Source organism: Perca flavescens, chromosome 16 (genome assembly GCF_004354835.1).
Source record: "Perca flavescens isolate YP-PL-M2 chromosome 16, PFLA_1.0, whole genome shotgun sequence".
Classification (NCBI taxonomy): Eukaryota; Metazoa; Chordata; class Actinopteri; order Perciformes; family Percidae; genus Perca; species Perca flavescens.
Window position 1 is genome coordinate 18,669,163 of NC_041346.1, and position 122,214 is coordinate 18,791,376.

A 122,214-nucleotide genomic window follows, 5' to 3' on the forward strand; every position below is an offset into this window, starting at 1 on the left:
CCATCCACCTGTTACTGCATCAGCTAATGACAAGGTCCCCATGGGCACAACTTAGGGAAAGATTCATTCCGCACCCCTTGCCTGGAAACCCGAGCCTTGAATTTTAAGTCCACAGAGGGAGGCTTTCAACACAAAGCGGGCCAAAAAGGATCTACAGCTCTTAAACAGATTTCAAGCTCTGAAGAAGGACCTCAACATCCTCACCAACCCTCAATGCTTCCACTTCCCACTGGCCTCTCTTGCAGTCAACATGCCCGGCTGTTCAATATATAAGGTGATTGCTAAATTATAGATAATACAAATAGCAACAACACACAAGCTGGCCACTAACAGGAAGAGAGTATTTATCAAACCTGTCCTTTCCATTGGAACTGATTTCTACATTTTCAAATATATTGTAATGACATATCTCTTCATCAGCACTTTACATGAGGTTTTAGTGTACATAATGACTGGTTTTATTTGGTAATTTATCATTTGCAAAATGATTTTCCTTGATATTATTGTCTCTCTTCACTTGACATAAATTTAATATTTTAATGGCCAGTGAAGATTTTGACATTTGATACATTTGCAGCCAAGGCTCTCAAAATAACTGTGACAATGTGACTTTATTTTCATTGTGGCATTAAATACTTGACAGCTCTTAATTACAGGCAATTTGCAAGCCATTTTGGATTAATTTTCAGACCATTATCCATAATGTAAATCTAATTAGCTTTAGTGGTGACCACTGTGTGAATGCTGCACTTGACTGATTTAATTATTTTATTTAAATTAACACCTGTTTGATTTACAACAGGGAATAATCAGCCAACCACAAGAAAAGTTCAGAGGAAACTCAAGCTCCGGACGCTTGCCTTGAGAAATCCATGGACAGTTGACATAAACTGCAACGTTTAGTAGGCCGACTTGCACACAGCCAGAGTGTGTTTTACATTAGGGAATAAGAGAGTGATACTGTGCTTGAACCTGGCAAGTAGTAACCTTTATGGTGGTATGAGAGGCAGTTGAAGTCAAACTCACACAGCCGTTTTTCATTCTTTCAACTTTTTCATCTTTCAGTCAAGCTCGCTCTCTGGAGATTATGCTTTTCTCACCATTGCAATTAAATAAAACCTCTATCGCAAGAACACAGCAACACTGACTTAGCAAATAAGTTCACCTGACATTTGTGAAGGAGACATTATACTGTCAGTTTTCTGAAAGCATTCCAGTCCAACAAACAACATACCTTGAGTTTGATGGCCGGTTAACATGTGTACTCACGCACTTACGAGCATATCTCCTCTTTTATTTGCAAAATGAGAAAGGTGGGAGAGGAGGGGAATTGGATTCCTCCGACCCTGCTGTTCCTAGTCAGTGCGGCTGTAGACAGCTGGGCGCCCACTACAGTTAAGATCAGAGGCCTTGATAACCTGGGCCCTGATTTATGGAGAGCAAGCTGCCTCTGCAATCACCTAATGAGGTAGAGAACGCAGAGTGTTTACATGTTTATTAGATAGCCAAAACCAGCTGGGGGACACTATTTTCCTCTTTTTCTCCCTCACTCTCTCTCTCTCTCTCTCTCTCTCTCTCTCTCTCTCTCTCTCTCTCTCTCTCTCTCTCTCGGTCACAACATTCAAAACTATCCATCTATCTATCTATCTATCTATCTATCTATCTATCTATCTATCTATCTATCTATCTATCTACTGTGATAAGTTCAATGCTTTACATTTGTGCCCTTTCTTATCCAAAACAGACCATTGTTGGAGAGCATCTGTGCCCCGTTTCTCATCCTCACTACAATTGTGATACATAACACTGATCCCAAAAACAAACATCAGCTGATGCCAAAATTGTGTGGAAAAAAACTCCCCTTTTTATACTGTTGCCAGTAAACAGTGTCAAATACACCCATGAGCATGTAACAACGAATATCTGCTTTCTTCCTAATCAGTCTGCCACAGGTTATGATTCACTGCAGACCCTATTGTCTGCTTCCACAACCAAACAGCACCACGTACTTTGCCGTTCTCATTACAGGAGGTCATGGAAAGTGTCCACAGTAGGGGCTCGTCTACCTCAGGGCCTTTTCTCAGCTGCAGCACACTGGAACTTACATGGCACTGCAGCTACTTGGCTTCATACACTGCAGCTATAACAGTTTTATAACCACCATAAGCAAACAACTTACAGTATCTGCGCCTATCTTCGTGCTGGTAATTCAGCTGTTGTGTTTGTGTATGCATGCACATTTGCATGCATCCATATATAGATATTTTCATCAACCAGCCTGACTGGAAATGAGATCTTATAATCACCGCTGCTGGCTAGTCTCTTATAAAACTAAAAGGAGTAACAAGTGGTGGTAAAGGCGGGTACTTTTCTTTAAACAATGTTCTCTACGTTACAGTGATAAATTATTGAATAACACACATGTTAACACACACACACACACACACACACACACACACACACACAAACACAAGCACAAAATAACACGCTTTCCCATCAGCATCTCTGGAATCCCTCAGCACCTGGGGAAAAGTCTTTGCTGTCCAAAAACCTTAATGCACAACAGATCGCTTTCTCTCTTTCTCTCGCACCCTCTCTTTCTTCATTTGGCCTTGTAAAACCTTCGTAAATCAAATCCGCTTTCCATCAGAGTTTAGTAATTGTTTTCGTTAAAGGAACACTGATTCTGATGGCTTTCAGAGCTTGTCTTTCAACTAGGCAAAGTCTGTTTGGTTCTTGTTATTTGCTGCTGTGTGCTGGTGAAGAGCAGATTGTGTCATAATCCCAGCTGGATCTAAAGGAGGTTTAAACGTCTCCTGACTGTTTTTGAGAAATGGGTGACCTGTAAGATTACAGTGTCAAGATCTTCTGACAGTTCCTTGCTTAAGCTTTTCTCAAACTGGAACTTGTTGTTGGCTTCCTCTCATCATTCGTCCAGTTGCCTGTATGTTCTGACATTTTCCTGAAAAAACAGGGAAGTATACTTAAGCATATGATATCTTGAGAATTAAGTTTGCAGGAAAGACACACAGCTGACATTCAATATTTTCACAGTGTTGCTGTGAGAATGGCCACTACCTAAGGCCATGACCTTCTGTTTGGTTTCTCTGGCACAAATCTAAAACCTTGCACAAGCACAGACACAGTGTGTTGCTGACTGGCTTGAATTGTGAACTTTCAACTGATACCTAAGCAGAACAGTTGAGTTCCTTCATGAACACACACTGTAAGCAGCAACAAATGTACACACATACTAGTTTTACAGCCCTACATTAACATTCGGGCAATTCTGGAGGAGCTCGATCACAAGAGTCTGCTGTCTAAACTTCTATCTTCCCTATTTCTCTTTTGCCCTAAGATGCCGACCGGCCGGCGCTCCTAACCAGCCCCGACCCCAACAAATCACTCATTTTTATACAATAACCTCCCGCTCCCTTCCTGCGCATGGCTGGGTGCAAGTGTCGCCCGTCTGCCTGCCATTGTGTGCTAATTTTAGGCCCATTATTTGCTGTAACAAATGTGCAATGGGCAGAGTCACTTTCACATTAATAGTTTGCACCCAGAGGGGAAGTCTTAGCCCTCATCATGGATCAAAGGTCTCCTCTATTGTATCTAACTTCCTGTTTCCCTTTTTAGTCACTGTGTGTTGTTTTTTCTCACTCTCTCAACCTGGATCGAACTACACAGGCAGTTCAGGGCTTCAAATTGGGCACTGCTGTGAGTGACAAGCATGAGGAGTTGCCCTTTGACCCTCTCGGTGATTGCGAGAGAGCCAAAAGGTGATTTGTAGAACTAGGAGCGAGATGAGAGGAGATGGCTAAAGTAAAAGCTCACGCTCTTGATATTATGTGTCCACAGATGGGAGGAGAAATCTGGATTCCATTGTTGTACTGTCAGCAGAGGTGTCCGGATTTGATAAAATGCATTGTCACCCTTTGCCAGTTCAAGTCCCACAGATGGTAAATGATGGAGGCTGAGCAGCTGAGAGTACAGTGACCTAGAGCTTCCAAAATATATATATATATATATATATATATATATAATCTTTTTGAGAGTAGAATGCAGTTGTGTGCTCTGATAATCTTACCCCATCATGACATAACGGTAATGCCAACTGCACTTATTTTTTTCACTCAAAAGGTTTCTGCCTTACTGTATCTATCACCTCCAGTGAGTTACTACTTTGGATGACTGATGTAACTATGTGTCACAGGAAGCTGTACAGTGTAGCAGACTAGGAAGACCCTCGTGTCACAAAGCTAAACAAATCACATCTCACCATTGTACTGTGAACAACTGACCCAACACATGTCTCCTATGAATCACATGGACACTTTTGTAGGGAAGATAAAAGGCAATAAATAATCAGGCAGGGAAAGGTCACCATTAGTGCAGGAATCAAGAAGCACACTTAGATGTAAAGGATAATTCTGGTTTATTTATGATAACAGGAAAGGGCAAGAAACACAAGCAGTCAGAAGATCATATAGTTTTTAAACAAACTTTTAGCCAAACTTATTAAGTTATTAAGTCTTTAGTGTTGTCATCATCCATCTGTACCAAAAAAGATTTATCCTGTCTCAAACCTGAACCCTTAATGATACAACTTCTTCACCGTCTGTTTACAGCAGGCTCTTGTCCCTCCTTTTACTCTCTGATGAGTGAGTATTCACAGAAACAGACACTGCAAGCTGTGCTAATGGATGATATCAAGAGGGCCCCACTCTTCTGTGGACCTATCAGTAAGTTTACACAAATTCCCAGAGGCTTTATCATCCTAATGAAGCCCTCTAATAAATGGAAACTGTGGATGCACACACTCTCTCTGCAAACATGTTTCACACACACACACACACACACACACACACATCCATCTGTATCAATATAAATTCATAGATGTAATCTGCAAAACACACAGCAAAGCAGTCATGCTTTCTGACTTTGTCATAAACAAATATCAGAATAGGAGCAAGACTGACAAGTTCCAACATGGCTTAGTGAGGAGGAATTTCTCCAAGCACAGTGATCCTATAATTATGGCCACACAGAAGGTGAAAGGGATTGCTGTATTACCAAGGGGGTGACCTCTTCGGTGATGGGGGATGGAGGGATATGGTAGCTGTGGCCAGCTCTGAGGCAAAGGGAGTGTGTCATCCTGTGTCCATGTGACGTGTCCATGTTAATGCAGAATTGTTTCCTGTGGGACAGCAAAGGGAAAAGCCCTGCAGACTTATAGAATGAGCAGTTTGCTCATGATACTTTAGGTCAAATATTTTCCTCCCAGCAGTCAAGGCTAATGATTTCACAGAAATCCACTTGGCTAGTGTAAATTTAAAGTATATTACAGACGGAAATAATATTGATTCATATTAACATTTCCCCATCTTTGCTGCTTCACCATGTAGCAAGGTGCAATAAGCAAATAAACAGAAGGAAAAAAAGTAGTAAACTAAACTGGAATGTAAAGATGACAGAATTGTTGTTTAGAATTCTTATTTTATTTTGCATTAAAAACTTTTAATTTTATCATTTTCATTTTGACATGTTATATGCTACTTGAGTGCAATTTCTTGCTTGCAGTTTTCATGAATCCTGTTTTTTAATGATTTGAGCATTTCTTGTGCCTGCTCCAGTACCTATGAAGGTAGCAAAGCCGTACAAGTAACTCATTGAGTTATTTGTAGGAATGAAATATGATTATTGAGAAATATTCAAATATGTAAAACAAAAAATTAATGGTAGCTTGAAATAGATTATGCCTAATAGAAATGACAGCTTGTGTGTGTTTGCATAATTTTTCTGTACTGCTCACATAATCGGGTGTTCTACAGGTATAATGTTACTACTGCAACACAGCTCTTCACCAGACACTGTGAGCATCTTGCATGTGTGGATAATAATAATAATAATAATAATAATAATAATAAGCTGTATAGATAAACAAGCTATATTGAATCCACTGGAATTGAATTTCTTTGATGCTATATTTGTCGCCGTGATGGACGCTGCCTGCTTCTTCAGCCTTTGTGCCAAAGCCAGCATGTCTTTCTCTGTTACCCCCACATCATAAGTTGTTATAGCCCCACTGGGCTCTGCCTGGAACGAGCACAGACGAATCGACTTTATCCTCTTTTGTAAAGTTCAGAGGTCTGACAGACGGACAGATACACACAGATGGGGAAGAATATCTCTGAGCATCTGTATGTCAGAGAGTCATGAGGCATCTCATGGGGCATGTTTCGAGAGAGAGTACAGAGTGGGGCTGAGGGGCAGTGGGGGTTAGTGCTGTGTGGAATGGAGCAGACTGAAGGGGGGCAGGTCACTGTGCCTTCAGGCAGGTGGGGGTGGGCTCAGGAGTTAATTGGTAGTTTGGGGTTTGATGCTGAACGGTGGTGACAAGTCTGTGTGGCCAGACCCAGTGAGCCCCGCTGCATATTCACTGTGTCGCAGGGCATTGCGGCAACTGTCACAGCTCACCAACCCAGAGAGATAGAAATAGAAAAAGGGGGCAGTGAGGGGAGGAGAGAGAGAGAGATAGATGAAGTAAAGGAAATCGACTAGAGAGTAAAGATAGATTCACTTTCTTTATTCCTCTCCTACCGTATGATAATAAAAGTGTCCAATGCTGTATGCTGGCATTTGGTTTATTATAATTACTGTATGAACTGTTCACTCCCTTGGTGAGAAGGGAGAGCTATGACTGTATCAAAGCCAGCTAGTAAGTGGGAGAGTTGGGGCCAGCGTGAGGCTCCATGAAAACATGAAACTGGGGTGACTCAGTGAAGCCGTGGTCCTAATTGTGGCCCAGGGAAACTATTGTAGCCGGGGTGCAGGTCACCCCGGGCCCCAAGAAGGTTACACTGGCCCTCTTAAACCTGTTGTTGCCTGGCGCTCACATAAAAATTACACCTCGTAAATATGTACAGCTAGAGAGTGTGTGAGGCAGGACGGGGTCAGTTAATTTTCTGAACCCTGGCCTTTAAACTTGCAGTCACCTTGGTCCTGCTGCCGACTGCCTGTTAGGTTGTTCTCTCACAGCCTGCATGGCAGTATGGGGGACAAGCAGCTGTGTGTTTACTGGCTTGGCTTTTGCTAGGTAGTTTTTTTGGAACCATGTTCCTCTGTCAGGACTGAATTATGTCTTCTGTGTGCATATCAGCTTCTTGTACTTGCTTTGATGTGTTTCTGTATTAAGGAATGGAGAAGAGATTAAGGATCGGCTATTATTTTTGTATATAGAAATTCTCTCTCATACATGCTTATCAAGCAAAAACATGGTTGCTTCCATTGTCAGGGCACTATGGACCGATTCTGTTAACATTATCTGCCTTTAATGTTGGTCAATTTATTCCAGTGGAGATGTTATTCTAGCACAGACATGAAAAGTTAAACTTTAAACTGCCAGTGATCATAAACTATAGTTCAATTATCTTCTCAAAGTCAGGAGGTATCTCCTGAGGCAATAAATACATACAAGTTGACTGTTCACTCCCCCACAGCATAAGTTGTTTCAGCAAATGCCCAAAAATATTTGTTTGCCTTGTTAGTCTTCAACTGACAAAGACCTCTAGTGACCATCGTAATTATGACTCTTATTTGTTGGGAGCAAAGGAGGAAGTCGGGGTGGATGGATAGGTAGGCAAAATGTGGGATATTGCCACAGGAGACAACTGTTTGTTTCCTGTTTCCAGTCAACTTTGTTTTTTTTAAGTATTACCATAATCGTTCCCTACCTTAATCAATTGGGAATTTTTGTAACCATGATGACGAAGGTCATTAGTGAAGTTTTGAAATTTTAACCAGAACCAATCTTAATATTGTTTTTCCAACCTTAAGTACTTTTTAACCCAAACCATGCTGTTTCCCTAACCAAGTTGTGGTAAAAGCTAACCAAACCTTGGCATTGTCAGATCATGAATTTATTCTACCAATAGAGAAAAGATCAGATAACACTTATATGTGTCACTCTGGAGGGCAGTATTTGATCATTTATTATGGACGACTTGTGTATGGATGCTTTTTTATATTTGTGTGAATGCTGATTTAGCAGTATAGATATGGCTTCCATGGTAATGTTTATAAATTGCTCAACAATTATGTTCTAAACAGAAATCAATATGGTTTTTTTAATGGTATTGAATCAAAAAGAAATATCATGAAATATGGTGTACTTCAAGGATCCATATTGGGACCTTTATTATTTCTTATGTATGTAAATGATTGAGTCTGACCTGTGATGGTTTCCTGCATGTCTTCTTTTTATCACTTTTTCAACACACTATACAATGACTTTTTTCAAAATACTATACAATAACTTTTTTAATCACTCTTTTTGAAATACTATATTGTGACTCTTTCTGTATACTGTACTTGTGGCCAATTAGCACACTTGGTAGAGCAGCTGCACATATGTAGAGATTTATTCCTCACCGCAGAAAGTCTAGGGTTTGAGTCCAACTTTTATCACTTTATTCGAAATACTATACTATAACATTTTATCACTCTCTTCTACATGCTATAGTGTGACTCTTTGTGTATACTAAACATTTTTGAGGTTGGTTAGCTCAGTTAATCGACATACTATACTATGACTTTTTTATTATTTTTTTTTTCAACATTATTTATTACATTTATATAGCACTTTATCATAGATACTCAAAGCGCATTTGGGGGGGGGGGGTGGTGACTGCTCTCTAACACCACTAATGTGTAGCACCCACCTGGGTGATGCACGGCAGCCATACAACACTTTACTACGCCAGACTCCAGAACGCTCACCACACATCAGCAACATGCTATACTATGACTTTTTCAACATGCTATACTGACTTTTTTCGACATACTATAAACTATGACTTTTTATCATTTTTTTCAACATACAATATCATGACTTTATCACTTTTTTCGACATACTATACTATGACTTTTTAATGACTTCTTTCGACACGCTATACTATGACTTTTATCGATATGCTATCCTGACTTTTTTCGACATACTATACAATAACTTTTTTTAATCACTCTTTTCTACATACTATATTGTGACTCTTTGTATATGTTTCTGTGGCCAATTAGCACAATTGGTAGAGCAGCTGCACACATGTAGAGATTTATTCCTCAGTGCTGAATGTCTAGGGTTCAAGTCCAACCTGTCACGGTTCCCTCTATTTCTGCCCACTCTCTCCCCTTTACTATCTAAGGTGTCCTATCCACCAACTTTTTTGACATACTATGACTTTTTTTTTAATCACTTTTTTTGAAATACTATACTATGACATTTTATCACTCTCTTCTACATGCTATAGTGTGACTCTTTGTGTATACCATACAACTTTGATGCCGGTTAGCTCAGTTAATAGAGCAGTTGCACACATATAGAGGAGGTTAATTTCTCAATGTGGAATGTTCAGGGTTTGAGTCTAACCTGGGATGGTTTCTTACATTTCTTCCCACTATCTCTGTCCCCTTTTAAATCTGAGGGGTCCTATCCATCCACTATTTCAACACACTATATTATGACTTATTTGTCATTATTTATCATTGTTATACATTTTTTTTACGTACTCTACTATGACTTTTCTATCACTCTCTTCTACAGGCTATAGTGTGAATCTTTGTGTATACAATACATTTGTGTGGCTGGTTAGCTCAGTTGGTAAAGCAGCAGCACACACATAGAGATTTATACCTCAACACAGAAGGTCCAGGGTTTGAGTCCAACCTGTGATGGTTTCCTGCACATTTTCCCTCTATCTCTCTCCCCTTTCAAATCTGAGGGTTCCTATCCATTAATCTTTTCGACACACTATACTATGACCTTATCACTTTTTTCAACAAGCTATACTATGACTTTTTTTCATCATACTATACAATTACTTTTTTTGACATGCTATACTAAGACTTTTTTCGTCATACTATACTATGACTTTTTCCAACATCCCATACTTTGACTTTTTATTTTTTTTCGACATCCTATACATGACTTTTTTCGACATGCTATACAGACTTTTTTCGACATACTATACAATAACCTTTTTTTATCGCTCTCTTCTACATGTATAGTGTGACTCTTTGTGTATACTACAGGGTTTGAATCTGACCTGTGTTGATTTCCTGCATATCTTCCCTCTATCTCTCTTCCCTTTCAAATCTGAGGGGTCCTATCCATTCAAGACCACCTTGCAACATTGAACCAGGTGTTAACACAGCTGCAGGAAGCTGGTCTTCACCTAAAATGCAACAAATGTGTGTTCATGGAACAGGAAGCAGAGTTCCTTGGACATAAGGTGGACGCCTCTGGTCTTCATCCGTTGCCACATAAGGTCAGGGCAATACAAGAAGCACCCACTCGGACCAATGTCACAGAACTGAGAGCGTACCTGGGACTGCTCAACTACTACAACAGGTTCCTGCCAAACCTGTCAACATTGTTATCACCTTTACATGGACTGTTAAGAAAGGAAACCACCTGGAAATGGGAGGCAGAACAGGAGAGAGCTTTTGAGGAGTCTAAGCGACTCATGCAGTCTTCCGATGTGTTGGTGCATCATGACAGTCAAAAAGATCTGATCCTGTCCTGCGACGCTTCTCCTTACGGAGTGGGTGTGGTGTTGTCGCATCGCATGCCAAGTGGACAGGAGAGACCGATCAGCTTCATGTCCAGGACACTAACGTCAGCTGAAACGAACTACTCTCAACTGGACAAAGAAGGTCTGGCAGTAATGTTTGGCATTCAGCGTTTCCACAAGTACTTATATGGGAGGAAGTTTGCCATTTAAACTGACCACAAACCTTTACTGTCTCTCTTTAATGAAATGAAGGCAGTGCCCCAAATGGCTTCTCCTTGTATACAGCGATGGGCAGTAACCTTGAGAGCATATGAATACGAGATTGTTTACAAGCCAGGGAAATACCATAACAACGCAGATGCGTTGAGTCAACTCCCTCTGTCTCAACAGTCTGTCAAGGGAGAGCAAGAGGAACGAGTGCTGATGATGGAGAATGTGACCCTTGTGTCGGCAGCGGAAATGAGCAGATGGACAAGCAGAGATCCTGTGTTGACCAGAGTGGCACAGTTCGTTCAACATGGTTGGCCGCCACAAGTCCAGGACCCAGCTTTCCAACCATATGCTGTGAGGAAAACAGAGTTAAGTGTGCAAGATGGATGTGTACTGTGGGGCTAGCACCAATGTGCTAAGTGGAGTCTTCCTCTGATGTAGACGTAGCCTACACTAAGTCAATAGATAGTAGGCTATACAGTGGAGTTGCATATTAAGTGGTTCAGGTTCCTTCTGTAAGTCATTTTGGGGTACACTTTGGTTTTGATAAATTCTACAATCAGCCCGTTCCAAACAGGCACATTTTCAACAGGCACTGCACTAGTATTCCTCTAATTTCACCTTCACATACATATTCTCCAGTCTGTTGCAACACATTCTTACTCCCATCTGTAAAATACAGACAATTGGTCAGGTGCCTTTAAAAATGTCCTTTAGCGTCATATCTAAACGCGCTGGGTCGGGACTATTGTCGTCACTTTTGACCCAGTAAGGTTTAGGAAAAGATTGTGGGTGGGGTTATATAATGAACATTTCTGTGACATGCGAGATACAAACCCGGTCTCCGGGTTGAAAGTCCTGTGTTGTTTGACCCATTCACCTCACCCAAGATGGTGACCAAAGGAGGTAGCATAAAAACAAAACCAAGCAAATAAACAAAGCAATACCATACTAAAAAAAATAAAATAAAAATGAAAAGATAAATAAAGACAATGGGCCTCATTCACCAACTGTTCTTACGAAGAAATGTGTTCTTAAACCCTTCTTACGCACTTTTTACGAAGATTCTGGCATTCACTAATGTTTTCTTAACTTGGATTTGTTCTTAGCTAAGAACAAAATCTATGAACACTGAAAGGCACTCTTACGCACATTTGAGTGATGATAATTTGCTCCAAATGATTGCTTACTGTTAGGTTGTAAAAAGTTAAAACCATGCTTATGTTTTATGTTTTAAATAATAAATTGTATGCTGCAGTCAGGTTATGAAAATAGGAATGGAATCTAGAATGACTAGCCTACTAAGGCAAGGCAAGGCAGCTTTATTTGTATAGCACATTTCAGCAACAGGGCAATTCAAAGTGCTTTACATAAAACATTAAAGAGCAGTTAGAAGACAATTAAAAACAATTTAAAAACATTAAAAGATAAGAATAAAATTGATAGTGCTGTATAAGAATAAAAGTTACAGTGCAGTATAAGAAATTAAAGTTAATAAAATAGATTATTTAAAGAAAAGCAACATCAAAAAGATAGGTCTTTAGCTTAGATTTAAAAGAACTGAGAGTTGCAGCGGACCTACAGGTTTCTGGGAGTTTGTTCCAGATATGTGGAGCATAAAAACTGAACGCTGCTTCCCCCTGTTTAGTTCTGACTCTGGGGACAACAAGTAGACCTGTCCCAGACGACCTGAGAGGTCTGGGTGGGTCATAATGTAGTAGCAGATCAGTAATGTATGTATTTTGGCCCTAAACCATTTAGTGATTTATAAACCAGTAAAAGTATTTTGAAATCAATTCTTTGAGGCACTGGAAGGCAGTGTAGAGACTTCAGTACTGGAGTGATGTGATCCACTTTCTTGGTTTTAGTGAGGACTCGAGCAGCAGCGTTTTGAATCAGCTGCAGCTGTCTGATTGATTTTTTAGGGAGACCTGTAAAGACACCGTTGCAGTAGTCAAGTCTACTGAAGATAAAAGCATGGACAAGTTTTTCCAGATTCTGCTGAGACATAAGTCCTTTAACCCTTGAAATATTTTGAAGGTGATAATAGGCTGATTTTTTAATTATGTTAATGTGGCTTTTAAAATTCAGGTCTGAGTCCATGACTACACCAAGATTTCTGGCTTTGTCTGTTGTTTTTAACATTGTCGTTTGAAGCTGAGCGCTGACTTTCAATCGTTCCTCTTTTGCTCCAAAAACGACCACCTCCGTTTTTTCTTCATTTAAGGTACTAAGGTAAAAACAGCTGGCTATTTCTCTCCCCCTCTCTTCCTGTTTCTTGCAGATAGATTAGGTTAAAACCAACTATTAACATATAAAGAGAAACGTCTCTTTGAGTCTCCAACCTCCTGGTGCCAAGTCTGGGTTAGAACAAAGGAAATGCAAACTCTGTAAACTTGAGTATAATCAGCACTACCAAGATAAATGACCTTGTCTGTGACCTGGAGTTAATCTAATCAGAGGTGTGTCCTTAACCTGAGAGACCTCAGACCAATAGGGGAAGATTTCATTTGAGGAACCACCCAGATGTAGGGGAATAAATGTGTGATCCGGGGAAAGATTCGACACTACAGTCTGTGACCCCACAAGGGGAAGCTGCTGTAGTCCGCTGGTTACAGTGTATTGTTTTGTCATGTCGCATGGCTGCAATCTGTGTCCCCACAAGGGGAAGCATGTTTGCAGTCTGCTGCTGGCAGTGTTTCGTGTTTTATGTTTAATTGTGTTTTGACTGTCGTTTTCATGTTGTTTTATTAAACCTTTTGCTTAACTTTCAATTCGACCCAAACGTATCCTCCTTCCTCCAGAAATCAGAGCGAACACGTCTTTTAGAGATATTCTTAACACTTAGTCCATTTTATTTAATTCTACAGTCGTTTACAATGATAGTATTGTACTGTAATGTATTTCTGATCATTTGTTGAAAAAGAAATCATATTATGCAAAAAAAACACTAACACTGCAATTTACATCAGCAATTAAACTGATTAAATCCTGCGTTATTTGGTGATTGATCCCTATTTATAGGGCCAAAATGCAGTAGTAGAATGTAACAAAGTACAAATTCGTCCTAACTGTACTTAAGTACATTTTTCACGTATCTGTACTTTACTTAAGTAGACTCAATAGTGCATAGCCTACTTTAGACTTTTACTTTGTTACATTTTGCAGCAATTATCTATACTTTCTACTCCACTACATTTCTACAATGTTCCGTTACATTTTCTGATCAGTTTCCCCCCTCTGCCAAAACGTCTTCCTGACCGTCACACGTTTGTCTCACCAGTAAAGTTTGGTTGCCGTAGATACTGTATAAATGGGGCACCGCGGATCCAAGCCGGCTCCGGTGCCGCAGAGCCCGGGCGCAGCGCCGCTGACCCTCGGTAATATAGCCTCCGGTAAAAGTGAAAATGAAAACGTTTGTTTTTATTATTCCCGTTTTTAAATCAAAGTTGCTATATCTATTTCTCTCCACAGCGTCGTTTACTCCTCCGCCAGGCTGCGTAAGACGCGTTCATATCTTATTTATTTGGCTGGACCTTTTCACATCTCCCCATTTGCGCTGCTTCACACACTTTATTTGCTTACTTGCATGGTTAAAGAAAATAAAACTGTCTTAAAATACATCCATGAATAAAACCAACCGCATTCCGATTCTAACAACACATTTCCGTTTTATGCTGGTTAGGATAGGAACTTTTTTTAAAAAGCCAGGCCTTGTTTGTGGTAGTGGACACCTTATACTTTTACTATAGTAAATATGTCTCTTGTTATTTGTACTTTTATTTAAGTACTGAGATTCAGTACTTCCTCCGCCACCGCGGCTCCGACAATCTCCGAAAACCTGTCTCCCAGGAGGTGCACAGGAAGTGGCATGTCTTTATATGGGAATTTGCGGGGCGTTTTTTTATGCTAATTAGGAACAACTGGCCCGCGCTTTCAGTTACGAAGACGTGGGATTCATCAATCCTAAGAACACAGGTGAGAACAAATCTGCTGTTTAAGAACACGTCATGAATCCGACGTAGACTTTTCTTAGGAACCTTCTTAAGAACATATTTAAGAGAAAACTTAGGAAGATATTGGTGAATGAGGCCCAATGCTACCAGCTTAGACTATTATGCATCTTAATAACACTTACATTACAACCAAGAACAATATAATAATAATAACAATATTTTTTCCTCTGTTTTGTATTGTTTGTACTGTCCCTATCATGTCAGCTGTGGCATTCGACCAAACCACTGAGCAGTAGTCAAGATTTGACCAAATTAAAGCCTGAATTACTAGTTTAGTTGCTTTGTGTGGTACACATCTCTTGCATCTTCTTATGACAGAAAACCTCGGTTAGTACTGAAACCAGGACAAGTAGACAACATTTCCTAACTATGGTGTTTTCAAACTGTATGGTGGTGTTCAGATATGATTTGCAATGTTGCAAATTATTTTGCACAACAGTGTGATTAAGTAACTGTAATGCTGTGGTTTTGTTGGCTAAATTACTTATTATCACTTATTTGTGATCATGATGCAACAGCCTCTAACAAAAGCAATCCCTCTCTAAATTCCGTCCAACAATATTTATAATATAGATTTATGAAATTTAATGTAAATATCAATGTTGTTTTTGAGTTCAGAGGGGAAATCAGATACCTGTCCATGTAGTTTCCTCTGGCTATGGGACTGACTTCTGTATGTGCATACATTTATGTGTAGAAGATTAAGGTGAGTAATCAGTCTGATATTGTATTAGAACGTATTTATCCAGCTTCAGCTTCATTACTCTCTCTCTCTCTCCCTCTCTCCCTCTCTCCCTCTCTCCCTCTCTCCCTCTCCCTCTCATTTCTCTGCCAATTTTCCCCTTCTTTGGTTCCCAAGGACCTATGTGGGAACAATAGATGTACAATTAACGTGGGCCAGGCACGGGAGAGCAAGCGTTTGATGTTCCTCTTGAGTGGCCTCCTTGCTGAGGGTACGAAAGCAATGTTTGGCTGTGCACAGTGTTTTTTCCTTCTTTCTAAAGCATATTACCTCCCAGATTATTAAAATTCAGGCCATAAATGTAAGATGATGGCAGCTGCAATATGCCAGAAATAATGTTTACAAAGCCAATGCCCTTATAACCTCCACAAGGCCTAAAGTAGGAAGACAAGGAGCGGAAGAAAATTGCTTTCAGCCTCCTTTATGCTCACTTTTATTCTGCTTTTTATCACTCTCATTTCCTCATGTGCTGCTTCCTCTCTCTCTTGGTATGACGAGCAAGACAGAGCCAAAAGTAATCATGCTAATACCTGTCCAATGGTAACAGTATCAGTGGTATTTAACCCTACTTGTTCCAGCTGTAGTGATGAAAACAAACAAGTAACTTGTACTTGTTCTGCTCTGTACAGTACGTCCCTGTCCACATGTCATGTTAGACATATTCTCATTCAGGGTAGAAACCACTCCAACACTGGGAGAGCATGTAAAATACACATCAGCCCCAGCTAGATGGGTCTGGTTAGAACCCAGGAAATGTTAGCTCGAGGGGTAACCACTGAGCAATACAGTGTACCAAATCAACCTATTAACCTATTTAGATTTTATTTTGGACAACAAAAGAACCTACTTGCCTGCTACCTATCCTCAGTTTCCCTCATCAGACTCAGTTTCGGCTGGACTCATATACTGTATATTGTCGAGCCATGAATTGGTCTATATTGGCTGCCCTGGCAACCTGAGAAGTGAGCAGCAGCATTTACATGGCAATGGAGGCCAGGTTCATTGGACCGCTGCCATGAAAAGTGTCACAGGTTCAAGTGACACTTTCACAAACAGATACTTTTGGTGTTCATTCATTTAGCTTTATGTGATTGAGATGAAAGATGATGACAATAAGCACTGCCAAATTATTGTCTAATTTACAACGCTGTTTTACGCACTGCTATTTAAACCTAGCTTCAGAAATACAAAGTCACATGTAATGGGTAAATTTAAGTATTCATTTAAATCAACTGAAATCTAGCAGCTCTTCCTTGAAGGTGGTATGTGCCATGAGCTGCTGCAACAATGAGAATATGGGCCACACAGTAAACACAAAGACTGTGTGTATGTGTGTACTATGTGTGTGTGCGTGTGTGTGTGTGTGTCTGTGTGTATTACAGTAATAGGCACAAACCCTCATACACACAAATACACAAGCTAGTACCAATACACTCGCATACACTTGCACTTACAAAAACCAAAAAAGAAACATAATGCATACACTTTTGGCACAGTGATGGCTGGTGCTTTTTCTAAATTTGGTTGTAAAGTCAGTGTCTTTGATCAGTGGGACTGCTGATGGAGGCCAGTGAAGGTTTTTCATAAAAGATGAGGGGGGAAGACAGACAGCATTTCACATAAAAGCTTGTTGCTTTGTTGGGAAAACAGATTGGAGGGGGCGAATACTGAAGTGTGAAGTAAGAAAAAACTCAACGGTGTTGAGTTTTCTCAGGCAAAGCATAAGCACCTAAATCCACACAGATGCTTACACACAATGTCACATTCACACACAGGAACCAACAGTGAGTGGATTGAATAGGATCATATTGGTGATCCACTGAATAACAACCTTATCAATATACAAAATATATATCGATTGAGCACTAATTGACTTTTCCAAATATGTTTTGGAGGAAGTTTACATTTGCATTTATCATAATTCAGAAGTACAACATTCCTCGGAGAAGACAAAGCAAAGCGGTCAGAGGTCGATCGGCTGTCCAAAGCACAGCACTTTGACATTGGAGACTCGTTCTCACTTCAAATGCGTCCAATACGGCAGCTTAGTCAGTGGCCCTCAGCGTCTGATAAAGACGCACAAGGCCCCCTTGAGCGTCTGTATGAGATGCGTAGGGAGCAGGTTGGGGTGGATGGATGGGTCAGACACAGAACTTTCACCCAGGAGGCCGCTGTTGGTGTCCTGTGTTAAACCAAAAGTCGGCGTTGCCTTATTTTAACTTACGTGACATAACATACTTAACTAACACCATGTGTGTACGTTACCTAACAAACATACCTTTTTTTACTTAAATCACAGTTTTCCAACACCTAACCAAGTAGTTTAAACTTACTTATTTTAACCCAAACCACAATCTTTTCCAAAAACCAAGTAGTTTTGTTGCCTAAATCTAACCATACCCTGCACATTGAAAGGAGTTGATTAGGAATGAGAATGTGTTGACTAAAGCAATTGGTTAGAGAAAAAGTTTGACATTTTGGGAAATACATTCATTCACTTTATGAGAGTTATATGTGAGATATATGTGAGAGTTATATGGTAAGATTGGTACCACTCTCAAAAGATATTTGTGAAAAAAATGGCTACAGCCAGATTTTGGTTAGCTTAGCTTAGCACAAAGACTGGAAACAGCTAACCTAACACGTTACATCTGTTTGTTGGCTGACATACAGATATGAGACACTCAGCCAATAAGCAAGTGAGTGTATTTCCCAAAATGTTGAACTATTTCTACTAGGTTAGGAAAAGATTGTGGTTTGGGATATATTTTAAAAACATCAACGCATTAGACCACACTCTTTTCCTAACCTTAAACAAATGCTATGAGTTGCCAAAGCATAACCATAAAACATAAATCATGCTTTAGTATCCAGGAACAGAAGAACAGATATTGTTGGAGAACAAATGAAATAACGCTGACAGGGACCAGTTTGCAGATACAGCACTTCAGTATAAAGATTTGGTGTTGCCAGAAGACAGTTTGCAGATAACATATAAAACATATAAAACATATATATATATATATATATATATATATATATATATATATATATATATATATATATATAAACTGCAATCCAAGTGGCAATGTGTCCTAAAAAACATACTTGTGAATGCAAATTATTTGTACGTGAATGTAATTTTTGAGAGACAGGACTACAGTAAGATACCTTCTCCATTGTAAATAGACTTTACAATGCCAACCAGTGAGGACAAAGAGGAAAGGGATCACTCTGAAACAAATGGTCTAAAAAATTTACTAAGGCATGGAATTTCGGATGTGGTAGGAGATTTCTTTTTTACTTTGGTGTTTTTCTTCCTTTTCTTCTGCTGTGGTCTGTGTCTTTAAGTGTGTCTAATACTTTCCATTTGGCTGTCACTTTAGATCTGATTCTTATCTTCTAAGAACTGATCTACTCCTCTTGGCAGCTAATGGAAGTGGTGTGGAGGTGTGGCACTAAGATGGCATATGGGCAGAGCGGTCATAGTGTCAGCATGGTGGAATACCTTCCAGTGATGGCTTTCAGTATCACAGGTAAAGTGGGGGATGTTGGGCTGGTGAAAGATAAACAAAATATCTCTAAATTAAGGTAGCAATTTAGGTCACAATGTAGCAAACCTTAGAAGTACGCAAACAGTTACGTTAGTGGATGAAATGACAACCAGCTACAGAATGGGCTTACTGACGTTGCTCTGTGACAAGTGTTTCTTATTTATGTCAGTGTTTTGTAGGAAGCAGAGGTATGAGAGATAAAGCTGTTTGTTCCTGTAAAACAAACAAACTCAATAAAACATTTTTCTCATTGAATGACAACAGTACTGGAGAGTGGTGAAATTTATCGGTGGCGCCTAAACACATTGGCAAGATGGGAAAAACTTCAATATACTCTGAATAGGATTTAATGAAACGGATACTACTCATGGAATTGCTGCCAGCTGCAGAGCACCATTTGCAGCTGAGAGGGAGAGAGAGGATAAATCAGAAGTCAAATGCCAATACGCCATCGGCCAAATCTCTCAACCTGATGAAACACAAGAATAATCAGATTTGGAGACGCTTTTTGGGAGTGGAAGTTCTGGACTAGTGGGAGTGTTGGGTGATGATATGAGCTGAATGGAGAGAACAAGGAGTGCTTTTTCCTGACTGACTGACAGTCCCAAACAAGGCTCTTCTTTTGAGGGGGGGGGGGGAGAGAGCCAAGGGTCTCGTCCCCCGACGTGATCGCAGCAGCTTAAAGAAAAAACTCAGAGGGGATAAAATGTTCTTTGTGGGGGGACTGGGGATGCATTGGTTGATTTGTGGGTCAGATAAGGGGAGAGAAATTGAGAGGTTGAGAGATGAATCAGTCTGGTTATATAATGTTTTCATGTGCTTCTTTGTTTTTTGGCAACAAGGTCAACTGAATATATGTAGTCTTCTGTAGTTATTTTATGTACATGCATAATTATAGTAATTGCATAGTATGTTTCTTAGTATATTTGTGTGCCTTCAAATACATATGTGCAGTAGTTCTCTGTACGTGGTTGTCCATGGTGACAAACGGGTTGCCTGTTACAGGTATTTCATCACCTTGTTCATCAGTTAACACAGACGTGGACAGAAAAGCCTGAAGACAACAGCAACATAGCTACTTCTATGTCAAGCCGAACACAAGACACCTCGGCTGCTGTTACATTTCTACACTCTGCATTTGCATTTTTATCACTCACTGGCCATCACTTGGTCAGCTGCTGACATGCATACTTGCATACATTTTACAATGACACGCATGTATCTGTGAAGGCTTAATGAAATGTGAGATTCCTCCTAAACGGGGTTTGTAATAGTTTAGGGCATGATTCATCCATCACACGCAGAGCATGTTTAGACAGGAGAGTTTGTTACACCAATCAAAATATTCTCTGAATTCAATACAGTCAGAATGTTATGACTGGAAAAAAACGTGTGCAAATTATCATGCAATATCCGTCATAATTAACTAGCAAACAGTTTGCATTTAAAAAAAACAAAAGCTGTATGAAACAAAGAAAGCTATGTACAGTAGGTGTTTTTTATATCACAATTGTTGGATGTAATCTCACTGTATATAAAAGTCTCCAAGATATTTTAGTGTATTAAGAACATTTTAGTATTTGCTGGTAATTTCATTGGTAAGAACAAGACCCCAACCAACTCTGTTACCTGCAGTGAAAATAAGTAGACTCCCCCCAAAAAGGCCTAATATATGATTGTTATAATATATAACATAATATAATATATATATATATATATATATATATATATATATATATATATATATATATATATATATATATATATATATATATATATATATATATATATATATATAAGCATATTAGATTAATAAACTGCTTTAACTTACATGAACTATTTGCAAATGCATGCCTTTGAATAAATAGAACAGCTGTGATTTACCTATGAGCTAGTTTATGAAGCCAAAATAGTTTTTTCACTTTTCTTTAAAATAATTCATTTTCCCACAAAACATTTTAAACCTGGCCCAGGGGGAATATTATTTCCATTATGGTTAATAATGAATTGTATTTTTGACTATGCAAGTATTGACTGTCACATCATGGCTCCAATACTTTTTATCAATTGACTTTCATATTTTTCCCTGGAGTTATTCTTTTTTTTTATTGAAGTTGAAGTGAAGGCTGTTGAACCTTGTGCAGTCTTCCGATAGCTTTGTAGTGATTGCACTGTTGTTATTCTGTAATTGGCCCTCTCTTATTTTCACTGGAAACGAGCCCTCCATTTAAAACTGTGATAATGCAAACACACTGTCCACACAGTGACAATGTAAAACTGTGGAGGGGGCTTTCAGATGATGTCAACGGGCCGGTTGTTTGTGTGACTCTTACTCATCCATAGCCTACTATTCAGCCCTCTGAAGGAGAGAGCAGCAATACAGTGGAGAGAGAGGGCGGGGGACAGCAGGCTACTGTAATGTGGAAAACACCGGTGTATTTGCAATAAGGGACGTCAATTTGCTGGGATGATTTTCTTGTCTTTCGCAGTAGATCTTTGATGTATTTTGTTCTGCTGTTTGGAGCTGTGTGTGTGTGTGTGTGTGTGTGTGTGTGTGTGTGTGTGTGTGTGTGTGTGTGTGTGTGTGTGTGTGTGTGTGTGTGTGTGTGTGCGTGCGTGCGTGCGTGCGTGCGTGCGTGTGTGTGTGTGTGTGTGTGTGTGTGTGGGAGCATGCCAGTCAGTATACAGTATCATGCTGCAGCAGCACATGGATCAGAGAAGAGAGACAGCAGGCCTCAACCCGATGGAGTAAGATCATTTAAACTAACCACCTAACTTTGCCACCTCAACTTGTATGCTGGACAGCCTTCTTTATTTCATTTTTAATCTTTGAAAGACTATAGATGAGACTATAGATATTTAATAACCTACTAGCTCAGACTATTCAGAAGTGATTTATTGCATGCACGCGACTGCAGGTCTTTTTTCCAGCGTTATTCACTAATAATTCAACGTTAAACCCATTCTGGAATTCAGTTAATGTCTTTTTATATGTATAGCCTATGTCTTCATATTTTTTATTTTGAACTATACGTGTGCCTTGTAAGAGTAGCAAAGAGGTTTGTTTTGATGACGTTGCAAATGAATGTACTTTTACAGTAACACCTACTTTTGCTAAACATTTTTCTGATTTGACTAGTAAAACGGTTGCACGTAAAGAGGGTTGAGTGCTGACTAAAAGCTAAAGAATACCAGTTTCCTTTCAAATTAAGACAAAAGAATGAGAAGACATTTAAAGCGTTTTTTTTCTTAATAACAGGTTTCGACATTTATATATTTACAACGATTTGGTCTACTTAGTCAAATGTAGTAAATTATTATTATTATTATTATTATTATTATTATTATTATTATTATTATTACTATTATTGTTATTGTTGTTGTTGTTGTTGTTGTTGCTGCTGCTGTTGTTGTTGCTATTGTATACAGTAGCCTGTCAAAATATGAGTGAATGTGCCGGGTGTCCTGCAGATCCCTAGCGCCATGCAGTGGTGGGGAAAATGTTTTCAATGCGGTTTAATTTTGGTCTCCACACTGCCAGGAGTGATTTATGCTCACTTTGTGAGATCTTTTTATAGGCTATACAAGCCAAGGTAAGATTTCCTTTTTTTCCACTTAAAGTCTATTGATAACCCTAACAACTATGAATCCATCCAATTCTATTTCACAGAAAATGTTTAGTTTAGTTTTTGGATTTGAATTGTTAGACAATTATAAAATAGTGCCTGCGCATAAAATAAGCGACTGCACTCCGTCTATAGATAAGCCTAGATCTTGTTTGATCAACTTTGATGTCAAGAACCAAAAGCGTTTTAGCACAAAATCTGATTCAGGAGGAAAAGCCTAATAGCCTAATTGGGTCTATCAAGTAAAATTGATACAATAACATCCCCTCGCGCGGTTCAAAGAATGCCCAAAGAAAACTGTGACACTTTGTTTTTTTTTGGTCTAATGGCCCCTGCAATTTTCTTCGACACGGACTCATTTTCCGGCGAGGGGAGGAAATATTCCAGGGGACCATTTGAGGATGGTTTTCCTTTGAAACAGTTTATCCAGGTCGCTCCTGCGGGGAGTTTGAAAACATGTCAGCCCTAATTAGCGCTTCAAACATCACACACGAGTCCAAGAGTTTGTCCTGTTTTGGATTTTGACAACAGAATATTACAAAAATGAATCCGTTATAAAGAGTGGATTATTTCTGAACACGGTTTCTACCTTTATTTTACAAGACTATCTATTTTAATAGCCATTGTTTTTTTTCTTCTTTTTTCCCCATTATCTTCATTTCTGCGTGGTTTACAAAATAGGCCTACGTTTTTGAATTGTTGAATAATGTTTACGTCTTTCTAGTGTATTAAAATGAATAGAATAAAATGCCCTGCCTACATTTTATACTATTAAACATTATCAATTATTTTTAATCTTCTAAAAAATATTATCTAAAATATGTGACAGTTTAACACCGTAAAAACAGAAATGGTAATATGTAGTGATAAGAGTAAAACATGACAGAGCCATCTTTTCCCCGCTTATCTTATTTGAGAGCATTTACGCAGTGTTCTTTCTTTCTATCTTTCTTGAACACATTTTACGCACCACAGTAACATAGCATCAAAAATTATTCTAAATATTATTATTATGGAAGAGGATTAGGGCTACATGTGGAAAAAAAATGTATGTGAGTTCTGAGTTTAAAGTCAGAATTCTGACTTTAAACTCAGAACTCAAACACATTTTTCACATGTTTCCCTAATCCTCTTCCGCATATTATTGATCAAAATTATTTGTAATTTAAAATCATTAAAATGCAGGTCTGATAGTTATATTAAAACGGTTTTCTGATTACAGTGATATTTAGGCACATTTAAATGAATCCATTCTCAGCAAAACACAATAATTAAATATGTCAATACCAGCTGTATATCTGCTTAGGATAAATAAAATCATGATTTCTGCCATATTTTGCACTTCTTGTTCACCCTCACGCAAAATGATATAAGAAAAAGGGAATATGATTGTGCTTCATGGCCATTTCAATCACATTACATCAGTGATGATACCAGTATCATAGCAATCATTTACCCCAGTTGCCTATTAATCACCTTCCATTAGTGTCTTTTACCGGGCTTCCAGAGGGGTTCCAGTCCATGTTTCAGGATAAATGAGTCATCGAGCCAACCGCAAAAATACAATAACTAACTGCCTTTTTTTCCCGTGTGTCTATCCAGCCTACTTTTTCATTTGGGCTCAGAACACAGGCATTGATTAAAATATGTTTTCCCACCATCAGGATTGGACGAGGGACAGTGTCCCATGGGATCACGAAGGTTGGTGTGAGCAGAGGGAAGGAAAGGAGAGAAGGGAGACTCATGTGCAACACTTTAAAAGAGGAGGGTTCTCCATCTTGCTTTGTCAGGGGGCCTGCTGACATGGGGAAACATCTGCTGCGTAGAAATAGAGACTGATGACTCAAATTATATGCAGTCAGAGGGTCTGCCAGCTTAGATGGGGAATGTAATGGTGGAGAATATGGATAGACCGCATCCGTTCAACCCCGTGCCCCAACAGGTATGAGCTCAAAACACACAAAATGTAACCTTTCCACGTTCACACGCTGATAAAAACCGATCTGGCACGTCAGGGTGTTTGTGTGTAAAGAAGAAAGTTCCAAAGATAAGCTGGTGTACGTTCACCCAAAGTGGATCCACACATGTCAAAGTGTACCTCACCTTGCGTGCTAACTGGCATGACCACAACACAACACATATCAGCAGGGTTGTTTGTTGTCTGTCTCTAATAATCAGACTCTCCGCCATTTGATCTGGCAACTGAGAAGTCTGTCTCTGTCTACTGCATGTTCCTTGTTGTGTTGGTCCACTTGAGTGAAAATGGAATTTTTAGGGGCACGTTTCACCTCTTGGTTTACTCTGCAACAGCAGCTCGCTGATGCTTTTATGATTAGGACGACTAAATTAGAACCAGAGAAAGCAAAGCAGGAGAGAGACAGACAGAAACTGCTCGAACGGCCAAGCGAGGATCACTGCTGCCTGCTACCTTTTCTAGTCTTGATACACGGAGCCAATACACCCTTGTTTCATATACTGTAGATGAATGCTGTTATTGTTATTGTAATGATAGTCGCCATACACACATACTCATGGCACAAGGAAGCACACCGTTCCTTAATAGCATGTCAGTTGTTATGATCATCATGGCAGACAGGCACAACACAGGGCCTTAGAATGTTTCATTGCATTTCTTCACCATAATAGTGTTGATTTACATGCAATTGTGGATCGTCTATGTGAATAACAAGAGGATGCTGAAAAGCAGGCAAAGGGGAACGTATGCTTGTGTTCTCGGTTTCAGTCATGCCAGTAAGCTGATTTATCTTACCATAAGAGGCAGATCTTGAGAATATGCAAGGACAGAAAGCTAATGGATCATTATTATGTGTTCCTCACTCCCCTATCTTTCTAATGACTGCATGGCTTTGCGATTTTGGCTTTGATTTGGAGCCCATTCTCCAATGTGACTTGAGTGGACTAGCTGAGCTAAGACACAATTTTCAGGAGATTGCAGAGTAAGTGCCTCTGGCAAGACCTTTTTTATTTATATGGCACTTGACTTTCTCTATCTCTCTCTCCTGGTCGGGAGAAAGAGAGCAAGAAGGGGAGAGAAGGAAAGTTTTTCTAACTGTTATTGATTGGGTTTCAAAGGATGAAAACCACTATGGGATGCAGGTCAAAACAAATATGAATAGTAAAAGCAATAAGCAATAATGTCTTCAGTGATCCTCTAAAGGAAGAAAGTTTATAGTTAATGTAGTGTTTATAGTCTGGTGACTGAATATGTCCACTTTCTTCCCCCTAAATGCCCTAACATCAGATCAACATAATGATCCAGTGCTATTGAGTCCAAAGTTGGGAATTTGGCTATTTTTAATTATGCTCAATAGGTCATATTTTATTATACATGCATATATACACACACACACACACACATGGGAAGAAATAAATCCTTATCCTCTTACATTTATATTTACTCTAGTCTTCCAAGAAATAAAATAAATCAAGAGGAAAAACAACAAAAACACGTCAAAGTTGACTAACAGCCTTCTATCTCTCTCTCTTACAGAGATTTGATGGATTTTGTTTCACTGTCACTGTGTTTACATGAGAACACTAACCTTAAACAACACTACTTCAATGTGTTTGTTTGCCCCAAAACACTCAAGAGAGGAGTTTTGTTCTATGGACATTTCCAGCACACTTCAGTTTGAATTACAATCTATTTTCTCTACTATAATATTTCATAAAGATTGCTCGTATAACCATTAACCCCTATAGCTATGTCTGTCACCTGTGTGTCCTTCGTTGTGACAGAGTGTATTCAAAGATTATTAATTCATTTAATTGGTCACATGTTGATACAAAATGGGAAAGTGGTCACATTAATGTAATATTAAAGCTATTGTACAGTCATAATTATATCATATGTTTATTCTATTATGCAAACACATGGTTCATCTGTTGACTAACAACTCTCCCTTGTGGGCAGAGATAACATTGCATGAGCAGGATAAAGAAGAGTTTGAAAATCACCTTCACCTTTTTCCATCTCTTCAAACTGCATGCCATCTCTCTCTTCTTCACAAGTTCTATCTCAGCTTTTCTCTTTTTTGAACCTCACATTTTTTGTAGTTTTCAATGTTTTCACAGTTTTCACTCACAAAACTTTAAAAAAACGTTTCTTCTTTCCATGTATTCCACAGCGTGTCAGACAGGCAGCAAGGCCATCCTCAGAAGTATCTTATCACAAAGTACAACTAACAAAGAAAACATTACAAAATATAGTGATTTCAAGCTATAGTGTGTAGTTTCTGTGTGTTGAATGTAACGGACGTTCATTAATATGAATAAGTTACACACTAAAGCTTTAATGTGTCATTTCCAAATACAAATAAATATATATATACTGATAGTAGGCATATACTGTAGCAGTGTTGGGCAAAAAATTGTGTGAAGAACTGTAAAACACTTCCAGAAGTGCAGTAAATATTACATCATTATACTTTTGGATTTTTATGAATAATGATTAAACATAATAATAAGCTTTGACTTCAAGCAATACAGTTGAACAATACGCTGTTGCTTGACTAAACATTGCAGTTGCTAGGCGACACAAACAGGAGTGTATAATTATCTGCGTTAGTGGCAGTTTCCCGTCAGTGTATGTTAAATAGAAATTCACTGTGGTTCAGTCACAGGTGTGCCGTTGGTGGGTGTTTTACAACCGCTTCAAACATGTCTTAGCCAATCACAGCAGCAGACTGGAACCTCCTCCTAATAATTAGGTCAAATAATTAATTAAATAATGTAACAATGAGCCTGGAGAGGCTGGGTTTTACATCCCAGAGGCGTTGATAGGCCTCATCATGATGCCAAGCGGGGGTTGAAGTGTGCAATGGCTTATTGGTTTTTAGAATCAGCAGCTATGGGCTTTAGTATTGAAAAAGATATGATAAAAATGTTGAATTATGGATAAATTATTTTATTTTATTCTGAAAACAAGAAGCAAATTCATAAATAGTAATCCTGTATGTAGAGATTTTGTTTTAGCATATTAATATTTATGTCTTATAAGTAACAGCTGTGCTTTGATAGATCAGTGATGTGATGATCAATGATAAACAGCTGTTACAAGCTTATGCATCTACGACTGTCAGCTTTCTAACAGAGTTCTGTGGAAAATATGACTAAGCCAAATCACATGGCTGAATATGCTAGAGCCACACCCACACACATCAGTTTGCTACTTGTTTCCCTGCCACCTCAGAATAGGCTTACTGCTCAATTCATTTTAATATAGTCATCAATATATATTAAGATATAAATATCAATATATAAAATACCTCATAACCAATCAATTTGGTTTTAAAAGTAAGCATGGCACAGATTTGTATATACAGTATATATATGCACTGAAGGAAATTCTTAGTAAGTATAGAAGACATAACACTACAATATTTATGTGTTTTCTGGATGCGTCAGAAGCCTTTGATCGTATTCATCATGGAAAATTGTTTGACATACTACTTGAGCGAGGGGTCCCCCGATATGTGATAAGGATTTTGCACTTTTGGTATTCACATCAAACCATGCAGATGTGATGGGGAAAGAGTATATTGGCACCTTTTTTAGTGACTAATGGATCCGACAAGGTGGAATACTGTCACCTCTTCTCTTCAATTTGTATATGGATGATCTTTCTGAAAAGTTTAGTGCAAAAGTAGAAGTATGGTGGGGGATAGTGTTCTTGATCATCTGATGTGTGGTGTTGGCTTAGTCATCCTGTCTCCTTATAGTGCTGGCCTACAACAACTGCTTTGAGTCTGCACAGTAGGGTGTGCAGCATGACATCACATTTAACTCTAAAAAGAGTGTTGTCATGATTGCAAAAACAAAGGAGGTTCAAAGGCAAGTTATTCCTTAGTTCTTTATGGCAAACCAAGCTCTAAATGTGGTAAACAGAAAAAGTGAGATATTTGGATCACATCATCAGAAATGATTTACGTGATGACGATGATGTGCAGTGCCAGTGTTGCAAACTGTATGCACAAGCCAATATTCCGGCACGCACATTTCACATGTGCACAGATGATGTTAAAACTGCCCTTTTTAGAGCCTACTGTACTCCACTCTATACATCATACTTGTGGTGCAGCTATAGTATGACAAAAATGAGAAAGCTTCAGGTGGCATTTAATAACGCGTTCAGAATCTTTCTCAAACTGCCAAGATGGACAAGTGTGAGTCATATGTTCGTGACTAGCAATGTTCCCACCTTTCATGCTGTGTTGAGAAATTTTATGTACATGTATTGTGTCACTTAAGTTAAAAATTTAATTATAATGGCTTTAAAAAACCCACACAGAGTGACACAAGGTACACATCTTGCTTTTGGAAACATTGGAACAAATGTCTGTATGTGTTTTAATCACTTTCATCTTATGAACTTCAATTTATGTAACTTTTTTTGTCATGACTGTGTTGTTTTGTTTTACATATTTTTAAAGGACCTGTGCATCTGAAATAAAGTTGAATTGAACATGAAAGACAGACCTGCATGTGCCTTATAAACTAACATCAAACTAACTAACATGCAGTGTATTCAGTAGATGTTTTTCTTTTTCTAAACTTTCCCAACTAGGACTACTTTCAAGTCCCATTTCATTTTCAAAGCTACTAATTAATGTTTGAATGACTTAGGAGCTTTAATAAGTGGAGATAAACATTTAATAAATATCATAATGAGACAGTGATGGATCTGTGAGAGTTGATCTTTCAATAAAGGGAACTTCCGGCAAATGCTGAGTAAACAGTAAATTAATGAAACATCCTAATGTGTCCAAGTAAAATGTAACAGGAATATTATGAGACACTCAGTTAAGTTATTCCAGTTCATAAATAATGAGTACACATTTAGTTACATTGAGAAACATTAACTTGATTTACAAAATGAGTGCCAAATCCAAGTCCTCCTCCTCAGTTTTCATACATGTAGACCTACCTTCCTGGATTGCTTGTGGCATACAGTCATTGAGGGGATTAATGTCCTTCAAACTTTTATATCCGACATAAATGACAGATTGTTTTCTCTCTTGCGTTTTGATGTGTGCACGAGAGGAGCGCATAGGGATTACTTTGAAGTCTGCAGAGCTTTTATCTTCCTCTATTTACATTGGCTAAAGTGTTAAGTGGAGTTCTCATTGGCTTGAAGGATGTAATACCCTGCAATGAGAGATTTACAGGAAGGAGAATTGCAAACTCTGTGTGCTCCTTTTGGTGGCCCTCTTCTAACAAAAACTATGCAAATGCTGAGGCTGTGGATAGAAAGCACTCCCAGACAAAAACAGATGTTTCCAAACAGGCGGCCGTGCTGAGTTGGCAGATGTTCTGTCGCTTCAGCAGGGACCCTTTAAACAAAAGCTGTTGATGGCTCTCTGCATTGAGTGTAAGCTGCACCAAGAGCTGCATTTCCTTGGAGCCATCTGGGAGACGGCTGATGATTTAATTGGCTGGAGCTGGCCTTGCACAGGAGCACCGAGAAAGTGATGGCAATAATTGAAATGAATACTAATGACATAATACCAGCAACTGACCTCCTCTATTGGTGTGAGGGGAAGAAATGTTGGTATTTGCACATTTCCTACCATCATTAAAATATAGACGGAGAGTGGTACTGTTACACTGTTATCCCAAATTAGTTGACTTTACTAGACATTTGCGTGGACACCCATTGCCTTAAAGTGATGGTTCGGAGTAATTTCACCCTAGGGTCCTTTGCACCATGACCTCAAGCCAAACAACCGCCCCAGAAGCTTTTTTCAGCTGACATGACATTGGACAAGTTAGCGTGATCAGCTGAATAGCTTAGTGCAGGCGCTAATGGATCCACATTTGTATCTCGTAAATGACCCCACTAATAATGATACCAAACTTCTACACTAGTACAAATAGGTTATGCACTCATAAAACGATGGATTGGAAAGTTTGTAAGTACATCAGAAGTAAGAAGGAATGGGGAAGGGGACTGAGTACTCAGGGCCCTCATGTGAGGAGGGCCCAAAAAGATGCTAGAATGAATACCTATGGATGCGGGGAGGGGCCCATAGAAAATGCCTTTCTACAGGACCCAGAATTTTGTGCTACGCCCCTGCATACAGTACTTAAGCTGATTATTATAAACAACTAGTGATTTAGTAATGAATATGGTTTTTAACAAACATGAAAGAATAAGTAGTGACCCCTAAAAAGTAAATCTGGGTTTACAGTGTAGACCAAATTTAGGATGGGGAGATTATTTTTTGAAATTATTTTTTTGATTATTGTTTTTGAAAGGCCAGATCACCCAATTATTGTAATTATTGACTGTTTTCAAATTGAGCAGTTGGCAAAAGTCTACAAGACTGAGATACACATGTAATCTACCCTTTAAAGAGCAATAATAATAGAGTATAATAGAAAAACCTTATGTATGTGGAGTGAACAGTTGTAATTGCATGGAAGTCAATTTATAATGTCACTACAGATGTTCACCTAAGGATGGACGCTGATTCATGTGGAGCACAGCTTCAATAACTTAGCTTACAATAACTAACTTTACACAGGTACAATAATACAAATAAATAAATTGGGATCGCTCAGCTTCTCTAGAACCACCACACTTTTATTTTACAGGTATATTATAACATTTTCTGAACCTCCAAAACCAGTTTCCACATGGTTCTCAGTGTGTGTATGTCTCTGCTGGTAACAAAGCAATTTATAAACTATTCACATTAAAGGTCACATCAAATTAAAGCAGGAGCTATCAGTCCTACAACCTCCCAAACTCATGGCTTTCACATTAGATGGTGATGACCCTGACCTGCACCACCCACAGCTGTTGCAGAGCCCTGAACCCTTGCTGACCTGGCTGGCATATCAGGGGTCAGACAGAGATAAGACCTACCACGTTGTCCAACCCCCTACATGACCACTGGCTAAAGGCTGCCATGACAGACACCAGACAGTGTGTCTGTGTGTGCTGTATGTCCCTTTCCCTCTCTCTTTGAAGTTCAGAAAATTCAGCAGTGTTACCACCATTTACAAACAGTGTGAAGCTACAGCACCCAGCTGCCTCCACTTCAGAGGGAGAGGGCATGTCAAAACAGCACATGGCTCTGCCCTGCCAAAGTCACGCCTGCAAATGGAGCACTCTCACGGGTCATCTGGAGCGACAGAATGGCCCTGATCTTTCATGCACCCCTGCTCTCTTTTGGGCAGAGGAGACAGGATGGTGAATTCTGTAAAGATCTATATTTACAATGAATTGCACCAAACATGTTACTGTGTTTTGTGAAGTAACTGAAGTAGACCTAATGACCAGCCATTCTGGTGAGATTTGTAGTGTTCCTCTCTTAAAATAAAATAATTTAGCAGCATTTCCAACTTGTGAAAATGTGAGTCAGTCAACAATTTGGCCTTTATGTTGCTTTGAATTCTGATCTTTTTGTGTATCTATTACATCCACTCTTTTAGTAGATCTATATAATAGTTACTGTAAAATAAAGTTGTGGGCATCATGCTGTAGAATCTGTTGATTTGGTATAGTCTAAGTATGAATCCAAAATACATTTCCATTACATGTCACTGTTTTGTTTCAATAAGTCGGAAAGTTACAGTAAGTCAACCTTTTCACCAGGCTTGTGCTTGAATTGAGAATGACTCCTAAATTCCAATTCAATTCTTGAATTTGAATTGATGTCAAAAACAAGATATAGAATTACAATTCAAATTTGAATTAAAGGAAGCAGAATTGCAATTCAATAAAAATTCAAAGAAATTCATATACATAATTTAAGTGAAGCTTTACAATATATGTCATATATGATTGCATTACATATTCTATGAATGATATTAGTTTGAACTACTTCCCCCAGCAATAAATGTTAAAAGCTCTAATATAATAATAATAGCAGGCCTAAAAGGTCATCTGTACTAGTTCATTTTGAAGAACCAATTCCAAAAAGAACACCTGGAAACCACAGAGCCATATGCAAGCACTACAGTGCTCCAGTCTGTGGCTCCATCAAGGCTACTTCAAATTTCAAAAGGCATCTACAAGTAAGTTAACAGACAGACAGTCTTTTATTTTGAAAACCATCTCTTGATGGTATTATGCTACTGATATTTGATATCAGTGTTGGGGTCACTACTCAAGAACGTGTAATACACATTATTCACTTAAAAAAACAAAAACATAATGGATAGTAACTCAATACTCTACTCATTACATTACTGTAGCGCAACACAGCAAGAGCCTGGCATATAGCTCATAAAGGGCTTAAACACACCAACTCACAACACAGTAACATCAATGTGTTACATTACTCAGTTACAGCCAAATTTGATTATATTATGACATTACTTCATAAGGCATAACCACCAATACTGGATGACATATGTGTTTAAAAGCAAGCATGCACACTTTTTACTTATTACTTATTGTAAATTAAGAAAACAATTCTTGTCAATTGTGGAATTAATAGAAATATTTGTTCTCTTAAAGAGTGATCTACATTTTGGAACAAAATGTATGCAGGGTTGAGGAGTGACTAGTTACGTGCAATGAAATTATTTTATTAAATTACAAAATGTATGTAATTGTATTTAGTTGTATTACTGAGGTAAAATGTGCAATTCAGTTAATTGCTAATTAAATTAAAAGGAAATTGCTTTGCATTGATAAAGTAATCCAAATAAAGTCATCCAAACCACATTTATAATGGGTAACTTATAACAGTAAGCAATTACATTTCCAAAGTAACCTTCCTAACACTGAATGTATGTGAGATTCAACACATTCTTTCTGTTGTGTGACGTGGGATTTCTTTGAATTGCCAAAAATTTAATTCCACTTCCTGTCATTCCAATTCCAATTCAAATTCAACTTCCTGTGGTGCGGAGTCAAATAAATTCAAATTCCAATTCATGAATTGAATTGAACTGAATTGCTTTTCACTCTATTAAGAGGGCTTTTTTGAACAACCTTGTCGTCTCCTGTGGTGCACTGTTAGCAGAAAAGCGACATAAAACGTCATTGACTTCTAATTGTATTTGCGCTAATGCTATGTCAAGCAGGACCCTGGCCTCCTTTGTACAGTCTGTAGGCCATTTGGTTGCAGCAATGCATTTGGCAAGCAAGATAACAAGTGAATGGCCATGGCCTAATAGGCCATCTGTGGAAAACACATGCAGTCAATTAAGAGTCCACTGTCTCCAGTTGTGATGGCCATTAGACAGCCCTACCACGACAAGTGACTCTTCAGTGGCTTTTACTCTTCAGGTACCTGCTTCTTTTCATTCATGGTGTCCTCGAGCTGCCCAGTCCCCTAAACACTGACTTTTTGTCTAGTTCTGTTGTCCATTAGGCTTTTTTTTTAGGTTCTATTAAAATGTAGTTTTCCACTTAAGGATTTTATGTGACCCTGATGGTTAAATATAACCTCCTACACTACCTCTTTATCTCTGTTGTCATTACATATTCAAACTCCTCCACTACACCACACAAAATGAGCATAGCTCTTACTTACACAACGCCCAAACCTTTAACAAAAACACACACACACACACACACACACACAGGCAGTTGACTCTCCTATAGTTGAGGTTGTCCCTAATTGAACTAATTTACAAATTGTGAAGCTAAGACATGACAGCATGCCTACAGTGTTTTAAGAGTTTATTAAATCAAACATGCCACTGACTTCCAGCAACCTTCCCTTCTGATTTTGGCTTCATTGTGAGTACAGTACGACACTAATGTGGCACTCCTTGTTTCTTGACTTATTGCCATTTCCTTAGCCATTTTTTTTGTAACTCTGACCTATGCCAGCTGACACAGGTACATGAATGCAGGCAAAGCTTTATTTAATGTGATAAAAGTTAATTTACTTTAATCCCTTTTGTTTCAGTGCTTTTTGAGGGAATGTAATCAGCATTTATGTTTGCACAAGTGAGCCGAACACATCTTTATAAAACTAGACTATCTTGTTGAACAGGACAGACAACAGCTGGGTGATAGTCACTCCACAGTATCCCTTTTTTTTTTTTTTTTTGCTTCAAAGAACTGAGTAAACGTTGCTCTTCTTCAAAGGCCAGGGTATCAACTCATCATTTAGTCTTATTCACAATGACACTAGTAAAGCCTTGGATGTATATCTTTGGATGTTGTAATATGGAAGGCAGATGTAGGAAAACAATTATTCACACCTCTTGACAGCACAGTGTATTAAATCGCTTATCCCTACTGCACACTCTATTCACACAATTTCATCTTTGAACTGTCATGCTCCAGCATTTACTGTTTCTAAAAAAAAAATAGATTTACATCATCATTTGCCTACGGTAATTAAGAAAAAATTAAGAGAAAGAACTGATCGTTCAAAACTGAAAATAAATATTCAGCGGTCATCTGAATTTTTGTGTGTTTCTACATTTGCCTTTTATTAGTCTTTTAATAAACTGTATGTACTTTGCAAATTGATTATCAGCAGTGGACAAACTATTCAGGTTGTTTACTTAAATAAAAATAGCAAATTGTGAAAATACTCATTTACAACTAAAAGCCCTGGATTCAAAATGTAAAAGCACTAAAGTATTCTCTGAACATTAACTGTCAGATAAATGTGGTGCAGTAAAAAGTACTTACGTTTGTACTTAAGTGCATTACTTGAGTAAATATATTTATAATCTGTTTACAGTCTTTTAGATTTAAAAGAGAACACTGAACACAAAATCATTTTCAAGAGTTTTAATAATTTACTAAAAAAGAGTGTAAAAGTAACAGATATCTCCCACTAAAGTGGATCTGTTTGATATTCAAAGTGATGACAGATGTGACAAATTTTTGCAAACTTGCCCTCGTCTGTACATTTGTGTACACTTACTTGGCAATCCAACCTCTTGGCTGTAATTAAATGAGTTTTGTTCTGTATACTGTATATCAAAAAAAGCTCACAGCAAAAAAAATACTTTGATATGAATCACTTAAAAGTAAACCAACCAGCATGAAATGTACAGCTTTAAGAAATTCCAAAAAACACAGCTGAAAAGTGTATATATATACAAACATGCTAGGAATCTAACAAAGAGCAGACTGGGTGAAGCTGAAGAGACAGGCCTTTCTAATGGTTTGCTTGACATCATTTCGGAGAGCCAATGAAATAAAGCATCATTCTTAAATATTTAATAATCTTGCAATGTTGAAATACCATGGTCTTCTATTGCCTATTTCAAGTTTTTTTTAGCAGAAGAGAAACACTTTATAAATATAGAGTATACTGTATCTCCTGCATCAATTCTTTTAATTTAAACTCATTAAATAAAAGGTGAACTGTTCAGTATCTGTATAAAATAAAATAAAATAAAACAACTAAAATGCATTTTCTTTAATTAATGTTCATACTGTGTCCACTTCTAAAGAGATGGTTGTGCCCATCACCCTTATCATTAAGTGCCTGCTTGGAAGAGGTAATATATATTTATGTATATACACATATATATATATATATCAAATTCTATGATATGATATAATTTGTATAAATATGGCATCTTTACAATTGCATTAAAATTACATTTTTTAAATTTCCGCTCCCAAGACAATTAACAGTCAATTGGGAAAAAGGCCTTGTTTAAGTTTCTCATTTTCTTGTTTTAAATATTAAAAAATAAGTCTCAATTCTTTGCAAATGTATGTCTTACATTATAAACAACACTTCTGTCTTAACTGGTCAAATATTTTCCATTGTGTTCATATCTACAACACTTTGGAAAGTGAGGGAAAAAGTGCCATTATCAAATGCTCCCCCTGTGGAGTAAATGAGGACTGTTTGCCCCTTTCAGAGTAAAGGGAAAAGATTATCACCCGACTGCAAGTCCCATGAAGCTCAACGGTGCAGTTCTATACAAAAATGTAAAAGCGTCATTAATGTAACAAAGCTATGCGTTTGTGTTGTCATGCCACTTTGCTGGTTGTACAAATTGGAGTTAGTGGATGTGGCCCTGCACAGACATCCCATTTCACAGGTGAAAGTATAAAGAGAATCTGGATAAAGCTTCTCTGTAAATGTCAGATGCTTCAAATGCCACTAAGAGGTGTAGCCCAAGTGGGATATAATGCTATTTTGATCAGGAGAAAGTTAATATGACTAACAGTGTGATATGTCAATAAAATGGGCATAGTTGGATAGATCCATCTGTTTTCCCCCCTCAGAGAGTACCTGTAAATAACTGGCACAGGACCAGTTGTGAAGGTACCAAATGTATTGGGTTTGCAGGGTGACGCAGTTCACAAGTGAAAGTTAAAGTTCTGTTCAGAGCTTTTCACTCTTCTTACTCTATACATTCCAGGCATGTGAAGGTCTGACATGCTCTGTCCTTTATTCGACCATTAAATCCACGTCTACCCAAAGCAACAGAAGATCTCTGGTGCCTAGAAGAAGGAAGCGTAGGCACAGAGGAAACGAAGGTAACCATCAGTCCCCTAGAGTTTTCCTTGAAGTCTCACACAGCTAAAGCATGTTCAGGATGGCATTGTACATTTGGATCAGTACAGCCAAGTGGACAGGCAGGCAGGACTGGCGATCTTGGGTGGCAGGGGTGCACGTCAACCAGGAGAGGGCGTTGTACTGCTCCAATACAAACCTGTTATTAAATATACAATTTTAGCAATAAGAATTTGTAAGAAATTCTGACTTTTTAAACATATTTAAAATTGTATATATTCTAAAGGTTTATCCAGTGAATCCACCTTGATGTCCTTAATCATAATTGTATGCACTAACATCAGTTTGTCACTTCTGATATTAAATATTTATTAAGTTATTGGCTAAAAAACTGATCACAATTTTATAGCATGAAATTTGATATATAATTGAAATTAACTATTTGTTTCTTTTAATATATTTATCATTAATCAATTATTAATGAGATATTTAGATTTAATCAAGACAATTATAACAATAAATACAAGTTTTTGTAATGTTATCTAAAACCACTATTATCAGCTCTCATCAATTATGATGCATATGCAAATGATAACAAATCACTTTAACACATAAACTTGCTCTTAGCACACATTGCAATTGCAAGAAAAATGCTTATGTGTTGTTAACTATGAGAATGTAAGTGTAACACTTACTTATAAAGAACCGATATTTTAAATACATAGATTTATATCAACTACTTCATTAAGACCACTGGCCACAGACTTTGAAGGCTTCCGCCTGTTTTGTATTCGCCCTCCAGTAGCTGCTTTCTATAAAGCAGATGACAAAGAAATCTAAAAGGGACAACATGTGTTATGTATTTACCTGAGCACATCAGAGGTGGTCTTTGAGTCTAAGGGGTGAGGGGTCCTCTTAGTCTTGTCTGACACCAGCTCATCAGACTGGGCTATGGAGATGTGGTGGTGGAGGGAGGCCTGAAGTAAATAAACACATGACACGATGTCAAATGCAGAAGAATGCCTGGCTATACTGTAGTGAGCAGCTGTATGCATCTTTCTGTACAAATTCTTCTTTCTCTGTATGTATTTCTCTCAAATAAAATAAGCTTTACTGGCTTTGTCTATCTCACCCACACACATGCAGTGTTTTGAGTACCTTGAGGAAAAGTGGACACTGGCTCTCAGCCTGCGGGCAGGAGGCCCAGAACCAGTGAGGAAGTCCATTTGCTTGTGCAGTGGAGACGTAGTAGCCCAGAGCCAGCGGCTGCTGCTTCAGCTCCTCTGGTGGACTGTCCCTGGACAGCAAGCGCTCTCCCTGGCTCTATACACACACAGGAGAAGGACAGTTATTAATTACAAACCTTACAATTCTGAGACTGTTCACTGGCATGAGTGTGTTGCCCCCCTTTAAGAACAATAAAAACAAATAATTTTCAAGGTTATGCATAAAAGCATGAAAAGAGTACTGACCAAACTGATTACGAAGCTGAATAACACTGCATATGTATTATTAGTAGCATTAAAAGAGATCTGAAGATGTTCTGTAGTTCAGCAATTGCCATAATGAGATCTGCTTATTTTTTGGTTTTCCATGGTTTGAACTGTGCTTGAACGCAAAATTACTTTATGTCAATGGAGATGTTTCTAGGTTATAGCATGCAATCCCTGTAGATCAAAATATAGTATATTGTATACTGTAGTATAGTATTGTACAGCATAGTTTAGTTTAATAGTTAGTTATACATACAGCTCCAGCAACATGATTTAAAGATATTTTGGGACATTTTAGCCTTTAATATACAGGACGGCTGTAGACAGGAAAGGGGGGAAAGAGAGGGGGAAGACATGCAGCAAATGGACGCAGGTCGGACTCAACCCCTGAGCCACTGCGTTGAGGACTGAGCCTCTGCATATGGGCGCCCACTCTACCAGGTGAGCTACCCAGCAACACCATTTAAAGAGAAGAAATACTGGTTTTAACCAACAAATCTTTTATTTGCTAATAAAGTGTTTGCAACATACATATTTGGATTTGTTTGCATGCAGATCAATGCAGTAATAACATACACAACTAACAAAAGTAAGCGTAACAGTTACTTTAACATGTTATTGCACAACTACACGCTGTTCCCACAGTTTGTCTGTACTGAATGAAATATTCTGTAATAGAGGTTGTCAACATGTCTCTTCTCCTGTGCCTCCAAGACAAATTATCTCTGTGTCTATTATATTTGGCAAACCTGTAATTCTGATTCTGGTTTGATAATATGAAGACTGCAGAAAAGACACTGCCATGCTTCAAAGAGCTTCAATAAAGTAGTTCTGTAACAAACAGTTGAACATAGCAATTAAAATGCTTATTATATTTGATATACTCTATAGGTCATATATGGTCTTATACGTTGTTGTGTTTTGCTTCAGCATTGTTTATGTATTTCAAGGTTGCTCAGCTAGATTAAGTGGACAGATCTCAGTAAAGTTATTATTATTATTTCTTTTTAAAGTAACACAATCAGGTCTGATCATACTCTGTATTTCTCTTCCTTCCTGTTCAGAGTCTGAGCGGTAGACAGCGTTCTTTCCTTTTTCAAAAATAATGTCTATAAAGTAATGTGTAAATACAGTACCATGGCTTTTTCACATATAGGCTATGCTATTGTTTTCCTTTGTCATTTTCTACAGCTCAAGCCACTGTAGGATTATTTCTTTTCACCAGCCCAGGACTCACCTTGGTGTGCTGGAAATGTGATCCTATTCCCATCCCGGATGGAGAACCCGGTGAGGGCACAGGAGAGGTGTTGGGGGAAGGGTGGAGGTTCCCTGTTATCAGCATCATGTCATGGCCTATGTCGTTCTCCAGTTCATCGGGAAAGGGCAGATCGAACATGTCGTCTGAAGGAAAAAACAGAGATAAAAACAATGCCAGCACAGCCCCAATTAATTTAAACTTTGACCCTAACCCTATTAACAATGACACAGATCCAGTTGGGAGTAATTTCAACCAACACAATTAATAATCCCACAAAGGGGCCCAATGTAGTCCAGATCTAGAACTTCATCATGTTTTGCACAAGCCATTTGTGACTGTGGGGAGAGATATTGTAGCACAAAGATGCCACCTGTTGGTACAAAATATTATATCTTAACATTTTTAACAAGGGCATACATTTTTGTATGTCTCAAAACACAATAAGTAATCTTGTAACTACAGTATGACTGTTATCCTGCTAGACATTACCATTATTGTCCTCAGTAGGGTAGGAGCTGGGTGCCAGCTGGGTGGTGGCAGAAGTTGGGAAGACTAGGATGTGTGTACAGGAAGCATCCTGAGGAGTGTTCAGCTGCGAGGTCTGCAAGTTCAGAGCAGTGCTGCGGCCAAACACTGAGCCCATGGTGACTGCATCTGGACACACAGAGAAACACAGCGAAGGTGACGTGTCTATTTATACTGGGTGTTACATCCATAGAAAACTCTTTGAAAAATCTGTGTTTAAATTTGCAGTAAACTATTATTAGTACTACTGTTTCTTTATTTAATTTCATACTAATTTACAGTTTTTCTTATCTGCACAATTATATAGCTCGTTTTTAATGCAGTTACTTGTTACACATGTTTTTTTGTCAATGTGAAACTAAACTAAACATTCCAGTGTACTGCAATATCCAATATTATTACAGTTTCACAAAGTGGAGAGGTTACTTACCAGGCATGATCACAAAGGAACCTTGTGGCTCCATGGCTACCAGGCAGGCACTGAGGATGCTGGGAGAGTCGGCAGCTGAGATCCCACACATACGACAAGCCTCCCTCAGCTGGCGCCCTATTGAATGGAGGGAATGCTCCCCAAGGAGTGAGCTCCAGTCTGGTTGAGAGAGGGTGGGAGGTGCACGTGCAATTGAGAAAACAAGATAAATGCAGAGATATTTACAGATATGATAATAAGTGGATCATTCTCTAAAATAATTTAATCTCGACACAATTCTTGAGGGGAAATAAAAGAGAGCAAAATGAATTCTTATTATATGTCTTGACAGTTATGCTGTGATTGTCTGTTATTCTGTCATAAGCACACTGAGGCAAATTCCTAACAACTAAGTTGTATGGCAATACAGTATGGAATCTTGCAAAATGGATATTAGGAAATGGACAAAGAGAATAGATAATATAAGTCACAGTTTATGCTGAATGAATGACCCTACTTACTGCCTTGTCTTTGCTCAAAGCAGAGACATATTTCCAAATGAACACTCATTTTTACTTGTCAGTATATGCACTCTGGGAAACAAAGTGGTTATAAAGTAATGTTGTATTCACATTAAAATAAAAAAAACTAAATGATAATGATATCTTGCAACAAACAGGAACTCTATAATTCCTCTGCACATAACTAATCTGTAAGTCCTATTCATCAAGACAAACCTGGTTTCTTCTGAATGAACATAACTCACCTTTCAGCTCCCCGTGCCCCAGTCTGCCTAATCGACCAATCACAATCCTCCATGGCAGTGAGGTCATCTGGATGATGCCAATACACCACTCCCACAGCTTCTGTAGTCCCATCTTCCTGGCTGAAACCTTGGGACGCCGCAATCTGAAAAAAATACGTAGGCGATCAGAGTGTTGTCTCATACAAACAAAAGCAGAACAATTAAAAAGGACAACTGGGCACAGAATTAGGACAACTTTTCCACACCTGTTGGGTACATCTATGTTGATAATGCTGGTCTCCAGGAGCTCCCCCTGCTGGTCGGTGCAGGACACCAGGATCCATCGCTGATCGTGTGATAAGCAATAGCCAACAAAGAGCACATTATATTTGGGAGGAAGCTCTGCCCATATCTCGCCTGCTTCTGGCTGCTTGGGACGGGTCGGACCAAGGATAAAGGGGGGAGTGTACAGCTGCAGTGGGCTGGGGTGCTGAAGGAGTAAAATTCAGATTTCAAGACAAAAAAGTGGATTAATATGGGAATGAGCAAGTATATTACACTCATTTTTAGTGGAAAATACGACTGAAGTTGCTGTATTTCCGTGCCTACCTCTGGACTCTTAAGTACAGCATTGACAGTGGACACTGGTCCAAAGCCAGTCAGGGACTTGATGTGTGTTTGTTGGGGCAGCAGACGTCTGCATTGGGAGTAACAGGAGAAGGACAGGGAGCGCAGATGTTGCAGGTAGAAATGGCTCTCCCCACTGGCTGGCTGAAGAAGGTACTGGCACGGCACCACCTTAGTAAGACACATTAAGATGGAAAGAAAAGATGATTACAAGAGCAAGTTTAAGTTCTGTTTAAAGGGATGGTTCAGAGTAATTTCACCCTAGGGTCCTTTGCACCATGACCTCGAGCTAAACACCCCCCCAGAAGCTTTTTTCCCTTGGTCTAACATTGGTCGAGTTAGCGCTATCAGCCGAATGGCTTAGTGCAGGCGCTAATGGAACCAAAAGGTGTATCTTGTAAATTACCCTACTAATAATGCGCGGAATGGTACCAAACTTCTACAGTAGTACAAATAGGTTCTGTACTCATAAAACAAGGCATTTGAAAGTTTGTAAGTACACCTGGAGTTTATTTAAATAACACTTGCCTGATGGCTTCTACTCTCTGCTGCTACCGCTACCGCTGTGTCAACTTTAATTCTGTACAGTGTAAGAATCTAAGTCTTCCTACCTGTAGCACCAGTGCCGGTCTCATCGTCTCCGGCAAAGTCTGTAGCATCTCTGTGTAGCAGCGAAGAAGCCCTAGTAGCCAAATGCTGCTGGCCTCCACCTCGTCAACCTCTTCTTCCTCTCCCCCTTCATTTCTCGCTCCACTTGAGCTCAGAAAAGCATCCACAATGTAAATAACAATAGCTGGTGGGTTGGCGTGGCTCTCCATTGAGTCAGCCACAGTGGGGATGCCGATCCTAGACTGCTCGGCAGTGCTGAAAGAGAGCAAGAGAAGAAAGAAGTTGTACTATAATTGTACTAGTTCAAATGTGTGGGGCAGAATTTAAGTTGAGGTCATTTCCTCAATAATTTGGGTCTTACAGTTCAGGGGTTTCTGCTGGTGTGTTGGTTGATGGTGTTGCACTGGAAGGCCCTTTAATGTCACTGCTTGCTCCTTGGGTTGTCGAAGCGTTTCCTGAACTGACAGTCCCTGGAGCTTGTTCACCCTCAGGGCCCCAAACTTGAGGCTGCCCAGATGAGGCAGGCTGGGTTGAGGATGTAGGGTTTAAGGGAGCCTGGACTTTGGGAGGCAACAGAAGACTGCTGTCCAAAGGCAAGACTGACAGCTGGGGACCTGCAAGAAAGAAAAAAAAGAGTTCATTAGCAGTGCCTGGTTGATTTTATTTATTAGATCAGATTAGTTTCAATATTCTCACCAAGCTGCTGCTTGCAGGCATAAGCGTAAAGTTTAAGTTTGCTGAGGTTGTCAGTGTGCTGCTGTCCAACCCAGGGTCCAGTCACCCACTGGTCCACATCCAGCTCCTCCAGCTTTTCTGGCTCCACTTCTTCCCCCACACGCAAAAGGCCATCCCTGGACACCTGGGCCAGAGGACGGTGCTTCCCTAGGCGGCACGTCTGAAAACGGAATCAAGGCTACTTTTCATTCTCTTCACTTATCACATTATATTACAATATGTGTTGATACTCTACAATGCTTCTGATTCAGAATCCACTCTCTTACCTCGTAAACAGCGCTGAGCTCCTGGAAGAAGGCTCGGGCTGCAGCCAGAAGAGAGGGGCTATTGGGACACAGCACCACATATGCCACATCCCGCTGCCCGCCATAAGGCTCCAGCAGCAACTTCTCCCAAAAAGTTAACGCCAAAGGGGACAATGCCAAGAACTCCCTTTCCCGGTCATAGCCCAGTAACACTGTAGGAATGGGCAAGGGCTCTGGTGACTCCTCCGAACCTTAGACAAACAGAAATAGTACCATGTTTAGTTGCCTACAGTATAAGGATGACTTATGTGTGCATTTCACACTATCACAGGTAACATACAGCAAAAAACTAAGACAGGGAATTAGTTTTCTGCATGAAAACAATGCATATATTGACTCACCGTAGGAGCCTCTCCCAGCCATCTTATGGAACTGCTGCCAGGTGAGTGGACCCTGAACATGCTGGATGTTTTCCCAGGTCCGTCCTGTTCTCTTCTTCTGGATAGCATCCTGCAGGAAAGGCTGCAGAGACAGCAGTATACGGACCATATCCTGGGACGACAACATGTTCATGTCCACCACTGTGGAGATTGGCAGACACACACACAAACACACACACACACACACACACACACACACACACACACACACACACACACACACACACACACACACACACACACACACACACACACACACACACACACACACAAGATACATGAACAGATGCACACATGTTAACATGATTCTATACACAAAAGAAACAAATAAACACACAAAACACATTGATACATAATTAAGATAACATGAAGGCAGGTAGACATACATGAAAATAGTTTTCTCACCAAATATCTGTAAAGGGAGTTTATCACACACATCTTATCCCAATGATGCATTCAGTTATTTGTATGTTCAAACCCCTGCATGTCAAATCATGCCTCTTACCATTTGTGTGAGGCCAGGAGTGAAGTGCGGTACTTCTGACAACAGCTGGATCTACTTTCCCTCCTGTGTGGTTATCCACATACTGCAGCCCCTGTTCCAAGGCATTGTAACAGTCCACACAAGCATCACTTCCATCTGCCCACTGCTTTTCACACATCCAGCTTTGGAGCAGTGCCCCCTTGCGGCCATGACAGGAACAGCTGAGGGGGAGATGCAGTGATGCCAGGGAAGAAATGGGATGGGAGCAGTGCTCCTGCAGAAGGATCATGACTAACGGAGAGGCAGGGGCTGCGTCCTGCGGCCGCTTGGCCCTGGGGTCACCCATAGCTGGGTCCCGCCGGCAAAGAGCCAGCCTCCTCTCGGCCGCCCGGCCTACCTCAGAAGTCCGACCGTAAATATCCAGCTCATCCTCCAAAAAGAGGCCTGTGCCATGGGCCAGCCGCCTGTTCACAATGGCACTGAAGCCACACATACAGCGGTACTGATCTTCACAAGTGGAATCAGGGATATACACCCCCACATCTGCACCTTTGACATTCATATTGCAGGCACAGATACAGCAGCTGTCAAAGTTGCGATCCTTGAAGACGTTGAGGACGGAGTCTGACAGCAGGAGGATAGCGTACAGGCTGTGGGCCTCAGGCAGGGAGGGTCCTGGCCGAGCTAGGGGCTCTACAGAACTAAGAGGCAGGCTGGTGGAAGGCGTGGAGACTGGTGAGCTGAGCTCAGTACCATCCTGCTTCACCGAACCCTGCCCAGAGCTTGCAGCGTTAATACCCCGTGGTGTACGAGGTGTTCGTGGAGTGGGCACAGAGAAGCGGGGTGTGGCAGGAGATGGGAGGATCCCAGCAGTGGTACCCACAGAGGCAGTGGTGGCGCTCATCTGGCCGTACTCCTGGTCCGTGAGGGTGTTGACACTGGGCATGTTTCTGGAAAATAGTCAGATAGATGAACAAGATTACTTTAGATGTCTGGGCAGCAGCTCTTAAAAGACATACTGCTCCTTATACCCAAACAGTGCATCCTTAGAGAATGGCACCATGCACAAAATTCATTTTAAAAATATTAGCACAAAAAAAAATAAAAAAAACATGGACATCGGAGATCTCTCTGACAGTTTGTCACAAAAGCTTGTCATAGCTGACTACTCACGTGTATCCGTCTCTAAGGAAAGAAGCATTCTGGGGATGCATGACTGGGAAATGCTCCATTTTGGGCATGAGGGCCCAGGATGGACGATAGTAGCATTGCTCAGGAATCTTGAGTGGTGGTAGACTCTGGCTGGGTAGGCAGAAGAATGGACCGAACATGGAGGAGCCTATTTGCGGCTGGATACAGAAGAGATCATGGAAGAATATAAGTTTATCATTTAGTGACATAGACAAAAAAAACAAAAAAGGATATATCATTTGGTAACATATCTATATGAGAGATGCAATTTGACTATATTTCATTCACATCTCTGGACTATACAGGCCATTTGAATTGAACTAAAGTCACTGTCATGGTCTTAAAGGATACGGCTGGCAGTATTCAAAATTTTTCTTACTGTCAACAATCACACAAAAAGACCAAAAACAACAATGTGCTCTCAGCCCCTGGCTAGATCGTTTATGCCGAAGACTCAAATCTTTAAAAAATAAAAATCAAATCACAAATATCTACTTTAGTTTTCTAAAAAGGTAGTGTCGTTTCCTTTAAAATGTTGGGCATTGTAGTTTTTAGTAAATGTTTCTCAAACAAAGAATTTGAATTGAATTGTTAAAATTTACTGTGTAAATATTTCGGCTTCAGAGTAAAACACATTTATTGCACAGTGTATGTGGGATTGACCTAAAATAAACTACAGCACCCATGTCACCCAGTGCAACAGTGTGGCTTGTTATGACATATTTTAGCCTAGCCATCAACATATCACAAAAGAAAGCAAGATATAGACTCTTCAAGTGTCCAGTGTTGGTTTTTGGTTATGTGCCCACTCTATCCTTTTGACATTTAGCTTGAGAAAGTCTGGCAAAACTCCTCTGACCACTCTCATTTAGAAGGTGATATTCCCCACACCAACTAATGCTGAATACACGTCTATTATATACCACATCCCAATCTAAACGATAGAAGCTGTGGTACAATACAAGGAAAATTTATCACATCTGGAGCTAACACTCAGTTTTCATTTATTTACTTAGATTCAATCAATTCTAATGCTAAATTGAACTCGTAAATTACCCTACTAATAATGCCCGGAATGGTACCAAACTTCTACAGTAGTACAAATAGGTTCTGTACTCATAAAACAACGCATTTGAAAGTTTGGTAAGTACACCTGGAGTTTATTTAAATAACACTTGCCTGATGGCTTCTACTCTCTGCTGCTAATTCTGTACAGTGTAAGAATCTTAAGTCTGTTTGCATGTCTTATGCAACATTGAGTAGCACTAACAATCCTTGTTGTTCGTGTTTACGAGCAGATGCACCTAATAGTGGCCACTATTATCAGCATTTCCCAGCTGCAATCAGTACAGATGTCTGTCTCACAACACTGAGATAGCTAATTAGCGAGCTACAAGTATCAGTGAAACAATTCTAACAGGAGGTGTGAGCCTGACCAGCTGCCAGACAGTCAACAAGTCCTTGTATTGACTTCCCTTGGATGAGTTTTAAATGGATAAAAGTAATTTATGAAAGTAATTAACCAGTCCAAGTCCCTTTTCCCATACTTTAGAGTAATTTCCTCAGTTCACACTTTAACGCATGACGCACAAAGCTAAATATGCTGCTATATGTGCTGTTAATTAGGGATCGATCCACATCTCCTCACCTTGATATCCTCCTGCCTGGGACTGGCCATGCCCTCCTCAATGTCCATCCGGTATTCAGTAAACTGGGTGGAGGCTAAAGGCAGCAGGTGGTCAGCCGCTCCGCTGGGCGCAGGGGGCTCTTGGCTCGGGGTGTCACGATACGTCATGATGGGAGAGAAGGCTGGGTGCTGCTCTAAAGAAGGTGGGGTGGGAAACATCCTCTGGAGGTCTGCTACTGCTGAAAGGAGACAGAAATGAAGAAAGAGATGAAGAGAGGAGGAAGAGAGGGAACAATTTAGTTTACACAGGTGTAATGGTACCATACATAAAAAAAACTGTAGTTAGACAGAAAAGTATTACACTAAATACTCATCAAAGTGACTCACTTGATGGATAAGGTACTGCAGCTCTCCCTTCTTTCCCCAGAGGGCGATCTTCTGTTGATACTGGTAGCTTGGTTGAGTGCTGGTTGGGGTAAACAGTCTATAAATTATTACACATAATATTAGAGGATCAGTTTTATATTAATACAATATGTTCGGCTTCAGAATATTAAAGCATAAAACATAATGGATAATGAGAGAATTATACTAATATCTGATATCTGTGCCTGTGTTATCGCTAAACCCTTAAACTGCTAATTATAGTATATTTGCTAGAAATAAAACTGTAGATGAGTCTAAGAGTATATCTTACATGCTGTTAAAAAAAACATAATAAATAGATGTAAGAATATAGTACGTAAACTGTGATGCCTCACCCCCAACTCTTCCTCATCTTCATCAAATATGTTGTCTAGATCAGAGATGTTGACCACCAGATCTTTTTCTCTGGTCAGAGAAGGGTTGGCTTTGGCAACTCCGTCATCCTGACCCGATTCATCTAAAACGACACAAACAACTTCAGGACAATGGCTCCTAATTACCATGAATAATTGCACTCTGAAATATGGGCATGGTGTTTATGGCAGTGGCAGCTATGTCCTACCTGATTTTGGAGCTGAGTTAAAAATGGACATTGCATCTTTCCCATCAGGCAGTGCACCGTTGCTGGTGATTTCTTCTCCCTGGTGGACAAATTAGAAGAAAATAAGAATATTCTCAGATCAATTCCAGTCCTAACCCTAAAGGCAGGAGACCCTTTTTAAAAGAAAATTACATAAATATGATGTTGCATTTTGTGCCACAGTGCATATAAGTTGTCATGTGGTTAATATACAACTTTTGATTATAGTTTTTCTGAATCTTAACTATTACTGCATTAAGTTGTCCTACCTTAGCCTTCTTGCTGGGTTCTCGTCCTTGAGCCTTTAACCTCTTGGAAGAGGAGAAAGTGTACTCGATGTCTCCTTCCTTAAAGTCGTAGGGATCATCCCCAGGCTCCCGCAGTGCCTCCACACCTGGCTGCTGAAACAGGCCCAAAGTGTGGATGTGATCCCTCAACCTATCCTCTGAGATTTTAAATCTCTTGTGCGTCTGTGTGTATAGTCTGAAGGAGAAAAAGAGACAAATGCATTCAAATAATTAAATAATGTGTAGTAGTTAATTCATTCTTTCTTTCATGCACACAGAGGTTCCAGTACTACCTGACAAAGGTAATAGTTTTTTTTGTTGATGCTCGTGTCTTCTATAACTCTGGCTCAGGTAGCACTATCCGATGTTTCCAGAAGCTTACGATCTCATTATCTGTATTCTAAGATACTCTCTGCTCTTCCTCTCCCACCTGCACCTAACATTTTGCAAAACACTGATGTTGTGTCTCTCTCCTACCTCTTTTATTTAAGATTTTTTGGGGGCATTTTGGCCTTTAATTGATAGGAAAGTTGTAGACAGGAAAGGGAGGAGAGTGAAGGGGAAGACATGCAGGAAAGGGACGCAGGTTGGAATCAAACCCTGGGCCGCTGCGTTAAGGACTGAGCCTTGGTACAGGGCGCCCCTCTCTCCTACCTCTTTAGCGGAGTTCCCTCAGTTGCTGTCTCAGTCTTCACTTCCTCTAATTTATCAGCGGGGAGTTCACAGGGTCTGTAGTCAGTCTTATTAGTCCTGGGAGTCCTGAAGCCTCTCCACCAGCTGGCTCCATTTTCCCTCTGCTTAAGCAGAGCTGTATACACAGCTGTCTCGCTGGGAATCAACCCCAACCCTGAAGTCCCATCCTGACAGACAGGCATATCCAGAGGTCCATCTAGGACCTCTGGGTCCTGCACTCGTGGGTGTGGGCTGAGTGTGGGCGGAAGTGGAGACATTGGCGAATGGAGAAGGGACTCAGGGGCTTTTCTGCCATTGGAGAGGGATTTGGGATACTTGCAGCTTGACAGAGGCTCCAAGGATTGCTCCAGAGCCACAAGACCCCCAAGCTGGGGCCCTCCGGAAGAATCCTGTTCCAGAGAGGTCTCCTGTGTGACTGATAGACGGTGGTGGAAGGGGATCATGGCTGGCCTCTTGGATTGTTTGTCAGCCTTTTCTGTCTTATCACTGGTCTTATGTTTGGGCAGCGAGGGAGGGTATAATGACGGCCCAGAGGACTGAGTGGGGTTGGCACTAGTCTGGGGGTTGGCAGTGGATGGGGTGGTCAGATTCAACTTCTGCTGCTTCAACCTGTAACAAAGTCAAATAGGTTAGAAAAGAAAACTAATGAAAACCCTCTGAAGAATCTGTTTTAAAGTAATTATAACAGAGATGTTGCTTTAATGTCACAATAATGTCTTGAGTTTTTGAAGTGTCCACACCTATATTCCTTCTTTTTACTAGTTTAAAAGACTACCAGTTCCCATTCATTGTCCTCATCTGTCTCTTTTCTGCTGAGCAATATTAGTCATTGTTTTATTTAAGTTTAGATTGTGATCTGACACTTGCATTCATTACAGAATTTTTACTACAATTTACTGTACATTAAGTTGTTTGTTGTTCAGACTGTATAGTATTTTGACTTAAATCAAAAACTTTTCTTAACAAAGCTGTTTTGTTAGAGCATCTGCTTTGCAAAAGGCTTTAAATATAAATATGTCTTATGTAATACACATTAAAGCGCAGATACTGTACATATAAGTATAATGCTGATACTGAACAGCTTGGGTGCAGCTCTGTGGTACCTGGAGCAGCTGCAGGACGCTCTCGCTCCCAGATCGTTAAAGTCCCACGTGGTTACTCCATTTGGCACTTCCTTCTTAGGCGTCATGTCAGTTGGCGGATTCGATCTACAGGGAACAAACAGATCTATGAGGGCACCAGCTCAACTGCATCACTGCACTTCCATAATAAACACACTAAGCAGAGGAAACAAACTCAGCGATGGTTTGAACTTACACATGCTGAGGCTGGTTGAGATAGCACTCCCTCCAGGCCTGATGGACCACCTGACGAGTTAGCTTCTTCGCAGAATGCTTTGGGCTGATGCTGGCGACCCCCATGCTGCTGTCCGATGTGTGGACACTGGAGACGGAGGTCACAAAGCCGCTGTCTGCTGAAAACATAAAGGGTGGAACAGATGTCATAATGCAGGACAGAGTACAGGATTACATGCATGTATAATGTTGTATGAAATGTCCTGCAGGAAGGTGTGTACGTGTGTGTTTTTGTTACCTGAGCAGGGCTGCTGCGGTGACGTTGGCGGTGTTAGCGGCACACTGCAGTGGTTTGGCTCCCTGCTGAGGCCCTGAGCTGCAGGAACAGGTGGAGGCTGCTCCACTGGTAGGTCCCCCTGGGCTATCAGCACTAAAGCAGCTGGGTAGGTCATCCTTACTCCACCTAAGAAGATAAAAAGAAGGGCATTATTCACTGTTATGAAACAATGGGACAGCCGCTGCTCATTTTTAACGGCAAGGTTTATTGAGCACCATCTTAAAGCAGTTTTTTTTTATTATTATGAAATACCTACATAACAATTATTGTGCCTAAAATGTCTTCACACTCACCAACCTATCATTCATTTATATTTTGCTAAAGAAAAGGAAATAAGTACAGCAGCTATATACTATATGCAATGCACTTGCTCCTTATCCATTAATGTGATCATGCACATTCACCTAAATAAAATATATCACACATCTTAAATCCCTTCACACTTACTTCTCCACCTCTTCAGGCAGCAAATACTTGTCTTCTTAGATGTAAAAGCCACTGGTATGCATAGGAGTTCTGATTATAATCAGGTCAAACCAACGCTGAGGGATCAGACTGATTAGACAAAGCTGTTAGAGTGCCTCCCTGGGGGCTTTTGCCTCCACTTCCCTATCTTCCCTTTCCGTCTTTACTGCTCCCTCTTCCCTTCTAGTCATTCCCCCTTTTCACTCTGAGATGTGATAAAAGACTGTGAGGGTCATTGCAGCCGAAGTATACTTCAATAGCACCTCATCTACTAATACCTCAGCTCAAACTGCCTACATGGAGACAGAGGGTTCCACGCTCTTTTAAATCCAACAGACATGGTGACTTTTTCCATACCTACAATGACCTCCAGTGCCGCGTGACAGTTGCGATTGTAGGTTTGGCTTGCTTCTTCTTTTTCCTTTTCCCCAAGTCCCTGTTTCTGCTGAAGTACTATAGGGTAGAAGTAGCTCCACTCCTCCATCAGCTTCCTTGCTGCTGGGTCACTCATTTTGTAAGCCTGACCTGTTAGAGTGCCGCTCAGACCGTATGGACTTAGGATCACTGCAGATAAAACAGAGTGGAAGAATGGTGCATAGCATGGTGTAATCAGTAACCCTAAATATTGTCACTGACTTTGCAGTATTTCATTATATTGCACAGAAAAAAAATACACTGAGGAGGTTAACAGTAAATACAATGAGTTTGCAGAAGGTTGCCCATAACTAAGGTTATGTAATCGTCATCAAATTTGTTAACTACTGTTTTGCAGTGCTGGAATGCAACTAAGTACATTTACTCAAGAACTTACCTTAAATATGATTTTGAGGTACTTTATTTCCATGTATACACTTCAGGCTATTTGATACTTCTACTATTCAGAGGGAAATATTGTACTTTTTTCTTCACTACATTTATCTTTAGACACTAATTAGGTTATAAATTAAGGTTTTTACAAACAAAACATTCACAAGTATATACAATTGTTCAAATTAACTCCACCTTGACTAAACACTTCTACTCACACATTACTGTAATACATCAGTATATAAAAGCATAACATTCACAGGGGCTATTTTTCTCTCTATTGAGTATTTTGACTTTTACCACTTAATTACTTTCACTTGCAGTGGAGTATTTATACAGTGTGGTAATGCTAAAGGATCTGAATATGTCTTCCACTAGCGTTTTTTGATAATCGCATATCATGTTTTGTAAAATATGGCACGTTCTCTCGTACATGTTCATCAGTAATATAACTGATTTCTGGTTGTATTTCATTGCAGTGCATGCTGCTTAATAAACATCATTTTTGTTTTGTTCTGTGTACATAATCAATAGGCAAAAACAATGGTGGTGGCTTTGTGGTTGTACCTTGTACTGGCGAGATGGAGGTCTGTGCGAGGCGGATGTGGTGTTCTGTAATGTGGTATGCAGGCTGGTGCTGGGCGATCTCCACACTCGTGCACACGTTGCTCTCCCCATGGAGGAAGAAGGAGAAGGAGCATGATAGGTGTTCACTGGGGACAGAAGGCAGTAATGGCTTAGATGAAACATTGAATTAATTGGCAGTATGAGTTTGCACTGTAACACTGAATATCTGTCCAACTTCATTACATGTACATTTACCTTCACAACATAATTGTATTTGAGATTTAAATGGAATCAAAAATTACATTTAATTATGTTAAACTTGAAATTAAAACAAACCCATGAATCACATCTATTGAAAAACAAATGTACAACATGAATATCTTTCGGGCAGCGGCATGACAGATGATGAGCGCTTTTCTCCAAACAGCAATTTAGAGAACAACACTCAGAATGTGTCTTTGTAAAAGCCTCGCTAAGCTCTACCTACATTGATCATCTTCATCATTTCGCGCACAGGCTCCTTATTGCAGGTATAAATCCTCATTTGCTTATGACTGATCGTGGGGACTACATGTTTACATCCGTGGTGCTCTCTTTATTATGCAGCCCAGGCATGGTTCATCATGCATTGCTCCTTTTTTAATCACAGAGGAGTAGTTGTTGGGGCCTTATTGCAATCTACATACCAGTGGGCGTGCTGTACATCATTAACTACCAAGATGGCTCCACTCTGATGTATATTTTTAATCTATAAAGCTCCTTACCACCTTGGTTTGTATATATCACACTGACAATAAAGTCAGCAGGTACTGTAATCTCCCTGTGATTACCCTGCTGCCTATGCAATATCTCCTTTGACCTGAGGGACCTGGGCCTCCATTTGAACTGTAATGGATCATCAAATTCAATAAAATGGCCAGTTCCACAGTCACTCATGGGCAGAACTAAACACAGTCTTGTGGGAGCCAAAAATCTTGTGGCGTTGACCGTGGCGGCCTCCAGATGGCGCTGAGGGCACCCAATGAGGTGAAGAAGACAATTTTCCCTGCTTCATAAACATTCCTAATGCTCCCGGAGAAAAAACATACCCTTATAATAACAGGTGGTTTGAACACAATGATGCAAAGTCACAGGAGGAAAAGCACATACTGTACATATGCATACACAAGCACACAGTCGCCTTCGCACCTACCGGCACACACCCTCTCTCAGAAACACACAGCACTATTATAATAATAATAATAATAATATTAATAATACATTTTATTTAAAGTGCCTTTCATGACACCCAAGGTCACTTCACAAACAAAAAAGGTCGTTAAAATTGTAGTAATCCTATAAAAATACAAATAAAAGTTGGTTAGTCAGTCAGTCCATAAGCCATCTATCTACCTATCTATCTATCTATCTACCTATCTATCTATCCATCTACCTATCTATCTATCCATCCATCTATCCATCCATCCATCCATCTATCGATCTATCCATCGATCTATCTATAGATAGATAGATATAGTCTATCATCTTCACAATTCACATCTGTACAACACATGAGTCAAAATGCTTTCAATGTCACTGGCCTCCAACTTTGTCCTCAGTGCATCATTACAACATATGAAGAGCTATATATAGCTGCATGCAGAAGCTCAGGGGAACAGCTGCAAGTCATGAGTACCAGTCCAGCTAACTGACATACATATATGCGCAGTCACAATTTACATTTAGGATGTTTAACGCTCCACTGAAAAACATAAAGCCACATTCTCCAATTTGCACTGATTCTTCATTAAGTAATTTACATATATGGATAGACATGATTAAGGGCACTTAAGACAAATAAATTGATCGATTGATAAATTGTATGCATTTCACTATGTTATGTTCTGGCTACATTGCACAGGCTGTGAAATGAAACATCCATTAAAATTAATTTCCCTCTGTGTTGATAATTCTGTTTATATTGTTATTACAGTATATATTTTTTATGAGATGCGTGGCACTGATCGGGATTGATGTGTGGACAAAAATACGGCTCCCTTAAGCCCCTTCGTAAAAACGGCAGCTCTGGCCAAAAAGCGGCGAATCATTGTTGGAAATCATCTGTTCTCTCTTTGTATCCTTGTCTGTCTTTCGCGGTCTTAAAATCCGACAGCTATCACGCTGAATTAGTGGCTGCTGGATACTTTTGATATTTCAGCTGGGATTACTGTGTACTGGTAAATAATTATTCAGCTTGATGCTTTCAATTAAAATCTACCTGAATTATTACAAAGCAAAACCTATAAAGGCTACTGATGAACATTATCTAAGTGATTAAAAATTGTGAACACAGAACAACAAAAAGAGCATCAAACTGTAGGCTGATGCAGCTGGGAGATTGATGCTCCCTGTCCTTTTACAAAGGGCATTTTTCTGCACAGTAAGCAGGTGTGAGTGTGTGGACACACTGGGCTTCTTGCATCCTCGGGGGACATATGTGCACCTGGCAAGGGTGTGTGTATGTGTGTGTATTTGTATGTGTGTGAGGACAACGGACAAAGATGTGAGGCAGCTGTGTGTGCTGCTGGGCTGTATGAGTACAGGTATTAATAAATGAAGAGGAGTGATGGCTGAGACTCGCCTCAGGGCTGGCAGTACTGGAGAGATAGAGAGAGGAGGCAGAGAAATAGGAAAGGAGGGGGTGGGGGGTTGAGAAAAAGAAGTGAGAGGAGGAAGAAAGGAAGAAGAGTAGAGCAGAAAGAAGAACAGCAATAGAAGATGGAGACATAGTGAGGTAGAAAAATGAAGATGCATGAACAAGACCTATAAGGAATGGGAAAATGGAAGGCTAAAGAGGAAATTAGGAGGACAAGGAAGGAAAGATACAGTGTAATATGAGGAGTGAAAGCAAAACGAGTGTGAGAGAAAGAGGAGGAGATTCAGTGCCACGCACTGCAATTGCTGCACACATATCGATGAGATCAGAGTTTTAATGAGTGGTTACTGAGCACAATTTTATGGTGAAATCAATCAGGGAACGCAGAGCCAGAGACACACACACACACACACACACACACACACACACATGCACGCACGCCACCCGCACGCACGTGTGTGTGTGTGTGTGTGTGTGTGTGTGTGTGTGTGTGTGTGTGTCCATTTCATTTGGCTTCATATATACAGCTAAGCTTATATGCCAGTGTTTTACTGTACAGTAAATAAATAGTAAATACAGTAAAATGTAGGCTATCGTCTATCATATGCATGCAAATGTCTATGGTATGCATGTAGAGGGAGGCACAAATTCATGCAGATAATCCCACAGTTATTGTAACAACATGGGAACCCACAATGTGCATCACACGCATGTTTGAATGCCACAAGGCGACTGTGTTGGGGTTCATGTGACATTGTGTCTTTTTACCCCATCACAACGCCACCAGCCAGCCAGCCAGCCAGCCAGCAGGGGAGCCGGTTAATGCCTGACATGCATCATGGACTTGACACACATGCATCTGTGTGTAAAATCACGCACACAAAATAACAATAGTTATCTCGATTGTGGGGATGCTCTCATGTCTAACCCAGTGGGAGGAAAAAATAAAACAAGATTAGAGTTAGAAAGCAATAAAAACGGTACAAGAAAAAAAGACTTGCACACAAAGCTTTTTCCCCGCAATGTTAGAGGGACCTAAAGCCCACAATGTGATAACTGTGTTTAGATATCATTAACAGTCATATGCACTAAGCAGGCTGATAGCGTTTTCTTAGATTCTCTCAAATCTGGAGGATTAATCTCCTTAATCTGTACCTTAAATTCTCTGCCACCACAGCAGCACTATTATGTGTTATCTTCATCTTCTAGCTGACTAACTCTTACTACACATTCTGAACACATCTCTTGGAAACACAATAGCGTCACAGTGCTCTGGTGGACTGATGTAGCAGATGTTTATCCTCTTCGCATTATCACAAACATGCTGTAAAAGTCCTTCCACTGCACCCACACTATAACTTTATTCCATACAACCAAAACACCAATACTCTCAGGCTAATGCAGGTATGTGCATATGTTCCTGCACGCAGACATGACACACCAGTATTAACATGAGCATAAGGGGGATGCAGTCAGCTTGATGTATTATTCAGTGGCCCCCAGTGGGTGGTTTTAGCCAGTGTTGTGATCACAATGTTTGTGCTCAAACACTGCTCCAACTATGGATTCACAATGAAAAGGTGCTTAAGGACACAAACTGTGCCCACTCATCGCCCTCTCTATGGGGACAAGAAACACAGAAAATCGCAGTTGAAATTAGATTTCTTGTAAGTCCTGAAAAACAGCAGATAATGACTGTGAATACGTTGAGGTACCACTGGCTTTTACCTTCATATCTGCGGTCCTAATTAAAAAAAGAGGAAAAGGCCGTTGCTGTGATGTATCACCATCCTCTCTATTGATCTATGTGTTTTCTTTCTCTTCCTCCTCCTCCTCTTTCACTTCCTCTCTGTGGTTTTACCTGGTAATATTATTGTGAAATCTGGGGGATAGCGCATCACATGCTCTTTGCTTTCTGTCTCTAGGGAGGCCCAAGACACATGTACAACAACACACTTTAAAGAACAAAATGCAAATATTTCAGTAATCAAAATATTTAACGAGGGTGAATGAAGGAGGGGCACTTCTGAACTTTTATCTTAAAAGCACAAAAGAATGACTTTAATAACATTGAAATATACATGACATAACATCAGATACGGTCTGATTTAGTAATATTTGTATGACTCACAGTGCATGTAGTCAATCAATCAGCCACCACTTAGATCTCAGCTGCTGTATTTAAATACAGTGGCTTTTCCTTTTTACTACTGACTGAAGCACATATTATAGTAACAGTCAAATTCATAAATGACTGCGCAAGTGTTTGTATTGTTATTTTTTCCTACCCACACGTACACTTCAGTGTCATTTACATATTCGCGGCTTTGCACTAGCTCCTTTGAAATAATGCCAAGACCGAGGGATTTCTTCTGAAGTGAACCCCCACCTGAACACACCATACCTTCATATTGCTCTGCAGAAACTGTAAATCTAATGTTGGAAATTTCTAGAACACCTGCAATTATGCAAATTTTTACCGTGGGAGCCACAATGTTTCAGTAATGATGTAGTAATAGCTGACTTGAAGAACTAGGGCGAGTTGTGAAAGAAGTAGGTTTTAGTGCCTCCATTGACTTAAATTATAAACATCAACATCTTGAAATTTAAATGAAGTTTTTAGCTTTTCAAGTAGTTGATTGCAAAGCAAAAGTATGGATGGCAGAATAATAAAGAGCAAGAGGACACTGAACAGGATGTCTTCTCCGTAATGGTGTTACTAACAAGTATTTAATGACTGAAGTATTGAAAAACTAATTAAGAATTCCTTATTCAACACTCCTTCTAAATCCTGATGCTTTAAGTCCAAACCCTTTAACTTTTATTGGAGCCTTTTTCACCCCTGGTCTTTATAAGCCAGTCACAGAGTATATTAGTCAGTCTACCAGTCCAACTCATTTATCCATCGGTCTGCCAGTCAGTCCGAAATGGGGGGGCTTTGTTGTTGTCACTTACCTTTGTAACATGTCAAATAATCAGCTGGCCCCCAAGTCAACCAGTAAGAAATTCTTCACACCATACATCACATCAACTATTTTACATATTGACGCTGATCGTCTTTCTTCTGTGATAAAAGTTAAAAAAGCCTAACTTATAACTAACACCAGATCCCTGACAAGTATTAATGTAGGCCTTAAAGGTCCTCCATCACACCAGTACAAGGTCCCTTTCCTTCTTTATAAATCTACCAAACTATTAATGCATTAGCCACTATGCTGCACACAACATGTCAAATTATCTTGAATGAAGATGAAGAACAAAGGCCACCTGAGGTGGAAGCACTTTGACTTTGTTTCTCTCATTTACTGCAACTGTGAGTTCAAGTATTTTTTTAAAGGTCCCACATTATGATCATTTTAAGGTTCATACTTGTATTTTGGATTTCTATTAGAACATGTTTACATGCTTTATTGTTTTTTCTGAATATACTTGTATTCGCCCCTCTGTCTGAAATGCCCTGACCTTAAAGCCCCTGAAAGCACTGGGGGAAAGATTTAACCACACATACCAATCATATATGTTTTCTTACTCTCGCACTATTCTGTTTCTTATTTTATATTGTTTCTTCTTGTCTGCCTGTTTATGATTAAACTTGATTAAATGTATTTTTTTGTTTCATATTCGGGAGGATTTTGTATAAGTTAGAGTGTTGGTAAAAAAAGTAGATCTGGGGTGTAAAAAGAGGGAATGTTTTTCATGTGTATTTTTTGTTGTTTTTATTTCTGGAGATTCTGTGACCTTGTGATGTGGCCTAACACCAAATGTTTGTTGCCTAGGAGATGGCTAATAATATCTCAATGTCATTGGTCCCTGGGGAGAGGAGAGGAGAGGAGAGGAGAGGAGAGGAGAGGAGAGGAGAGGAGAGGAGAGGAGAGGACTTGTATTAAAAAAAAGCTTATTTTCTCAGGTCAGGGATTTCTGTGATTTTTAAAAAGTAGTTTAAACAGGCAGAGCAACTTGTTTTTGTTTCATGGTCTAGCACCAGAGGATAGCTCTATTACACTATAAAATATGAACATTATTTATACATGAGTATATGGCCATTAATGCGAATGAATGCACGTAGATTAATAACTATACTGTGTACAGTAGTGTACTTGGCAAGCATAGAATTGACTGAACTAATGAGAGAGACAGACCCTAATACATCCATTCAGCCGTCTATAGTAATGATTAATTTACGACCCCCCGCCTTCTCTGATCCCCACCTCCCCACCACACACATTGAGCCTCCTCCCTGCTCTTCCTCGCCTCTTCTCTCACACTCTCTCTGTATGCCAGTAACTCTCTCTCTCGCTCCCCTTAGCGTCTGATGCAATCCGTTACCAACCCAGAGTGCTTTCCTCCCATTCAGACACAAAGAGAGCATGAGTGTTGTGCTGAGAGGGGGGGGGGAGGGGGACAGAGGGTGCTTTGGATGTGTCCTGGATGTGCCAATCCTCGCCGTGCCCTGGGGACACATATGAGATAAACACCAGATAAGCCTGACAAAGGCGGCAGCGCCAAGGCACAGGAGTTGGCACGGGTAAGGGGGCATGGCATGGATATTAGCACTGAAGCGCCCCCTGTTGGGGATAAAAGGCAAAGTGTGGGAGTAAAGAAGAGACAAAGGAGCTGGTTACAGCTGAGGCAGGAGGTCAGTGTATGCCTAAGTGAGCAATGTTCCCTCATGGCATGAAAACACTGACGGCCAGGGATCTGCAGGGATCCTTAGGGTTCACACTGTCAATTATTGGGCAACACTGTTATTCTGGGAACGAGGGATGGTGTGTGTGGGCATTCAGGACAGTATGTGTGTTTGCATGTGCGCTGGAAGCAAGCAGTAGAGACATGTGGAAAGAAAAAATGCCATGGCTGACTTACATGATTTGATACACGCAACCTGCAGAGTGCAAGCATGAAACAGCTAGCATGACTACTGCAGACATCTACATAAGACTTGTTTGTGCCTTTATGTGCTCTCTCTCTCTCTCTCTCTCTCTCTCTCTCTCTCTCTCTCTCTCTCTTTTTCAGGACGTTCAATAATTCACAGACAGAACAAGTCAGCATTGGCTCAGCAGGGGGCGTACCAGCTGACAACATATTCATACAGAGCAGTCAAAAAGAAGAGAAATTACATGATGTACAAGAGAGACACTCACACATGTAAATGTCTGCACTCAAACGCCGAGCGTAATTTCAGAAAGAGAACCTCAACATGTGTTTGTATGCATGCAGTATTTATGCACACACACACACACACACACACACACACACACACACACACACACACACACACACACACTCCTACTTCCCAAATCACAAATGTTATTTACTGATCTTGCAGTGACTCACTATGCTTCATGCTACCATTTGGTAACTTGTTATACAGGATAATGTACCAAATAAATGTGCAGAGAACCTTTTAAAGATGTGACAACCTCTAAAAAACAAAAACAAGCAGAAAAAGACATCCATGGTAATTAGAACTGGGGTCAGTGTGTGTGGCCAGAGAGGGTGAGAGATACAATATGAGAAGTGTGGTGTCTATGTAGAACATAAGTTTAAAGTGTTCATTTGATTCCCATCCTTTCCATTCTCATCAAACCATTCAGTGACCCCTCATGCTCTGCATGGAAGCAGCTGCATCCATTAGGTTTCTCCACTCATTTATTCAGCTTTTTTTTACTTTAATACATCACCTGTATGTGCAGTATATTTCACCATGAGAGTGCTTTTAGGTACAAAACATGTCACAGTCACGTCTAGGCTTCTTCACAGTATTTCTGCAAACACTATACGTACACAATACAAATGACACACACTCTTGAGATGTCACGTAGTGAGCCTCACTGAGGGACTTCCCCCTGCTCTGAACAGCTAAACCCAAGTTTGCTACAGCACATCACAGCAGACTACGCTTGTGTCAGCAACTTTCCAGAGCGAGAGTTTCCTGTGCATCTCTTAATTTGCACGACATTTGAATGACAATGCAATTTAAGGGCTTTCCAGTTCAAAAACTACAAAGTAAATATAAATAAAAGGATGATTTTGTGTTTGCTGTTCCAACAGATTTCTACAGTAAGAAACATTGACAGCTAAGTGGTTTCCCACTTGAATACTTAGCATTTAAGCACTGTTACATTAGAGATGCAAGGAATGTTGCATCTTCACCAGCAGGAGAAGCTGAAGTGGGCAGACTATAATCACTGAGGCAACAAGTTGAGCAACTGTCATCACACCCACCCCTCTTTTTTTACTCTGTTTTAGTCTCTCTGTCTGCCTACACACTTACACAGTGTGACACACACACACACACACACACACACACACACACACACACACACACACACACACACACACACCTTACAAAGAGAGAGAGAGCTGTGAGAGCTTGACTCAGCTCGGCTCTCACCTCTCGGCACCATTCACTGTCCTGGTATTTAATAGTCTCACACCCCGAGCCAGCCGCTGGAACATCAAGGACATGAGAGGAGAAGAGACAAATACTACACACACACACACACACACAGAGACTTCTGTAGTGTATATTTCTCACAGACTAACATCCATGAAACCTTGTGGCACACAAAACATGCTCAAGAAGTCCAATGACAATATCTCAATGAGGCGCGGGTGTGTTATGAAAGTTCTTACCTGTTGCCCAAAGACTTTTCTTCCAGTTCATGTGGCTTAAAGAACCACTTCCCAATCCTCACAAACCCCTTATCCATCAAACATCTGCAGCAGTAAAGAATAAGAAAGAGAAGCCAACAGAGTAGAGAAAGTTATTCATTAGACAAGAAAAAAGACAGCCAGAAAACGGTTTAACATCTTGTATAATGCAAGATAAATTGTCATATATGAATCATGCAACAACTAGTATTCTAGAGGGGCTTAGAAAAGGTTTTGATTTAACTCAATGATTTTTTTATGATTCTGGTGGTGTTGTTAAGGATCTCATCACATTACAGTTTCTCAATACAGCTTCCATAAGATGAGGCCTTCTGTCCTTAGCTTATATGAGTAGGAATTGTAATATGTTTTTATATTCAGTTAAATCACTTTTTTGCAAAAAGACATGCAAAACAGAATCATTTTGACTTTATCTTTTTATGACATTATAATGTTTTAGCATTTCACTTATTATACATAAACTGCAGCAGGGGCTGTCCCTCAGCTACATCTGAGCAATGCTTAAGATGTGGCATTTAAGTGCACAGGAAAAGGAGAGGTAATCTTCTGCTAATCTGCTTTCCCCCAAAGTGGTGTGCACTTCTACACATAGCTTTCCAAAAGCCTTTCCTTTCGTCAGATAAAAATTTGATCACATCAAACACTTCAGTCATCATGCTCCCTATTTGGCTATCCCGCCATCTGTGCACTTCTTCACCTCATTTCAGCCTCCTTTCAGAGACAAAACTCAGCGCCCTCAGGACTTTGACTCGTCTCTGTGTGCATGTGCCAGTAAATTCCCTGCTGGATCCTCTCACCCAGGTCAAGGAATTACAACATTGTTGTGTGGACTACTCTGCACTCAGCCAGGCTGAGCTATCCAAAGCTTTTAGCCTCCAGCTATACCATCTTTGGTACAGTCTTATTGATCCCAAACAATTAATTTTAGAATAACATTAACACTGTATTTAATGTGGACTGGTTACATCATGGCTAGTCTATATCCTTGACGTTCCACTTCCTGGATTGCTCCGGTGCCGCAGGAAACGCCACCGGATGCATGTATTTGATGTTTCCTTCCACTTTCTTTATGTTGCAATTTTAAATTCGGTGGATTTATGAGGACTATTTTTGACTGCTCCTCAGATCTCTGCAGGGTAAATTGAGACAGCTAGCTAGACTATCTGTCCAATCGGAGTTTTCTCTCGCACAACTATTTTGCAGCAGCTGTGTGCAGAGTATAGCGCCACCCATGACGATTCTGATTGGTTTAAAGAAATGCCACGAAACCAGAGCACATTTTCCTCCCATCCCCGAATGCTATGTGGAGTAGCCAGACCCTTCTTCAACGTGCTTTGGAGGAGGGACTACATCATGGCCGATACCCAAACCGCTTAATAATGTCAGTATTGGCTCTGATACAGTTGGCTGGGCTGCCACTATGAGTAACTCCTTTCACTTTACACAGCATTCCATTGTCAATATAAAAATATTGATAAGAGCATCTTTGAAGAGAAATAGTCCAGGAGTATGTGTGTTTGACTGACAGGTGTCACAAGCTATCACACTTTAATGGAGCTGTTAATTTTCCAACCACAATAACTGTCATAAACTGTGTTAAAGTCCAGCCTTCAGCACACACTTTAAAAACCTATTGTCTAAGTAATGCCCTTGTTTCCTCCTCCAATAGTACGGCACTGAATTGACGATTGAATATAGGTTAGGAGAATTTTACTGGTGTATATATCATTAGTTTCTGTCCGACTACAAACTCCACATGGGCACAAGATAATGCTTTCTTATGCTAACCTCTGACTTTGGCTAAGGCATTAAGGAAAATGTATGTTAATTCCCTGTCTTATACTGAAAATGTCAAAATATAATGAACCATACAGCAGAGCTCTTAACATTTCTCTTTTGTGTTATTTTTCTGTGCTTGCTTTACTGAAAAATTCATAATTGCTTTATTTGTAATTACCATATTAGGACTAAGTTTATTAAAGTGTATGTTAATTCTTAATAATTAAAAATAATAACAATAATAATAACAATAATAATAATAATAATAATAATAATAACAGTCAGTGAAAGAGGTCAATGTTGTCTGGACAATATGAAAGAGAAAGTGGAAATGATCCATCCTGTGTTGAAATGGTGAGCTATAAAAGGAGTTAGCTTCAAGGTAATTGGAAGGTTAATTCAACCTGCCCCCTATGATGATCACTGATGCTTAACTTAATAGAGAGCAAATATGTGCTGCTTCATTTAACAGATGGCTCTGACTCAGAAAGGAGAGCGTTGGGTACTTGAGCAAGTGATTCAGCGCTCAGATTATAATTTCATTAAGGTGAAGCTGCTGGAAGAAAACTCAAAGTGTCTATCAATATGACACAAAGTTCTTTTGCCTGGTGATTTTTCTATTTAATTGAAAGGTCATTCTTGTTTATTTAAGGGACAGACATACTATAAGTTACATTCAGAGCGCTTATTATAATTACTGATGATGTTAAATGTTAAATATATGTATGTTTATTATACTATATATAAAAAGTACCAAACATCTAATAAATAATAGTTTTAGATTTTAAAGCCTTATTTGAGTATGCGGAAAAGTGCTAAATCATTTTGAGTTATTATTCTCATTGATAATACTGTGTGTGTGTGTGTGTGTGTGTGTGTGTGTGTGTGCGTGTGTTTTAGTCATCCATCAGGGAAACTCACACAATGTTCATGCTCTCTTAATCAAACTGTTCCTGCACCAAAAAGCACACCCTACCTTGAGTTGCATAATTTTATTAAACTAATAAAAACATGTCTATGCATCAATTACAATTTAGCATTCATAAGCTCTATATGGTTCATACCACCCTATTTGCAGCTGTACACAGATATAATGTTCATCATTTATCAACAATTATAAATATAAGATTCATATCATTACAACTGTGTTGTCTTATATTGTCATTCAGTATCTGTTTATACACCAGCCTCCACTTATGGGTGACGCAGGAGGACTTGTAGCTTTTGACAAATACAGTAATAACCAATCATATCTGCTTACAACTACATTATAGTGTCATATACTATTTGCTGCTGCTTATAAATGCAAAATAGAAGGTAACTTTGTAGGAACAAATTGCAAATTGTGCAAAAACTCAAACTTCTTAATACTGCAAGATATATACTTTATAAAACATATGTTACATTAACTTTGCCAGTTATGCTACCGGTTTTTAAATTCTACTGAATGTATATTGTTCAACTGTGCAGCTGATAAAGTATTCTTTACCTTTCCAGCAGGTTGTGTATGGCCTTGAACAGGAGGGTCCTGCACTCGTAGGACAGCCCGCACTCCCAGAGCCCCTCTTCCGCCACTGAAAAAAAAAGGAGAAAATAACCATCAAATTATAAATCTCAATATTTTATTATCTTGACAATAAAACATAGCAATGATATTTTCTGTGAAAGCAAAACATCTGCACGCACCAGCATGAGGATAATAAACAACACACGATTCAGCGTTTTAACTGCATGTGTTTATGCCTCACTCTGTCAAAACATGCTGCATGTGCTGATGAGAAAACCTGCACATCATATCAGAAATTACACTGAGGATGAAGTTTGTGTGTGTGTGTGTGTGTGTGTGTGTGTGTGTGTGTGTGTGTGTGTGTGTGTGTGTGTGTGCGTGTGTGTGTGTGTGTGTGTGTGTGTGTGTGTGTGTGTGTGTGTGTGTGTGTGTGTGTGTGTACAGAGGGTGCTTGGCTGTACAGCTGTCAGGTTGGCTGCAGCGACAGCCCAGTCAAACCCCATGCCGTTGTCAACAGCAGTTAGCTGGAGTGAGTGTGTGGCTGTATCAGTGCAGGCTGATACACATGCTTGCGTGCTCAGGTTTGTACATGCACACAGAGTTTTAACTCAATCCATTTTTTCCTGTGAAATTTAAGAAGCTGAAGACAAAACTTGGTCAAATCAGCTGCACTTTGCCCGAGCCTCTGACATGTGATCAGCCAGGTCTGGTGTCAAATGTGTTGTGAACAATTGAGCGCCATCCTGATTTCTTTGACCCCCCGACCTTACCCCGACACCAACCCCCATTGCCCTCCTCCCAAAAAGAACACACAAAAGGTACACACATTCACACACACAGCGGCCAGTTAACAGTGTTTCTCTTTGTTCTTTGCCATATACCTGCAGGGCTTCTGGAAGAACTGGAGGATTGCGGGTGGGTGTTGTGTTTGCTTATAGGGTGGTGGCAAACAAACCAAGCATCACAGAAATACACAAGAAAAAAGCAATGAGAGACAGAGGCAGATCGCCTGGGGGATGGGTGGCATAAACCCCAGTAGAGGTTTTTCCTTTCCTCCTCTTTGTCTTCCATCATTGTGTGTGTGTGTGTGTGTGTGTATTCCTTTCTCTTTCTCTGCTGCTTTGTTGATATTTCGCTCCCATTTTTTTTCTTCTTCTTCATACCAGAGTGAATGAAATTTCCTTACTCGCCAGAATTACCCCGTAACCATGGAAACGCTGGCGGTGAGAACATGGTGCCCTGGCATTCAATTTCAACACTGGTCCCTCCCGCCCCTCACCCTCTTCCTTCTCCTCCTTCCTCTGTTCTGTTGCTTCCAACACCCCTCCACCACCACCTCCCCCAACTTTCCTCCCCCCACCTCCCTCCCCCTCATTTACTCCTGCTTCAGGGCTCAGACAGGAAGCTCACTCTAGCCAGCTCTTCTACAGAGGAGAAAGATAGAGCAAGCACCACGAGCAGAATGCCAAGTCTCCAGCAAATCCAGCTCATTAGCTCTTGCTGTCTCTATATCTCCCTCTCTTCAAAATCCCCTAACTTTTTTCTTCTTCCCCCACTCTGCCAACCCTCCACAAACCATCTTCGTTTACTCTCGCCATGGCCGGCTCCACAGCAGGCTCTTGACCCCTATAACTCCAAAACCGTCCTGACTCCTCAAACCTCACATCCTCCCAACACTCCCACCCAAAAGCATGTCATTTTGTAGCTCCTACACGAGCAGGTACATTGTGTGTTTTACAAATCTCAACAGTGGCAGCAGCACATACTTCTAGGTGCCTGATAAAACATGCAATCCATATTAGACGCTCCTGTTTATAGCTGTCAAAGAGCCAGCCCACTGCACCATATCAACACAAGGTGTGACAAATCACTCTTGCAAGCAAACAAGGTCAGGCATCCACACAAGCATAAATACACAACCTCACACGGACATTAGAGTGTGAAATAAAACAATGATCTGATACATCAAAGAGTTATATTCTGTAGGGATGTGGGAGGCGAAAACACCATTTCATCAACAGTCAGTAACCACCATGTCTTGAGTTTTTACTGCCTGTTAATCAGAGGAGGAACACAGATGGCCCATGGGAAAAGCGCGCTGAAGACACTAAATGCACAGCTAAGTGCAATAGGGCTTTAAAGCATCATGATCTAGCATTCAGCACAGCCTGAGCTATAGTGAACTGCAGCATGCCTGAAAGATCTTAAAGCAATTGGATGAAATCAGCCTAAATTAGTTTGAACTGAAAGCTCATCATTTTTGGTTTTTACTGATTTTCACTGATAAAATGCCTTTTTTTAAAGGATCCATTTAAATAATGTCACCCGGATTTTAAGACATTATAGAAAATTGAAGAAATTGGGAGAAAACATAAATGGACTGACTGGTTATGCAATAGACTTAAGTAAAAAAATGTAAATTGTATGAATAATAATAATAATAATAATAATAGAGCAAGTCTGTTACAAATATTTTTTTAAATCCAATATTCACTGCTATTTTTGTATTATTGATTTCTTTTATTTTCACCAAAATAAACTAATTTAATAATTAATTTAATAAAATAAATGTACTGAATCTTTAAAAATTAAGCTTTAAAATATCTAATGTGCACCTATCTGATATTTATATTGTGCACACTGAATGTGGAACGATCCTATAATGAAAGGCTACAAATAAAAATGTCTGGGGCAGATCTATGAACATATCAGTGTGAGAGCAACATCAGGCATCAAAAGAACCATGATGAATGTGTGCATGTGTTAATCTTAATGCATGCAGCATGTGTGCGAACTGTTTCCCAAAGTGCCTCAGTGCACATGCAAGCTCTGGTCCTGACTTTGCACGTGTGTGTGTGTGTGTGTGTGTGTGTGTGTGTGTGTGTGTGTGTGTGTGTGTGTGTGTACAGTGAGGTAACATTCTCACAAATGGATTTTTTTTTTTTTTTTTTACACACAACCTTCCTTCCCCCATCCCCGTGCCTCAATGCTCTTAACTGCTGCGCCACCCCAAACACAAACAAGCAGTGATGGAACTGGGTCGCATCTACCACACTCTATATTTCCACCTCTCTTTCTCTCTATCTAACCCTTTCTCTTTTCATTTATCCCTCTCTTTTCCCAGTGTGTTCAACCCTCTCTCTCTCTCATTTGTACATCCACTGTTCAACTCTTCTCCCCTTTCTCCTTCGTGTCCCCTGACTGTGTTGGTCTCACACCACTAGAGGGAGTGACCATTCGCCACTACAATACCGTGCTAACAAACACAAAGATGGTATTGAGCTGAGGTGTGACAACACTGTCTCAAAAACGATTCTCTCTCGCTCTCTCTCTCTCTCTCTCTCTCTCTCTCTCTCTCTCTCTCTCTCTGGATCAATAGCACCAGCAGTATTGGCATCCAGTGGTGTCTCTGCAGTGTGCAGGTTATGAGCTCTCAACGGGCAATCTGTGTGTATATAACATTGTGTGTATGTGTGTGTGATGATTTCACACAAAGCCCTGCATCCACTTTACTAATTAGCTGCCCTGCTGCATGTCTGAGCAGAGGTTGGTCTCCGTTTGTGGTGTGTGTGTGTGTGTGTGTGTGTGTGTGTGTGTGTGTGTGTGTGTGTGTGTGTGTGTGTGTGTGTGTGTGGTGCATAGCAACATGCCTTTGTATGCTCAGTATGTTTTTAGTACTAAAAGAAAGAGAGAAAGATTACAAGGCTGCACAGATGGACAGAAAGACAGAGGGACACACAAGGAAAGAGGGATAAGGATGATGATAATGATGGTGAGTCTGTGGAAGTGGGTGATCAGGGCAAAATCAATATTGAGATAATTATGAAAATCTCAATATCATATCTTCCAGTATTAATTAAAAGTTTTAAAATCATCAGGTTAAAAAATGAATTAATATTTGTTCCTGCGAGTTGACCGTTTCCAGTGTTTTACTAAATCAAAAATCCTTGAGCACTTGAGCATGCTCGTGTGTGAACCCTCGACATACACCGTAGGTTTATAATGTAACGCAAGTAGTGCTGTGAGAGAAACATAAGTTTGTAAATGTGTTACCGCCCTGTAACGCTCACTACATTTTTATATTATTATTATTTATTACACTATGATTCAGTAGTGGTTTATATACAAACCAGGTGCTGGATGAAGTCAAAAGATTAAAAGCTGACTGTTTTAAAAAGAGAGGCCAGTGAGCTTTGGCTCATCACAAAGAAAAATAATTCTGTCATTGATATAATATAAGGCTATCAAACACGGCAGAATTTTATTTGGGATTTATTGTTACAGGTCAGAACAAATGTTACTCCCTCACTCAACGGTTATTACTTGGCGATTCTGATTTTTTCTTTGCATCTGTTGACAAAGTTGCTTTCTCCAAACAAAAAGGCAAATTCCTACCAATGATAGGTATTTGTGTGATATGAGCAAAACAGACTTCTAACAGGGCCAATTTCCAATGTAACACACGATACACATAATAGTGTGCAGGGAGACCCAGGACGGCCAGAGGGGATTACTTATAGCAGTCCACGGTCTTTGTGCTAGCTGTTAATATGGCAATAATATGCTGTATTACCCTGGCACTGAGCCAGATATAATGCAGCTAGGACAGCTGAGGTAAACAGCCTGCAACACAAAACAGAAAATGGATATATTCCAAAATCTTTCATGTAGGGACAGGGAACAAAAACACATTGACAGTATGGCCCGTTTTCCACTGCAGGAAGTTTGGCTAGAAAGTATGATGTTAGGAGAACCTTTATTATTCAGGGACTTTATCTCAATTTCCACTCAACAAATCTGCTTCCAATTTTGGTTATTTGGCCATAGCTCTAGTTTGAAATGTGGCAGGCAAACGTTGTTGAGTCTTTGTAGTTCCATCACATACTTTGAAGTTCATCAGCTCCTGAATCTTGTTTGTTAAAAAGGCCTCATTAGGCTTTGGTGAAAGTTCAGTGAGGAAATCTTGTAAGAGACCCTGTCATTCACAATTTCTTACATCATATCTGGCAAATCGTCTTTTTGTCAATGTTTCTTGAGCCAACTAATTACGGGATGCTGCTCTTTGGATATCATTGTTGTCCAGGAGAGAGAGAGAGAGAGAGAGAGAGAGAGAGAGAGATAGATAGATAGATAGATAGATAGATAGGGGTCCACAACTCAAAAAATATAGATTTTTAGGCTCAAGATTTGATTCAAAATCGATTTGTGTAAATGTAGTTACGTTTAAAAAAAAGAAATTGAATTCTATGAATCGATTTTGAATTGGTAAAGCTTGAATCGTGATACGAATGAGAATCGAGTTTTTTGCACAGCCCTCATATATATCTGGAACAAAATCCCAGAAAACTGCAGGTCCGCCGCAACTCTCAGTTCTTTTAAATAAAGGCTGAAGACCTTTCTTTTTGATGTTGCCTTTCTTTTAATTGTTCATTTCTTATACTGAAGGTGCATTGTTGAAACTGTATGACAATCTATATAAGCATATAAAAAGAATTAAAAAGTAAGACCGGTGGGACCGGCCCGTTCTGGGAACAGCAAGGATTGCGGGTGGATTACATGATTAGAGCAACGGCTTATACATTGTCCCATACTAGCAGCCTAAAATCTTGTATTTATCTGCTTTTATATTTGTAATTGTTTTAAACTGCTCTTTAATGTTTAATTTCTTATACTGCACTGTAACTTCTATTCTCGTTTTTAATTTTTAAATCGTTTTTAACTGCTCTTTAATGTTTTATGTAAAGCACTTTGAATTGCCCTGTTGCTGAAATGTGCTATACAAATAAAGCTGCCTTGCCTTGCCTTGAGAGCCACAGCTCTACAGGCCTAGGTGGTCTGTCATCAAGTAGCATCTGACACGGTAGCATAAGGACATAGCATCTCACTGTGCCTTTTATCCAGTGGTATGTAATTACTGTGTATTTGTACAACTGATGTGTATGCTCCGAGTACCCACTGCCTCAATGTATGCTTCACACATACAGGGGTAAGTATGTTCTCAAGAAAAAAGGGATTTAATATGTTTGTTGGAATATAATGCATGAAATGTAATAGGCTCTTGAGATGAAAGGTTACATATTTTCTTTTTCACTTTCTCACCTTAATTTCTATCTGTTCCTCACATCATTAAACAGCAAACACTTCGGTGCATCTGACAGTCACCCACACATTCCCATGCTCTAGTGACACCGTTTCCTAAACCTTTCAGCGACACCTGTCGACTCAACACAACGTGTCTCTCTGCCACGCCTCTAACCACACCACCACTTTGCAAAATCCAGAGGGCAATAAAGAAAAATATGGGCTTTTGAGTTCAATTGAACAACAAATCTCTACAAACTTTAAACTGGAAGCACATTGACTTGCATTGCCTTTATTTGAGCGTGGACACAAGTTAGATTTACAACTTCTGGTCAAAGCCATGAATGTTGGCAGTCTGCTTCTCAAATCCAGTCAGTCCAGTTAGTAACTGACTCTCTTATCAGGTCATCTCACCTAATGATGGCAATCATATTTCAATAAAGAGGGAATTCTTGTTTCAGGTTTTAGGAAAGCACCAAAAACTTATGTTAAGAGAAAAAAGATGAGAAAGCAACAGAGCGGAACCCATGGGCAACCATACCACATACATTCATGAGTACATAGGTACATAGGTAATAGCAATTTAAGTTGAGGCACTGAGACCCAGACAGCCCAGAAAAACGGACAGACCGAAGCGCAGTGACAGCGAGGAGGTGGAGGAGGCTCAGAGCGAGTGAAGGGAAGAGGGAAAAGTCTGGAATCAATTAGGTGACTGAGCTGGAGTTGCTTGCATAGTTGTGGGAGTGAGTCAGGCAGAGAGGCAAGAGAAGGGACCAGGGTGTGAGTGTTGTGCCATGAGCGTATGTATTCATATAAACACAGGCATACAAAAACAATGTGCATGCCTGTTCATTGAGTATTCAGTGACATTTTGTGAGTATTGGGTCAATATAAATGTTTAGTATCCCCCCACCCCCACCCACTTGGGCCAACACCACTTGGACCAGAGGAGTCAAGTTGCAGCCACAAAAGCCCCACCTCTCCTGAGCTGAGGTCAAAGTGGAGGGTAAGAACGAACGGATGGCTGGCACCGACCCAGGCCATGTCAACACAGCAGCTCTCAATATTCCCTTACACAACTTCCCCTTGTTACTTCTTTGCACACCATATTCACAGCACTTTGTTTTATATCACTGGCTCTTACGATGGGGGGATTTGACTTCAGGAAAAAGTAGGAAAGCACAAACAGGAACTTTGTGAGCACATATTGTAGAAAGCTTACATGTTGCTGTGGGTGGAGCAGAGGTTTGCGGAACCAATCTGAGTGTGCAGAACAATATGCACAGAATATATCATGTCCCAACTTTAACTTTTACACAGATTGTGATTTATTCACATGGGTTCTGCTATTATTGCTGCACAGCATGTCACACTGCTGACAGTGATGATCTGGTGTGAATACAAGGGCCTAAAGCAACTCTTCTGCTGGCATGCATAAGGCATACTGATGAGAAGAGGACAGAGAGATGCAACATAAAGTGAGTGCTACTGTATGCGTGTCTGCTCGTGTCTAATAGCAAGGTTAGCCGGAGATTGAAAAGAAAGTATACACAAAGAGGCAGAAAGATAGAGGTATAAAGTGACTAGGTGTAATTCTCTGAGTCGACCTCTCCATGTGCAAACAGGATTCTATTTCACAGACAAAGCTGCACATTTTACACACTTAAAAAGGGAGGCAATTTGAAAACTTTGAAAACAACAATGAAGAATCACTAAATGTGTCATGTTAACACTAGAAAACACCAGCTGCTTACAGCTCAATTTTCCTCCTCAAGTCAACAAGACAGACAGCAGATACCGCTTTTCAAATTCAATATGTGGTGTGCCACATTTAAAAAACTTCCTTTTGTGGCCAGGTTAGCTCAGTTGGTAGAGCAGGCGCACATATATAGAGGTTTACTCCTCGATGCAGTGGCCGCAGGTTCGACTCCGACCTGCAGCCCTTTGCTGCATCCGACCTGCAGCCCTTTGCTGCATGTCATTCCACCTCTCTCTCCCCTTTCATGTCTCCATCTGTCCTGTGAAAATAAATGCCCCAAAAATAATCTGGCATCTTTTTAAAAAAAAAACTTCCTTCTGTATTTTTCCACATCTGTTTATTTAAAAAACAACAGAAATGACACATGAGCTCTCAGCAGTCAGTCAGCACTGATTTAAAGAGCGATACTGTGTGTGATTCATTAGTAAGAGCATGTTGACAGTGTAATTTATAATTTACCGGATATTTACGGTATTAACGCAGAGTTAATGGTGTAATTAGAGTGATTGGAGAGGATCTAGCGGGGGCTATAATACTAACATCAAGAGCAAAATGAAATTACTCTCTAATATAACCTGCTGTGAGTGTGTGTGTGTGTGTGTGTGTGTGTGTGTGTGTGTGTGTGTGTGTGTGTGTGTGTGTGTGTGTGTGTTTAGAGGTTTGAAGTACATGGGAGGAGAGGGATACAAGGGGATAGTTAAGCGAACAAAGTAGGAAAGATAGAAATAGAAACAAAGTAGAACAAAAATAGAACTAAGAACGAAAAAAGAGGTCTACGTGAAACCGAAAGATGGCAGAAAGGTCGTGACAGACAAGGTATGGAAATAAAAATGGGTTTAGTAGGATGCTGACAGTGAAAAATGTGTGTGTGTGTGTGTGTGTGTGTGTGTGTGTGTGTGTGTGTGTGTGTGTGTGTGTGTGTGTGTGTGTGTCTGTGTGTGTGTGTGTGTGTGTATTTAGAGGTTGTACCAGAATAGGTTTACATGGTTTAATTTTCAACACCATATTTTTGTTGTACTGCACATTGCTGCAGCTCCTCTTTTCACCCTGTGTGTTGAGCTCTCTGTTTTAGCTACCAAGGGAGGTATCATCTTTGTTGGAGTCACACCTGCGTGTGTTACAAAGTGACGCACGTTTGTCACGGAAGTAAAGGCTGGACTACAATGGAGCAATTGGTGAACTGTGTTTTCTGTTGGCGATGGTAAGTCCATTTTGGGTGGACTTTGGGCTTTTTCACTTTGTAAACCTATAACATGCACAAAAAAAAGATATATGACACAGTAAAGGAAAGGGAAAAAGCCAAAAAGCATAATATGAGCACTTTAATTGATTAGGAAGCTATAGAAACGAAAAGACAAACATTTCTACAAAGTAGTGGTGCTGCAATGTGTGGTCATAAATTCAAACCAGGCAAGTTTGAAAGGAGTCTGGCATTACTGCTCAATTGTGTTAACCTGACTCCGTCAGATGGATTGCTTCGCATTTTGCTCTGCATATCCATCTGAGAACTTTCTGTTGGAGAACTTTTGGGAAGGGGTGAAAATACTGGTTAGCTGATTGGATAAACCATCTGTCTATCACCACCTATGTTGGTGATAGACGGGCCAAATCAACTAATCAGATCAAACTCTTGCGGAAACCAGTCGGGAGAAGAGCAAAAACATCTTTTCCTCCGAGAAAAGCCTCCAGTGCCGTTTTTTGCTTTTCTTTCAATGAAGGAATACTTTCTAATTCGGATAAAACTTGCGCGATAGCTACGCTCCTCTCATCCGTGGAAGCTGCCATGTTGTTTAGACTGAACAGTTGCTTCTCGTTGCGTCACACCTAAACCCGCCTCAAAACAAACGCTGATTGGTCGGTCATTTGGCGAACAGCTCCAAATTTTCTCTATCTCAATATGCCAGACTGATCTGCGAGTGGAAAACTGGAGCTTGCGAGATCAGGGCGGTCTCACGAGGCTACAATTGTATAACAAAATGTTCAAACAATCTAATGCAATGAGTACATTAGATAAGTTAGAATCCACTGTTGATTCCGTTTATCCATATTGTCTTCCATACTTAACCACACTTGAGTTTGTATACATCATGTTGTACATAATTATGTTTATGTAATTTAGATTTGACCTAGCATTGGAGCTGAAAATGTGTCTTATCCAAAATGAAAAAAAAAAAATGTTTCCACAGGCTTGGGTGGGAATCTTGCTCAAACTCAGAAATGATAATTTCATGATCATTTTGGCTTCACAAGGTCTCATTATCCAAGTTTTTACGACAAAATGCTTCAGACGTCTGCCATTTAAGCATGAAATGTGGCTACAGAAGATTAGGGATAAACAGATACTGATGAAGAATGAACGGCCTATCATAAAAGTGGGAATTCATTTCAGTGGCATCACCAAGCAAACAGTCTATAAAGTACAGTATATACTGAAGAGTGTGACTGAACACATTTCTGAGAGTCTACATCTGCAGGCTTTCAGTATCAGAAAAATTTATTTTCATGATGGCTAATTGTTCAACCAAACAGCTGAAGCCCCTATACGAGAATAGATTGCTATTGTGGAGACATTGATTGTACTGCAACACAAAATCAGCATTTCTATGCTGCTGATAAAAACGCCAGAGGAGAAAATCAATTTGGCTGTTGTAGTCACTTGACGCCAGCTGAGGGGCCTCACAAACTGCAGATATCAAAGGCAGCTGGCTCTTCTTCAAAAAGGAGGATGGAAGGAAACAACAACTGTATTCATTCCATTTAATCCTCCATCATTTATTTAAAAATATACATATATATAGCTTTTTTTGTCATCTTTGGTGTTAAACAAATTTGGTTTTAGTCTGCACATCATAATACTTATGTCCTGAAGCAAAATATTAATATATATATATATATATATATATATATAAAATATTACTTCTTAGGAAGTGCAATTCTTATCTATCTATATGAACAAAAACATGTCCTTGTCGTTCAGCTTAAAGTATTCTTTTGTTTTAGATGTTTTTAACTGCTATAATCAAAAAATACTGCATACTTAACTAATGCTATACAATCTCTACGACATGCAGTATGACACCTGCTGTTCTTAGATCCTTAATTATGACAAAAACACCACAAAAAACCCTAATAGTGGTATAGCAGACATATTTTCCCATATAAACTATATATATTTATTGCACAGATTACTGTGGGCAAAAATCACATAAATAAATATAATGTACTTGAACTTGTTATGTAAATATGAAATAGACGTGTATAACCTGAGGCAACATTAATATTGGCCCACGATCTATACAGTATTTTAAACATTAATCTTCAATGCGTGCAGACATATCAGTCAGACTGTGAGAAGCACATTTTTCTTTATCGTGGTTCTTAATCAACCCAGAAAAGATTAAGAAAAATTAATTCTCCTTTCTAAGTTAAACATGAAACACAGCAGCAGAGGTAAACTACAGAAGAAAAATACATAAAGACTCTGTTTGTTTTAAGGCATTCCTATAAACCTGTGTGGTATATAAGCACTAGATTGTTCATCTTCTTGAAGACTAAAATAGAAATGTCATACTCTCTGTGCCCCGTTCTTCCCTCCACCCTCCTTGACACAGTTTGCCCCACCCCTTAACATTTTCGCTATTTTCACAACACTTACAAGGATTCCCTTCACTTCCTAATTCCCTCACGACTTATCTTCTTTCTCTGTCTACTGCATCTACACTCCTACTCTCTCTCTCCGTTGCTCTTTTAGTCCGTCCATCTCTATCTCCATCGTCTCTCTAAGACACACACACAACACAAAGCTCTCATTCTTTCAGTTTGTGGCTTTTCTTTCAAAACTGAAAGCTTGCAAAGGAAAAAACGTACACCCCCATCCCATCCTCGGTGCAGCTGGGAAACTTCACCCCTACCAACTCATCTCTCTCTCTCTCTCTCACACACACACACACACACACACACACACACACACACACACACACACACACACACACACGGTGCAGGGTCAGGAGGTCACAGGCCACCACGCCCTGACAACCCACAAGGGGTGGAGAGAAGAAGAGGAGGCGGGAAAGAAATCAGAGATTCTCTGTCCTTGCCTCCCAAATTTAAAGACAAGTAAACATGACTGAGGCAATCTTTCCTTAGCTCTCAGTCTGCTTCCTTCATTCCTTGGTTCCTAGCTCACTTTCCCTCCTCTCTACATGTATATCTGCCCCTGTCTGTCCAGGAGAAGTCAATGTGAACCAGAAGTGTGAAGTGACCAATTTTTTAAATACTGTAAGTGCATTGTTTTTTGCTGGCAGGATGGCAAATAAGTTACCGGAACCGTGCAGAACAACAAACCAACTATTAACTTCCCAAAGAGAAATCACAGATGTTCTTCTCTCCGTCCAAACAAACCACTTTTTTCTTCTTCTTTTTGAAGCATGAATTCCCGTCATATGCACACTCCCCTCCCTTTCACCCTTTCTCTCTCTCACTACAAGTATCTCTCCCTTGTCCTATCCCCTCCTTCTTCTTCCCGCCCCTCCTCCCCTCTTTTTTCTTGCTCATGTTTTCTTTTTCTTTGCTATTACGGAATTGCCGCTTTCCACATGTGACTCACTTTTTCACCAGCTAAAGCCAGACAGGAAAAAAAAGTCAAACACTTGTGTCTTCTCTCTGCCTCTCTGACTCTGTGTCCCTCTCAGTAGGTGAAGCAGCATTCCTTTATGGGGCTCTTATAACCGCCATAGGTCTCCCTTTTTCAGCATGGTTGTTCCCTATTGAGACGTGTCAGCCGGGCGACCTAGTTCCCGATTCAAGGAAAAACTGGGAGGCTAATTATTCATTCCCTCTGCTTCTGAGAGCTGTTCCTAAGACAAACCCTGCAGGAATAAAGAGAAGGAGTAGGCCTTGATTGGCAACCGTACACCCCCACCTTTTATTTGCCAAGGAACTGAGCGTGCTCACAGACATTTGCCACCCTTACATCACAGAGAGCAACCCCAAAAACAAGGGAGGAGAGAAAAAATAAAGCACAACAAAGCCTGAAAAGAGAAGTAGCAGGAGGAGGGGGAGGATGGAGAGAGGGCTGGAAGAGGCGAGCGTCAGAAGAAAGAATGAATGCCAAGTAAAACTTGTTGACACAGAAAAATTGGGCTTGGGAGTTATTTTAGATCAGGCTGGATTTTTTTTTCAAATCAGGTTATTAGAAGCTCGTCCAACATTTCTCTATTTGAAAAGTATCATTAAGGTTCAGCTGATTCAGTAAAGTTTCAACCTGAGGTGTGTATTATTTCTCTTTCATCCAGCGATACATTTCAGTGCAACACGCAGTAAAATCATATTACTGCATCTATGGAAAAGGCCAGTGGTGATGCATATGTGCTTTACACTCTATACAATTATTTACTATCAGGTTGCTGTTCTCAACGACAAATACTTCTCTTTGAGACGACCCCATGAAAAATACCTATCCACATTCACAGAGGTGTCTTTCACTTTCATTCACTCTTTTTATTCACTTCCTGCCTGTTTTATTTCACCATAATCAACCTGTGTGGTCCTTGTCTCGTTAATCTTTAACATCTTTATTCCAATTCCTATTCACCGCTTTATGACTACAACTCATAACCTCAAAAGACTTCAGAACAAAACCTGTGTGGAAAGAAATGACTACTTTCACCCACATTATCAGGTCAGAAACGCACTTCCCTGTCTGCTCACTGGCACCTGTTCTGTCTGACAGTATTCAACATGCGTCTTGGGAGGATTGGTTCAGCGTGTCTGCACACCCCTCATGTGTGCGGTGCATGCAGGGATCACACTGGCACAATGCTAAGCAGGGGGAGCAAAGCTGTAAAGCTCTTGGAACATCGCCTGTGACAATCTTACTGGATTCTCTTCTTCACTTGTTAATTTGCCATTGTATGGTATAACTATGATGTTATCGGTAACAATGGCTGGGTAGGTGGGGTGGAGACAGATGAAAAAGAAGGAGGGGAAATTATAAATTGAAGTAAAGGTGCGAGACAAGAGATCATAAACACATCATAACTCACCAACTACTTCCCAGATCTAAACATTTTACATGTTATGATGGCTAAGAATGTGTCAGCACCAGTTTAACCCTAAAGGTTAGATTTCACAGTAAACAGCTGCTCACTGTCACCATCAGTTGGTTACAGCTCGCAGAAAAAGAGTCGGCACTTTAGGATCACCAGTTTGAATCCTTGCTGCGGTAATCAGGGAGGTGAAATGGACACCGGTCTCCATTCACTTAACAACCGCTGCTGAGATGCACTTCAGCAAAACACTTAATCCGTCAATGACTCAAGGAGGGCTATAAGTAGAAGATTGTGGCAGTACTGCACTGGATATAATAGTGCTATTAGGTTGATAGGTGCAAATATCTGTCCCGGTATGAGGGGCTTGCTATAAATTACTTGCTCAGAAAATCTGCACTAGAAAAGTAAAAAAGAAATTCAAAAAAACAGTACATTAGGGGAATAGTTTGACATTTTGGAACACATGTTTATTCGCTTTCTTGATGAAAGGTTAGCCTAAATGAGAAAATCAATACCACTCTCATAAAATACAGCCAGTAGACAGTTAGCTTAGCTTAGCATGAAGACTAGAAACAGAGTGAAACATCCAACCTGGCTCTGTCCAAAGGTAAATTCTCCTACCAGCACCATTAAAGCTCACCGATTAACATTTTATATCTATAGCCCAACTGTTCTAGCCTGGGTAAACCCTGACGAACTTCCGGCAAATTTGAGATTTGCTCTGCCAGTCAGTCTGGCAAAGAGCCCATTCAAACCCATTTCCAATGTTCACAAAAGTGAGGCACCAATCACAACTGCTGAGGCAGGCTTTACACCAATCACAACCGCTGAGGCGGGCTTTACGTGACGACGATAGCGCAGCGACGGTGAGCAGATTTTTGTTTACATTCAACATGACGGCTACCGAAGCCGTGCTTCACGTGCTCAGCGAACTGCAGGTCAGTGTGACATATGCCGATTTCATGCCGGTCAACTCTACAATTAACTGACACCATAAGATATACGACTTACAATTCTCAAAGACGCACGCACACAGCACAGTCTCTTTTTCCTTTCTCTAAACTTTTCCGCCATGTGTGGCGCGTACCCGCTCGCGGTGTGAAGCGCGTGTCCGCGCTATTCTCCCACATGTCGGGAACGTCGTGAATTAACCTGCAACATGTCAGCTGTTTGGGAATTCTTCAGCGCGTGTGCAGAAGATAACAAGTTTGCAATATGCAACACCTGCAAGGAGAAAGTAGGGTTTGGAGGGATGACACCAAAAACCAAAATCACACTTTTTTTAGTGGATGTGAAAAGCGTAACCCGGATCGTTGCTCTGATTGGTTGAATGACTATCCAATGCGCCCAGAGGCATTTGAGTGGCGTCCGTTGGTGACGCCCCTCTGGAAATGAATTGTCAATGAACCTTTCCCAGACCCACTCTCAGTTACAGATGAGTAGGTTCTGGTGACAACCAGGCTACAACTGTTCTGATCTGATAGATATTTGGAAGTTTTAAAAAATCTGACAACAATATATTGGTCGATGGTGTTGTGTTTTTACATAAACACTTAACATTAACAACAGATCACAAAAGATTTGTTATTTTCAACCAATTGTGACCAAGATTTTACAGTTGTCAGTGCTCTCTGGTCACCAAACTATGTAACGGTGACACGGTTTCTAAAGGACTCCTAAAGCTAGCGTGGCATTTCTGTGCTTCAATTTCGTGTTACTTATCGAAAAACATGTACAGCGTTACCAATATATCTAGAATTAACGAATATCAGTTGCTTTACTGGTCTGGCTCCAGTTATTTCTGGTTATATCTGCAAGTAAAAAAAAAATGTCAGGGGGTTTTGTGCCGCACAATTTCTTGGCAGGGTGCAGTATTTTCCTGGAGTTTTGTCATCACTGTTAGATTGCCAGGCAACCAGCGGAGACAATAAATAGTTTAGCACTTAACCCCCTGTAAATCGTGTGTACACGTCAGTTAAGTGTATTTTCCAAAATGTCAAACAACTCCTATAATGAGACAGACTTTTTAATGCTTTAATTGTAGAGGGTGTACATGTTTAAATACCTATCCTGAATTAAATACTCTCTTTATCTGGTGCAGTTCGAACTGAAGGTAAACTGTATCTTTATTCTTGTGAAATGCTTTTGAAAAGTAACAAGCACAAACACCCTGGCTGATGCCTTTCTAAGTGGCTGTCACTGTCCAACCCTTTAGACAGGTAAGCAGTGCCAGGGTGCACATTATTAGAACAAATCCAACACCAACACTTTCTCAATAAATATACATAAAATGCTCCTCCTTCATTCTGTTACTGTACACAGTGCCCACAATGACAACTTTAAGCAACATGCGCTAAAAGTGTAAAATGCAAATGTAAAAAAAACTTCTTTTTTTTGATGCCGTTTTAAATTACAAAAGAGTCCCTAAAATAAAGAGGAAATTATGTACGGCACATTACTAGCCGAGAATCCTAGCACCGGATCCATAACAGTAATAACCTCGATCTAACCTGTATTTCTGAAGCAGGTGGCAAGTGGTGAAGAGGGTTTGTCTCCACAGGCCAGATTATGAGTTCACAGCCAGACGTGGACAGATGGAGGCAGAGGTTAGCCCTCCTTCCTGTGCTCTGCTACACACACACGCATTTGGCAACCGTTTTTTCACAGGACAATTACCTTGTGACCTCTGCCAGCGCGCACACGCATGCACACACACACACACACACAACCACACACACACACACACACACACACCTTGGCCAATTACAGACACACACAAGGAAAGATAACAGTCACAGTCAACCCACACACATAGAAGCCTGTCATGGTGTGTACATACACACTCCACAAACCCCTCCAGCTCCACAAAATATGGCAACCAGCTCTGTTTATGAAGGGCAAAGCACCCAGCTGCAGCTTTCGAACACAGAAGACAGAGCGACTGAGATGCTCCTCTACATATTTGGCAGAGACTTTTCTTTTGGTTTAAACCCATTGCCTGAAGTCATGTCCAATTCACTCCCTCTCTCTGTTCTGTTAATTCCATTATCTCTGATTATTTTCTCATAAGCATTGCTGCTCTAATCCACTTGTTGGTCACATATCTTTGTTGCACCAGCCAACCACTGAGCTGATAATGGGTATGCACGACCCAGGTTTTTAATTCAGTTCAATCTCGCCTGCTCTCATTTTGACTGGTAGCTGTAATGACAGCAGAAATATGCTGAATGATGCTGGAATTCATTTTAAAGTAAGACAATGACAAAAAAGTGCTTTACAGGTAATTGATTTGTTGGTCAGTTCTGCAAATGTAAAATGATAAATTGTGTTAGATTATCTCTCTACTGCCTTGCATCCCTGTGCTATAGTTAGTAGTTTTTTTAAGATCATTTTTGAATTAAGTATGCACATAATTTCCCATCTCTGGAACAACATTCACCCCCAGCTAGGATTGATTCTAGTCACAATCTTTTTCTGCTGGATTTCCCCTACTTTGTATTCCTCTCAGCTTTACTACAGTTTCAAGAAAGAAAAGGAAAACTCAGGATGGTGGAAGGCTCACTCTTGGTAATAAAAAACAAGTAGATATGTCTAATGGGAGCCACAATTTGAAGGCAACACATATATTTAATGTGACATGGGTCTGATTGGGATGCATAAAATTAATGTTTCAGCAACCTCAGATTAAATTATTCTGATCATACAGCATAGAGAAATAACGCTAACACCTGCTACATGTTCAGTGAATGGCCATCTAACTCTTCCTCGTGCCCCTGCATTCACCTTTACCACATGCTGTTTTGGTGGCACACAGGAGCACCGCCTATGGTGTTATCAAAGTCATCAGCCCTTAGTTTTACCGCTGTAGAAAACCCTAACTAGATAAAGCTACACACACACTCCTCTGCAAATAAAATACTCAATCCTATTATAGTACTCTTGTCTCATTGTGAGTTGAGCATATTTGTGGGCTGATAAACAAAACTGACATTTCCATTATTTGTGATCTGGCTGATGCTTTTCATTCAGAGTAATTTGTGATGAGTGCAACAGCAGAATCATTTAAAATTCATAAGTCACCAGCCCACTGTAAGGGCTGCAGGGTTCAGTGCCTGCACAGCACATGTAACACTTATTACTGAGAACGATAAAGGGCATCTGCATATTTAATGAAAGCTTTGTTTGAGGATTTTTTTTAAACACATTTGTGTTGTCTGTGAATGGAAAACAATAATTAAATTAAGCATATAACCACCACAACAGCATATTAGAACCTTTGACACTCAATACACCTTTGATTTAGATAATATATGAATCTCCAGAAATCCTGAAAGGACTGGACAAAGCAATGGTAATAGTTTTATTAAAACTAGGCCATCATGTAATAAAGTGAATGAATAGCAACTGAGATATGGCTTAGATATAGGTTTTGAAGTTGTGATGGAGATGAGGTAATGCCTCATGCTCATCTAACTCAGGTGGGAAAGTCATTCCTCCACAGGAAAGAAAGGAGACAGCAAGGCCACTGCAGGGAGAGGGATAAATAATTGGACAATTGTACCAGAACAGAGAGCATGGACAGAAGTCTAGGTCATGACCTGAAAGTACAGTACAAGTTTTGTTTGTAAAGTCAGTATGTATAGCAGGAGCAATGTGATAGGAGACACTAAGGACAATTCTGGCTGCACCTGCATGAGCGAGATACAGGGACTGAAGAAGAATTCTGTAATGTGGTTGTGGTAGTCTCATTTGGGAGATGTGTTAGGTTCAGATTGTGTTGATGTGAGGCTCACACAGCAGTTTGTTATCTAAGTCACTGCAGTGTTGTCAGTATTGACAGGGAGGTCTTGCACAGGTTTTGCCAAAGAAAAACAGCAGCACAGTCTTGTCAAGGTTGAGCTTAAGGTAGTGGACAAGCATCCGACTGGAGATGTCAGGGAGGCAAGAACAGATGAACACTGCTCGGCTGAGATGAATCTTTACCAGTCCCCATGTGTCATACTCCCAGCTGTCAAAACATTGAAGGTAAAAGGTAGAGTGTTGCTGGTCTCAGAGCAGCAGGAAAAAGCTATGTGATGTGAAGCTGGAGCCAAAGACTACAGTCTAGAAAGAGAAGAAGCAGAGGCCCAGGAGTGAACCCTGGGGAACTACAGTGGAGGCGATGAGCACTGAAAACAGAGCTCCTCTCTGCAGTCTAAGTTCGATTATTTGGAAATAAACAAAAGAAGCATAATAAAGGATAAAAGGTAATAAAGGAAATTCATTGTTTCCTACAGCTTTCCTACAGCTTTTTGGAAAAGTGATTATCATTCACTTATAATTCTAAATTCATATTAAAGCAAGTGTTTTTAAGCGTGCTGCTTATTTTTACAAACTAATAATGGAGTTACATTTAATGGTGATTGACTGTGCCCCTCCTATACAACAGATTACACTTACATGTCAAAGAGTTAATATTCACTGGATACCACAAAGCAAGTCATGAGAAAATCAAGGTAGTTATAAAAAAATAATCCTGGAGTTTCCTGTAATATTATTTTCCAAGATATGCAAGTGATCCTAGGTGTTAAGATAGATTTTATCAATGGACACTCCATTTATAAGGCCAGCTAACTTATTACAACCTTAGACTAAACTAATAGATAAGAGTATATCTGTTTAAAACTGACTTTATGTCCTCTTGCATCATAGTTTTGTCTACTTTATGATATAACAAGACACAGACACTTACTTTACTCTCTCAATTAACAATCAGTAAAACTACATTTATTTTGTTGTTGTTTTTTAATAAAAGAAAGGTCTTAATAAAAACTGAGTACCCTCATTTTTACCCCCAGAAATCCCATTTGACACCTTCATGCATCTTTAACCAGCACATCCTACTAGGCTTTTTTGGTACTTTCCAAATCAGATAACGCCGAGGCTTTAGGACTTTTTTGAATTAACATTCCTAATTTCAGGCTCTGTAAGTTGTCTGATCTGGTATTTAAATGCTACAGCTTTGTCATCAAATTTCCATTTGGTACAACTGATTACATGAGACTACAAACAAACCTAAATGTTGGCCACATGTGTACACCACACTATTTTGTTTAAAAAGGCAATACATTATATCTGTACCTCAAAGGCTAAGTGAGCTATCATGCCCATCTTTGGTCGGTGTGATGTGGCCACTGACTGTGTCTGCCTACAGCCAGCTGTGACTGAAGCTTGTTTATACTGGACACGGCTCAGACACGTTTTAGTCATTCATCTTCTCATATCAGAAACACCCATATTTTAACCAACACTGCTGTCTGCAGCAGCTCTTTACAGGTCCATGCTCCATCGCCTTCACACACACATGCCACACTGACCTAAAGCATCTGTTTACACGCTTGATTTCATTTAAAACCTAATGACTAGCCCTTTAAACCATTTTGATTTGTCTTTTTTTCATAGAAGATATTTTGACACGTCATAACAGGAAAGGCACAGATGGAACTACTAAAATGAATGATGACTGCATTCCATTTATGTGTATCAGTGCCAAACTCTGGTATAAAATATAGTGGCTCACTGTCATGGCTTACTCTGACATTTCCATAGAACAGAGCCATAATTAATGCTATTACACCTGGGGGTTTTCCCGCAATGACAAGTCAAAATATCAAAATAAAGGCCTACAGACCTACTTCGAGAAGCCAATTAATAATTTAGCTCTTTCGTACATGATAGTCATTATAGAAACGTGATAAATGACACTTATGAGTTGTGGTATCAGTATAGCCAATTCTGTCAATAATTACATACAGTAAATACAATTGTCAATGTTAGTAGTTCCAAAGCCACAGAGCATGTGACGCTTATGCTGGATAATCACAAGTCCAGATCGTATGTTCAGTCATACTTTAACCATTGTGTGTTTACGTACTGTGAGTGTGTATGTGCATGACACCCTGCATACATGCTTGTGTGTGTGCATTCATATGTATGACTCATGCTGGCAACATGCTGACAACTCTATTGATTCAACACATTAATCCTGTTTCCTACTTAACCCCCAAACACAGGCCAAAACCATCTGATTTTAAGAAAAGCAAGCCACGGTGTGTTGGACTTGATGTTCAAAACCTCATTAAACAAATGACAATATCAAAGAGTGCTGGAGTACAGTGAGAGAGGAGGAGAGTGGTAACTCTAGATCATAGCTGCTCGTACCGCTGGCATGATCTCAAAGGCATGATTTATTTAGACTAGAACAGTTCTAGTCACACTATAGGATTCATGGCTTCTTCATCACGACAGCAACAGCAATCACAAGATTTTGTATTAGATTTGATTTAGTTTATTTAGTCTTCTTGCAGCATTGTTTGTGATCCTTATTTGAAATCAAATTAACTCAGGGGAGTCAGCCAAAGATGAATGGGCCTCTTGATACCATTGAAAAGTAGGTAGTTAGCATCCAGAGCAGGAGAGGTCTTTGCCTCTATAAGGAGTAGGTTTGTAGTAGAGGCTAGCAGCGGCCAAGCTATAGCAAATATAAATAGGCAAAGCACTTATCTTCTTTTCCAACAATTGCTCCGTTTGCATTACTAATAACCAACAAAATATAGCACTCCATCTCGTTTTTATTTTCCAGCAGCACCGATAGCTGTAGTGTCTACCAAGCTGCTTAACGGCATAGCCTTAATTGGAGCGGATTTAAATAATATCTACAAATTTGAAAGACAGTTTTCACTCACAGCACTCTGCTGGGAATGTTCTTAAAGGTGGTTGCCCAACACTTTGGTTGACTGGTTCAATAAGTGCCCTAGAATGTTAGAGGTAATGTCAGGGCCAGTGCACTTCATCAATATTCTTGAAGAAACAATGACACAACAATGACAATCAAAGTTCTCAGTTACAGAGCAAGATAAACTTCTGACCATTTTTAAAGCTTTAAGTACAACTAAAATGTAAATTATTATGCTACTTACGTGTGACGATTTCAAGGTAAACTTTATTATCCCAAAAAAGGGATATTTGGGTGGTCAAAGTGCACATACATAAAACATTTATAAAAACCGATACAAATATAAATTTTGATATAAATGAAAATAAATATTCCATATGTCATTCCCCCCCCTTCCATCCACCTAACACGCACCTAGCTATACACACACTTACACAGGGAGAGCATTTCAAATGTATCATTTATAAATAATGGCTTACACATTCATATTTTTAGGGGAATTGATATCAACATTTTTGGCTGTGAAGGCTTTATTCTGTGTGTTCCATTTGTCCTCTCGACTTCTATCATTTCTAAATCAACCTAACATCTCTCTCTGCACCCTCTCTCTGCCAGCTGAACTAAATTTACCACTAATCCCACCTGTTAGAGCAGCCTCTGTGTGTAAATACTAGACCCCTCACAGTTTCCAGGTTACAACACAGTTTATATTATTTATATATGTCTAATAGCTTGCGGCAGCTATACTGAAAACTAATGAATGTAGTGTAAATATAATGAGGTTGTATTATTCTACATTCATTTACTTGAAAAAACATGAACAACTGTTTAATGAGGTGACTTTTCTGAGCTGGGGTATTTTTTTAGTCCAACACTTTTGCCACTTTTAATGTGTGTTATGGTTATCAGAAATTGCAATTAAAGCTGTTCTTTTTTTAAGCTGGGCTTGACTATAAAATTGTAATGTCTTTTTTTTCTCTTATTGTTGTGTAAGGGATGTTAGGCAACATCCTCTTCTAATTCACCCGTTCACTGCTCTTCTGGCAAACACTCAGCCATCTAGCCAGCTAATTTAAAACATGCCAATTTACACTGTTTTAATATTTTCTATATGACTTTAAACATAATTAACCTGCTGAGTATTCTCACTGAATGTGCCTGAGGAGGCGACAGCTTTAGCTGTTCAGTCAAATGTGTGTAAATTAGCATTTCTGAATGGATGAGTAAGAATAAAAACATGCCTATTTCTTTTATTTAGCAATAACAGTAGTTCATTTGTTACAACTGGCTTCTCGGTTTAATTTGATCAACAGACAACACTGAAAAGCAAAGGATTGTTAGATTCTATATCTTGCAGAATGGGACCAAGATTGGGGCAGACTGTGACGGTTGACTTTTTGTTTTAAAGAAAAGGAGGTGAAAGTGAAACTCAATACTCCCACTGTAGTGAGTCTACTGCTGTATTTAACAGACGTTTTGAATGTGAATGTAACTTCCCATTGTAAACTTGGAACCAAAACCGAAGAGCAACCAGTGGTAGGAGAAGTACTCAGACCCTGTACTTGAGTAAAAGTACCAATACCACAGTGTAAAAACTCTACTACAAGTAAAACTCCTGCATTTCAAATCAAACAAGTATTTAATTAAAACCATGTGAGAAGTTTAAAGGGGAACTGATTCTTTGGTTGAGTTGTTAACTCAATGACATATAAAATGTGACCTGAAGCCGCATGACACAGCTTTTTGGTCGATGAACTGTGTATTGTATTTTGTAAGATTATCATGCGTCTTTAAATACAATCTTAATCTGAAAAGTAACTATAGCTGTTAAATAAATGTAGTGGAGTAAAAAGTACAATATTTCGTAGTATAAAGTTAATAAAATGGAAATATTCAAGTCAAGGTCAGTTACATTTACTCAAGTTAGTAATGTACTTGAGTACATTTATCCCTACTGCAGTCCCCACATATGAACATATCAGGACTGCGCAAGAGCAAAATTCCCAAGAGAATCTGAAATATCATAATACCACTTGAACTGAACAATTTGTCGCAATAGTAGAAAAATAATTGCATATTTTGTGACGTATAAACAATTTCCCACATTATACAAACACTGCATTCAAACTGAAGATTTCAGCTCTAATATTGCATATCTGCTTTTATACAGTAAACAGCATCTAAGGTTAGCTCACATCAATAGATTTTTTTTCATGTAACAAGCTGTCAGCCAGAGAACATGCAGAGCAATGAACAGACAGCAAGGGAGAAATCACACGAAGACCAGACTAACACAGGTTAAAGAGAAGAGAGGAAGAGGTCAAGGCGACATGAGGGCGAGAAATCTACACAGAAAACATTTCCACAGTGAATAGAAAATTCAGGTGCGTAGCTTTTTAGACTCGGTAAAACACTGATATTCCTTGTGTTACAACTGATTCTAATTTGGAGGAAATCCAGCTTCACTTTCATTAACAATTATCAACTCTTTTTCACACCCCAAGTGCTATTTTCAATGCTAAATAGGGATGAGAGATGTTACAAGAGAAGTAAAGAAGTCTTATTATCATAACTGTATGCAGCATGTGCATGTGCATGTGTGTGTGTGTGTGTGTGTGCGTGTGTGTGTTAGTAATCCGCCTCAAGAGTCACTTTACACTAGCATAGGCTCTTCATAGCACCCACATGTATGATGTTAACTTAGTGGTAATAGCTGGACTGTCAATATGTCGTTTTAAGAATTGATTTTTTGTTTAAGTCATTTTTTAAACAAAAATGTGAAATGCTCCTCGCTTCCCAATAGAGAATGTGCTGCCTTTCATTGTCTTAACATTAAAGTAAATTGAATATTTTTTGGTTTTGAACTGTTGATCTGACAAAACAATCTGATGATCAACTTAAACTAACAAGATTTAGATTTTTTTTTTTCACAGTTTTCTGATATTTCATAAACCGCTTCATCGGTTCATCAATTAAGTGACTGGCAAATTGTAAAAATAGTCATTAGTTGCAGCCCTTAATGTGACACATAAGAGATCCCAACATGACAAGACAAAATGTAGCTGGGCCTAAAGTCAGAGCATTCACACTTAATTCTTTTAAACTCTAATCCTCCCAAAAAATGATGACTTGACTTTGATTTTTTCTGTGTAAATAAATTAAATTGAGACTTGAAGACAAATATCAAATTAGCACTCTATAGCAGAATACATCTCCATGGTCTGCATAGATATATAAACAAAAAGCGACAAAATCCTCAGACTAGTGACACATTCTATCCGCAGTAATCAATAGCTGTAAAATGTAATTAAATAGGCCATAATTATAATTAACCTTATTAACCTCAATGTGCTACTCAAAGGGAGTCATAATTTACAAGTTTGGGCGCCAACTAACAGCTTGCAAATTGGTGAGGTAATGCTAAAATTTCACACTGCTACATACTTGTTATGTGGCTTCTTGTAATAATATTTTGCTCTGGATGCCAAATTCCTGCCAATCTGTACTCACCACATTGACAATTTGTGATTTTTTTGATTGCTCAGTGAGCAAAATTAAATGATCAAAAAGGCCATATCATATCAGAGTTGGACTATTTGCTATTAGAAGATTGGAGACATAGCTACACAGTGTCTCTATTACGCATGCTTGTGCAATCTGAGTAACAGGCTCTCCCCAACAGCAGTAAGAACATCTGTCAAATGTCTGCTGCAGTGCCTGTGAGGCCTTTTCACATCAAGTCAGCTTTTATAGGTAACTGAGGGCTGAAATCCTCACTATCGCTTTAACCTCTCCATCCAATATTCCTGCTTTTTTTTCCTCCTGACTGTTGTTCTGCTAAACCAAACCCAATATAATCCCTCTCCTGTTTCCTCCTTTCCCTGTCTTCCAGAGGCTCAGTCGATATGTTAGACTTCTACACACGTGCTCAGGGAGATAATGAAAATGTTTCTATAAATAGGGACAATATTGCTGACAGTAGCACTCTCTCAAGTAAGATATCTCAGTGTAATTTTCACTACACACGTTCACACACACACACACACACACACACTAAATACTGGCGAGAAAAATCTCCTCAATTGCTGTGTGCTTCATCATAGTGATAGTCCTGAAGCCGCATATAAACACTTGAGTTGCAAAGCAAACATTTCAGATATGTGCTATATGAAGCTCAAATATAGGATGAGATCAATGCACCCTAAATATCTTAAACAAACAGCACGCAACTTGATTCTGCAGCAGACTAAACAGATTGAATTTACATAATACAGAACCCTGCTCTATGTCAGACAATATAGCGCCTGTATAACATACAGGCGTTATGCTATACCATAAAACTAACATTTATTTGCCACTCCTACATCTCAGTTGTACATCTACACACAACACATATTTCACTATTTCTCAGTCCATTTTACATACAATCCGCTAAAACCACGACGTAATCACTCTTCAGTCTATAATCAAGTGCAACCTAATCAAAAGCAAACATAAAATTAAACAGTCTCTACAAGCCTCTAACCTAACTTTCAGAGCATAAACGGAAGCTTAAGTGAAGAGTGATGTGATGGAAAAATGATTGAGATGGATAGAAGAGAGAAGCTCTTTCATTCTCTTTCTCACCTTCCAGCTCATGATGAATGACATCCGAGAGGTTGGGCTCTTCACCCCACCAGAAGATCCACAGCTCCTTGGCGTCCGGTTTGATTTTGCGTCGCCATACACACAGAAGGTTGGCTTGCACACTGCGCATGAAGCTGCGCAGAACCGGGTCGTCCTGGGCCGGGGCCGAGATCACCGGCCCGTACTCTCCGCTGCCGCGAAAGCTGTAGCAACGCCATTTAATACCCGTTAACTCCGCCTGCAGGAGGAGAGAGGGTAGTGATTAGTTTTCAGTCCAAACACTGTTATATGTAATGTAAAAGCTGAAACAATTAGCTGATTTGTTGATAAGTCAACCAACAGAAAACTTAATCCGCAATCATTTTGATAACCATTAATCACTTCAGTTATTTTTCAAGCAAAAACACCAAATATGTGTGCTGCTTTTCTCTGTTTTATATCATGGTAAATTGAACTGAACTAATATTTGGGCATTGGGAAAAAGTGACAGGCATTTTTTCTCTATGTTGTGACATTTTATGGACCAAACAATTAAATGATTAACTGATACTGAAAATAATCATTAGTTACAACCATAACTGTTATATGGAATTGTATATCTATTTTTATTCAAGAAGCATGTTTTTATCTCACTTTCTAACATTTATCTCATATCTTGTAGATGGAATGAAACAACCATTATGCATGAATCCATAATGTTATAGAAGCCTCGTTAGTGTTGTGTTAACCTTTAAGTATTGTACTTTAGTGTACATTGATTTCTTTCATATAAAAGAGCATCAGACAAGTTGTTTCAATCAATAATTGCACAGACTCTGCCCAATTATGTTACATTGTTACTGGCTTCCTGGTTACACAGCTATGATCCTGTTGCGCAAATGTTTTAGCACATTTAATGTCTCCCTGTTGTGTTCTTATAACCTTATCTAGAGACCTCGACTTGCTGCTGTTGATGCTGTCAAGATAGGATATTGTGGAGAGAAGAGGTGGAGAGTGACGGCGAGACATAAAGGATTGCCTTGAGTGAAATGCAGGGAATTAACTACAGGAGAGCCAGCATTGAAATATAGGAGGGAGCTACAGAGAGTGAGAGAGACATGAGAAGAGGAAATAGTAGCAGGTGCAATGGTTGGAGCCCGGCCCAATAACTGACATCTTCTCCATTTAATCTAATGGGGTGATAGGTGTTTATGTTGCCTATTGCAGACTTGGGCGTGGAGGCTCTCTACCATGCTACATTTAGTGATGAGCCAGTGAAAGAGCCTAACTTCTACCTCCATCATTTTACATTTTGTAAAAGAGCATACATATGCAAACAAGCAAAAATATACAACCGACAGGGAGCCTGTGATGCTCATGTGTGCTTTGGCAAACTCTTTTCCGTGTTAGTTTGTGTCCTTGCATTTGCGTTTCTGCATGGATGAGTCGAGTGCACAAAAGGCATTGTTGAACAGGACAGAGATTTGGCAGTCAGAGGGGGGAAAATCTCTTGGTGTGTTGTCGTGCTACCCTACTCTCCTGTGTTCACCCAGCTATGAGGATCGTGTTTGGCACACTGGCTAGGAAGCCAAGACATCCAAGACCAGCTGAGAGAGGAAAAAATACTGACCCATTTTAACACAGAGACAGGTGGAAAAGAGCAGCGCAAAAAAATTAAAGCATGCAGTGTCTTTGAGTGAATGAAGAAAAGGAGGCTCCACAGCTTTGATAACCGTAAAGAGAGGGACCAAGGAAGCTTGTGTGTCTTTTCAGTGTGTGTAAGCAAGGGTCGCAGGGGTTGTGTCTGAATCAAAACTCCAGACAAAACCATGCTTTTAAGGAAGCCTGTGCATGTACTAAAAACATACACCGCAGCATCTTATATTTGAGTGTACACAGAGGTATGCACGTGACCCCCCAGGAACATCCTGACTGCAGTATGCACCCATAATTACAAGCATGTCCCTCCTGTAATGACAGTGTGTGTAATAGGAGATATAAACATTGGCGCTGTGATAAGCCAAGCCCTAAAATTAGCCATGACAAGGTCAAGGATGCTGTTTCTCCCAAAGCAAAGAGGAAGACATCTGCTTGCACTACCTCGTCACTCCAAGTCAATGTCAAAAGTTCCTCCGCTGTTTGAGACAGCTGTCTGCTGCTACTGAATCAGGAGCAGAGACGGGGAGGTGAGGAGAAGTGAAATGTCAAAAAAGAAAAAATTCACAATAAAGGCATACCAGTTGTTGGTTTTATAAGGCAACACATGCTCTCTGGTGAATTGATTGTTAAAGATCCCCTCCAGACATGTTTTTCGACATATAAAAATACTGCTTGGAATACTAATTTGAGTCTGATAGGGTTCTTCCAAGAAAATTGTAACAAGTCTACAGCCACACCAGCAGTGAGGCTGTACTCAGGCACAGGGAGCTAAATACTAACATGCTCACAATGACAATGCTAACATGCTGCTGTATAGCAGGTATAATGTTTAAAAGGTTCACCATTTTAGTTTAACACGTTTGCTAATTAGCAATAAACACAGTACAGCTGTGGCTGATGGGAATGTCATTGTTTTACAAAATCAAATTTTGACCTGATGATGCTGCTAGATGAAAAATTAAGAGATCAACAGAGTTATTACAATTTATCCTGAGGAAAGTCGATATCAACGACGTTCCACTTCCAGGATTGTTAAGGTGCCGCCGGAAATTCCGCCAGATGTCCCTCTTTTTAAGACAGATGTCCCACACCTTACTCTTCCTTTGTGTTAGCATTTTAAACTCTGGTGGATTTATGAGGATTGCTAGACTATCTGTCCAATCTGAGTTTTCTGTTGCACGACTAAAACAACTTTTGAACGTACATGTTCCACCAAAACAAGTTCCTTGGCTATTTTGCAGAGGCACCGTCATTGTGTCCGGGGCTTAGCGCCACCCAAGACAATTGTGATTGGTTTAAAGAAATGCTAATAAACCAGAGGACGTTTTTCTCCCATCCCGGAATGCTTTGTGGAATAGCCAGACCCTCCTCCGCAACACTGTGGAGGAAGGTCTGGCAATGTGAAACTATCCTGAGGGTAACATGAATGTAAAATGAATTTCATGGCAATCCATCCATTAAATGTCGAGACATTTCACTCAAAGCCACAAATGTGCTCGAGAAAAAAGTCAGGGCATCAACAAAAGTCAGTAGGATTCCTCCTCTGAGGACCATGACTATCTGTACACAATTTCATAGCACTCCACCCTATAGTTGTTACTTTAGGAAGGATGGCCGGCCCCAAACCCCAAACTGCATATACATAATTCTGCACAGTGATGGTCAAACATTTAAGTGCAGTAACAATTACCACGACTCATTCTTGAGTGGTGTGGGAAATGAACATTTTAGATTTAGTAATCAATGTATCTTGATGAAGCCCTATGATTCTATGCAACTTAAAACAGTTGTGAGGTTGTCAGATGAAAGTCAGCTGACAGTCAACTGAGAGTCAAATTCATGTGTGTCTAAAAATACCCTCAGACCCCAGAGGGTTAAAATTAAAGGGCCATTGTACTGAGGAAGGGCTAAGGTGGTGGATAAATGATGAGTGAATCAACCTTGTCATGATGTCAGCAACTGCGTTTTTTGTTTACCTAAAGGATATATAAGGCAAGGCACTCTTAAGGGACTTCAGATTAATACCACGTTTGAGTCTTCTCTCCATGCCACATGAAGTAAAGAGATTTGATTCATCACATCCACTCGGTCATTTGTAGGGCTGGGCGATATGGCCAAAAAAATAAATCCCGATTAAAAAAAACAAAATCCGATTTAAATTGATTTTTTTCTCCCCCTACTTAAAATCAATCTGCAGATGACGAAGAAATTGTTCAAAACAAGTTTTAACTTTATTTTGTTTTGACTCATACACACACACACGCACACATGGGGCTATATTCAACAACAACATAAAGGATGCGTGAGATAAAGCTGTTCTCACACATAGCCTACAGGTAATTCACTTCTTGTTATTCGCTAAAAGTTCAAATCATTTTAACGTTATTGCGCAACCTTGCCCCTATTTTCACCTGTTGCTGAGTAACGTACATTAACATGCCATGGTCTCTTAAATGTAGCATACCTGTAGCAAGCTCCTTCGTAGTAACTAGCGGTCAAAACTAAACGTTGAAGAGGAGCTCCGTGCTACAGAGCGGTGATTGCTAGTTGTTTAAGCTGCTACAGACCTCCGTCACAGCTCGTTGTATCAGCGGCATTTAGTAGATGTGTTGACCGGCTCTGGTGCCCAGCATGGTGCCCCTTCAGGTCAGCGGTAGCTGGTGGTTCAGTTATCCGATAATAGGTGACTCTCAGCCGGGGACAGAGCACCGCAAGCTGCCGGTCATTTCGGCGGAGATTATGGATAAGTAAGTAATGAAACGACTAGTTATTTTGTATATATATATATATTAAAATAATTAATGTTAGTCCCTGTTGCTGCCATGTTGTTTGTGTATCTCTATGGCAAACGCGCAGGGGGAGGGCTGAAGCCGTTTGGAGCTACAGGAGCCCAGAGGGGAGTGTTGGCGGACGTTAAGGAGAAAATCGATTTACAAATCAACGTTAACTACACATTCGAGTTAATTGATAAAATCAATTTATCACCCAGCTCTAGTCATTTGTAAGAGAACTAGAATAATTTATTGACAGTGGAGGGGGGCTTTAAGGCAAAATGTGCTCACTTTCTAGTGCAGAAATGTGGCTTAACAAGTTGTATTTCCAGGTGGAATATTGCGCCAATTGGCCAAAGGCTGCTTTCAAACAGAGGTTCTCTGTATTTGTTGGATGTGTAAAGCACTAACCTAACACCCTGCTGAACCCCTGTGGAGAATAAGCTGTGGCACCGTTGCAGGAAGAGGAACAGGGCTGCAGTCACATGCTCCTAGGCAGACCCAAACACATGCCCACACACACACCCACACCCACACACACACACACACACAATGTGCAGAACAGAAGTACTCAAAGACACTGATATGCATCAGAAGGCAGACATTTTCCGGGTAATGTCCAGTTATTTGTCGGTGATGATAGCTAAGATCTTTGTGTATTTTAGTGGGTGTTCCTGTCCTGTATGTGCACAAATGCATCCACATGTATGGATCGCAGTAATACCAGTGCTAAAAACAGCTAATTCTTCTATTTGTATGAATAAATTATCACTTGTAACATGTCAAGCGTGTCAAGCTATTATCTCTGCAACTTTGGTGACAAATCAATGTGAGTAAAATCCTGTCATGCAAATAAAAACAACCGTTAATCATTTTTGCAATAGTTCTTTCATTGTTAGTCATAAAATAATCAGGGTAAAAAAGTGCAGACTTTAAACTTAGATTATATAGATAGTCCAAGTCCACCAATCACATGATAAATTGTACCATGCACTGGCCGATAAGTAGTGTTTTAGGTGGATTAATGCAGCAAAATTCCAAAAATGTTTTCTAGGCCAATTTGTATTTTACTCTCATTAATCAGCAAAAGAACATACTTGACAGAAATGTCCTTTTGTGTCATGAGCGGTGCTGATGCTTACAGTATGTGTTCGGTGAAACAGGGACTCTGTATGTATGTTTGTTAAGATAGCAGGAAAAGAGCAAAGCAAATATGTACCCAAAGTAGCAAATTCCTCGCCATCCAAAGCGCGAAAGAGCAACTCAACGATTATTCCAGGCAGCAGTCTCCGTCTCTATTAAAAACTACCACAAGGATAAAAAGGCAAAAAGTTCAAGGAAAAAGACGGTGGATTTTGTTCTACTGTCAATAAAGCAAGCACTCCACTTCTGTTGGTTGGTTCAATTTCTGATTGAGTGCGGGACCAAAAACAAGAAGTTTTCCTCCCATTGCTAAGACGGACCAAAGCTTTGACCTCACTCTCACCTCTATTATCTTTCTTGTCTCCACTCTCCCTCTCATCTCTCAGCACTCTCTCACTGTCACATGGATACCTATTGAATACAGCCAGGAGTATCTCACGCTCTCTCTCTCGCCTTTGTGCTATTCCTCTCTTAATGTCTTTTTGTCTAGTAAACAGAGAAAAGATAACAGCCAACCTTATGTTTCCTGAATATTTTTTACGTTAGCACAGAGGAGATGGAAGAGTGTGCTCTGTCTATTCTATTCAAATCCCCTTTTTCCGTTTTTGGCAGTTAAATGGATTCTCTATTACTTTACATGCTTTTGTATTCTTTGAACATTGATTTTGAATAGGAACCTAATCTTAAAACCAGAGAGTTAAAAACAATTTCCTGTATATATATAAGGTGAACTGAGCCTCGACTCGGAAAAACCTAATCTGTATTCCAACCAGAGGTCATCTTCAGTGCACCAGACATGTGCTAGTAATCAAAGGAAAATATGGAAGTCAGAACTTTAATCTTTGGCATACATTGCTCAAACAGAAAGTACTGGATAAACCATATGACTTCAACAGAAAAGAGAATCAAAAGGTTTGTCATACTGCAGGTCTAACAGACACATTCATACGATATATACTGCATAGTTTGAAGCACAGGAGCTTTACAATGCAGAGGAAACCGCTACTTAGATAGCAGCGCTGAGAGGAAAACACACTTGACATGCACTTTACAGGAATGCTTCTGCAGACTGAAAATATTTTTGCTCCTCCTGTTCTTTCTCAAAAAACTTGTGGGACCTTTTGAACGGACCACTTAAACTTCCCAACATGCAGCTGAATGTATGTTTGTGTTGGACTTTTTCCACACAGACATGGCTTTGCAGCTGCCTGGGACAGAGGAAGGCGTGTACTGACAGCATGTTTAAACACAACTCTGTACTTGTAGAGCACTTTCACTTTCATGACAAATGATTTTTAATAATACATCAGTATATATGTGAAGCTAATTTAACGAGAAATACATACAAATGTTAAAAGTTAATAAAAAAACTATATTTAGCCTGGTAATATGCAGATCTTTGAGCTTTATTAAGGATACTTTTCTATCAGAACTGCAGCTGATGTGGACATTTTCAAGTGCATTGTGCTCTATCAGAGCTGACAGAAAGCATATGAGAGACGCCACTTCTTTAGGAATCTCACAACGGTGTAAGAGCCTCACAGTCTGATAGTCTGACAAAGGAGGCACTTTAATGCAATTGAGAGACAGCTTGTATCAGCAGTTTTACCTACTCTGGCACAAGTGAAACACTTATTCTGTCAGAGTGGCGTAGCTTTCTCATCAACGTCAAATCAGTTTAGACACTTGACAAGCTGCCAATATTTGGGGTGTGTTCAGATCGTTTGTGATGACTCGCAGTCTTTATCAGACACATGCAACACTATCTATCTCTCTTTTATTCAATGTCAAAGAACAGGGTATAATTTAATTATTTCTAACAGACAGAGAGAATTGACCCAATACAACTTATTTGAAGTTTCAGCAGAAACACCTTGGTTTATAGTTATAATTGTTAAGGATTTCTTGAAATCGAACCCTGTTTGTGATTCTATTCATAGTCTGCATTTTTGACCAATGTATTTACATTCTGAATTATCTCTCTATATAGAAATGATCATTGTTCTTGGAGTCTGCCATTTCCGTGCTCGATTCAAATTGCCTACTTATGCACAGAAAACAAAACATATACAAATACATATATGTAAAACTGCATTACTGTTTACTGTTCATTCTGCTAGTTCACAATTAAAAAGCATTCACCAAATCTGTGGTTGGCATACTTTCTGGACATAGTTATGCTTGAGCTCTCTACAGCAAGGATTAACAAAGCTATCAACCTATGGGAAAGTGCAGCAGCACAAATACCAGGCCTCAGCATCACAAGAACTAGAGGAGAGTGACTATGCAAGGTGCGATTTCTGTTGGTTTATTGGTTGTTGTTTTTGTTTGTTTTTCCTTGAGACCGCAGAGGGTGGGTGAGGGTTTTTGTTCTTGTTTAGTTTGTATTTCTCTGTTTCTGTTCTGTATGTTTGCATAAAAAATTTAAAAAAGCATTCAACGAAACACAGGGCAGCTTTTATTGTGAAGCAGTCACAGGACATGAAATGTATTTGTCACCCAGGTTTTGGCTGACTGCAATCGTTCGCTAAAAATGCATCAATAAAAAAAAAAAAAAAGGACTCATTTTTTTTTTAACAGCAGATCAGTTCTAAATAAAAAAGACCAACTCTCTTCTGTTGTGTGGCAAACTACTTGCAGCATTCGTGGCATGAAATCCGATGGTGGTGCTCATGGCATTATGGAAAAGCAGACAACAGACACCATCAACCAGGAGTGAAATCTTAAGTATTACAAGTTTAATTACACAATTTAGTGCTGGCACGTTGAAGCAGATTAATAAAACATCAAGTACAAAAAAAACAAATATGAACAAAGACAATGAAGGATGGGGTGGCTGTGCTGCTAAGTCAGCAGTGAGAAGTCAACAGTTAGAAGAGGCAGTGGCAGGAATCAGAACAGGCAACAACTCCCCCTTCATCAATTAACCCACTGAAATCAAATTAACCCACAAGGTGTCGTGCTCCCCTCTGGCATTTTACACCACAAATGAAGAGCGATGCACATTACTGCACTTGTGAGGGAGCGAGAGCAACACAAAAGCACCAAACAGGTGTAGAAAGAAGGCCTCTGGGGCTGCAGACACTAAACAGATGCCTTTCCTCTGCCTTCTGCTGCCACCTTTACAAGTCCCTACAAAACAAGGGACCGTCATTTGATATGTGTTCTGCTGTAGCATCCAGCCCTGGGAGGTGAGCAAGCCAAGCGACCTAATTAGAGCAGCGAGAGTCCCCTGGGCTGAGTGACGGATAGACCTGCCAATCATGCTGCAGAAAGCCTCCATCAAGCCATGACTTCTCACCTGACACAAAGAGAGGCGGGAGGCAGGAGGCGACAGTAGCAGAAGACCAATAAGGACAGCCAGACATTGTGTACAGTACACTGCAGCATCTCAAACGGCTGACAAGATCCCCAGCCATTTGGCAAATAAAACAACACAAAGCTGCAGAGTCAGGCTGCTTTTAAAGCGTTATGGGACAGGCTAAAGCAGTGGCCCTGCTTAGCCTAAATTATTAATGTGCAAATAAATAAACCAGTTTCTGCTTTACTAGTGTCTCTGGCTTAACTTAATTAACTGTGACAAGCCACAGGGAGGAAAAAATGAGCGCAAGACACAGACAAAAGACACAAAACTGAGAAACAAAATAAAAAAAAATGTAAAGAGTTGCTAGGCAACATACAACATCTATAAGAATTCAGCAAGGTACTACATTTTTGAGATTTCTGTCTCCAGGGTTACAGTGAAAATAAAATATTTCAAGCACTTCAGTGGTCTCTTTCTTTACTCTAAAAATCACAAAGGACTGTACTGCACAACTCTGTATGTTGTCTCTCCTGAGCACAGCTACATTCCAACTCCATTTTTTCCCTTACAGCTGGAATTCATACACTCAAATTTGGCTGAAGATATTATCCAGCACATCATACATGCTTCAGGAAAGTCCTGGGATTACCAGAATTTGACGCAGTACAGTTTGAACAATTAGCACTGCATGGAGGCTTCTGAAATGCCTACAAGTAGTTAATAGTCTGATTGTTCCGTAAATTGGGCAAATGGAAAATATCTAATTTGGCTTGTAATTTCCTGCATTGATTTTTTCCACAGGGATGCCACTTCAGATAAAATGACAGGGTTGTATACATCAGCATGACTTCTCCTTGTTTCATTACACACCAGATAAACAAAATATAAAAAGGAGAAAAACTGGAAAGCAGCACAATACCTGTTTCTGCGTGCGTGCATGCATGTGTGTGTGAGAGGGCCAAGCCATTAACTTCACCATAGGTCACACCTGAACAGGTTTCAACCTGCAACTCACCTGGCTAATGTCTGTAATCTGTTGTTTGCTTACTAAGTGGGAGTGGCAGCCAATCAGAGCTTTAACACTAGAAGTACACACACACACACACACACACACACACACACACACACACACACACACACACACAATGATACCATAGCATGTTCATATCTTTGCCAACACCATGCCTGGTAAATACTCTATAAAACCCTTTGTGTCTCACTATACTACGACGTCCATTTATTCGGTGAGGCAAGCCAGGACTGAAATTGAGCTGTACAAATTTTCATTAGCATCTGAAAAATCATGGGTGTCTGCCTAATTCAAGATGAGAGAGATCTCTGTTTGGCAGCACAGGGAGAATCAATGCACCACAAACGGCTGTAAATCAGCAGTCTGCACATAATGTGTTTGTTCTCATCAAGTACCCATCTGATTGGTCGCAGATAATCTCTCAATGGAACATGGACACATGATAATTAGGATTTGCAACAACACAGCAGCCAAAATTAATGTTTTCTGTCTCCCCTTGTGTTGCAGCTCTAAAAGACACCCTTTAACCTAAGTGTGCTTTAACTGCAATTGAATCCCAGCCAACCATGATATTGGCAAAGCTGTCTGGCTTGCAGGAAATATTTGCCCAGTAACAAGCAGGGCAGTATCTCCCTTTAAAGAAATTCTCTTTGTCAAGGTGTCTGCAGTCAGCTGAAGAGATTGCAAACAGATTGTGTGACGGCACAGAGAGCAGCATCATCATCATTATCGAAAACAAGTTGTATCTGTTTCTGGAATGTATCTACCAATCAGACAACAGGCCTCAGACTTTGGGTTTAGACCAGAGGCAGTGTAGCAACACACATCCTAAATGTAATAGTTTGGAGGAAAGTGGTGTTAATCCATAGGGGAGAAACACCACCATTTGGTGGGAAATGTGTCTCGCTACATGAGATAGAACATCTAAATTCATCAGTGGTGGAAAATAACTTATTTCAGTATTAAAGCACAATTCTTCTAATGCATTTGTACTTTACTTGAGTATTTCCATGTTATGCTGCTTAAAACAATACTACGACTCCACTATATATTAGAGGAGAATATTGCACTATTTACTGCACTACATTTATTATCAGCTATAATTCCCAGTAACGTTTCTGTACATACTGCACACGTTGCAAAAGTCTCAAACCTTACCAAGTGATTTTGTCTATAATTGAGTTCTAAAAATCGTATTTTCTTAACAAGTAAGAGAAAAAAGTGTCAATAATGTAGGCCTAATTTTCTTGATTACAGTGCAGTGAGCTCTCTTATTTGGATTCCTATGAAATTCCTGAAACAAATTTCTATTTAAAAAGGTTGAAATGACTAAAGACAGTCAATATGCCGCCAGGGTCCTCACCCACACCAAGACCTGGCAGCACATCACCCCAACCCTCATCCACCTTCACTGGCTCCCAATTAAGTCCCGCATCACATATAAATCTTCTCACCTACAAATCCCACGCCCTGGCCCCACAGTACCTCTCTGACCCCCTCCATCCATACACCCCACCCTGAAACCTGCAGCCCTCAGACGCTGGCCTGCTCTCCATTCCCCACACCAGACTCTGTACCTTCAGAGACAGAGCCTTTAGTGTTGCAGCCCCATCCCTCTGGAACACCCTCCCTGCAGATATCCAAAATGCTACATCCCTGGACCTTTTTATTAAAAACTCCTGAAACACCATCTGTTTGCCACAGCCTACAACCTCCTTTAGCTTAGCCACAGTAATTCCAAGTGTCCTTGGGTTTCATGAAAGGCGCTATATAAATAAAAGTTATTATTATTATTATTATTATTATTATTATTATTATTATTATTATTATTATTATTATTATTAATAACTAATGAATAAAGCTTTTTAAGAAAGGTTTTCTTTGCAGCACAAAACATAAATGATCATCACCCAACAGGATATGTAAAGTATCCAATTAGCTCCACCTCAACAAGCAACATTAAATTGCTGCTTACAGGAGTAAGTCAAAGTACATTTTGGTGATGATGCTTTATAAATTCAGCATAATTAAAACACAGTAACAGCAACACTGTACTTATCTATTTATTTATCTGTCGGTCTCTCAGTGCGTACGCCAGATACTAGCTAACTTTTCAGCAATTACAAGCACTTGGTGGCACCGGCTACTGCTCATTCCTACCAATCCTCCTTACCCACTCAGCCTTCTGTCACCCTGCACACATGCAGGAACACCAGCGGGTGCTAAGAATAGAACACAGCTGGCACTGCAGGGCTTACATATTTCACACTCAAGCCACCATGCTCCAAAATACTCCTGCCCATCCCGTCCCATTTCCAGCTCCGGGACCAGCGGTGGTTCCCTCACTCTTCCCTCCCCTCCCTCCTTCCTGTCCATCTTTGAACCATTCTTCACCTCTGTGGCAGGGCCCTGACAAGCCTACTGCTAAGATAAGATCCATGACTACACTCTGGGAGAATTTCATAAAAAAAGAGATGTGTAGTAAAAACAGAGGCACGAGTGAGCAATCCTTATTCACAAATTATTTTGATATGGCAGCAAAGTATTTAAAGTGTTCACACAAGTGGGCCGTGCCGGGTTGTGTCCTATTGCGATGACAAGGGATTCCCAAAGCAGTGACAGGGGCAGATTAGTGGGAGGCGCCACACACAGACTCAAGGTGAAGACAGTGCTAGCTGTCAAAATGTCAAGAGAGCGAAGCCAAAAGCACAGGTTGGGTGTAGGGGGTGGACTGTTGAATGAGAAGCAGCCAGATGGAGCTGCTCCATAGGGCACGCAGCGAAGACTGGGGGTGATGTTTGGAAACCTGGACCAATCCTCTCCTTGTGTCAGACGCTGGCATGGTTTCAATGTCATCCTTAGATATCTCAATAATATGTATATCAAGTACCAACAGCTGGCAGATTCATAGTGATGTTTACTTATCAGATAGTTCCTTTAAAAGGAGGCATCTGGTGATCATCTTTAATCTTCTAATTGTCAAGAAATCCTGTGGAAATGACAAAAATAACAACAAATTGATCCTGCTTGAAATTGTGGCCATCTTATTCCTCTGTGCCTTAGACCTCCATTGTTGTCCAAAAACTATTAAAAACATCAACGAGCCACAGCGCTGACCTGAGTGACTCCTTTCCTTTACAATGAACACAGGCACTGTAGATTATTTCGTCAAATCATAGCCTTTTTTTTTTTTTTTTTTTTTAAGTCTATATTTACTTTTTCAGAAACGCTTAAAAAAAAGAAAAAAAAACACATTTGTTTTTTTATGAGAATTTTTGCTAATAACCAAAATATAGAATATTGCTAGCCTGACAGACAGTGGATACAAAAATCTGATAGATATTTTTACATATAGCCACAATATAAATAAACATAGAAGACTTTAAATCTGGTTATCAAAGTATTGTGATCAAGACATTTTAAAGTTTAAAAATAAACTAACACTGTTTCTAAATGACAGGGTTTGCAATTCTCTAGAGCAATGTATTGTTACCTATCAACATATGCTCCATTACCAACATATCTACAATATCCGATATATCAGCCAGAATTACATACATAATTACATTACGTAGCTTACCATCAATTTATTTGTCAGACTCTAGTTTAAGATTTGAGGACTTCATTTGAGAAATTTGGCCTTTTTTTGTTTAATGTAACAAAGAGGTTTTTAAAAGGAAAGATTTCAAAGATCTCAAAGATGTCGAAAATAACTTTTCAGTACCAACACTCGGGTACTGTATCAGCACAAACGATGCCCAGCCATTTACAGTATGAGCTCCAACTTGACTGAGTCTCTGGCCCTTTGTATCATGACACACACTTCATCCAACCACTGCCTCTCTCTCATCCCTGAGCCTCCTTGCAATATCCACCATTAATGATGAGAAAATGCACACAGCGTATATTAAACAGGCACCACCCCTGATTACCTGCTTCTTCTTACAAGGCACGGCCACTCACCTGCCATAAATCAAGACACTGCTGTTAATGGTATTCCCTCTGCTTCATCTCTTAGCACTTTATTTCCATGCTGACAGTAGCATCATTATTATACATGCAAGATCTCTATTGGAATACAGTTTGGCTAATGAGCCCCTCTTAGTTGATCACATTAGACCTCCACTTGAGGACACTTAATTACCAGTGTTGCACTCTGTCGAGGGGACAGAGGAAGTCCTTTAATTAAGGGTGCTGCCTATGTTTGTACAAGCCTGCGTCCTTGGGATATAGGATGTATTCGCAACCTAAATAAAGGAGATAAAAAATGTGTGGTGGAAGATTTGGTGCATGCATGTGTGTTGAATATGTGATACATATGTTTGTGTGTGCATATGGGTGTTTATTTTTGCCCCTCTCCCATGTCGGTGGATGCATCCGTGTGTGTATTTGTCTGTGTGTGCATAATGTGATGGGTGTTTGAAGTTTGTCTCCAGAGTCTAGATGGTTTACAGTGTTTACAAGACACACACACACACACACACACACACCTCTCAACTGTCTCCATGCATTTCATATTCAGGCTGGGACTCTGGCTCGAGTCGGCATAGTAAGAACCGGCCCAGTCTACAGAAAGATGACTGTTTTGTCTCTCCCTCTCTCTCATTACGTTCCTCCCTCTTTAATTTTTCTCTCTTGCTCTGTCTCAATCTCACCATTTCTCTCTCAAATAGGCTGAGGCTAGCAGTCAGGAAATGCACATCAGTCATAATACTTTCCTAAAATGAAAACAGATTCCACTGCAGTCTCACTCACTCCTTTGGCTGAAAACATTCCTCTGTTTCTCCTCTCGTCCTCCACCCTTCCCTCCTTCTTTGCCACTTCAACTTAGCAGCACACCAGCTCTGATCTTTTCTCCCACTTACAAGAGTCTTGTTTGCGTTCTGTTACAGATGGATGATCACCAGCAACACAAGACAGTTATTTTGTGGATTGTGTGATGGCAGCAATCTCAAGTATGTGACACCGGCCTCACAGAGCGCATGACAGTAATCTGCTGCGACCCCATAAAGTCCCACAGTATGGGCACTTATGCTTTCTAAAGGCACTTTTTATTGATGCGGGATGCAATAACAGCCGGTAAATCTGTGCAAGGACCGAGGTTAGTGCATTTTGGAATACTGTTTAGCAGGCTGTCAGACCAGAGTGCTCGCCAGTTAGCCAAGGGACCTTTATGTAAAAAGACAGCCATCGTGACCTGGACGAAGAGGTTAAGAAATAGCAACCACAGGGGTTATGCTTGCAGCTAATAAAACAGAAAAACGTATAAAAATACCCATCACAGTTTCCTGGAAACAACTGGTGACATCCTCAAATTGCTGAAAGTTGGCCAGAACCGCCCAAAGGTATTCCATTTACAATAAAAACTGAGAAAAGCATGTTTGACATTTTTTCTAGACACAAATCTCCAATTATTAATAGAATATCGAAACTGTTCTCAATTAATTTTCTGTCCCCACAGTCTCTTTGTCTCAGTCGTATCCTGTAAGTAGGACACTTGGAGTGTCATTAGTGTTTTGTTCAGTCTTGGACTTCCCTGTAGGAGCCCTGCCAGTGAGCAACCGCTGTGGCACTAGCCAGTCATAAATATTCTCAACAAGCCAGCTGATGGATGGTCTCAGTTTGAAAGGGATGTTCACAGGGCCAGCACCATGGCCAACAAAGCCACGGCGAGGGAATAACTTCGACTGAGACGTTGACAGAGACGTAATCACTGCTTTCGACTGTTACGTGTCAGACTGGGAGAATTTAAGACGGCTGATACTGGAGCGCTTTTACATTTATTTCAGCGTCTGTGCACAAAAATTCAAAGAAGTCGCTTTTCAGTAGCTTAGGATACTATTTTGAATCCATCTCTCCCTGCTTACAGTCACAAAACATTAATGAAAAACATGAGAAGATAGAACTGCCAGTGCTTTGTTTGAAACGTTAGAGATGTCTGCATGCTGTGTGATAACGCCAAAGTTTCTTTCTCCTCTCTATCCACCAAAAAGAAAATCTAAAATCCTAACACGTGACATGTTTTTCTTTTGCTTTAGCTTTGGTGTAACCTGTGTAGCTTAGCAGGGGTCAGCTGCTGTTGCTGGTGGACGACCTGCATGATCACCTAAAAAGCCCTCAGGACCCCTTGTTGTTGTGGTTCTCAGCAGCCTGTGCCTGAGCTCAGTCTACCGCATGCCTTTCCACTTGGCTGCCTGTTGTAGTACAGTAGGACAGTTAACTCGCTGATTGCAGGATGAAAACTGTGAAAACACACTTCTCAATCTCCTCCACCCTCAAAACCAGTGACTACTGCAAAAATGATACTGCCTGTGGAGTCCAAAAAACACCTTTTGTCAGTGTGAAAGTGTTGTTTCCGCTGTGTGCTTGATACATGCAGCCGTCTGTCAAAATCTTATTAACCTTCCTTTGTGGGAGACATTATTATTGCATCAATTTTTATCTGAAAAATAGCTTTTGTGTGCTGCTCAGTTCACATTCAAACAAAATCATCCCTAATCTTCCCATAATTAACCTGTAAGCCATTTGTTGTATATCAGCACATTAAACTACAGCAGCCCAGCAAACATTGGTCCGACGGCAACGTTGTGTCCCTGGCCAAAAATAGTTGCGGTAGGACGGAATTGAGCTGTATCGATAATATTATTAAAAATCTACTGTTGGGTAAGTACATTTTGTATTATTAGATTAACGTGCTTGAGTTTTACTTGTTTGACATGAATGAACCGAAAGAAATGATGCCCACATTGTCAACTGAAATGTACTGAGTTTGGCTAAAATTAGCTAGCTAGCAAACATTAGTAAGCTAAAAGTTACTTTGAACTTATACAACGGTATACCATAGTATAAAGTATGTTTAATGTTTCAGTCAAAGTTGTGAAAGTGTATGTTTTAACATTGCATGCAATTGCTACGCTGCACTGTACTGTTAATTGTGATTTTTTTTTTACCTTATTTGGTTATTTTTTTCTAAGGTGAAGTAATCCTACATTTTTTTTCATAGAATGGTATATATATATATATATATATATATATAACCCTAAACCATTCTATATTAGCTAGCTAATATGTATATATGTGTAGCTTTTTCTAACTTTTCATTCATGAAACAGGTGCAAAATCTTGTTTCATTTATTGTTTTAATTTAGTTATAGGACCATAAAAACATTTTGAAAATAATTCAATGTAATTTTTTTCCTACTGTTTGTTTGGTTTATTATTATTGTAATATTCTCTTCCCTCAGATGCTGTGAAGAGGTGGAGCCCAAATTCAACTGAATCAGAAATTGATGCGGCTATGGCGGAACACTTGAAACATGCTCCAGGAAGAGCTGGGGGTGTGGTTATAACAAATAACTTTTCTGGTGTAAATGATGTTGCAAAAAGATGCTACACAAAGGGAGATATTTGTGACAGTGTTATTGAACTGAACTAAATTAACAGAATTGAGCTGAGAATTTGTTTTGTAATGAACACGTTTTTCCTGTTTCCCGGGTGAATCTGTATTGTATAAACCGTAAAATAAATAAATGCGATTTGGAATTTTGTGGCTTTTTAGTTCATCCCGTTATCTTTATTATCATTTGTAATGAACTACTAAAATGAAAATAAGATAACACTTTATTTTACAGTGTCCTTGTTACATGTAGTTACTGTAAGAACTATAAATTATGCATAATTACATGCAACAAACCTTAACCCTATATTCAGATGCAATTAATTATATTAATAAGAACTTAAATGTATAAGTAAAGTGTTGTTTGATCTACACGTGATTATAACGTGTTATAGACGTTCAGGTATGGCTGGACCGATTTTGGACCTTTTTAGAACCTTTGTCAAGTTTAGATGTGTAAACGTCAAGATCGCCGTTCACGATTTAACACAATGGGTGTATGATTATTTTATATGCAGGCTTATATATAGCCTACACTTATGCAGAAACACACCTTATAAACATCCAGAAGAAGACTAATTCTGACGTCCAGGGACGCGCAGAAAAGACGTGGAATTTACGGCCAGAAAAGACGTGCAATTCACGGCCAAGTGACGTCAAAGACGTCGGTTCAACTTTCATTTTGGAACTATTTTTCAACCATGACGGGACGTCTCGGACGGACGTCTTTTCAACGGTCATTAAACGTCCAAATGTTTGTTGGGAGTATTTGCTGAATATCAGAAAACCCGTAGAAATATGTGACAGAGGCAGCAGTACGCCTTCTTTCCAAGTTAGTTGCTTGGCAATGCAACAGAGTTCCAGCTCCAGTGAAATTATTGTTTAAAAGGGGAGGAGAATAAGGGCAAGAGCCCACTGTGCTCTTGATGGGGGGAAATTAGTGTTTATCGTTCGTTTATCTGCTAAACCCATGCCAAAACTGCAAAGACATGCCAAATAAAGTGGTCAGTTTGTTTTGGTAGCATTGGAATTGTGTATGTAAAGCGTTATGAGATAGGTTTTGGCTTGGAATCAGATAATAAACGGTTGATCTTTTTAAATCACGTTGATTTTAGCCTCTGGGCTGAAATGTCTTATTATAAACGGCGTAGAGAGGAAATATGGTGGGTTTTGGACCATTAACCTGCCGTGTTAATGATTACCTAATAACATCAGCAATATGGTTCACCTTTGTACAGCAGACACACGTTTAAGCGTGCCTCCCACGGTCTTTTGACTTGTCAATCACAACTGGCTCGCTTGTCTTTGACGAGCATGATTTATGGATACTGTAGCCTACCAGAGAGAAGATGTTGGAGTGGCAGTCCTCAAGGCTTGCCCCGTTAGCCACCCAATTCGCTGTTGTAGTCATAATCGTCCGCCGTTGGGGTCGTCAGCGCTGGGCATGTCGAAATCCTACATCGGTATCAAACACCGAGCAGGGCTGACAAATCGGTTCCCGTACGAGTCTGCCAAAACAGGCAGGCTTATAACCTCACAAGAGGTCCAGATAATAGACTCGGGATGTTCAGGCAGAGGAATGGGCGTATTTAAAAAGAAGTGCAGAATGTATCCATGAAGCCCCAGCGGATATAACGTTGTAGGCTAATGTAAATCCAAGCGTGTGTGGGGAATCAAAACATTGTTACAAAGCAGGTCAGGCGGTTCCAAATGTGAGCATTGTCAAAGACGGAGCGCACACAAATGTATCCATTTCAATCAACACACAGAGGAAGATCAGCCTGTTTCCATATCAATCTTTCCGCTGTTAGTTTCATCATTAAATGAGCATAATCCATGGGGAAACGACTCCGCCGAGGAACAGTTCAAAAAAAAGGCGAAATTAAGAGTCAAAACTTCTTTTAAAAATATATATATAATCACACGTTCGCCGCTCTGCAAAACAATTAACTTAAAGCCGAGATCTTACATGCAGGATATCTGATTCCGTCTGCTCCACAAGCTGATGCACCACTTGTGATAGTTTTCGAGAATTGCATGAGCTATTTATAGCCTTCTTTCTTACCACAACCGTTCCTCTTACAATGTAACCCAGTCTGCCTCACACAAAACAGGCGCTGCGAACAGGAATGTGTAATCCCCTCTGTTGCTCTTCAATTAAACGGACCGCAGACGAAGGGTCGCTGAAAAAGAAAAGCCCCCGGTGCTCCTCTGTGGCAGGGCGGACAAAGTCGAGCGGGTTCCCATGTAACCCCGAAGCATGAGTCAAAGCGTTCAGACAAGAAAAACTATTCTTATACTCCACCACCAGGAAAACGACAAGCAGGCTTCTGTAGACCGAGGTTTGAAAAAAAATCCTTCCTTCCTTTCAGTTTTATATCATTACGAAACGTCCTCTCGCGGCCACAACAGCCTCAATGTTGCACAAAAAAATTATCAGATTTGTTGTTGTTTTTTAAATGCACAGTTCAAGCAAAAGTGACAGTCCTTGTCTGGCGCCGATCATTGACATAAAGAATATTTTGCGTGCTGCAGAGGGTTTTTCTTTATAAACCACCATGACATTTAAAAGCGAATCTTCCTCCTTCTCGGGAAATGATTTGATTATTGAATTAAATCCTCAAACATGTGCACGGTTTCCTCAGCGGCGACTCCTTTTCCTCGTTGTATCTCTCGGAGCGTGTTATTATAGGCTATCGGTACATAAGTGTGCGTGTAGCTGTAGCCTGAGTGTGTCATCCTCACCCTCTGTGTCTGTTTGCTTTACGCCAAGCGCCGCTGTAGCATTTTTTCGCTCACGATGGTCCAGCCCACCACGCAATGCAATGTAATGGCGGTCGGAAGCGTACTACCCATGGTAGGCTACTACCGAGACTCGCCTTCCCATTTGGCCAAGTTTGTGCTCACGTGATCAAAGTGTGGGATTACAGAACTGTTTATGATCTTTGATATGAGAGTGGATGCGACGCCGGAGACGCCGTGCCTGTCGTGCGCTCTGACAGTCAGCAGTTTGTTGTTAGATGTATCTTTGCTGTTTCTTGTCATCTGCCTATTAAAAGTGCTTGAAGAAAGATTATTTTATGATGGGGGTTTTTTCATCGCTGTATGGTGTCTCTGTGATGCATTGGTTACATAATGGAACTGTGTTCTCACAACAGAGGATGTGACAGAATAGATGTCAGAAATACTTACTGAGCTCACTGTGTTTCATAAGAGGCATCTATGTAGGTTAGTCTTATACTCACCAAATTCCCCACATCATAACATTTTAGTAGGCTATTTGAAAAGATGAAAAAAGCACAGATGACAAATTGATAGGAATTTAAATCAAGAATTGATTTAACTGCAAATTATCCAAATTGGTTCTATCCATTTTAGATATTGAGGTCATGATGAGGTAGGTCCCTCCTCCCCCCCTCCCCCAAGCCACCCTATAGAAAGTCTCTGATTTGTTTTTTATTATTTGTTTATATTTTATTTGTTGAGATAGCTGTTCAATTTAGTTTAAAGCTCTACTAAATAATATGTTCATATACAAATAAAAATAATTTTTTTTGAAATTGTGTTTGCTGTGAAAGGCATCACTTTATAGTATAAGATAGTAACGAACCCACAGTAAATTATCACCTGAAGCTACAGTTCCTCTCCCTTGTTGTGTTTTTCAGTTCATTTTGTTTTGCAGCCGGCAGCTTTAATGTTCTGGTTCGGTGTCACTCATAGACTGTATAAAAAGAAGTGAACTCATCAACCATTGGTTTGTGGACCACCATTACGAGGCCTCAAGATTGTCATTTTGGCCGCCGCAAATCCTGTTTGTTGTTTTCTATTTTGGAGCCAGAAGTGTTACGTTCAAGGAGGTAATAAATCAAGGGAGACGTAGGGTCATTTTCTCATAGACTTCTATACAATTAGACTTATTTTTGCAACCAGTGGAGTTTCCCCCTGCTGGCCATTAGAAAGAATACTGGTCTAAGGCCCTGGCTTCACTTTTCATGCCCGGATGTTGCAGCTTGGTCTCACTTCTTGCATCAACCTCATTTTTTCGGCCTCAGCAGGCAGCTATTTTCTGCTAAAAAGCTCTAAAATACAAACCGTATAGAAACACAGTTAGAGACTAGCTGGTGAACAATAGTGGAGCATTTAGCAGTTAAAGAGACAGATATTTTTCTCAGGAGTTGGTGGAGACCAAAAACAGAGCTGAAAGTAGAATGAATATCGTATAGCATTCATGAAGTGGCCAGAAACATGACTCCAAATAAATGCTAATGTTGCTCCATATCTGCTCGGTGTGTAAAAAGGCAACTGTGTGCTAACCCATTCAACATATAAACATTATAAGGTGAAATATCATGTAATGCAGGTTTTAATGGAGCAGGTCTGTCAAGGGAATCCCTCTTAAACTAATCAACAAATGCTTATAAACTCATCTAAGTAAAGTTTAACTCACCTTTAAATGTAATGTAAATGGACTGTATTTATATAGCACTTTTTGACTACTTTTACATAATACAGGAACCAAATCACACACATTCATATACTGTGGCTGAGGCTGCTGTACAAGGTGCCACCTACTAAACATTCACACAGCATCAGGGGCAACTCCGGGTTCAGTGTCTTGCCCAAAGACACTTCAACATGGGACTGTAGGGCCAGGGATCGAACCACCAACCTTCCTATTGGCAGGCGGCTGATCTACCACTGAGCCCTAGAGTTATGCCTCTATGGCTCCTCTAACTAAATCACAAGAGGACATCAGAGTTCTCTCCAAGAATGTACTAGGAAGTTACAGGCTATGAAATAAACCATTAAAGTTATTTCCCAACATACAATTCTGGTGGAGAAATGCAGATTTTTTTTCTTTAATCATTTTTTTAGCCTAAAAATAATGCCATTTAAATGTACTTTGTCTAAAAAATACTCCACCCTAAGGTTGCTAAACCTCCCCCCAAAAAAAATTCTTAAAAATAATACTGGAGACTTGACCATAGTGTCCTCATTGTAGCATATGCTGATTATATCCTAATTATGCAGTCATATGTGATGCATTGATATATTTATGTAGTCATATTGTTGAAGGTTTTGTTTACACTATCTATAAAAGCTTCAATTGTTCTTTCTGTTCTGGAGGATTGCAGGTGGTGCTCTTCAGCTGAAGAACAAAAGATTATTAATACAGCCGCCGTTTCCTGAGGTACACAGAAGAGGCCATCCAGGAGTCAGTGCATCAAATATTAGTGTTGTTATCAATAATTTACTTTGTAATAAATATATGCTACATATGCTTGGATTTTCTTTATGTTTGGACTACAAATGTAACTGGATTTTCTGGTTTCTGGTTTTAGCTTTATGTCCTTACATTTGTTAACTTTATTCTCGTTTTTCTAAACTCTGCAGACTGTTTTTATCTCAAATATAATTATAGTCATGAATAAACAGGAAAATTAATAGTCAATAGCTACAGACCTCTGCACATGGATCCCCTAGAAAAATCAATAGTTAGTTCATTCAGTCAATAAGCTTTTTATCCCTCAATTACATTGTCCCTTACAGAAAAACATTACATTTCCCTCTGTGAAAATGAACCTTAATCCTATTATCAGGCTATCTTCCCAGGGATTTATTTTGCATGTCAGTGTGACTGCAGGAAGACTCATCTGAAACTATGTTTAAGACTAAATTAGTTACAAACAGGAGAGGTTTCCCTTCCCTGCCAGGTTTTCTATTGAGCATTGACATTTGAGTGAACGACTATTAGAAGCATTGTAGTCAGGTAAATCCTTGATGCATGCTGCAACATACTTATTTGTATGTTGCAGCATTGGGAGTTTCACATTTTTTTAGAGACACATTTGCACATCAACCCACCACTATGTGATGTTTATAAATGGATGCATAGCGGCAGTAGTTTGATGTCTGTTTTATAATTTATATAGGCTGTCCCAGACTGTACATGTAATAGATGTTACCTCTGACAGAGCTATTTATAGACAACTGTATATTCTTTTTGCTGCCATACATCTTTAGAAAACAGCACTGACCTACCTTTATAGAGCTTTACGTATTTGAGGTAACAGCTTGCAGCTGGTACATATTCCCACAGAGAGGGAGCCTTTAGTCCAGTGATTCCTCTTACATCTGAAAAGCAGGATGGAAAAGATATGAATCAGATGGATGAGCGAGGGCTTAGCCTGGCTGTTATTGATCCCTTTGCTCCAGGAATGATCAAGAAGTCATTTGGAGACCCCCACCCCCCACCCCCACCCCTCTTTTGTTCAATACATCTTAAAGGCTTTCAAAAGACTCTGGCACACAGTTTGGCATCACTTGGGGTGGAGCTAATAGGATGAAATGCTATCAGTTTCTATAAATCTATTTCAATACGCCACATGTTTCTTCTCATCAGGCCCCCACTGACTTGATCTGTGTATGAGGAGAAAAGGTGCATGAGATAATGTGTTTGTCTAGACAATATTTTAAGTCTTGTGCGGGGTGGAGTGGATGAGCATTAGTGTGTGTGTGTTCAGTGTGTGGCTCTGTTAAAGTAGTGTGGATCTTTCATTTAGTATCCTGTCATATAAGCTGAAAAGGTGCAGTATATGAACATATACTCACAGATGTGACAATATGCAGACGTGTATTCACAAGTCTTTTTGCAAAGTATAAAATAAGTTATTTACTATTTTAATAGTTCTCAGAAAAATGTTTCACTTTGTTAGAAGATTTAGTTTTGTCTTTGTGTCCTTTAAAATGCATTTGTCAGTTATTTAATAAACCTATTAATCAGAATTGAAACTGCTAAGTAACAAAAACCTAAACTGTCTAAAGATTTATAATCTTTGGAGTTTATTAACGCACCTAAAAACATTATTACAAATCTTAACTAGAACTGCAAGCAGTTATGACGGGGCCCAAGCCTCCGATGCCATTCGCCCCCGATGCCATTCGCCTCCGATGCCAGTCGTCCGCGACGCCCCGGGGAGCCGCGCCAGTCGCCCCTGATGACCCGCGAAGCTGCGCCAATGCGGGACCGATGCATTACGTAGGGTGGAGAAACGGTGAATATCGAGAGGTTTGATGCACGAGGTCTGGGGTACTCTGCCGTTGCAAATGTAGTGGTTAACAATGCCTCTCCATGCATATACAGAGTAGCTTTATCAATTCTCTACCATAAACAAACTTCTTAACCCCCTGACCACAGGGGACAGCAGAGAGAAATGAGAGAGTGACTGAGAGGGTGGAGGGGGGGAGGCAGGTGTGGTGTTTGAAAGAGCAGGGGAGGTGGTCAGGTTGTTGTAAATGGTGTCATAGGCGCCAATTCATGTTTTCCTCCGAGGGTGCTCACAGGCGCACGTTTTTAAAAAAAACATAAAGTAGTCAAAAGTTGTTTGCATTTCAGAACCTTAGGAAATGGACAGCGGCCGACACGAGCACACGCGGCTATTAACTCGATAATAAAGCCGTAAAGTAGGCTTTCAACTCCGGACAAAAGCACTTCTCACAAATACAGATAGGATTGGAGATGAGGTTTAACTGACACGTGACCGCGATCAACTTCGTGGGAAATTAAGAATCAATACCACCGACATAACCAATCACACTATGACAGACTCTCCACTTAGCACCAACTGCAATGTTTATTTGCACAGTATCAGCGCATATGAATGGTGTTGATTTTGGATTGAAAAAGTGGGAAAAAGAGTTACATTTTCTCCACTGTGAAGATTGTAGAAACTTTGTTATGTGGGTTAAGAAGTTTCTTTATTGTAGAACACCATGGGACCACGCAAAAGCGAAAACCAAAACGTAACGGTAGGAGGTAAACATCAGTAAATATTGAGACGTGTGAGCTACAAGGTCTTTGATACATTCTCATTGCAAATATTCCATTAACATTGATTAACAGGGCAAAACACTTATATGTTGATTATAGCGCCCCCTAATGGCCGATCTTCGCCAAATTCGGTACAGAGCCATGCCGAACGAGCATCAGTTTTGTGTTGATTGCTTTTACTGTGGCAGAGATATTGCAATTGCAAATTTCCCATTGAAATGCATTGAGTTATTGGGCGAAATAAATAAACGTTGCTTATAGCGCCCCCTAAAGGCTGATCTTCGCAAAATTTGGTACAGAGCATCGCAGTGCAATACTGAACAAGATTCTCAAGTTATTTGCTGATAACATTAAATTTAACCGAGAAATGATATGATACGTGTGTGGTAGCTAGCTAGGAAAATTTGTTTGCTTGTCAAATTGGCATACTTTAACGTAGCAAAATTCCTTCAATAACTTTTTGTCAGGTCCATCTGGAGATGCTAACTACCTGGTTTCGTGCAGATCGGTCGCACGGCCTAGGACGAGTTCGAAAAAGTTGGTTTTGCACATTGCGCAATATTGCAAAATAACATTTTGCACGGAAATGGGGTTGGCCTACATCAGGTAATTCAGCTTGATTAAAGGAACACGTGGATGTAAAAATTTCTAATGTGCGATGTGTAATGTGGGAGTTAAAGACAAAAAAACATTACAGCGCCACCTAGTGGTCCACATGTGTAATTTTTGGTAGGTGTGGTCCATGGCCCATTATCCATCTACCCTGTAAATTTAAAGTTGTTCACATTAGTGTAAGTGGTATATCTAGACTTGGGTCACTTTGGGTCCCATAGGCCACGCCCACTTCGACGCCTCAGTACCCCACTTTAGGGTTGGCCTCAGGATTGGCCCTTGATGGTAACCATCAAATTTTGTATAAATCGGATGAGCCGTTAGGGAGATATAAACTTTTTGTAGTTGTAGCGCCCCCTAGTGACCGATTTTCGTAAAACGCACGGTCATGGCAAATAATAATCTAAAGTTTGGGGTTGATAGCATTTATTTTGGCTGAGATATGGCAAAGTTGGTGTTTTCATAGTTAGCTACACTAATTAGTTTGTGCGTTATATGCACAATTTTTATCGTACAAAAATTCCTTTTATAATTTTTTGTCAGGTCAGTCTGGAGATGCTACATTCCAAGTTTCGTGCAATAGGGTTCCACGCTCCGCTGGAGACGTGGACCGCGTTGAATTGCAACACGCGGTTCCCATGCCCCCTCGGGCTTGGACCCCTAAAAATGTATCTATAATAATGAATGCTCATGATTAAAGCAACAAACTATAAAAAGCTAAAGTTATCATCCGTAGGTAAGCTACTATTTATAATGTGGTAAATCAGGAGCCATAAGTTTACTAAATGAAGATTTACACTTTCATTCCTGATTGGTGTATAAACGTAAGTGACATCACCTTTTTCTGACAGTGTGAAAACTGAAAACTGTGTTTTTGTAGGGTCCCATCGCTCGCAGTAAGATGCTGGTTGAGAAAACAGGTTTTCGTGGCCTTTAAAGCAACACTAAAGCACTTCCCCCGCTTCGGTCCCCCTACAGGTTGGAAGCGGAATTGTTCGTTACCGCTGTCGTAATGTCTCATTATGTCTCATCCGAACTACAGATCCGCTACCCGATCTGGCAAACTTGCATAATGTAATGTAATGGACAATTCCGCTTCCAACCTGTAGGGGGAATGAAGCGGGAAAAGTGCTTTAAAGGTCCAATGTGTAGGAATTTCTCCCATCTAGCGTTGAGATCATATATCGCAATCAATGCTCTCGCACCACGCAGTTCAAAGTACGTATTACAGCTACAGTAGCCTTCACGCTTCAAAAAGCCGGTCTCTTGCTCTTTTCAATATCCTTTTTCTTTTTCTGGGCGAAGAAGAAGACTCCTGTTCCTGAAATTTGGATGTTGAATACGTGTGGTCCTTCATGTTTCTTTCTTCAAACTCGCCGAGGCCGGGAAGCGACGATACCCATTAGCAGCATTAGCAGCACCTGTGAGTTTATCATGTGACAGCGAAAACGCGAAAGGCGGAGCAGTATGTCCTGTATGTGGCTTACCGGCTAACGTATTTCAAGATGGCGCATGAATATGGAGCGTCTACCCCAGTTCATGCAAATGCAAATGTAACATTTTTAAGCCAAAAAGAAAACTTGGAATTGATGGTGGAGGTAAATATTCATGAAAAAGGACAACTTTGTGAACGGGCAACACAGATTTTGATAATGAACACCTAAACACGTTACACACTGGACCTTTAATACCATTAGCTCATGATGACAAACATGGCTTCTATATGTTTTCTACATGTTTTGCATACAGCTAACTGTTGGAGTGCTCATTATTAATTTAGGACAAGCATATTGCAAGGGATTATGCATGGACAGCAAAGGGTTTTTAAGGTTCATACCCAGAGAGGGATGTGTTTCTTTTTAGAACAAGCAGTGGCCTTGCAGTATCTTCATTAGTGATTGATGGATCACCGTGTGCTAAGTTAACGCACACCTAGCAGCAAATTCTCTCCATAAAATCAGATGAGAGTTTCTCCTCTCTCCGCGGCTCCAATACCTCTCTAGCATTTCCTGGAGCGCGGAGAGTCTGGCTGAGAAGAATAGATGGTGTGCATTATAATGAACATGGGCTGACACCGCCTCATCCATCATTCACACCCAGGAAAATTATAGCAGTGAGAGAGAGAGAGAGAGAGAGAGAGAGAGAGAGAGAGAGAGAGAGAGAGAGAGAACAGGAGGGAGAGACTTTAAATCACAGGACATCTGTAGGTCTCTTCTTAGACTGTCATATGCTCATTGTGGTTTTCTAACTGTCCAGTCCACTTCTGATTTTCCTCTCCAAAAGAGATGTCCAATTGTTTGTCTGCCTGTCAGTTTGCTGTATATCTACTGTAAATCTCCATATGTATTATGTATGTTAGCTAGAATATGCTTTTGTGTTTTTGCCATTATTTGTTAGTTTCGTGTCTATCTAATTTATTTTCCTGTTACTGGGTCAGCAGCAGCTACCAATTATTTTCATCATCAAATAGTCTGTTGATTATTTTCACGATTAATATGGTAAATGTAATGGTAGGAGATATTTAAAGAAAAAAAATGGTCTTCACACACTCCAAGAGCCCAAGGTGACATCTTCCTTTATCTGAGCAACCGTCCAAAACCCAAAGATGTTGAATTTACAGCAATATAAAACAGAACAAAGAGTGTTAGAACCAGTGTATGTCCGGCCATGCTAGTATGGCACTTTGGGTGGCAATGACGGACAGTTGCTCCACCACTTTGGTTGAGACTGAAATATCTAGCAACTATTGGATGGATTGCTTTGAAATTTTGTACAGATATTCATTTTCCCCAGAGGATGAATCATACCGACATTGAGGATCCCTTGATGTTTCCTTTAGCATCACCTGCAGGTTGATGGTTTTTTTATTTATTGAAATATCTCAACAATTACTTGATGGATTGGCTCACAATCATGGCCCCCAGAGGATAAATGCTCCTGACTTTGGTGATCATCCTCTAGCGCCATTATGAGGTAAGCAGTTTTGTCATTTATTTAAATACCTTGACATCTTGGACAATGACATATTCTGATATATTTCTTTTTCCTTTCCTGCACTGTGATGACAGATGTTCTCTCCCTCTGTACTTTACTGCTAATGACTGTAGTGTACTGTCTGTCTGTTGCCAAAGGATGCCCTCCATTGACCCTCTCCCCCCTGTGAACCCACTACACCCAGTACTGTATAATTCATCCTTATACTGGTTCTGCTCTTGTCCGATATTATGCACATTTCTCAATGTGCCAAAGATTTGTCTCTGGGCAAGACACAATTAAATTACATTGACCACTTTTGTGCTTTTTGGCCTTTTTAATTAGTCAAAGGACACACTGGAGATGACAGTGTGTATGTGTACATGTGTGTGCCTCTGCGTCCGCCAGTGTGTGCACGTTCATCTGTGATCTCGAATGATTCACTCAAGCACTCTGAAGACTGTTGTAATGGTGTTTCCGCAGCATATTGATTTCACGTTGAGCAGACGTTGTCTTTGTAAGATTACTCGAGAGAAGGGAAATTAGATGTTATCTCATAACAACACAGATGAGGAATCATATGGTACGTTATCTGATTTTGAAATGATGTCAAGCTGTCAAACTCACTGATACACAGATGATGTGTGTGCTGCAAGCCCCCTCTTATGTTAAAGGACGAGGATGATTACAGCAGGAATACTGTAACTAGTAAATCAAGTGCAAGATGGGAAACAAAATATGGATTTTAATTTAAATTGCAAATTGCAGCTTCAAGTTATGCAGGGTATGAGATAGCCTGAAGGTTAGAGCAAGGCCTTTAATCCCCTGTTGCCCCAGTAAACCTCCTCTGTGGCCACTATAGAAACCTGGTTGTATTGCACATTTCAACCTGCAAGTAGAAGAATATAGCCTAAGCCGCATGCTGCGCTTTCATGTAGAAATATTACCACAGATAGTATGCTTTAAGTGACCAGCCAGCATTTCCACTTGGCTGCACCCTCTGATGCCACCTGAACAGAATTCAGTAGGAGCCTTCAAGCTCCTCATACATAATGTATTGCTGAAGGTCTGCTCAGTTTTCATGTTCTCCTAATTCATTTCACAGAGAGAGAGGAGAGAGAGCGCTCTTCCAGCATACCGAGCATATCGCCTGTATCATGCAGTACATTGTCAAATCAGGAATCAACACTGACGGCTTCTTTGTTGAATCAAAAGCTGTCATGTTGTTCTTTTATATCTTTATTGAGCCAATACATATTGATCCACATAAATTAGAATTATTCCTTGTGTCATTCTTTCAATATAAAGGTCCTGATTTCCAGATGTATGCTGTATTTTGAGGTTGCCAAGTTATTGCTAGTTATTTCCGTCTTTTGTGCAAATTATTATGTAGTTTGAACTGACTTTTGACATTTCAATTGATTGTACGATGCTTGCCTTTATTTTCTAAAGATACTATTTCAAAAATATTCACTACAATACCAGTAGTGTGCTTTTTTACCTCCCTCCAGAGTAAAGAACTTGATCAAATCAACATAACAGCATTATCCAGCAGAATTCTCCATGCTCTTTGTCTTCACGTTTCAGAAGACATAAACTGATATTTATTAGTTTAATGCTCAGTGACACAGCACTGGCCTTGCCCTTCATTTTTTATGTGGCCTTGCCTCATTTCTTTTGTGGCGTGATTTGATGTGCTGTGA

General features: G+C 39.9%; 1 protein-coding gene across 6 annotated transcripts; it reads right to left on the bottom strand.

The window, feature by feature from the left end:
• Positions 1–35,434: 35,434 nt before the first annotated feature.
• Positions 35,435–115,197, bottom strand: LOC114570955 (mediator complex subunit 13L). Of its 6 annotated transcripts, none has more exons than XM_028601627.1 (31): positions 115,138–115,197; positions 91,814–92,051; positions 65,566–65,650; positions 62,259–62,342; positions 52,988–53,133; positions 51,971–52,177; positions 51,110–51,274; positions 50,834–50,990; positions 50,620–50,724; positions 49,478–50,125; positions 48,806–49,019; positions 48,519–48,597; positions 48,292–48,413; positions 47,918–48,014; positions 47,552–47,769; positions 45,886–46,061; positions 44,734–45,662; positions 44,190–44,369; positions 43,810–44,039; positions 43,505–43,703; positions 43,170–43,422; positions 42,811–43,063; positions 42,182–42,370; positions 41,839–42,062; positions 41,594–41,736; positions 40,849–41,007; positions 40,383–40,547; positions 39,873–40,036; positions 38,301–38,465; positions 38,010–38,119; positions 35,435–37,341 (listed from the first exon to the last, which is right to left on the bottom strand). In XM_028601627.1, exons 2-31 carry the CDS (start codon positions 91,941–91,943, stop codon positions 37,209–37,211), a joined length of 6,129 nt encoding a protein of 2,042 aa, XP_028457428.1. In that variant the 5' UTR covers positions 91,944–92,051; positions 115,138–115,197; the 3' UTR covers positions 35,435–37,208. The 6 variants fall into 6 exon arrangements, with proteins under 6 accessions (XP_028457428.1, XP_028457427.1, XP_028457424.1 ...); XM_028601626.1 differs by lacking the exon at positions 115,138–115,197 and adding an exon at positions 111,161–111,921; XM_028601623.1 differs by lacking the exon at positions 115,138–115,197 and adding an exon at positions 110,435–111,921 and having other exon boundaries at positions 50,834–50,987.
• Between the last annotated feature and the right edge of the window lie 7,017 nt (positions 115,198–122,214).

Coding starts and splice junctions, on each gene's coding strand:
- LOC114570955 (XM_028601622.1), bottom strand. CDS start 110,506: ATGACTACAACAGCGAATTGGGTGGCTAACGGGGCAAGCCTTGAGGAC. Junction 50,725..50,833: donor CTCAACCAGCCTCAGCATGT/GTAAGTTCAAAC, acceptor TGTTCCCTGTAG/ATCGAATCCGCCAACTGACA. Junction 47,770..47,917: donor TGCAGTACCTTATCCATCAA/GTGAGTCACTTT, acceptor GTCTCCTTTCAG/CAGTAGCAGACCTCCAGAGG.